The sequence below is a fragment of the Chiloscyllium punctatum genome, chromosome 42 (genome assembly GCF_047496795.1).
Source record: "Chiloscyllium punctatum isolate Juve2018m chromosome 42, sChiPun1.3, whole genome shotgun sequence".
In the NCBI taxonomy this organism is placed as follows: domain Eukaryota; kingdom Metazoa; phylum Chordata; class Chondrichthyes; order Orectolobiformes; family Hemiscylliidae; genus Chiloscyllium; species Chiloscyllium punctatum.
In genome coordinates, this window is record NC_092780.1 from 16,823,953 (window position 1) to 16,951,907 (window position 127,955).

Genomic DNA, 127,955 nt, shown 5'->3' on the forward strand with positions numbered 1-127,955 from the left:
TTGGGGAACACTTCAGTGGTCCAGGACATTCGACCATGGATCTTTGGGTGACCATCCTCCAAGGCGGACTTTGGGACAGGCAGCAGCGAAAAGTGGCCAAGTAGAGGCTGATAGCTAAGTTTGGTACCCATAAAGAGGGCCTCAACCGGGACCTTGGGTTCATGTCACATTACAGGTGACCACCATTGCACAATACACACACACAGACACTCCTACACGCATGCGCACACACACACACACACACTCACATACACATGGACACACATATACACAGACACTCACACACACCCTTACAGACACACACACTCCCACACCCACACAGGCATCGTCTCAGAGACTCAGACCACTCTACACTCATGCACACACATATACACTCTCTCTCACAGACACTCACAACTCCCCACCCTGGACACACACACGCACACATATATTTTGTGGGGTGAATTTGTACTTGTAAAGTAACATTGTACTTTGTTCAAAAACTGCATGGATTCATGTAAAACTCTGAGCTCAAAAACTGCATGAATTAATGTAAAATTCTGTTTTCTCACTTTTTAGATTAGAATCAACCTAAACATCACCTGATGAAGGAGTGGCATTCCAAAAGCTAGTGTGCTTCCAATTAAACCTATTGGACTATAACCTGGTGTTGTTTAATTTTTAACTTTATATAGAGTCATATAGATGTACAGCACGGAAACAGACCCTCCAGTCCAACTCGTCCATGCCAACTAGGTATTCTAATCTAATCTAGTCCCATTTGCCAGTACTTGGCCCACACCCCTTGAAACCCTTCCTATTAATATACCCATTCAGATGCCTTTTAAATGCTGTGATTCTACTAGCCTCCACCACTTCCTTGGCAGCTCATTCCATACACACACTACCCTCTGCGTGAAAAAGTTGTCCCTTCAGTCTCTTTTCTATCTTTTCCCTCTCACCCTAAACCTATGCCCTTGAGTTCAGGAACCCACATCCCAGGAGAAAAGACTTTGTCTATTTATCCTATCCATGCCCCTGACGATTTTATAAACCTCTATTAGGTCACCCCTCAGCCCCTGAAGCTCCAGGAAAAGAGCAGTCCACATTCTGCTGCGTTTCAAAAGCCAGATGCCTTACAAGGATAGTTCCGGGGTACAAGGGTTATCCTCTATGATCATGAATAATGACTCTGTTACACCACCCACCAACCCTACTCCCCTGACCCCCCAACACTGTGGCTGGGTTCCGATACAATGCAGCCCATTCTTCAGCCAGGGTGATCATGGAGCAGATGGTGGACCTGTTGAAGATGAGATTCAAATGCTTGAATCAGTTTTGGCGGGGACTTATTGTTTATTTAATACAGAGAGAGCACATAATCCTTGCATGCTGTGCTCTGAACAGCTGGAGCAGGCAGTTAGGAGATGTGATGGAGGCTGACAAACTGGGAGAGCAATGTCAATCTTCCTCGGAGGAAGGTGAGGACACTCAGCAGGAGTGACATCACTTCATGCATAATAGAGCACAGCAGCGAGACAGAGAGTCAAGGTTTGACCGGATGTGCAGCTAGGCTTCCAGGAAGACACTGACACCAGGGACCCTGGGACACCCCAGCAATGGCAAATAATGGCTTCCAGTGAGTGGGCGAATTGGGCTAGAGTTGGAAAAGAGGCTTCGTATCTAATTAATGAGCTGGACTTGCAAGAAAACCTGCAGGAAATGCAACAAAAGATTTCTGGTAAAATTCACCCCACTGAAGCAGAAAGATTTTGGAAGCAAATTTTACAGCTTAGGGTCTTGGCAGTTGTGGATGTGCCATTCATGATATACCACTCAAAAGGCAGGAATTAGTGAAGTGCAGATATGTTCTTGGGTAATGGGTTTGAAGAAGATTACAAAGATAGAAAAGGCATGGGCCATGAATGAATTTAAAACAAAGGATGAGAATTGTTAAGTTGAGACATTACTAAACTGGTAGCCAACACATGTTAGCAAATACAGGCATGATAGGCGAATGGAAGCTTTGTTTTTTAAATGCCTGAATGAAGAGCATTGCAGTTTTTACCAACATAATAAGCACTCTGTCGATTTAAATTCTTTTGAACACTGATATTTCAGATGCCATCAGTTGGAAGGCATTACCTGCAGGCTGGATACGATAACAATTATATTAAAACTCATGTTTCAACAGCCGAATGCATCCTATGAAGCTGATTCAGGTTTGATTATACAGCTACGTGATTTTGGAAGCCCATCGCCATTAGGAAAAGGACTATCATGGCTGAAAGGAAAGACTTGTATTCCTAAATTGGCAATGTAAAAGATACCAGGGAAACAATTCTTGCCAGTGGGTCACCAAAGGCAGCAGTAATGTGCTGATATGGCTATTGCAGCAATGGATGGAGTAAACCATGAAGGTACAGTGAGACAAATGGAAAATTAGAGAGCAGTTTTAGGTTAGGAAGGTATTCCTGCTTATTTGATTCCACCCTTCCACAATAACAACCTGGTCTTCAACTCAATGCAGATTCTAACACTTTCTGAAATAAATTTAGTGTTGAAGCATCAGTCACTTTTCTTATTAAGAATGTCCAGCTTTGATAATCTATTGGGTAAGGAAATCTATGCGAGACCAGACTTTCAAAACTTCAAACTTATACCTTAACCCTCAGCCCAGTTATGTAAAAGCAGTTATCCAGAATTATTTTATCCCAGTAATCCCTTACCATTTTTCAATGAGGACTCCTCAAATAAGTCTCTTTTACAGGTTGACAAGGTTAATTGTTTAATATTTTCTAATCTTCCCACCTTGCTTCAGCTCTATATTGGGTCAGCACAGTAGCTCAGTGGTTAGCACAGCTGCCTCACAGTGCTAGAGAGCCAGGGTTCGCTTCCTCGGGTGACTGTGTAGAGTTTGCATATTCTCTCCATGTCTGTACGTGTTTCCTTTGGGTGCTCCAGTTTCCTTCCACAGTCCAAAGGTGTGCAGGTTAGGAGGATTGGCCATGGGAAAATGCAGGGTTACAGGGATAGGGTGGGTCTGGGTGGGATACTCTTCAGAGGATTAGTGTGGACTTGATGGGCCAAATGGCCTGCTTCCCCATTGTAGGGATTCTCTAATTGTATATATATTCTTCATATACAACTGAAACAAAACTGTAGTGCAACATTAAGAGCTTTCCACTCAACACTTAAGCAAATATCCTAGGATTCAGTTAACTCTATTTATTGTTGTGACATGTTGTTCAGACATGAATCCTTCAGGTACATAAAACTTCTTGGGAAAAAACAGTGAAGTTAGTTGGCAGCATACCTGAAAGCAAGAACACTTATCAAGGAGCCAAAGATTTATGTAATCAATAATTCTTACACATCACTTATGATGGTAACTATGAGGAAGTGCAAACTATTTCATTAGTTCAAACATTGTATGAACAAGTAGTAATTTGTTACTGTGTGTGAAACCCAAAAATGCCTGCTTAATACATGCCAGGTAGGAGCAGTTCAGCTTGGTTGGCTTTGGTTTGGTTGATATTTACAAGTGAATAGCATTGCTTCAGATTGCACTGGAACAGCTTCAGTTAAAGGTGGAGACCAGAAATTATAGCTCTCAAGCAGAAAGATTCAATCGGTTGCCAACTTAACAATAAATTCTGACGTTGCAAATACATTAGAATAATTGAATTGCTTCACCCAAGTTTTCCTTTCTTTTGGTGAATCACAAGACAATACATAAATTGTGTGTGGCACAAAATACAGATTTTCAAAAAAAGTTCTATTGTATTTAGGCACCATGAGTAAATCCAGATATTTGTTGCTCACCTCTGACTATCATTGGGAAGGTGAGAAATTGCCTCTTGAATTGCTGCAGCACAGTGGCGCAGTGGCTAGCACTGCTGCCTCATAGCACTAGGGTCTCAGGTTTGATTCCAGCCTTGGGTGACTGTCTGTGTGGAGTTTGCATGTTCTCCCCGTGTCTGCGTGGGTTTACTCCCACAGTCCAAAGATGTGCTGATCAGGTGAATTGGCCATACTAAATTGCCTATAGTATTAGGTGCATTAGTCAGGGGGAAATGGGTCTGGGTGGGTTACTCTTTGGAGGGTCGGTGTGGACTGGTTTGGCTGAAGGGCCTGTTTCCACACTGTAGGGAATCTAATCTTAAAAAAACACAGCCTCAATATATCAGTGCAGGAGTTCTTCAGGATGGTGTCCTTAGCTCAAACACCAGCATGTACTTTATCAAAGGCAGAGTTTCAGATCTTCACTGGTGATTGCAGTTTCATTTGTAACTCCTCAGACAGCTAGTCACAGATGACAGGCAACACGACTAGGACAACATTCAGTCTTGAATCACTAGAAGACACATGACACTCATTTTACACAAGTGCTGGGCCACCAGCAAAGGAATGGCTAACCACCTCCCTTGGTCATTCTACTGCATTAACAATATCTGTGCCTCATCATCAATAACCTGAGGGCCATCATTGAGCAAGATCTTAACTGAATCAGTCAGATAAACTTTGTGATGAAGAGCAGACCAGAGACTGAGCATTCCGAGTTAGCTGTCTCACTTTCTGATTCCCCAAAACCTTTTCGTCATCTTCAAGGTACAAGTAATGAATGTGATGGAATACTCTACACTTGCCCGAATGAATGCAACTCCATCAACTCTCAACAAGCGAAGCAAACAATGACAATATAATTCATTTGATCACCACCCCATTTGCCATTTTATACAGTCGCTCCCTCCACTGCTTGTGTGCCATGACTTCAATTGTGTACCATCTTCAACAGCAAATTCCAAATCCATAACTACTCCACCTCTATTGCCTGGAAGAACAATGGGAGCAGACCCAGGAGAACACTAGTATATCCAGATTAATCTCCAAGTTGCATGCTATCTAGCCTTGCAATACATCACTGTTCTTCATTGTCACTTGTTCAAAACTCTGGAACTCCCAACCTAACAACATTGTGAATTGCCCTGTATCAGACAGGCTTCAGCAATTCAAAAGGCAATTTCTCAAATAACCACTAAAAAATTAATGAATTGAGATAAAATTATATAAAGTATCAGAGAAAGCTAACCAGAAATACAAAAAAAATTGTTAGAGTTTCTCTAAGTATTGAAAGACAAAAAGAGTTAATAAAGTGAATGATGATTCTATAGAAAGATAGACTGGAAAATTAATAATGGAAAATAAGGAATTTGGCAGATGAATTGTACAGGTATTTTACATTAGTCTTCACTATAAACATTACAAGTGATATCCCATATGCAGTAATAAATACAAAATAGAATGAAGGGAGGAACTCAAAAATCATAATCACCGGAGCTGTGATACTAAATGAATTGTTAGAGTTGCAAGTTGTCTAGCGTCTGGGTCCTGATGAGCTTTACTCTAGTATCTTAAAAGAAGTAGCCAATGAGATAGTTGTTTAATTGGATTTAATTTTCCAAATCTCCCTTGATTCTGAAAAGGTTGTTATGGACCAGGCCAGGCCCCCTCAAAACATTTCAAGAAAGTAGCCCAGACTCTAAATTTTCTAGTTGTTTTAAGCAGGTGTATAGTGGATATTCCAGGAGTGATGCAGCTGCCCCGACCACTTAACTTTAAACAAAACAGAATTTATTTGCAAGATTACTGAATGAGACACGAACAATATGGGTGGCATGATGGCTCAGTGGTAAGCACTGTTGCCTCACAGCGCCAGGGACATGGAATTGATTCCAAGCTCAGACAACTGTCTGTGTGGAGTTTGCAAATTCTCCCCGTGTCTGCATGGGTCTCCTCCGGTTTCCCCTCATAATCCAAAGATGTTCAGGTTAGGTGAATTTGGCCATGTTAAATTGCCCATAGTTTTCAGGGATGTGGAGGTTAGCTGTGCATAGTCATGGATAAATGTTGGGTAATCAGGTAGAAGAATGGATCTGGGTGGGATACTCTTTGGAGGCTTGGTGTGGACTTGTTGGGCTAAAATGGTCTGTTTCCACAATGTAGGGATTCTATATTTAAAAAAAAACAAAATATGGAATAACTTAGCCTATCTGAGAACCCAACAGATTATCCCAACTTAATGACGCTGTTCCAAATTCCTGCAACCATCCCATAAACACCCCATTTGGCGAAAAAGTTAAAATCAAACACAGGGTCTTACAGAAGAGAGAGAGAGAGATGGCAGAGAGATTCAGCATGGAGCATCTTCTTCCATAGGCTGTTTCTTTGGATTCCCAGCTAACAACTGACCAGCGGCTCTAAATAGACCGACTGCTAAAATGAAACCAGAGAAAAACTGAGCTGGGAGAACTGACCATTCCCCTGTCATTGTACAAATGTTTTTTAAAAAAAATCTAAAATGTAGATAAACCCAAATTAGCGAGTTTTGAGAAGATTTGTAGCTCAGGTTGAGGTTCTGGATATAGGTCTGCTCACTGAGCTGCAAGGTTTGTTTTCAGATGTTTCATCACCATACTAGGTAACATCATCAGTGAGCCTCTAGATGAAGCCCAGACTAAGCTTCACCTGGAGGCTCATTGATGATGTTCCTAGTATGGTAATGAAACGTCTGAAAATGAACTGTCCAGCTAGCGAGCAAACCTACATTCATAAACCCAAATATCTCGGAACCCAATGACTTTATGATCCTTCTGAAAAAAATACCAAGGACAACATGACCTTGTGAAAGGATCAGCATCGTCACAAGGTCACATTAAATTGGAAGATAGCAATTGTCTCTCCTTTATTCAAAAAGGTAGGGAGACAGAAAGTAATTCAAGCCAGTTAATTTAATACAGAGAAAATATGTGAAGCAATTCTTAACAAAGTTATAGCAGTGCATTTGGATAATTTCAAGGTAATTGCGCAGCTTCAACATGATTTTGTGAAAGAGAAATATGTTTGATTAATCTATTGGAGTTCTTTGAGGAGGTAAAACTGGATAAAGTGGTTGATATATTGTACTTAGACTTGTAGAAGATATTTAATGAGGCACCACATCAGATAAAGGTATAAGAGTAGCATATTGGGATTAGCTGGCTAACAGAAAGTAGATTAGGTGTAGATGGGTCTTTTTCAGGTTAGCAATGACAGTTGTGCCGCTGGGATCAGTGCAAGGACCTCAACTGTTTACAATGTATATAAATGATTCGGTTGAAGGGATTGAAGTTTTGGTTGCCAAATTTTGCTTATGACACAAACATGGGTGGAACAGCAAGTTGTGAAGAGGACACATGGATATTTTTAAAAAAGGATATAAATGTATGAGGTGTTTTGACAAAGGTATGGAAAATAGAGATTAATGTGGGAAGACGTGATCTTGTCATTTTGCCAGGAAGAATAAAAGAGAGGCAAATTGATAAGTGTTTGCAGAGCTCTGAGATGCAAAGGGATTTGGGTGTCCTTTTGTATGAATTGGAAATTGTTAGCATTGAGGTCCAATAACTGTTTAGGAAAGCTAACAGAATGTTATAATGTATAGGGAAAGGAATAGATTACAAAACAGGGAGGTTATGCTTCAGTTATACTGGGCACTAGTGAGACTGCCTCTGGAGTATTGTGCATAGCACTGATTGCCTTATTTAAGGAAGGATGTAAGTCCATTGGAACCATTGGAAGTTTAGTACCCTACTTCACGAATGGACGGTTTGCCTTATGAGGAAAGATCTAACAAACTAGGATTGTATCTGTAACGGTGACTTAATTGAAAAATATACAATCCTGAAGCGTCTTAACAGGGTAGATTGGGAAGGCTATATACTCTTATGGGAGAATCTAGAACGAGGGGCCACAGTGTAAAAGTCAGGGATTGCTCATGTAATAGAGAAATTCTGCAATTAAAAAACTCCCTCAGAAGGTCATGAGGTTCTGGAACTCTCTTCCTGAAAATGTGGTGGAGGCAGAGTCCTTGAATTTTGTCAGGCAGTGGTAGATAGGTTCTTGTTAAGGAACTGAAAGGTTATCGGGGTAGGTGCAAAATTTGGATTGAGGTTAAAATCAGACCATTCAAGATCTTACAGCATGAGGAAACAGGCTTGAGGGGCTGAATGGCCAGCTCCTGCTCCTGATATATGTGTGTGTGTGTGTGTGTGTGAGAGAGAGAGACAGCAAGAGAGAGTGTGTGTGTTTGTAGGATAGCTTTCCACTTTGTTGAGTACATTCCAGTGTTCTATTTGTACTAGAAAATCTTGGCTAGAGGTACAGCTAGTTCTGAAACATAAAACATCAATGTTATTGTCAGGATATTGTCAGGATCCAAGGTCTCTTGTGCCCAGTGCACTCAGGTTTTTTGATGTTTCTGGAGTGGATCAAACTGGCACAAAGCTGACATCTGTGTCATTGGAGCCCTTGGGAAAATGTGGAAATAGATCATGGTCTTGGCAGTTCTGGCTGAAAGTGGTTAGAAAAGCTTAATTCTTGTCTTTTGTATTTATGTGCAATGTTCTTCCATCATTAAGGATGGCTATGTTCATGGAGCCTCCTCTTCCTGTTGGTTGTTTAATTGTCCACTACTGTTCTGGACAGTACTCCAGGAATTTGATCTGATCCATGGGTGGTGGAATCACTCAGCTTTCCAACAGCATGCTGCTTCTGCTGTTTTCCATGTAGTCTGTATGACTTTATCAATGTTGTCATCGCATTGTTTGTTATGCCAAGTGCTACTCTGGCTCTCCGTATGCTGCTCAGTGAATCACTCTTGGCTTGACGATAATGGCAGAAAGAGGGATTTTTTCTGACCATGAGATTGGGTGTATCTGCATTACTTTTATAAATATAGGCCTTTATTTAAGTTTTCTATTTTTGGTATGTTTTAGGATTGCATGCATTCCACAAAAATATTAAAGATGTTATTTGCAGTGACCAAATTGTAATACATGAGACAGAGTAATCTATTGGAAAGATTCAGACCTGTGCTGTTAACCCAAAATGTACAAAGGGACAAAATATAGTTATGTATCTACATTTCAGAACAAAAAACTCGTGATACTTTTGAATGAGATATATTGATTTGTCTCATCTTGTATACCTCAAAATGATATTCCAGAATGACCAATACATTTATTTCCAAGTATTCATTAGCTTTCCCCTCTGTCGTTCTGCATGTTGTTTCAGATCATCCATCGTGAGATGTCTGGGCACATTTGTAAAGTTTAAGTGCAGCGTTTGATACATGAACAAACTTTCTTTGGTACCAAATTAGTCTGCAATCGAACATTGCAGAGTTGGACAAGCTGGGTTGATCCCAGCTGATTGTAATGGCAAAATCCAGGGGATGATGAGCTATAATGTTACAGATTGAAGTTGATTGCAATTCTATGGCTGATGATAATGTACCTTATATCTGCCCAGCTTTCAGCTGCTACATCAGTTCCAATATATTCCATTTAGCATGGGAGCTTCCCCTTTTCCCTATACTGTCAGGACTAGCTGCCCTATAACAGGTAGATTGGGGAGGGTACCAACAAGTAGTTTTTGTTGATGTATTGATTCACTCAGCATAGAGTCATAACCACTTGCCTTCAACCTTGTTTGAGAATGATGTCCCGCAGAATTCGATAAGTTCAGTTGGTCCCCTGCTATCAAGATAGTCATTGAGGTAACAATGTCCGTTTTGTCCCTTCCCATCCTCAGTATTTGTTCCAAGAGCTGTTCAACATTACTCATCATTAAGAGACGGTTGTATTCAGCAGGGATTTGTAATTTAACAGGTATTTTGCTGAGAAAAATTAGTACTCTCCACCATATCTAAAACTTGCATATAAAGACAAAACAACTGCTGGAACAGTTCAGCAGATCAGCCACCATCTGTGGAGAGAAAAAGAGTTAAAGCTTCAGGTCAAGTGACTTATCTCAGTCCAGCTCTCCAAAGGGAGTTGCAAGCTATTGGGAATTCTGAACATTAGTAAAATTACAGAAAAAAAGATTATACTCTACCCTGACGGTATTAATGATCAAGGATTTCCCTTAGCTATTATAATGGTCCAATCAATCTGTCCATGTTAATTCAGACACATTGACTGAACCATTCCAGCAATGGAATTTAATTGAATGTGTTATTCACACACTTTGTGAAAACATAATGACTAAAACTTAACAAAAGTAGAAGTTAGGATGTTAAAGTTTGGCATCATAATTTGTAGCCTATGTTTTGGGAGAGGATACTGGTCAATATTTTATCTTTGACATTCCCATAGTCTGTAAACTAATGTCACAAAGCTGTTGGTGAAGTGTTCAAAAAAAAAAAACACCAGTAAGTCATATCTGTAGCTGTGTACAAAAACTTTAAAGGAAGAGGTTAGTAACTTGAGGGGTGAAGCTTCTCACTGATTATCTGAAATAGTCAACATCCAGGCAGTTTTAGGCCAATGATGAGTGAAGGGGAAACATTTATAGACAATTTCAATCCCTTGTGACATCATATTTATTCAGAGAATCATTTTGGGTGCAAGGAGTAAAATAAGTCCAAAAACCCTTCAACCCATTTCTAAGATGCTATTAACCACAATTGCAATTATGAGATGAGTTCCTTTTGAGTAATCACTTTCATTTTATGCTTTCAATCCAGTCCCCAAAGTCCACTTTATTCAGACCATAATAATATTGACAGTAATAACGCTGTCTGGATGATAGATGATGGCAGGCATAGTTAGAAAACTCATCTGGTGATTAGCTATAAGCTCATGGTTTATCCCTAACTGCACTAGTTGCAGTTACTGTCTGCAAATAATTTTGGACCCAGGCAAATCTTTGCCATTCAGCAGCCAGCCATGCCTCTGAGAATTATACAGTAAGACAGTAATATGTGGACACTAACTTAAGTCCAACATTGCAAATAAAAGTCTAATTGTATGAAAATCCACTATTTTCACATCCAAGTGGTTATGCATTTGGAGGACAAACAAGTAAACGAATACACAATAAACACAAATTTAAAAAAGTAATGAGGGGTGTAAAGCCACCATAATGTCAATCCCATAAGGCTGCTCTCTCATCAGAGAGAGAGATAACTGGTAATGGTTTGAGGCCCTCACGCTGTCACACATCTCCTACTGGAATATGCCTTTACAAAGCAAGTTTGGAGAGAGATGTAATGGTTTTTTCTCAAGGTTCATCCCAAGCAGCTCTGTAATGCAGAATGATATCCTTTTTGTATCGACTTACAGATTTTTTTTTAATGAATAAAATGCATTTTTGTAATAAAAATCACTTGAGGGTTACCACAATAATGGGAAGGTGTAACCTTCATGGTGTTTTTAACCAATAGAAGAACTGAAGGCATTCTGTTGGTGTCGCTTTACACTACAAATCAACTATCCAGCCAACTGAGCTAAGACAGGTGAAAGAAATGACAGCCTTAGAGTCTTTAAAGGTGGAGGGAGATGGGGAAATCAGGTGATTAAGAAAGTACATGAGATGCTTTCCCTTATTGGGTAGATCTTGAAATCAAAAACAGGGGGGTAATGCTTGAACTATAAGAGATACAGGTTAGACTACAGCTTAGGTTTTGTGCACAGTTCTGGTCACCACATTACACAAAGGAAATCATTACTCTAGAGAGAGTACAGAGGAGATTTACACAAATGTTATCAGAGGTTGACAATTGCAGCTATAAGGAAAGATTGGATAGGATGGGTTGTTTTCCTTAGAACAGAAGAGGATGAGGTGATGACATAATTGATGTGTACAAAATAGTGAGGGATTTGGAGAGAGTGGCCAGAGAAGACCTGTTTCCCCCAGCAGCGAAATCAATGAAAGTGATTGGTGGAAGGATTAGAGTGGCCATAAGAAAAAAAAATGTTCCACCCAGAGGATGTGGCTATCTGGAATTCACTGCCCAATTTGGGGTTGAGGTGGAAACTTGTAATTCATTTAAAAGGAATCAGAACCTGAGCATTGTAACCACAAAGGCTATAGACTAGGTGCAGGAAAGAGGCTTTAGAATGGATGGTTTGTTTATTTAGCCTGCGCAGACATGATGGGCTGAATGGTCTCTTTCTGCACCATGATTTTTCTAAGGTTTGGTTTTATTGTGAGGGGTTTGACATGATAAACTGTCGGAATCATGTGCCCAGGAAGAGTCAAGGTTTATGTTCGATCTTTGTTGAAGTAGCTTAGGTAAATCATGGGGAGGTAAAAGCCCGGAAAGAGAAATCCAGTCATTGCTCCAGCAGCCAATTGTTGTACAGACATTTACTGCAAGCATGTCTCATATGAAAATTGGCTGAGGAAAACTGTAATGTCCTCTCTCAGAATTAAGGCCATAAATGAGTAACAGTCAGAGGGCAAGATACTGGAAACTCGTGGAACTGTGCCCAGTGAATGAGTCATCATCCGAAGAAGAAGGGAGATCACCAGAAAGAAAATTAAACTGAGGGTTAAAAACTCAGTTTTCCAATTGTATATTATTTTTTGTTTTTGTTACTTTCAATACATTGTTAATGATGTCGCTTTGCAGCAGTTCCTGTTAATTTATGGACTCATGCTGAGACAATTATGACACTACAGCTTCTTTATCTCAATTGCTATGAGCTGCTACACTGAATAAAAGATGCTGCGTTGCTCAAATCAATCGGGGCCCAAACAACATCATTCAAACTTGAGGTTTGTGTTGAAAGGAGAACTAGTGTAGCTTCAATGCAAGGTCAACTCTGGAACATCAGCAAAATCTTACAGAGCATTTTCTCTGCCTACCCACCAGTTTTCTGTAAACTGCATACAATTAATAATCATGAATAGTTGCAATGCAGAGGCCATGCAACCAAGTATGGGATGTGTTGGATCTCTGCAAGTGCAGACCATTTTAAATATTCTACTCTACATCTCATTCAGATGGTTTCATGAGGTTAATAGGCCTTAATGCAATGAGACTTCCTGGACTGGTTAAACACAAACTACAGGCTGACCGTGCTTACACCCGAACTGTAGTGATACACAACTGACCATGACCACCCCAAGTGGCCGATCAACTACATCCAAGCCCCTGGTCAATGCCCTTAACCTACTACACTGGGACCTCCTGATCGAAGCACGTCGAATGGACTTCACCAATGACAATAATCCTTTATTGTTTGTCATTTATATAACTGATTTGGATGAGAATTTCAGAGGCATGGTTAGCAAGTTTGCAGATAACACCGCGAATGTCATTGGTAGTATAGTCAATAAACTTATCTAAGATTACAAAGTTATCTAAGATTACAAAGGGATCTTGATCTTTTGGGCCACTGGGCTGAGGTGTGGCAAATGGAGTTTAATTTGGATAAATATGAGGTATTGCATTTTGTTAAAACAAACAAGGGCAGGACTGATACAATTAATGGTAGGGCCCTGGGTGGTGTAGTAGAACAGAGCGGCCTGGTACAGACTTCTTTGAAAGTTGCAATACAGGTAGACAGGGTGGTTAAGAAGCCATTTAGCACACTTGCCTTCATTGCTTAGCCCATTAGGTATAGGAGTTGGGAACTCTTGTTAAGGTTTTATAGGAGTGCCATTTTTGGAGTACTGTGGGCAGTTATGGTTGCCCTGTTATAGGAAGGATATTATTAAATGAGAGAGAGAGAGAGAGAGAGAGAGAGAGAGAGAGAGAGAGAGAGCAGAAAAGATTTACCAGGATGTTGCTGAAAATGGAGCGTTTGGGTTATAGGGAAAGGTGGATAGGCTAGGACTTTTCCAGTAGAGCACAGGAGATTGAGGGGTTACCTTATTGAGATTTATAAAATCATAAGGGGCAGAGATAAGGTGAATGGCAAAGGTCTTTTCATTAGGGCGGGGGAGTTCAAAACTAGGGGGCATATTTTTAAAGAGAGAGGAGAAATGTTTTAAAGGAACCTCAGTGGCATCTTTGTCACACAGAGAGCACTTTGTATGTTGAATGAACTGCCAGAGGAAATAATAGATCCAAGTACAGTTACAACATTTAAAAGACATTTGAATAGGAAAAGTTTAGAAGGATATGGGCCGAATGCAGGCAAATGGGACTAGTTTAGTTTGGGAACGTGGTCAGCATGGACGAGTTGGACTAAAGAGTCTGTTCCTGCGACATTTGGTTGAAGCACATGCAGTGTGTTTACCATGCAAGCTGCTGGCACATGTGCAGGTGAGACTGAGACACCAACATGCTGGATGGCGAGATGTTCACCCCTTTGACTGATGAGCACTGACCATCAAGACAAGCCACCTAGCCTTGTGTCTGTGCTGAACAAAACAATACAGCAGTACTATGAGCAGCAGAGAGCACAATATGCAAAAAGACAAGGCAGAGTACGGATCCTGTAAGAATCTAGGTTGGCACTGGGAGAGTGAGTTCAAAGAAAGTAAGCGAGCAGACCGGAGGTCAAGCCCGGTCTAGTTATTGAGTTGGCTGTCTCTCTGTGTGCAACGTGTCCTTGCAGCAGCTCCAAAGTGCAGGATTGAGCTGTGGAAGAGTACAATAAGTGGATTAGAGATGTGATAATGCCGCAAAGAGGCTAGCGAATGTCAAAGTGAATGTGAGGTGCATCCTGAGATATTGGTGCCAGGTGGTTCAGTTGGCAGTCCAAAGAAATAAGCAGTTCACTGGAGTCACCTACTCTGACTTTCAGAAACTTTCATCCTCTAGTTTCTATCAGCCCTGTAATACAATAAGAATCTGCCCATTAATGAAATGAGATTTATAGTCAATGCGGGTGATGACAGGCAATAATCCTGTTCTCATTCAGAAGTCTGCTGGAAAATGCACTTAATTGCTCTTAATATCAAGATGGACCTTGCTTTACTACTCACAGGATTATGTCATATTTCTCATCATAGCTCTTATCAAGCAAGGACCTCTAAGAGCCCGCCCAATGTAACTGATGATTCATCTTGGCAAAGTCTTTGCCTTTCATTGAAATTCTGACAAATTTCTGTGAATGGTGGCTGTGTACAGGGAAGTAAACCATCAATTCTGAGAAGCTTTGTTGTTAAAGGCTAGTTACTCAGAATGCTCGTGACAGGGCATTAATGGACTAGATGTGACTAGTGGAATCACACAAGGATCTGCCTTGTGTCATTAACTTTCACAGCAGTTGTTAATTTCACTTGGCTGAGGTAGAAAACAACATCCAGATTCACCAAAGACACAAAAGGTAGACAACATTGTAAGCAGTGGAGACAGACACATTAAACTACAAATGAGCTATTGATGGTTACAGTGAAAAGGTAAAACTGTGGCGAATGTATTCAAATGTCTATAAACGTGAAATAATTCACTAGAAATTGCATTATAATCTACTTTCTTAAGAGGGAAAAGTTAGAAATAGTGGAAATCTCAGGAAAATTGGACTTCCAGGTACATGGATCTTTAAAATATTATGTACAAGTCCAAAAATAATCAGAAAGGCTCCTATAATGCTAGGAACAGAACCTTAAAAGTCCAGACCAGAAGGCTGCTCTCTCCTTAAAGAGAGACGATGACTGCTGGTTTAACCTGAGGGTCACCATTCCTCAGGTGAAGGGAAAGGTTGTGAAGGAGAGTCCTTCATGATAACTTCAGAATAGAATATGAGATGCCATGTTTCAGCAATATAGAAGCATGCTTTGATGAAACCTGGGTAACCAAACCTTGAGGGATATCGACTGCCTTTGTCCTTCTTGACATGTTTGGAAGTTAGGAGACAATGGAGACTGTAGACGCTGGAGAAATTAGAGTTGATGATACGTGGTGCTGGAAAAGGCATACCAGGTCAGGAAGCATCCAAGGAGCAAGGTAGTCGACATTTTGGGTAAGACCTTTCTTCAGGATGGGAAGGGGTAAGGGGGTTGAGAGATAAATGGGGCCTGAGGGGTGTGGCTAAGGGAAAGGTAGGTGATAGGTGGGCGAAGGCAGGAGGTGATACTGATTGGTCAATGGGAAATGTGGACTGGATAACTGGGAAGGAAGATAGACAGGTAGGTCAGGTCAGGCGGGTGAAACTGAGGGGGAGGGGGAGGGGGAGGGGGAGGGGGAGACCTGTAAATTCAACCTTCATGCCGTGTGGTTGTAGGCTCCTGACACAGAAGATGAGGCGTGCTTCCTCCAGTTTGAGGGTGGCCTTGTGTAGGCAATAGAGGAGGCCCTGAATGGATATGTCCTTCAGGGTATGGAAGGGGGAGTTGAAGTGGATGGCCACAGGAAAGTTGGATTGGTTAGTGCATACAGACCAGAGATGTTCCCTGAACCATTCTTCAAGTTTGCACTTGGTCTCTCTGATGAAGAGGAGACCACACATCAAGAGCACCGGATACAATAGATGAGGTTGAAGGATATACAAGTAAATCTCTGCTGAATTTGAAATTATCTTTAGGGGCCTTGGAGGGAGGTGTGGGCACAGGTTTTGCTGTTGGAGGAACTTCGGCAAGTTACCACAGTGCATCTTGCAGGTGGTACCCATTGCTGTCTCTGTGTATCAGTGGTGGAAACAGTGAATGTTTGTGAATGTAAATCCAATCAAACAGCTACATTGTCCTGAAATGTGTCAAGCTTCTTGGGTGTTGTTGAAATTGCACTCATCCAGACAAATGGGCAGTATTGATTGGAACTCTTTCGCAAATTGCAATTGATGCTAGATGTATTGTTCATTCTAAATCTAGGATTGATAGATCTTTGTTATCAAGAAATATTTAGTGACCTACAGTAAAAGCAGGTGAATGGAGTTAGGTTGTAGATCAGCCGACATTCACCAAGCCTACTTAAGTAACACCTTCCAAACCCATAACCACTAACCCCTAGAAAGATAAAAGCAGATACATAGGAGTATCACTATCTACAAAATTGCCATCAAGCTACTCACAATCCTGACTTGGAAATATATCGCCATTCCTCCAGCGTTACTGGGTCAAAACCCCAGAACTAGCTCCTCAAGGCTCTTCCTCATTGGTCTATCAATGCCAAATAGACTGCAGTAGTTCAAGAAGGCAGCTCACCACCTCCTTCTCAAAGACGGCTAGCAGTTTTCAGTGCTGACCCAGCCAGCAACATCCACATTCCAAAAACAAATGCCTTGATCTCTGATTCACAGAATCATTACAGCGCAGAAGGAGACCATTCGGCCCATTGTGTCTGCACAGGCACTTCGACTAAGCACCAAGCTCCTGCCTTTTCACTGCAACCCTACAAATTGTTTCTGTTTAAATGATCACCCAATGTCCTCTTAAATGTCTTAATTGAACATAGTCAAAAATCACACAACACCAGGTTGTAGTCCAACAGGTTTAATTGGAAGCACACTAGATTTCGGAGTGACGCTCCTTCATCAGGTGATTGTCATCTTCAAATCAAATCTTAATTGAACATACTTGCACCATGTTATTAGATAGTGCACTAACTACTCACGATGTGAAAGACATTTTCATACTTTGCATCTGTTTTTTTTTCAAATTTAAACCTTGCTCTCTCATTCCTGATCCTTTTACAGCAGTAAGAGTTTCTTCCTATTTACTTTCTCCAGGCTCCTCATGACTTTGAAACCTTCTATTAAATCTCGTCTTAGCCTTATCATTCCAAGAAAAAAAGTACCAACTTCTGCCACCTAATACTGTAACTGAAGTTTCTAATCTCTGGAGCCATTCTTGTAAACCTCATCTATACGTTTCCAATGCGTATACATCCTTCCTAATGTATTTCACGTGGAAGTGCACACAATACTGTAACTAAATCTTTTCCTTTATTAATTATGCCATGTGTCCTTGCTCTTGTACTCAATGCCCTATTAATGAAACTCAATGCTGCATTCTGTCCTTCTATCCCAGCATTTTTAAAGACTTAAACAACTGGTCCTGTGTACCCTTTAGGAGAAAGTGAGGACTGCAGATGCTGGGGATCAGAGCTGAAAATGTGTTGCTGGAAAAGCGCAGCAGGTCAGGCAGCATCCAAGGAATAGGAGAATCGACGTTTCGGGCATGAGCCCTTCTTCAGGAATTCCTGAAGAAGGGCTCTTGCCCGAAACGTCGATTCTCCTGCTCCTTGGATGCTGCCTGACCTGCTGCGCTTTTCCAGCAACACATTTTCAGCTCTGTGTACCCTTTAGAATGGTATCCTTTTCCTAAACACTATATCACTTCTTCTGACCAAACTGCATCACCTCACATGTCTCCAATTGCATCTGCCCCCTATTTGCTCACTCCACCAAAATGTCAATGTTCTTTTAAAGTTCTGCACTTTCCTCCTCACAGCTCACAATTCCTTCAGCTTTTGTGTTGCTATGAATTATGAAATTTTCCCTGGTAGTCTGAGATCTCTAGAAGAAGCAATGGTAGTTATAGCTCACAGTGTGGAAGGAGTAATGGTACAGTGATTCCGTGCTACCTCACACCTCCAGGAACCAGGTTTTTGATTCCACCTTTGGATGTCTGTCTGCATGGAGTTTGCAGATTCCCCCCATGTCTGCATTTGTTTCCTTTCTAAGTACTCCGGTTTCTTCACACAGTCCAAAAGGGTGCAGGTTAGGTGGATTAGCCATGCCAAATTGCCTTAAGTGTCCAGGGATGTGCAGGCTAAATGGGTCAGCCATGGGAAATGCAGGGTTCCAGGGATGAGGTGGGATGCTCTTTAAAAGGGGTGGTGTGTACTCAGTAGGCCAAATGGCCGGCTTCCACATTGTATGGATTCGATGATCTAGCTCATTAATTTGTAACAGGAAAAGCACATGTCCCAATACCACCCCCTGGAGAACTAGCCCATTGTGTGACACTGTGTTAAATGCCTTTTGAAAATCCATATACATCACATAAACAGCTTTGGTCTCAACAACTTTCTGTTATCTCTTCGAAAAATGCTAGCAATTTAAACATACTTTTCCTTTAACTAATGAGTCAAATGACTTCAAATTATCCTACATTTTTTCTGTCTGACTATTAATTCTATCGAAAACAATTGTTTTGAGACGTTTTCCCATCACTGATTGATCGGAAATTGTTAGGCTGATCTTTCTGACCTTTTTTGAACAAGGGCAATTTTTTGTAATTCTCCACTCCTTGTGTGCCTCACTGAATCTCGGAAAGTTTGTAAGATGATTGTCTGTGCCTCTGCAATTTACGCTCATACATCCTTTAATATCCTTGGATGCATTGCATCTAGTCCATGTGCCAACAGCTTGCCCAATACCTGTTTATCAATTTCAAACCCTTCTAATGATTGAGCTTCCTCCTGTGTCACCATGGCCTGGCAGTATGTATCTCGTAGGTAAATACAGATGCAAAATATTCATTTAACAACCCAGCCATGTCTCTTGTCTCTGCATTTTTCCCCTTTTTGTCCCCTAATCAACCCTACTCCTCCTTTTACCATTGTTGTACTGTTGACTCAGTTATAGAAGACTTTGCAGTTTCCCTTTTCTTGTATTCTTTTCAAAACTCACATTGTTTCTCTTCTTTGCTTTCTGAGGTAACTTCACAGAGGCTGGTATCCTGTCACCAAGTCATTCTTTATTTACACAAGCACAGCACAATGGCTCTGAACAGCTAATTCGGAGCCAGTCCCTGGAGTGAAGAGACTCTGAAAATCCTGTTTATTTTTTCTTTTTATTCTTTTTTTTGACCTTCTTGTTTATTTCTTTTTTTCAGAATCTCGGACACTCCTATTTGTTTCTTTTTTCTTTTTCCCAGCACCCATGTTGTGTTTTGGCAGGCGTGAGACACAGTGAAAGACACAAGATGTACAAATCTTTATTCAATTTCCACCACCAGGAAGAAAGGAAAGACATTCCTGTTTAAATCTGTCAGACAGGGCTCCCTGATTGGCCCACTTTAACAACCTCAATCAAGGATCTCGTACTCAATGAGATCCATCTATATCTCATTCCAATCACTACAATTTTCAGGCTCTGCTTTTGATACTCTGTATTCAGCCAGGTTTTCAATTGTATTTGCAACCTGGCATTGACGATAAACACAGATTCTTTCCTTTGTCAGTATGCAGATCTAGTCCTGGCATGGAGGTCTCATCCCAGCATAGAGCCCTAGTCCCAGTGTGGAGGTTAGGTCCAGGCATGGTAGTCTAAACCCAGCGTGGAGGTTTAGTCTCGGTGTGGAAGTCTAGTCCCAGCGTGGAGGTCTAGTCCCAATGTGGAAGTCTAGTCCCAACATGGAAGTAGTCCCAGTGTGGAGGTCTTGTCCCAGTGTGGAGGTCTAGTCCCGGTGTGGAAATCTAGTCCCAGCATGGAGGTCTAGTCCCAGAGTAGACATCTCGTCCCAGTGTGGAAATCTAGTCCCGGAGTAAATGTCTAGGCCCAGTGTGGAAGTCTAGTCCCAGCATGGAGGTATAGTCTTGGCATGGAGGTCTAGACTCGACATGGAGGTCTCGTCCCAGTGGGGAGATCTAGTCTCAGCATGGCGGTCTGGCCCCAGCATGGAAGTTTCATCTCAATGTGGAGGTCTAGTCCCAGTGTGGAGGTTGGTCCCAGCATGGAAGCCTAGTCCTGGGGTGAAGGTTTAGTCCCACTGTGGATGTCTAGTCCTGGAGTAGAAGACGATTCCCAGCATGGATGCCTAGTCCCGGTGGGGAGGTTTAGTTCCATTGTGGAAATCTAGTCCTGGAATGGAGGTCTCGTCCCAGCATGGAAGTCTGACCTCAGCATGGAAGTCTGGTCCCAACATGGAGATTTGTCTGTGAGTTGAGTTGTGGTCTCAGCATGGAGTTCTAGTCCTGGTGTGGACGTCTAGTCTCTGCAAAGGTCTAGTCCTAGATTAGAGATCTAGCTCCAGTGTGGAAACCTAGTCCCGGAGTAGATGTCTAGTCCCAGTGTGGAGGTCTAGTCCTGGAGCAGATGTCTAGTCCCAGCGTGAGGGTCTAGTCCCAGCACAGAGGTCTAGTCCCAGTGTGGAGGTCTAGTCCTGGATTAGAGATCTAGTCCTAGCGTGGGAGATCTAGTCCTGGAGTAGACATCTAGTCCCAGAATGGAGGTCTAGTCCCAATGTCTCGTTTCACCGTAAAGGTCTGGTCTCAGAACGAAGGTCTAGTCCTGGAGTAGACGTCTAGTTCCAGTGTGGAGGTCTAGTCCCAGCGTGGAGATCTAGTTCCAGTGTGAAAGTTTAGTCTCAGAGTGGAGGTCCAGTCCCAATATGGAAATCTAGTCCCAGTGTGAAGGTCTAGTCCCAGCGTGGAGGTCTACTCCTGAAGTAGATGTCTAGTCCTGATGTGGTAGTCTAGTCCCAGAGTGGAGGTCTAGTCCCAGTCTGGAGGCCTAGTCCCCGAGTAGACATTTAGTTCTAGCATGGAGTCTAGTACCAGCATAGATGTCTAGTCCCGGAGTAGACGTCTAGTCCCAGCATGGAGGTCTAGTCCTGGAGTAGACGTCTTGTCCCAGCATGGAGGTCTAGTCCTGGAGTAGACGTCTAGTCCCAATGTGGAGGTCTACTCCTGAAGTAGACGTCTAGTCCTGGTGTGGAAGTCTAGTCCCAGAGTAGAGGTCTAGTCCCAGTCTGGAGGCCTAGTCCCCGAGTAGACATTTAGTCCCAGTGTGGAGTCTAGTCCCAGCATAGACGTCTAGTCCCGGAGTAGACATCTAGTCCCAGCATGGAGGTCTAGTCCTGGAGTAGACGTCTAGTCCCAGCATGGAGGTCTAGTCCGGGAGTAGACATCTAGTCCCGATGTGGAAGTCCCAGCATGAAGGTCTGGTCCCATCATGGAGGTTTCATCACAGTGTGGACATCTAATCCCGGTGTGGAGGTTGGTCCCAGCATGGAGGCCTAGTCCCAGGGTGAAGGTTTAGTCTCAGCGTGGAGGTCTAGTCCAGGAGTAGAAGTCTAGTCCCAGTGTAGAGTTCTAGTCCCAGCATGAAGATCTAGTCCCAGAGTGGATGTTTCATCCCAGTGTGGAGGTCTAGTCCCAGAGTAGATGTCTAGTCCCAGCATGAAGGTCTTGTCCCAGTGTTGAGGTCTAGTCCCAGCGTGGAGGTCTTGTCCCAGCGTGGTAGTATAGTCTTGGCATGGAGGTCTGGTCCCACCGTGGAGGACTAGTCCTAGCATGGACGTCTAGTCTTGGCATAGCGGTCTAGTCCCAGAGTGAAGATCTAGTTCCGGAGTAGATGTTTCATCCCAGCGTGGAGGTCTAGTCCCAGAGTAGATGTCTAGTCCCAGTGTGTAGGTCTAGTCCCAGTGTGTAGGTCTAGTCCCAGTGTGGGGGTCTAGTCCCAGTGTGGAGGTCTAGTCTCAGTGTGGAGGTCTAGTCCCAGTGTGGAGGTCTAGTCCCAGTGTGGAGGTCTCGGCCCAGCGTGGAGGTCTAGTCTCAGCATGGAAGTCTAGTCCCAGCGTGGAGGTCTAGGCCCAGCGTGGAGGTCTAGTCTCAGTGTGAAGGTCTAATTCCCTGTATGGAGGTTTAGTCCCAGTGTGGAGGTCTAGTCCCAGCGTGAAGGTCTAGTGCAGTGTGGAGGTCTAGTCCCAGCGTGAAAGTCTAGTGCAGCGCGGAGGTCGAATCCCAGAGTGAAGATCTAGTCCTGGAGTAGACGTCTAGTCCCAGCGTGGAGGTCTTGTCCCAGTGTGGAAGTCTAGTCCCAGCGTGGAGGTCTAGTCCCAGTGTGGAGGTCTAGTCCCAGTATGGAGGTTGAGTCCCAGTGTGTGGGTCTTGTCTCGGAGCGATGGTGCGGTCTCAGCCCTGTTTCGTGTGACAGTTTCGATCTGGTTTTCCAGTTTACTCCAAATCTAGGAGTCATTGATTGAACTGTGATGAACCTTTACTTTTTTCTTCTTATTTATGACATCTGTCGTTACTTTAGGCACTGTGGTATGGCGACTTATAAAAGCAATTCACGGATTATTTTTGGAAAAGTACATGTGACAATAAATTGCTATTCTAACTGTACTCCATATATTTATCTGTGTGCATATGACTCTGATTTAGAATTCATCACTTTCTCTCTTACTTGAACTCCAGGTATGAATGGAGACTTGTGAGTCTCTATTCTAGTGCTATCCATCTCTCCCAGTGTGTTCTGTACCCAGATATCAGTTCTTAGTACTCTCTCCTGGTTTGTTTGAAATATCCAAACAGAATCAAAAAAACACTTTGCTAGGCACTCAGTCCTAGCTTTGTTCAGCTGCAACCTGTCCAGCTTGTTCAGTGCCATCTCTCCCAGCGTCAGTGCCAATGTCTAGGAATGTAAGTTCATTGTGATAATTTTTTTGTCATATCAATGTGTGCTACAAGAGGCAGCGGGCAGTGAACATTGAGATATTCGGTTGTAAAGATAAGGTGATAGGTTTGACAATTTGTCATAAACTACTTATTCTTTGTTCACAAAAGAAAACTGGTTGTTTTGTTTCTAATACTCAAGCAGATAACCATATGATTGTCCACATCACCACTCTGGTCACATTTCATTGTTATAACTAGTGGAGGAGTGGGATAGAAAAATATTGTCACACCTTCCATCCACATGGTCAAAGCATCAATTATTTTAGTCCTGTGCAGTGTAAATTTCCCTGTTTTTAAAGATTGAGCCCAATTTTTAAAAAAAGCTGGTAATACATTGTTGAGTTGTTTCTCTGAGTTTAGCTACTCTTGGTGAACTTTACTCTTCCTGTTTGAGAGCCATATGTTTGCTGTAATAGACTCTTCTCTAGAGAGGAGTAAATGTGCCATTTAGGATCAAGCAGCTGTTACACAGAATTCATTATTTATCTTAAATGGATATTGTCTATCAGTGTGGAAAACACTATCCCACTGAAATATTACACTGGATTAAATAGACAAAATGGCAATGGTACTACTCAGTGGAATAAGTGAGATCTGGAGGGGTGGTAGTGTTGTGGTATCATTGCTGGACTGCTATTCCAAATACCTCGATAATGTTCTGGGGACTTGGGAACTGAACGGGTGAGAATGTCCTCATTCATTTCTCCTTCAACTTGCTGGGAGGAGCAGGCTTTCTGATCAGTCCCTCTAAACAGCAGATCAGGATCTCAGCAGGATTGGGAATCTAATTTGTCTCTCATCTTGATCAACTGCTTAGTGCCTGAGCTTGCTACCCAAATTTCGCAATCTGTATTTCTATACAAGAATTGCCACAACAAAGTAATTTAGTATGCAAAGTTTAGGACAGTGGAGTCAGATAACCAGATTGTAAAAGTAGATATGTGTAGTACTGTCTGCTGTTTTTAACCTTATCCATAGTTGAGTAGCCTGCCATTCTTCTACATGGGGAAGCCAGTTAAGGAAAGCATGAAGTTCTTATGAACATATAAAACAGGGACAGATGTAGGCCATTTGGGCCCTTGACTCTGCTCTACCATTCACAGCTGATCATAGCTGATCTGTTTATGTTTCACCTCCCATGTTCCCATCTTGCCCTTTATTTCCCTGGCTAACAAGAATCTAACAATCTCCACCTTAAGTATGCTTAATGCTCCCAACTCCACTGCCTTCAGAGGTAGCGAGTTCCAAAGCCGCACAGTACTCTGAGTATAAATGTTTCTGTTCTCTTAGAGTGAGACCTAATTTTAACTCAGTGCTCCCTCATCTGGATTTACCTACAAAAGGAAATATCCTTTCCACTCGCACCATTCATGATTTTATACTCTTTGATCAAATCACCGCCCACTCTTCTCAACTCCAGGGGAAACCAGCCCAATGAGTTCAATCTATCCTCATAAGACAACTCAATCATTCCAAAGATCAGGACAGTAAACCTCCTCAGAACTATTTCCGATGCATTTACATTCTTCAAAAATATTTTGGTAGTTCAGTGTTAATTTGTCCACTCAGTTATTTTTCGGTAACATGATAAAGGGCCACAGCTCTCCTCTATTTCACAACTGGCTGTTAGTTAGGCTATTCAGATTCTACCAATGCAAGTTTCCAGTAACATTTGAGTGTGTGTGGATGTTAATGAAATTTTAGGCGGTTGTCAGATTTTTTGTTTGCTTCAGGGTGTGTAGGAACTGGAAAATGTTTAAGTTTATCCCAATGTGACTAAGGAGTAGCTTAGACAAAATGGGAGCATGTTAGTGGGCAGCAGGGTAGCACAGTGGTTAGCACTGCTGCCTCACAGTGCCAGGGACCCAGGTTCAATCCCTGCCTCAAGTGACTGTCTGTGTGGAGTTTGCACATTCTCCCCGTGTCTGCGTGGGTTTCCTCTGGGTGCTCCGGTTTCCTCCCACAGTCCAAAGATGTGCAGGTTAGGTGATTTGGCCATGCTAAATTGCCCATAGTGTTAGGTGAAGGGGTAAATGTAGGGGAATGGGTCTGGGTGGGTTGTGCTTCGGCGGGTCGGTGTGGACTTGTTGGGCCGAAGGGCCTGTTTCCACACTGTAAGTAATCTAATCTAATCTAGGTAATAAGTTATCAAATCAAAGAAAGGAGTAAGGAATACCATTACAGAATAACCACATTAGGTACATATTACATGGTTGTTCTTTCATCTCATCCTGTTGGAAAGTGATGATCATATTACTCTGGACACCTTAACACAAAACAGTAATACAGATTTGCACACAATGACCTCTTGTACATGAGACTGTTTTTATTATGAATTGTTAAGCGTTTGCTCACATGAAAAATACAATATATAGAAGGCAAAGATTTAAAATCTGCTGTGAAGTGTATATTCATAAACACTGCTGTTGTATTGAAAAAAATGTAAGCTAAATATCAGTTCTGTTTTTCTATATGTTTGTTTCATACAGATATTATATGTCTGTTTTCTTGCTTCATGCTGATCTTCAGAATACAGTTATACTTTTTCCCAGTACATGTTATTGGTTTGCATTCAGATTGCTATTGACTCTTTTTGGAAATGTACACTTTGGAAATTTGGATTTTGCTGTAAGGCACCTACTATAAGCATGGAGCAGCTAGTATTGCTTTGCATTCAGACATGACTGCATTGAAATAAAGTCAAAATATAGATCCATAAAAATAATCTAATTTTAAATGAGAATTTGTAAGATGCAAAGAGATATCAAAGTGTCTCTGTATATCAGTTATGCATTAACAGAAAAGTGGTCAACAGGAGGTATATTGTGGATTAGTAAAGACCATTGAAACTGACGGTATAAATGCAACAAAAGACAGTCGGGGCTTGCTTTTGGAAAGGTTGGAGGGGTGAGAATGTGACATATGGTGAGAGCTGCGTCTGTTTGACCTATTTATTTGGGTCAGACACATTAGCCCTAATGGCCTTTTCCAATTCCTTTAACATTATGATATGACACTATTCCCAACAGGCAGAAAGCTTTTATATGCTAAATAAGTTTTTGTGCATTTTTCAAATATTGTGCTTGGAACATGTTTGCTATTTACAAGTCACAAAATATATAATTCCAAAATACTGGAACTATCTACTTCCAAATAGCATAGAATACCAGCAGAAGTTTTTGTTTGTGGAATCAAAGCTAAATCAACATTTGAAATATCAACATTGAAATTAAATTGCACAGTATTGGCTTTAAGAACTTCATAAATTTGTGTAAAATTTCTTTGTCTGTTATTTGAGCAGAGAAAATAACCAATGACTTAAAAACAATTGAACTAATTACATGAGCAGACAACAGAATTTCATATGAAAAACACGAAGTTTTCATCTGTAAATACTGTCCAGTATAATTTCAAGGTTTAATGATCACATATGCCCTGCTTCTAAATTTGTTTGGGAAAAGCTTACTTAGGGTGTTACACATATTCAGGCAAGACTGAGCATTGCCTGTACCCTGTTATGGGAAGCAGGTAGTTTAATGACAGAGTATAGTTGTAATTCAGTCGTCATTTTGAAGTTATATATTTTGTGTTTAGTTTTTGCTATAACTTGTGTTGTCTACATCTATAATGGGCACTGCCAATGTGAACTTGTCATGCTGTGATTGGAGGTCTCTGACAAAAATGTTACCACAAAGCTTCTAGTGGTGGGAGGATGTTATTCCACTAGGACAGGTTTAGAGGTGGTGTTCCCATTAAAAATGTATACAAATGAATTTACAGTAGCAAAAAGACAACGGTATATGTAGATATAAGATTTTTAATAGATTCTAAATAAATGCAAAATAGCCTTGTATATTTCTGAATGCAGTTTAAAAACAGTAGTGTACGATTAAATGCTGCAAAGTTATAGACTGAAGGAATATGTTTAAAGGTATTTGGATATGGTGCAAAATCGGCTTTGCAGCAATTAAAAGGTTAATTCCACAAAGCATCAACTAACGTCTATGATTTGTAAGTAGCTGCTAACAGGAAACTGATGTCAGAATGTATATAAATTCTACAAGGATTTATTATACAAGAGTGATGCAGTTTTAATGTAACATGCAATGCATTACACCTCTGCCTATTACTATGGTTACTGTGTATGAAAGCAAATTAAACAAAACTGCAAAGGTAAGGTAGGCCATGTAATTGATACGCCAGCGATGTGAACATGTTTCATTTTTTATAGACAAAAAGCATTGACGCCATACAACGTCTCATTCTCACTTGTTGGCAAGAGCAACATTTTGTTTTACTTTTAAGAAGTTCCATTGCCATAGTAACATGATGCATAATAATCTTCGGAATCATTCCCCATTCTCTGGCCTTCTTTTCACATCCTAATGTGCCAAGTCTATTCCTGGCTTACAACAACGTTAATTTAGCCTTTAACACCCTGGCCTGTGTTATCTATTTGTTCTTTACTATTTATTACAACAAGCTAATGTACTCTAAACTTAGGTTAGAAAGGCTATTGAGCTACATTTTATTCTGCATTGCTGCTTGATGATTTAGTTCTGGATGGCAATGTTCTAGACTTAATAATATTTGTTGCCAACTGGAAAAGGCAAATAACATCTCACTTTTCACCGAGTTTTATTAATATTGCTGAGATTAAGTTTGTTATTGTTTGATAGAGTCGGCCAGTACAATATCACATTTCACGTTGCTTGGGAAAGTAACTAATTAGCAAAATAAGATTATAAATTCTAAAAGAAAGTAAACTCTGATTGACGATGACTTACGTTAATCTTCATAATAGTTGAAAAAATGTCTTTACCTTTAAAAATTTTCATTATATACAAGCTTCTCTCCAAAATTACAAATTAAAATCTTCAAAATTATAAGTTTTCATATCAGATTGGAAAGCAAGCATGAATTTTCTTTGAAAACAACATTGATGCCCTTTATGTCAAATTATTATTTAATGTGCTCAAAACTTTAGATTAAAAACACATAAGTGTACATTTAGAAGGCTGAGTCTTCAAATTGCAATGATTTGAACATTAAATTCTGTTCAGAATTTTACCGGGGAAGAGGATACAGCTTGCTTTATTTAATCAGAGCAATGTTTGCTGACCACACGTTGTTGGAACCAGGACTAAGATTACCAGGTTGCATAAAAGTCATTTCTTAATTTACCCATACTTTAACAATCAACTATTGCCGAAACATTTCACTCTTCCACTTCAGCTTATTTGCTTTAGCCAACGAGCAAGAGTGACATGACATCACATCCATGAAATAAAGTCATTACTCTACTCCTCTTTTCTGAAGCAGCAGGAGTTCGGTCTCCTCTGAATCTCTATCTTCCTCCAGTGATTCCTCAGGGATTTCTTCAATGAGGAGCTCAGTGTTGTCTTCATTTTCTGTCATGTGTTCCTCTCCCTGGCCTTCCATCATCTCCACCTCTTGGACCACCACATCTCCATCTCTCATCTTCTTAACCCAAAATGTAAATGGCGGAATTCTATAGACAGTTGTCCGACACCTTGCCGTTTTCTGATGATCCGGTGTAAAGGACTTCTTCAGTCTTGCTCGTGAGTCTCTCAACTTCTCTCTCCTTTCTTGTGTTACTATCTTGTTGCCAAGCTTGTTCATCTTCTTTTCAAAGTTGTGCTTTGTCTTTTGCAGGTTTTCCCTTGTTGCTTGTCTGGTCCTCTCCATATTCTGCTTGGTTTTCATCTTGGTCTTCAGTAGGTTATCCCTTGTCCTTTGCTTAGCCTTTTCCACCGACTCTTTGGAGAATGCCTTCTTGAACTCATCCACACGTTTCATGCTGCTTTTTTTCAGGCGAACTGCAGTTGTCTCCTCTTCAATGACTTCGAGTTCCACCTCTTCATCAGAGGAGAGTGAGATTGCTTCACCTTCAGGGTGGTTCTCATTGATCGCAAGTTCTCTTCCTTCTTCACTTCCTTCTGGTGCTTTCATGTGTTCTTTTACAGATTTGCTCAGGCTTAGTCTTGCAGGCATTGGTGTTTCATCCTGAAAGATATAAAATGCAATATTATAGCAAACGATGTCTGTTCCTTTGACAAACATCCTATAAAAGCTATTCACTTACAGTTTTTGATAATATATTATTCAGATTAGCTCACTGTTTCCACTATAGCTGGAATCCTAATATCTATCAACAAGACAGGGCTTGATTAATTATGATATTTTGTGATGTGCTCTCCAGTCCAGCATTCCTTTTGTTTTTTTTTTCTCTTGTAGTCGTGGCATAGAGGAGGGGAATGAATGGGCAGGATACCTGGTCCCTCATTGGAGGTAGAATGGGCAAGACATGACAGCCATTCATATTATAGAAGTGTTGAAGAATTGGGGATTTTATTATAGTTAATTAAATAAGTCTAGAATTATGAAACTAGTGTAATATGGCCACAAAACTATCATTGATGTGTGTTTGGGCATGAGTGATCCTTAGAGTCTGCAACATTGACTCCAGACCTCACAAAGTTACAGACAGGAATGAGCAAGGAACCCTCATGTCAACTATCACCTAGTGCCCTTCCTCAGCTGATGAATCTTTCATTTTGAACATCATTTGGAAGAAGTGTTGAGGGAGGCAAGAGTAAGAAAATTTTTCTGGCTCACTCATCTAATTGCCTATCACCAAGAGTTTCTCAGTTATTCCAATACTGACCAAGCTGGGCCTCGATGGAATGGAGCAGAAGAGTTGATGCTTTGAGCATATACCCTTCGTCCAGAATGACATTACTGACGAAGGGCTTATGCCTGAAGCATCTATTTCCTGCTCCTCAGAGGCTGCTTTACCTGCTGTGCTTTTCCAGTGCTACACTTTTCAACTCTGACTCTCCTGGATAGAGTGGACCTATAGTCCACCAGTAGGAGAGTCTAGGATCCAAAGTCACAGCCTCAGATTGAAGTGACAATCCTTTAGAACTAAGATAAAGAGGAATTTCTTCAGCCAGAGGGTGGCAAATCTGTGAAACTCATTGAGTGTATTTAAAACAGGGAGAGATAGGTTCCTGATTAGTAAGGAGATCAAGGGTTATAGGGAAAAGGCAGGAGAATGGGGCTGTGAAACGTCAGCCATGATTGAATGGCAGAGCAGACTCTAATTGTCTAATTCTGCTCCTCTATCTTGTAGTCTTATTGACCACATCTTGTAGGAGATTTCAGCCAGCAGCTGGAAAGAAAAACAAGGGGGAGGACATACTTGAACTTATTCTCACTAATTGACCTGCCCGCAGAGGCATGCCCATAGCAGGATTGGGAATCCCACTCAATCTTTGTGGACATGATTTGGAGATGCTGGTGTTGGACTGGGGTGAACAAAATTAAAAATCACACAACACCAGGTTATCGTCCAACAGGTTTAATTGGAAGCACTAGCTTTCGGAGCGCCACTCCTTCAATTGTGTCCTCCACAACTACCTGACGAAGGAGCGGCGCTCTGAAAGCTAGTGTTGGACTATAACCTGGTGTTGTGTGATTTTTAATCTTTGTGGCGACGAAGCTCGCAGCCTGATATATCATCCAATCTCTCATTACAATCAAACATGGTCTTTACACTAGTTCAATGAGGAGTGGAGAGAGCACAGCAGGAGAAGCAGGAGGCAGAAGTGAAAATGCCGTGGCGACCCAATGAAGCTACAACAAGGGTTTCTTTTTTAATTTAAACGCAGGAAACAACAGAGACAGAGCTAAAAGCAAATCCTATCATCAACAACTCAGATCAAAGTCCCAACACATCCCAGTGATGAATGACAGGGATAATGGTGTGACAAAAGACACAAGGCTTCACTGCACAGCCATTGTCAAAGATGGAAGAATCCTAACATCTGAGTGCAAGGCTGATGCTTTGGCAATCACCGTTAGCCAGGCATGCTGAGCAGACCTTTTGAGTCTTGTGCATCACAGACACAAATCTCCAACCAATTCGAATGATTCCACATAATATTAAGTGGAGCTGTGGTCACTGGACACAGCTAAAGGTTCTGGCTCTTGACATCATCCTCGCTATGGTGCTGAGGACTTGTGCCCCAGAGCCAACTTCGTCACCACTAAAACTATTCCAGCACAGCTGGCATCAACTGGCAAAATGAAAATTGGACAGGTATATTGTAGCCGCATGATAAAATAAATGGAGAAGGACAACAGGTAGTTGGAAAAATAACATAATGAGACAATAACAGTCTGTATAATGACAATGATGTCTCATGATTTAATGATGATATTTGTGTCATATGATTGTGCAGGGAGAACTGGAAGGAGGCAAAAGTTTCAGCAAAGTCTTGAGAGAATGTTTGTATCAACTAAGCTAAACTTAAAGAGTTCCTACAAAAAGGACCATGGACTCAAAAATCAGTACTTCTGAGGCTGATTGGGGTTAGATGCCATACACATGACTGAACAGGGAACACCACTATCCCTGAAACTCTTCATTCCATTATACATTAGCCTTACTTGGAAAATGTACTGCTGTGTTTCATTATCATTGGTTCAAAAACTTGAGAGTCCCTCCCGAACAGCTCAAGGGCAGTTCAGGATGGACAATAAATGGGGCCTAACCTGTGACATCTACGTTGTGTGAACAAATAATTGAAAGTACATCCCTTTTGATAGCTGCCTCAAATGTGACAATTTGGCCAGTAGATTTACTTTATGAATCAGCAAGCAAGATGATCTCAGGGGAAGTACTTATAATTTAATCCAAGGATTAATCTGTACAGCCCCAGGGGAAAGTCAATAAAAAAAACCAGTTCTACTTGGAAATGAAAATACTGGTCACACTGACCCTCCATTTTGAAGATACAAAATGAATTGGACCATTATGTGTCATTGGTTATTTTTACTGGTGTTTCCCTCTGGGAGAGGTGTTTTTGAGCATGGCTCATTTTGCTACTGATCGAATACGGAATAGGACATTCAGCAAATGATGGATGAGGACTGATTGTCACTGTAAACACTGAGGGAAGTTATCTTATGTGTGTTGGCCTTCATAGTCTCACTACTGACTCAGAAGGGTCATATTCAAGGTCCATTCTAGAAACTTGAGAAGACATATAGGCAGACAACCTGAGTGTAGTACAAGGGAGGGGCTAGATTTCTGGCTTGATGTTGCACCAAGGTTCTCTTTGTCTTCTCAGGAACTAGAAAATTCCATGACAGTATTCAGAGAAAGAAAGCAGAACTCTCCTGATATCCAACACCGCACAAATTGATGATCTGAGACTTGTTCTGTTATGTTTTAGCGGACCTCAGTATGTTTAATTTGATTATCGTGGGCTCTATCTTCTGGACTTTAAAGTTTTCAGTCTTTGGAACCATTTTCTCAGTTCCTGACCCCCTCTTGCAGCAATCACAGGCCTTTAGGTGTGACCTCAAAGCGTTGGTCAATTGAAAACCAACCTCTGGGATCACAGTCCTATTGGGGGCAGTGGGTGGCCTGAGGGTGCAGATGGATCAATCAGTGCCCATGTTATGAGGCTAGTTGACACCCTGGCAGCAGTGGGAGTTCTGCCTGGGACACAAGAGACATGATGAAAGGGAAATGATGTTACTGATGCAAAAGGCTTCTGTTTAAAGCAAGGACTTTCTACCTTAACACCTCCTTGGCTGACTGCTAAAGTGGCATGAATCATCACAATATTGTCACCGCTACAATTTATTTCTTATTTATTTAGCAAAAATTATCCCCCAAAGCCAAGTGATAGCATTTCTTTTTGCTGAATTGAAGGTGATACGTCTGCCATGAAGTTTGTCGAGGGACCTCTCTTTGGTAATGTGTAGCTTTGTTTGTGTCTCTCAAACACTGTAGAGGGGATTTAATCAAGGGCCCAGCAGTGGAAGTTGGCTGCACCAGAGTCCTGGCCTCTGCAGTCTGTTGTCATGGTGATGGATGATAGTAGAGGTTGTGTCCTTGGTAGGATCTAAAGAGATTACTTGTCTAAGCTGTTGGTAAGATTGATTCCCCATCCACTTAAAATTCTGCTGACTATGTGCCCCATGAGGCTTAATATTAGACTATACACCAGAACTTCTCTCTCCAGGTTCTGTTAACATGCAATCTCTTACATCATTTCTGATGTCGGCTTACTATTCACATCTTTGAATAATAACCTTTTCGTCTATATCCTGAACCTGTTTATCAAAGAACTACTACTCTCGGTGTAGTAGTTCAAACCCAGGTTAGAGACAAAAAAAACTGCAGATGCTGGAATCCAAAATAGACAGACAGGAGGCCGGAAGGACACAGCAAACCAGGAGGTGGAGAAGGTGTAACTGAAGAAGGGCTACACCCGAAACGTCTACTTCTCCACCTCCAGATGCTGCCTGGCTTGCTGTGTTCTTCCAGCCTCCTGCCTGTCTATTTTGTAGTTCAAACCTTGCCATTCAACAACGGGGTTGGTCACAAGGCACTTTGTGACTCGCCATTTCCCAGTCCAAAGGTTTTCCACAATGTCAACATCAGCTTGGTTGTATCTGTCAAGCAGCTTGGATCCCCCACTGCACACTGGCCTGAAGAGGTTGCTTTCTTCAAACTTCTCCAAGCCCATCTCTACCTTCATCCCTTCCTCGCTGTATTTTTTTCTGTACAATGCAGCATTGAGGTATTCAACAATCTGAAAAGGACTATTGTAAATGCTCATTTTGTCCTTTCTCTCAAAGTTTCCTACTGAAGGTAAAATCTTGTGCCAAAATCTCTGTTTCCGGGTGACCTTTGATCTGCTTAATTTCTCAGAGCTGAGCAGTCGTGGGATACCCACTGATACCTCTCTCGCAACATAATGTGGCCATAAGTTTCGTGCCGCAAACTGACACATTATTGACGCCTCTCACAGCAGCATGTAAATTCTTCATCGGCCTTGCAATATCAAACAATCGCTCAAACTTTCAAATAAATCTAAAGGATGAAAAAAAACATTAAAAGGACATTTACAAAGAAATGCCCACAGGGATTTTCCCCGGAGGAGGTGAGAACAAATTTACTGCCAGTGACAGCATGAACAGCAGAAGGGAAAAACCCACCCATATTAGCGTACAATCAAAACGTTTGAGAGCAGTGATAAGCTGTTGTATTGCACGATTATGTATTTTACCCTATCAGCTAATTTGATGGCAGTGGAGCTCAATCTCCTGTTGCTGGGCGCACAGTTTTAAAATCGTCGCGGTAACTTTCACCTCCGTGAAAGGAAGCCCCAGAATCTGTTCTGAGAACATCATCATTCAGGGGAATTAAACAGGCCGCTTTGTAACCCCACATTCTGCCGCCTTGTGTAACGCAGTTGAGCTCAGGGCAGGATCATCCTGATTACACTGCGGGGTTAGTCAGTTCAGGACTCACAATGACAGTTCAGGTGTCAATGTTTGTACTCCGTCACTAAGATACCCACCCTGACCTCCATCAGTGAGGGAGCCCAGTGTCTTTGAAAAGGAGCAACAAAGCTGTGATGGTACAAAGGGGGAAGATGCACCTTGATGTGGCAATTGTTTTGAACCCGGAAGTCGGGGAGGGGAGGGGCAGGAGCTCTAATGCCGCCCTCTTCCGAAAATCAACCGAGTGGGGGTTTGTCACTGATGTCTCAGGTCTGCCACCATCATTGGTGCGATATCAATGAACACTCTGTCCAGAACTGCACAAGAGAATGGAATGGTGCAGTTTGAATGATTGCACACATACCCAGCTAATCGAGGGCCAATTTGTAATGTTTGCTCTGAGGAACCTGTAGCTCTCAATCACCTCCACCTCAGCCCCATTGATACAGGTCAGGAGCATATCCTCCACTCCGCTTCCTGAACTCGATGACCAGCTCCTTCATTTTGCTGATGTATAGGATAAGATTGTAATCTTTACAACATGCCACTAAGCTGCATGCAATAAACTGATCAGAATGATACTGGCAGCTGTACAATGCTGTGGGTCACACCTTAACCGGCCATAGAGGAGCTCCCTGTAACTCTGCTTAGTGAATGCTTAATGCTGGAAGTATGAGATTGGGATTGTCTGTTTGCTCTCAACAATAAAAAACATTGAAAATTAAAGTACCCAGGAAGATAGTTAAACTACAGCCAGCGTCTGCCTGAAAACAGTCCTCTCATCTCTTTGCTCAGTTTTGTAGATGGAATTTTTTAGGCAATTAACAATAACATAGAGAATTTTAAATTGCCGTCATCAAGGTTTTGATAATTGCAGAGTCCTATCTATACTAGTGTTAGATCAACAAATGACAAATGAATTTACATAGCTCACATGTGCCCTCTGGTGACAATAACTAAGTACTGAAACATATGCCTCATTCTGAGAACAAATTTTGAAAAATAAAATTCTGGGGAACACTTAGCAAAAACGATTCAGGTGGATTTCTGATCTAACTCACAATGATTCAACCCCTTTATTTTGGATGTTTCATGTCTGCAGTCGATTTCATTTTTTCATTATCATGACAGAATTTTAACCTGAATCGCGGCATGGTGGCTCACAGTGCCAGGGTCCCAGCTTCAATTCCAACCTTGGTCTGTGTGAAGTTTGCACATTCTCCCCATGTCTGTGTGGGTTTCCTTTGGGTACTTCAGTTTCCTCCCACATTCCACAGATGTGAAGTCAGGTGAATTGGCCATGCTAAATTGTCCACAGTTGTTCGGTGCATGAGTCAGAGGGGGATGGGTTACTCTTTGGAGGGTCAGTGTGGACTTGTTGGATTGAAGAGCCTGTTTCCACACTGTAGGGAATCTAATCTAAAAAGATACGTTGCTGTTAAAGTGTTCTGTTGTAATGATGTTTCTTTAGCCATTACAATGGTGAACATAAGAATTTGTAATGACAATTAACTTTGATGTAACATTGTGTGATGCTGTGGTTGAGTTCTTGGCACCCTTTACTTCTGAATCACAAAGGTCTGTTTTCAAGTACTGCTCCTGACATGAAAAAAACAGAACTGACACTCCAGTGCCCTGCTAATGGAGTGTTTCATTGTCAGAGGAGCTAATCTTCTGATGGCATGTGAAGCCACAGTCCCGTCTGGCTGTTCATCTGGATGGAAAAGATCTTATGGCAAAACTGACAAAAGAGAAAAGAGAGCAATCTCTCTCTCCATTGTGTCCTGGTCAATAATTATTCTTCAATCAACATCAGAAAAACAGATCATCACATCATTATAACATTGCTGCTTATGGGAGTAAGCTCTACTGCATACCTTACATTACGGCAATGAATATACATCAAAAACTACCTCTTCAGCGATAAGGCACTTTGAAAGTGGTTGTTAGAAGTGAATACAAGAATTTATTTCCTTTTAAGTTGCAAGATCACTGCCTTAATTTTTTTTTAGATTCCCGACAACGTAGAAACAGGCCCTTTGGCCCAACAAGTCCACACCGACCCTCTGAAGAGTAACCCATCCAGACCCATTTCCGTCTGACTAATGCACCTAACACTATGGGTAATTTAGCATGGCCAATTCATCCTGACCTGCATATTTTTGGAGTGTGGAAGGAAACCCACGCAGACACAGGGAGAATGTGCAAACTCCACACAGACAGTCATCCAAGGCTGGAATCAAACTTGGATCCCTGGTGCTGTGAGGTAGTAGTGCTAACCACTGAGCCACCAGGCTGCCCCTAATGTAATTCGACAGCTCCCAAGTGTGGATACTTATTAAGATAAACTGGGTGTGCAGGTTCAATCATCTTTGGACTGGAGGTCAAACAATGAGATGAGAAAGCTGAACTCCTGCAACTTGTACTCAATTTTAAAGATTTCTGTGTGTCAGACACAAACATGTACAGATATCATTTATCTGACTTTAATTTTGTCCAAGTGGGTGCTTTTAAATAAACTAAAAACACATTTTAAAATTTTGTTTTTCATAGTTGCAAACATAGCAGGAGTAGAAAAAGTAAAAACAGCCTGCATTTGTTTCTTTTTAAAGGGCCAAAAATTATGATGGAAAATCTTTCTTTAACTGTTCCACACTTTTCAGAACTATAAACTTGCTACTTAAACTTAAAACTAACACAGAAACTGTTGTTTGAACTTCAGGAGATTTATTTTAAAGGAACCAAATCTGGCCTTAGGGGTGTGGGTGGAAGGGGGGATGTATAGAAGCTGAGACTACAAAGGTCCAAATGAAAAAAGGGAACAGGGGAGGGTACACCCTAATTCTAATTGCAAGCTTCGAGATTCAAAGCTTTTCTTTGCATCCTTGCCAAGCTTACAAGCAAGTTGATGAAAGGAATTTTCCAGCTCTGAATTGAATTAACTAAAGTTGAATTAACTTAAATTATCTCATTACTGTACTTGCAATGAAACAACTGTGATACGTGGCATTTTACTTTGAATTTACAGCACACCAACCCTCTGAAGAGTAACCCATCCAGACCCATTTCCGTCTGACTAATGCACCTAACACTATGGGTAATTTAGCATGGCCAATTCACCCTGACCTGCACATTTTTGGAGTGTGGAAGGAAACCCACGCAGACACAGGGAGAATGTGCAAACTCCACACAGACAGTTACCCAAGGCTGGAATCAAACTTGGAGTTATCGGCTCTTTGGTTCAACAGAGGTTAAGTAAGTCTTAATATTACGAACTTCATTGAAGCTTTGTTCATTTCACTTTTATCAGAGTATCTTTCCTTCTGTTCTCCCTCATGTACTGATCCAGCATCCACTACATGCACCTATGTCTATCTTCTAGTGGATGGCAACTACTCTCCATTGGAGACATTTCTCCCAAATTCTTGACTGGATCTGGCTGTTGCTCTGTGTAACAATCCCTCTTGCTTCCAAGATGCATTCAATTGGGTATCACCACTGACTGGATGTGCATGTATTTTGTAAAAGGAGATGATGCCGTTAGAATTCTAACTAGTGCTAATTGGGATGGGGCTCTGAGTATCCAGGCTGGGCATCAAGATGCAGGACCCAGGGGTGGGGTGACATCAGTTTGTGGAGAGGGAAGGTGTAAGTTTGAGTCTCCAAGACAGGGGCTCCCAATGCCCCCTACTTTCAGCAACTCAAATTTAGATGGTTACAGAATAAGATTGATCTGGGAATGAGTTACCTTCTTAGCAATGGTTTGGTGCACTGAGCAGGGAGACTATAAAGAGGAAGCCAAGGAAATGAAACAATGTAGTCAACAACAAATCAAAATTGAATCTCAAAATGCTTAGAGTTATTGTAGCTGCATGTCTGGAAGAAGCAGAACAACTCTGTTCTTGTCAGAAGTTGCAGGAAACTTCTGGAAAATATTTTGTTCATCATTGGAAGTGATGTGAAGGTATGTGTCCCTGAGGGAAACATGTTTCTTCTGCTTGTTTGGAAAAGATTAGCAGAAGGGCCATGTCCAACACAAGCAATTGTCTTTGCATTGAGAGATATCAAGACAGAGTCCTTTGTCATTTTCTTCAGTAAGGGCAATAGTGAATTTAGTCTTCAATCAAACTCTTTTGACTACCAATACCTGGGCAATGTCCAGATGTGAAAACTCACTCCCCGAGAATGAAAGTGAATGACAGTGACTGAAGGCATTGTGTTTCTGCTCCCTCACCAACTGATTTTTTAGCCTGGCTTAAAAGATTTAGAGGGGAGATTTTCAAGTCCACATGAACAGGAAGATGCCTTGAATTTACTATCCAACAGTTCCAGAAGTAAAGGTTAATTTAAAACAGAAAGATTGTAGATGGTCTCTGGACTCAGCAAGTGGAGCTCATGAAAGTGGAGTTGTGGATGAAAGGGTTAAGTCTACCTTAAGGAGAAAGTGAGGACTGCAGATGCTGGAGATCAGAGCTGAAAATGTGTTGCTGGAAAAGCGCAGCAGGTCAGGTAGCATCCAAGGAGCAGGAGAATCGACATTTCGGGCATGAGCCCTTCTTCAGGAAGAAGGGCTCATGCCCGAAACGTCGATTCTCCTGTTCCTTGGATGCTGCCTGACCTGCTGCGCTTTTCCAGCAACACATTTTCAGCTAAGTCTACCTTTACTCTAAGAATAGCTGCAGACCATGTGCAAAAGCAGCAGTGTCAGATTAACATCAGATCATTTGGAACCAGAACCTGAATCTGTCAGGGGGACTCCTGAACATGTCCTCTCTTACCCTCCCTTGTCTCTATTTATGTCTAATAGAGCCTGCTAATGTTCATTCACATGAGTCTAGACCTGATTTTATGACATCTTATCTTACTGCAGGAGGCAAAAGATTCGGTGAGAAAATGGAGAGAATGGTGTCCATTTGAAGGCAACTAGAAAGCACAGGAGCCCTTAGTAGAGCTCAGCTGCTGTGGGAGGATGGGAATTGCCAAATCTTATTCTGTGTGAACTGGGAGGTTAGACAGGGTCTGTAAAGTGTGCATGCGTGTGTGTGAGATTGTGTATGCATGTATGTGTGGAGGGTGGGGGTTGAGGGTGGCTGTATCTCTGTGTGTCTGTGTGTGGGGGTGGGGGTGTGGGGGTGTGTGGTGGGGAAGTAAGTGTAGGGGTGGTTGCATGCATGGGCTAACAATAGTTCCCAGTAAATGTACTTCAATGTTGCAATCAAGCTCCTATGGCCATATAGGATTCCAACTTGCATTTTTAAACATCTCCCACTCAAACAAAGCAGGTGGATTAGGAGCACACTTACAACTCATTACCCAGTGGACCCTGGAGCCAAGGGGCTAGCACAGAAAGATCCCAGCTGTTAGAGAAATACAGGGGAAACTGTAACATGTGCCACGTAACCTCCACTGCACCACTCTCCCCCACTTTCTAAGTGTTGCTTGAGTCAGGATTCCAAAAGCACTGTTCTGCCAATGAAATAATTTTCAAAGTGATCAGTTGTTGTTGTTAACAGCAGCATGCAATTTCCTCTCAGAGAAATGCTGTAAGTAATAATGAGATAAATACACACATTATCCATTCTATGAATGATAATTGATTAGTGCTATTCGGAAAACTGGAGTAGCTTCTATGCTTATCTTTGAAGAATACACTGGCTCCTTTTATGTCCAGTTCAAAGAGAAGAGAGCTATTTAGACTCATAGACAATTACACTACAGAAGGAGGATGTTCAGCCTGTTGTGTCCATGCTGGTCAACAAAGATCTGACTACAGTAATTCTATTTTCTAGCTTTCGGCACTTGGCCCTGGAGAACAAGGCAATGGAAGTAAATATCTAAATACAGCTTAAATATTGTGAGAGTCTCTGACTCAACTGCCCTTTGAGGCAGTGAGTTCCAGACTCCCAACACCGTCTGAGTGAAAAATATTCTCTCCACTCTCCTCTTAGCCTTCCTCCGTAAATCCATGTGCACTGGTTATTGACCCCTCTACGAATGGAAGAAGGCAGAATCCCTACAGTGGGGAAAGTACGAAGATGAACTGCAAGCATTGGTGTGGGTGGTCACCATTTTGAAATGACGTCAGCTTCGGACACAAAAAAAAAGGCAAGTTGACATTTAGACACATCGTCACAACACAGCCCTTAACACTGGCTTAATCCTTTTGATTCAAATGTATTCATGAGATGCGAGAGTTGCCACCTACATGAGCATTTATTGTCCTTCTATCCCGTTATGAGACACCAATAAATAAAATATGCATCTGTGGGGGTGAAACATTGAGGCTGACACTTAACATGCCATGCCTGAAAGGTTGGGACAGGGTGGCTGGTTAGACACACACTCAGGAAGCACAAGAGAAAGATCTTTGAAGCTGGGAAAAGACGGTCGTCATATTCTGGTTCGATTTATGTGTCATGATTCGTGGTAACTCTCAGGAAAGATAAAGCTTGTAACAAAGAATTTCTGAGTCAGGTGAAGTTGCAACCTCTGGTGACAAAGAGGAGATCACACCCTCAAGGATCGTGGAATGCAGCCAAATTTCCCCTCAGCAGCTATAAGTTTGAAGATTAGAGGTAGCTCTGACTGAATCCCGAGTGTTTTGGAAGAGTTTTGTCACGGGTAAACTGGGCGATGACATGGAGACTCTCACAGCAACGGGAGATCCGTCCCGAGGGCAGGAGCACTTTCAGACTCTCGCTAACTAGTCAGAATGTGGGATCAGTGCCAGTCACGGTGCCAACTCTTCAACACAGCTGGGAGAAGGACTAGTGCCAGGGGGAACGTGCAAAAGAAATGTAAAAGAAAAGTAAATAAAACTGGGAAAGAAATTGAAGAACTGGGATATTGGAGAATGAGGTATAGTGGGAGTGTCCAGAAATGGAGCCTGATGGAGCTGGTATTCACAGAGACACAGAGGGCCTGTGTGCGATTGCCCCAATTTCTGATAATTAGATTTTCTGCAAGCTTCTATTCATGCTTTTACAATTAAACAATTAAAGCATTAACTTCAGCCATATGTACATCAAGGAATTAATATTTACAACATTTAAAGAAATGGAGCGACTCAAAACTTATTAGAGGCAATGAACAATCCTGTCAGGAAAAGAAAGGGAATGGCATTCCAGCATTTTGGACCATTTTAGACAAATCCACCTGACAGGAAACTGACACAATTAGATCAACCGTGCATTGCCTGACTTTATTTCCCGTTGATTTCAGGTTGGATTAAGATCACAATGGTTATTTGTTAGGGTGAAACTGAGTGTCGATAAGTGTGACACGTTAGTTGATCATTACTGGGGCACGTTGCACTGTCAAGCTCAGACTGATTTCATTCCACAGTGCAGTCAACACACAACCTGGGCTTGATTTTTTAACTTCCCCATTCAGGACATGTTGATGGATTTGGGATAGGGGTTGGGTACAGGCTATCTGTCCACATGGGGGAACTAGCAATTCCATCTTGATGACGAGGATAACACAATGAAAGGAGGTTGATTGAGATTGTCTCTCAGTCTTCAGTTTCTTGCAGGCAGTAGGGGCCTGTTTCACTTCCTGTGAGGCAGCAGCACCCAGCAATAAGTAGGAATATCCAACAGATGCCTCAGGCAGGATTCGAGACCTGTCTAGAAAACTACACAGTGGAAATGCTTCCAGAGACAGTCCAGCCCATTTTGAAAGACACACTGACTTTCACTTACCCTCCACTGTGGGCTGTTTAAGTGGAGAGCTCCTTTAAACCCTGTCCCCCACATGTCCTTAATTAGATGGTGAGGCAACCATTACCATCACCCTTGTCCATTCATTGACCATCCCAGCGAAAATTCTATTGAGTGACTGACCCCCAACACAATGTGGGTTTCTAGCCTATGTAGAAGCTGAGAGTGGGATTCAAGAGGGCATTGGGAAAGTCCAGCCCCTGAAAGAGATTAGACATGGAAAGATAGAATGGCAGATGTAAAAGATGAACTTTTTTAATGCTCTTCCTGCAATTGCAAAGCATTTCTAGTGATTGTATACATGCAAACGAGAGTCATTTAAACGAGGAATTAGCATCAATCAGTATCACCCAGCAATCCACGGGGGTGGGACAGGAAAGTCATGTAGCTGTCCTGCAAGAAAATCGAGTGAAGGAAAGCTCTGCATCAGAGACCAAATTGACCACTGGGAGAACTTACCCTGTGACTGATGTGGTGACTTATCGGAGATGGATTCCCAGAAGATCACCTTATTCTAAATGGTGATACTCTTTTAAATGATACCGTTTTGAAATGCTTAATTTTCTGATTCTGATCTTGATGGTCTACCACACACATTGAACAGCAAATCCTGGATCCTGGAATCCTGATTTACTCCCCTCCCACCCAGCACCATGACACTGTGGTCAAATGTCTATTGTTGAGTTGTAAAACATTGAAAAATACAGTTTTCTGACTCAATATCTCTTTACTTGTTTCACTCAAGCTGTCCTGGCACTTTGCCACCTCATAATGAGCTGTTTCTCACATTTTACTAAAAACAAAAGACACTGTCTGGGAACTTGTAAGCAAATAAACTCTGCTAATTATAGTACAGTGTGCAAAAACACTCACTCTCTTCAAATTTTCTGTTCATTTCCAATCTACTGACATATTATTTTAACTATTGCCCTAGCAACGAAACATGTCAGGCTCCCCTCCCCCACACAATTCTATCTGCATGAGTCATGAGACTAAAAACAAAAGTGCACAGCAGTATCTGGAAACATGTTATCAGCCCAGTATAAAGTGCCAGTACCATCCCATCGAACTTTCTGATTGTCTATGGCCATTGATACTTTCAAAGTTTATACACTTTTCTAAAACCTCAACTAAAATTGTCCAACTCTGAGCTGCAGATTGCTTTTTTTGAGTGAATAGTCCATGGTGCTGTTTGCTTGACCCTTTATCTGAATTAAAAAATAAATGATCTTCCTTATGCTCAATTCTCTCCATGGTCTCATCCCTTACTAAACTCTTACAGTCTTATCCCCGTGCACTACGCTGGCTATGTTCACAGTCTGCCTTCACTACCTTTCTGGCCAGAATGAAGCATTAGTTGAGCACATAGACACCTCTGTGCAAAGAAGACCACACAAGAATGGAACTTAACTTTGGCTTTGCTCTAATCAACCACACCCAGGAGCAATTTCTCCTAAAGATCCGTGAGAGTTAAAATTTCCACATTAGAAAATAAAGTCCCTACTTTTTGGAAGTACCAGATGAAGGCACTCAAGGTTTGTTGCAACGTCTGAGAACTCTGTGACCTCCGTTCACTAATTTCGGGATATGAGCAGGACTCTCTGGACAAAATACGCTGCAGCCTGTAAACTGCTTTTGCTAATCTCTCTGCGGCATTAGCAAGATGTTAGACTAATATTTCAGTTTGTACTGAGTACACTTCATGGAAGTAAAAAAAGAAGAGAGGAAAAACTGATCTCTTTAACTCCCTACCTGAGTGTTAAAGCAATGGGATCAGAATGTAAGAAGTTGCCACACGTTAAGGAGAGTGGGAGGTACTTGTAGTTTAGTTTCTATTATAATGGGCAAGTCGGACTCAATGAATCTATTATTTTGCACATTCTGTACCTAACTGCTGAATAGACGAGCACTGCTCTTTGCTTTTCAGTATTCAGATATTGAATTGTTGAAACAGGCGCACTTGGACAGTGTAGCGATATAGATAGTTGATCTCTCAGTGGTATGGCAACACACCATTCAACAGCAGAAAATCCCACCCAGTAAGACAGCTGCAAGCTGATCAAAAGTGCATCTGAAGTGATGGGAATTCATGTGCCTCAGCCGACAGACCACAAGAATGTTCAACATGCTTGAACATAAAGCAGTGTTTCCCTCATGTATTGATACCTTTATCTCAGTTTTGTTTTTGCACCAGATTCTTAGCCCTTCACCGTGTTTAATCCTGCAGGTTGTCTGACAGATCCACTTTGGAATCCATGGACTGCTGTCAAAATACAGGCCTGTGATTTATTGAAGAGGAGGAATGCACAGAGCTGGACCCGTGGGTGTGGACTGTCTGAGAGAACAGCCCATTTCTGCAATCACAGCCTCAGAGATGTTTAAAAACTCACCCACAGCAGTAAATCAAGATTTTATGAAAAGCAAGATGGGGGCAAAATAGTTCTGTGGAGAGAAATAAACCGAAAATGCTCAACAGAAAACAGCCAAAATGCACAGAAAATGTTCTGAAAGAGGAGGTTAGGAAGGTTGAAGGTCACTGATGAAGGGTCAAAAAAAATCTGTGTTCTTTCTGAGGTGCTCCCTTGCTTGCTGTGCATTCTCCTAACTGATTTCTCAATTTCTGGGTGGCACAGTGGTACAGTGGTTAGCACTGCTGCCTCACAGTGCCAGAGACCTGGGTTCAATTCCCGCCTTAGGCGACAGACTGTGTGGAGTTTGCATGTTGTCTGCGTGGGTTTCCTCCGGGTGCTCCGGTTTTCTCCCATAGTCCAAAGATGTGCAGGTCAAGTGAATTGGCCATTCTAAATTGCCTGTAGTGTTAGGTAAGGGGTAAATGTAGGGGTATGGGTGGGTTGCGCTTCGGCGGATCGGTGTGGACTTGTTGGGCCAAAGGGCCTGTTTCCACACTGTAAGTAATCTAAACATCAATGTTTTTAAAAATAATTCAAATATTTTCCACATTCTCGCCCATAAGAACTACTAGGTGACCAAAATCTGTGTGTTGTTTGGAAAAGAATAGGTCCTGAAAATCATAAAAGGACTACGGGTTGAAAATATGGTGTTTTTCAAAAAAAGTAACGATTTCTTTGAAGCAGTCTAGAGCCACAAACCAAGGAAACCACTGAAACATTTTCTGTGCCTGGCAGTTTAGGAGTGCAGATTTCTGCCTTATGATACCTCACCCATTTAATTAATGTGCGTCTTGAATAGTGCTGTGGTTAACTCATCATCAGTCAAAGCTTTAGCACAGGGGAGTGACATTACTCCTTTTGATGGAAAAGCATAGATATTCCATGTTTTTCTCCATAGAGAATAATCCGATGGCAAAATGTTGTGGTAGGAAAGCGTGGTGCAGATTTTTGACCTTTCTTCTGGTGTGTTCTGTATGTTGAGGACAGGGAATGAATTCAGGTGAAGGGGACTGCGGGAAACCAGTTCAATATCACTTCCATCAATGAACATAAATGCAAGGTCAATAGTGTGTTCGTGTTGCAGGAGAGCAATTATTACCTCAAGCTTATCCTTAACCCTCTCGACTTGGATGAAGCTTAATGCCAGCTGGTAAAGGCAAAAATCTACACCACACTTTTCAAAACCCAAACAACTTTCCAAATTTTGTCAGCTCATTAATAATGGTAGCTATTTTCCCAACTCATTACCCAAAGGGCAATTTCATTTTTCAAGTTATGCAGATAGGTCTTGATCACTGAATTCTATTTTTTGGGAGGAGGGCCTTCATTAAATGGACGAAAGGGCTGATGCTATTAAAAATAAAGCACATGATTTGAAGTGATCTACAGGATGCTGGGGCATAGTGGTTATGGCTCTTTCTTGTTATTTGTAGGTAAACGTTGCTGGGAAAGCTAGTTTGGGTTGCCTGCCCAATTTCCTGAGAGAAGGCGGCAGTGAGACCCCTCTTGAACTGCTGCAGTCTGTGTGATTTAGGTACAGCCACAGAGCTATGAGGGAGGGAAATACAGGATTCCAGTTTAGGTTATGTTACTGAATTTGTAATCCAGAGATCTGGATTGATGATTCAGAGACGAGCAACTAAATATTAATCTACACGTGCAGTGGCTTGGAGGGTGAGGGCTTATAACACCCATATTGGAGCCATTTGTTTATATGGTCGGAGGATGTGAGTGCCACTGGCTGGGCCAGCATTTATTGCCCAACCCTACTTGCCCTTGAGAAGGTGCTGGTGAACCCATCACTCATCTGCTTCCATTACAACTTTACCAGGTGGCGTGAATGGTTTGGGAGGTTTCCCTGTTCAGGCTGGTAGCAGGCAAGGGAGTGAGGGGGCACGGGTAGTATGTGGGGAGAACAGGGACTCAATTGAGGGCTTCCTATCAGATGCTACTCATTTCATCCTCCATGGCCTTCCAGACCCCAAGTGTCACAGACTTACTGGGACCCATCAGCTTGTCACTCAGAAATGGCAACTTGCTTCCCAAGACTAGTACCTTCAATGACCACCCTGGGCTCTGACAGTGCTGAAGAGCTGCTGATCTTGTGCCTGTAGTGTGAACAAATCCACTGCCACTGTACTCCCAGACAGTCAGCCATTAAATGACCAGGGGCAGCTATTTTCCCCCTGGGCAGATTTGACTTTCCCCATGATTTCTCAACCAAGGGTCAGGAGCCACAATGCCCGATAAGATCCAGTCCACAGTTAAAGTCCCACCATGTCACTCGGTCAATTTAAATTTGATTTATTAAATAAATCCACAGTAAAGTTCGGTAATGGTAAGATCTAAGCTACCATATTGTCATAAAAGCCCAGCTTGTCTCCCAATGTCCCTTAAGGAAGGAAATCTGCCATCTTTTACTCCCCAGCAACAGCCATGTGATTGAATCCTAATTGTCCTCTGAAATGCCCCAGCAAGTCCTTCTGCTGCAGCCAATCCTATGGAAACACTGCCATCAAAACTGACCGCAGCAGTTCACCACCACTTCCTCAAGTGGCAATTGAGAGTGGGTTACAAATGTTGAATACACGGAGAAAAATATTCTTTCAACGGGGTAAAGGGTAAAGTCACCATAGTCTTGCCAGACCATAAGGCTGCTCTCTCTTGAGTGAGAGAGTTGATTGATAGTGGTTTAACCCAAGGAGAGAGGTTGACAAGGAGAGATCGTCATGGTAGCCACATCTGCTGCAGGAATTGACCACACGCTGTTAAGGTCACTCTGCATTAGCAACCAGCCATCTAGCCAGATAACTGTCCCCTGTTAGAAATCACTTGGTTAGTGTGTTTGATAAGTTAAGGCTGATGGACTTGATTAAAAATGAGGCACAAGCCATTGGGAGTGGGAGTGTGCTGGCAGCATGGAAAGTTCCAACTTTACAGTACATACTGTATAACATAATGCTATTGGCTTGGCTTCACTGGAACTGGGTCCAGTTTCTGTCATTCGGGAGACATCTGAAGCAGCTGATAAGGCAAGAGCTATAGTGGTTCCATTCATCAGCTGACATTTCCATCTCACTAATGTCAGCTTTGAAATCTTCATTCCAGGCCAGTACTGGATCCATCTGACTTACAAACCCTTTGAATAACGAGAACTGAGATTCCAATTTGGAGTCACTTTTCATCTCCTAGGCAGGAAAACGGCCGAGCAATCAGGCTGAACCCACGCAGGAGTGAGAGGCTCCATTAATACTACCTGGTCAGGCCTTGTTGGCATCCCATATGTGAACATCCCTGAATGTTCACAATCGTCCCTGTCTCAAAATAAGGGGGTGTAGGGGCTGAATGAGATGAAAGTTGGTCAGAGGACGGGGAAGAAGTGAGGATGCGAGAGGTGAAAGCTTTCCATCGAGGCCTAGAAGTGCACACCTCCTCATCATCTATTACATGCCCCACAAAAACAAACGGTAAAATATTCACAATACTGCTTGTTTTCAGAATCTGGCTCCTATTGCCATTACATTTGACCTGGCTGGGAAATTGCCATTATCCCCCAGCTCAGGCCTCTGGTAAAAATAGATGATAAGTTGCATTGATGTAACTGGAGCCTGATCTACATACTTAAAAGTTCCCCACTGGCTTAGGTTGTGGAGGATCCTTTGCATTTGCAATTTACCGCTAATCAACTCTGATCAGGAACCCCACAAATTAAATCCACCATCCCATGCACTGCCAATGTTTTCCTGGGTGACAAGCTTCCCTATTGTCCCTACTGAGGGCTGGCAGTTGAGTTGGCTGATTATCACCAGGCTTAGATAATGGCGTTTGTGTCAGTTCAGTTCCTGTTCTGGCAGAGGTTTGGACGTGCATCCTTAACTCTGCTGTGCTTGATACCCAATGGCTGGATTAGTGGTGCTGGAAGAGCACAGCAGTTCACGCAGCATCCAACGAGCAGTGAAATCGACGTTTCGGGCAAAAGCCCTTCATCAGGAATAAAGGCAGTGAGCCTGAAGCATGGAGAGATAAGCTAGAGGAGGGTGGGGGTGGGGAGAGAGTAGCACAGAGTACAATGGGTGAGTGGGGGAGGAGATGAAGGTGATAGGTCAAGGAGGAGAGGGTGAGTGGATAGGTGGAAAAGGAGATAGGCAGGTTCGACAAGTCCGGACCAGTCAAGGAGAGTGTGCTGAGCTGGAAGTTTGAAACTAGGATGAGGTGGGGGAAGGGGAAATAAGGAAGCTATTGAAGTCCACATTGATGCCCTGGGGTTGTAGTGTTCCGAGGCGGAAGATGAGACGTTCTTCCTCCAGGCGTCTGGTGGTGAGGGAGCGGCGGTGAAGGAGGCCCAGGACCTCCATGTCCTCGGCAGAGTGGGAGGGGGAGTTGAAATGTTGGGCCACGGGGCGGTATGGTTGATTGGTGCGGGTGTCTCGGAGATGTTCCCTAAAGCGCTCTGCTAAGAGGCGCCCAGTCTCCCCAATGTAGAGGAGACCACATCGGGAGCAACGGATACAATAAATGATATTAGTGGATGTGCAGGTAAAACTTTGATGGATGTGGAAGGCTCCTTTAGGGCTTCGGATAGAGGTGAGGGAGGAGGTGTGGGCACAGGTTTTACAGTTCCTGCGGTGGCAGGGGAAAGTGCCAGAATGGGAGGGTGGGTCGTAGGGGGGTGTGGACCTGACCAGGTAGTCGCGGAGGGAATGGTCTTTGCGGAAGGCAGAAAGGGGTGGGGAGGGAAATATATCCCTGGTGGTGGGGTCTTTTTGGAGGTGGCGGAAATGTCGGCGGATGATTTGGTTTATGCGAAGGTTGGTAGGGTGGAAGGTGAGCACCGGGGCGTTATGTCCTTGTTACGGTTGGAGGGGTGGGGTCTGAGGGTGGAGGTGTGGGATGTGGACGAGATGCGTTGGAGGGCATCTTTAACCACGTGGGAAGGGAAATTGCGGTCTCTAAAGAAGGAGGCCATCTGGTGTGTTCTATTGTGGAACTGGTCCTCCTGGGAGCAGGTACGGCGGAGGCGGAGAAATTGGGAATACGGGATGGCATTTTTGCAAGAGATAGGGTGGGAAGAGGTGTAATCCAGGTAGCTGTGGGAGTCGGTGGGTTTGTAAAAAATGTCAGTGTCAAGTCGGTGTCAAGATACCCAATGGTACTCTCCCAATGCTAAACAACCAATTGTCGTTCTCCTGTGGAGAAAGAGGCTGAGGGAGTCTGGCTAACTACATACCTGTTATTTCTGAAAAGATTTGTCAGTCTCTATCAAAGAAATTCCGATTGTAAAGAAAATGTTCAGAAATTTTGTTTTCCAACAGAAATATCCATCATTAGTTTTTCATTGCTGAAGGAAATGAGTTATTCCACAGATTCCAGATCAGGTGAGTTGAGTAACTTTTGGACAACTGCATGACATAATGAAGTGCAATGTTACATCATGTGCTCATTGCACTGAAAACGTGACTGAAGACAAGTGCAATGTTTCATCATTTGCTCATCTTGTCTTCAGTCACGTTCTCAGTGCAATGAACTCAGTGTGGTGTGTTCAGTCAGTCAATTGTGTTAATATAATGTACAGTAACATCAGTAACTATAATATTGCAATAAGCTGTAATATTATAGCAATGTATGTACTTAGTGCTGTTTATAAACTTAAAGATAACTATCTCTACAACAACACAATCTTTGTGCTTTATGTTGTGCAATCAATTGTAAAGGCAGCACTCAGACTATATCATATTTACAGTGGATTTTGACGCAAGAAATCATATCAACTAACCCATCTCCTTTAGTTTGGAGCTAAGGTTTCCAATCCTACAGGAACTTTTTCTTTTCTTTATTTGTTTTGTGGGATGTGGGCATTGCTGGCTGGCCAGCATTTATTGCCCGTTCCTGTGAGTTGCTTTCTAGAACTGCTGCAGTCCACCTGCTGTGGGTTGACCCATAATGCCATTAGGAAGGGAATTGCAGGATTTTGACTCAGCGACAGTGAAGGTACGGCGATATATTTTCAAGACAGGATAGTGAGTGGTTTGGAGGGGAACTTAAAAATGGTGAACAGAACATCAATCTCCGAGACACGGCATGTGAGAAAAATCATTCAAAGAAAATTAATCAAAGAAAAAAGTGTTTTAATTTTCTTTGAGTGATTTTAATTATTGGTTGGAAAGATATTGAAGATAGGGAGAAAGGGATGTTTTGCTAAAAGCCAATTGTTTGACAAAAAGTCCCTTCACATTGGTGGTGGGAAAGCCGTGTGTCCAGGAAATGGATCAATGATGTGAGTTTTGGGAGGTTGAGGGACGTTGTGAAATGAAATCTCCCAGAAATAGACTCAGCAGTGTTGACAACTCCACCAAAAGTCAGGATGGTAAGTGTTAATGCTGCCTTGCAGGTGGTTGAAGGAAGCCAGTCTTGCAGTTGACTAAATGAATTTGAGTGAGTCTCAGTTCTTCTCCTTTAAAGGATACGCTTCTGCATGAGAAAAGATGGGAACACATTTGTCCAAATTACCAGTAAAAATTCCCCAAATCTTATGTGATAAAAATTGAATTTTTCTTAATCTGTTACTGTAAAGCAATCTCTCTGTCATGATAGTTATGATCACACAATCACATAGTTACACCATAGAAGAAGACCATTCAGCCCTCTGTGTCTGTGCTGGGTTTCTAAATAAACCAATTCACTCTGGTGCTATTCTCTTGCTTCTCTCCATGACCCTGCACAATTGCTCTTTTCACAGAATAATTCAATTCTCTCTTCCTTGCTTCAATTGATCTCTTCATCAAACGTCTTATTAGAGCTGAGCTATCAAAAGCTGGGTTCTGTAAGAATTATTTTCTCTTATAGTCCTTAGCTAAAAGAGCAAATTCATCATCAAGATGAAAAGGAACAAGAGAGAAGGTAAGATAAATAAAGAAGTTTGGTTGAATCATTCTAAACTGTGGTTTTAGGTGTCTTTCGACTGTGTGAGCAACGTAAGAGATACTACAAAGAATTTTAAGTTGTGTGCTGTGGAAAAGAATAGTTTACAGTTGGAAACAGAAATAGTTTTTAACTTGATGTAGATGCGTCTAGGACAATGTGCTTGTAAGTGATGCACCTGGAGCTAGAGCAACATGAGAGGGAGGTTTGGAGAAGAACATCAACCACATGAATCAGAATTAGAGTTCCTACAGTGTGGAAACAGGCCCTTCGGTCCACCCCTCCAAAGAGTATCCCACCCAGACCCATTACCCTACATTTCCCCTGACTAATGCACCTAACCTATACATTCCTGAGCAATGTGGACAATTTAGCATGGCCAATTCACCTAACCTACACATCTTTGGACCATGGGAAGAAACCCACACAGACACAGGGAGAATGTATGATTCCACACAGAGAGTTGCCCGAGACTGGAATCAAACACAGGTCCCTGGAGCTGTAAGGCAGCAGTGCTAACCACTGAGCCACTATGGCACCTGCATGAGAGGGCAAGAAAGTTGTAATTAAGAAATGGTCAACACGGTGGCTCGGTGCTGCAGGAGAATTCCTGATGAATGGCTTTTGCCTGAAATGCTGATTCTCCTGCTCCTCAGATGCTGCCTGACCTGCTGTGCTTTTCCAGCACCATACTCTCGACCCCGTGCTAAAATTGCCTACAGTGTCCTGGGGTGTGCAGGCAAGGTGGATTAGTGGTTACAGGGATAGGATGGTTCTGGGTGGGATGCTCTTCAGAGGGTTGGTATGGACTAGATGGGCCAAATCAAGATGAGAGTGGTGCTGGAAAAGCACAGCAGGTCAGGCAGCATCCGAGGATCAGGAAAATCGAGGTTTCAGGCAGGAGCCCTTAATCAGGAATCAGGTGTGGACTTGATGGGCCCAATGGCCTGCTTCCACACTGTGGGGATTCTATGATCTGTGGGTTGTCTGGATTGGCCACACTAAATTGCCCCTAGTGTCCAGGGATATGCAGGTTAGGTGGATTAACCATGAGGAATGTAGGGTTGCTGGGATAGGGCAACACATTGTAGGGATTCTATGAATGAAGGTTTGTGGAGAGGAACTGCATTGCAGGCAGTTCTGAGCTGTCTAATTTCCACAATGGTTTGTGCTAAAGATGATGTAGAAGTTTTAAATGACGTCTGAGGGAAATACTGGAAATATATTTGCCTTCTTAATGGCAGTGAAAAATGGATTGCCGCTGTGTACTCGCTATCTGAAAATATTCAATTATTGCCTTCAAATGCATTTGTTTGAGATAAATTAAGCTGGAGTAACACAACATACAAGGTCGCATGGCATCATCAGAAGTTACTTTCAGAGAAAGAACAAACTTAACCACCGTCCCTCAAAGGCCCCTAAACATACAAATTAATTTTGGGCTCTTCACTGCAAGGATATATTTAATTGTTTATAAATAAAATAGTGGCTGACTTCTACAGCTATGCAATTTGTTGACCAAGTGCATCAAAACTAACTTCAACATTATGGCACAATGCTGTTTGTTTGTCGTTTTTAACTTTCTTTTCTTAAGCACTGCCACAGCGAATCCTTTAATATGTCCCTTTAAGGGAATATCCATGGTATTTTCTTGGCAGCTGAATTAGGCCCATAAACCAAACAGTCTCGCTCACAGCATGGAAAAAATTACTGCTGTTGCATCCCCTGGGCCTCTTTGATAGTCTGATGGAAATAGAACATGCAGCCGGCTAACAGAGGATGTGTATTTTTCTTTAAAGCTAAGGTACAGTGCTGGAAACAGTGAAAAGATTTGGCAGAAGAGAGCACCGCTCTGTTTGTCTAAGAGGTGACTGTCGGCAGAATTAGTCACAAGGAAAACTTTACACACCTTTTCCCACGAACAATGAAAATCAATTTATGGTGCACAACATTTAATGACGTTTCATCAACTGGTTTGTACTCCAAATGCATGACAACTTGGTTTGGTTGAGAAGGCTTTTTTTTTGTTCTCCTCTTTTTATAAAAATACTGACTCTTCCTTTGTGCATGAACCTATAAAGTGAATGTGAGTAGCTCCATGAGCATGATGGAGAGCACAGTCAATTCTAAAATAAAACAAAGAGCTGTGGATGCTGGAAATCTGAAAGAGAAACAGAAATTACTAGTGAAACTCAGCAGGTCTGGCGAAATCTGGGAAGGAGGGTTACTGGATTCAAAACATCAACTCTGCTCTCTCTCAACAAATGTTGGCAGACCTGCTGAGTTTCTCTAGTAATTACAGTCAGTTCTGTCATCATATGTACAAGCTTTTTAGCAATGGGCCACTGAACAGTGGTGAACATTTGACAACAGTGTGAGTACCTTCAGAGTTACTTGAATACTTAATAGGGCGTTGCAGCACAAGGTAGCAATTATAATTGAGCAATGAACTCCTTCAATTGATCCCACTTCTCAGATTAATCTGAAAGACTTTCATAAACCATTCATTCTTGCCTTTTGCTTTTTTTATTTAAATCTGAATGTCAAAAATTAGATTTAAGCTACAATTAGCATTGAAATACTGAATGAACTTGTGTGCTACTTTAACACAATAGGGTTAAGTGTGGCTTTGGCTGATTTTCTTCTCATTGACTTGAAAGGAAATTAGGAAAGATGTATAACAGATGACTGAATCAATATCGAAATCTTTTATGCTTACACCCAAAGTCAAATTACTTGCATTACAATTTCATGACCAATATATTCTAACCAAGGAATGAGAAGGCAGAGTCCAGGTAAATTGTTTAATAAAATTTGAATATTCCCTGGACTCTTTGGTAACAACATTGAAAATAAATTGCGTTTGACTTTTTTTTTGTGTTGAAGTAAATCTGAAAATGCAAATGCAAAGTTGGTGAGTTCACCAGGATGTGATTTTCAGTCTGGGACTGCTGAGCTCAGAAGGGAGAAATCCCTGTGAAGTATCTGCATCATGAAGTGCTGGCATCTAGCATTTATTAATTTCTCTGAAGTGGTGCATTTGAAATTAATCTTGTCAATAGTGACTTGATCAGCTTAATTGATTAAAAACCCCTGAGTAATTGCACTCATAATTTTGATGCAGGAGCATTGCAGTAAAAATCCATCAAGGCCACTGATTTCTTTCAAGGGGAAGTTGGGGAAAAAAAAGACATAAGCTCTCCAAAATGTTTGTGTTTTAAACAGGAGAGGATTACAAGGACCCGTGTTTACAGTGGAACAGAAGTTCTGAATGTAGGGTGGAGTTTTCCTTTCCACAGGGATGGCAAGGGAGGTGACAAAAAGAAGAAATAAGAGTGCACCTTGGCTCTAGGCAGACCCTCCTTGCCACCTCTGCAATTGGGTTGAAGGTGGGAAGGTCCCTGCATCCCCTTCTTGACCCACCACCAATTAAAGCCTACCAATAGTCAATTAATGGCCACACTGGGGCTTCAACACATCACCATTTCTCAACTGGGGAAACCACGGTAACTTTCCTGCCAGATTGAGTGAGGACTCCATTTGCTCCGTTCTTTGGCCACCACACCTTAGCCCTTATCGTTGTTATTTCTTTTCATCCTCTTCCTCTCCTCCCCACAATTACCCCACCCGTGCCTATGCCTACACACAAAGTCTAAAACACCAACTTGCCTACTCTCACTACTGGATCTCCCAAGGAGTAGCCCAGCCAGTGGTCCTTAAGACCCAGAGGCAGCTGGCCTCTGCTTGGCAAATATCATCCAGCAACTTGAGATGCTAGTGTCCAAGTCGGCTAGAGACATTGAAACTCCCCGACTTCCTCCTACTGGCTTTTGAACATGCTGTTGGTGCACAACAGGGTGAGATTTCTTGATGATAGAGGGTGGTATGTTGGTTACCACACACTTACAAAAGTCTGAAAATTATACCTTTACCTTTAAAGCAATAAATAAAGATATTCAGCGCTATTATAAAATCAGCGCTATTACGTTGATGTGAATACAAGGGAAGGCAACTGGGCAATGAAAAGATTTTTAATCCTTTAAGCAATGTTATAGATCTGAGTTATTACTGATGGCGCCCATTTATGAATACTTACATCAAAGGAGTAGTAAATGACAAAAAGAGCAAGCACTGCCAAAGTTGGGCTCATACATACAAAAGAAAACTTGCATTTAGCTGTACCTTTCACCATAGGATATTCAAAACAGTTTCCCACCACTGAAATCGTTTGAAGTGGAGTTTCAATGTAGGAAATATGACAGCCAAAGTGTGCAGAGCAAGCTCCCATAAACCGTAAATAAAGGTAAAGGCACAGTGGTCCCAGAGGACCATACATTTGCTCTTTCAGTAGATAGGGAGAGATGAAATAGGAAGGGTTTAGAGATATACAGGCCAAATGCTGGCAAATGGGACTAAATTTATTTAGGATATTTGGTCGGCATGGACAAGTTGGACCGAAGGGTCTGTTTCCGTGCTGTACTGCTCTATGACTCTATGGCTGGTGGCGAATTTAACTTGATGATCACCTTGCTTCAGGCAAGGGGTGAGGTTGAGATGGTGGGACCTTGATGGTAACCTCAGAAGGTCATAGTGGCCAGATCATCCATTTTTGTGATATATCAGGGAGAAGAATTAAGCAGAACACCAAAGACAACCTTTCTGTTCTTCTTTGAAACCGTATTCATAGATATTTTTTGCTCAGTTGAGTGGACAAAAGGTCCCTTTATATACCAAAATTACAAAGCATGATTTCAGAATCTGGAACCAACTTCATGATTGCTCGTTGGTTAATGTAAAGCCTTGTGTAGGATGGTAACACATGGATTCAAGAGATCCTACATTTGGTCTTCAGTGCTTGTTTGATGAGCTACTCTTACCTAGGAGCCACTGGAACTCCTACAATTAAGTAACACAGGGAGGCAGTGAGGTTTGCAGATGCTGGAGATCAGAGTTGAGAGTGTATTGCTGGAAAAGCACAGCAGGTCAAGCAGCATCCAAAGAGCAGGAATATCGACATTTTGGGCCGGAGCCCTTCATTATTCCTGATAAAGGGCTCCGAACCGAAACATCAATTTTCCTGCTCCTTGGATGCTACCTGGCCTGCTGTGCTTTTCCAGCAACACACTCGCAACTCTGATCTCCAGCATCTGCAGACCTCACTGTCGCCCTGTGTTAGTTAATTGTAGTTAATTGTTAGTTAATTGTTAGTTAATTTTCCAACATCACACTCTCAACAGAGTGAAGGCATAGGGGAGACAGTAGGCATGATTTCTGTTCCTGGATTAGTGGTGCTGGAAGAGCACAGCAGTTCAGGCAGCATCCAAGGAGCTTCGAAATCGACGTTTCAGGCAAAAGCCCTTCTTGCTGTATAAGACCATAAGACATGGGAGTGGAAGTAAGGCCATTCGGCCCATTAAGTCCACTCTGCCATTTAATCATGGCATTTCAACTCCACTTACCAGCATTCTCCTCACAGCCCTTAATTCCTTGTGACATCAAGAATTTGTCAATCTCGGCCTTAAAGCCATTTAGCGTCCCGGCCTCCACTGCACTCCGCGGCAATGAATTCTACAGGCCCACCACTCTCTGGCTGAAGAAAGGTCTCTGCATTTCTGTTCTGAATTTACCCCCTCTAATTCTAAGGCTGTGCCCACGGGTCCTAGTCTCCTCGCCTAATGGAAACAATTTCTTAGCGTCCACCCTTTCCAAGCCATGTATTATCTTGTAAGTTTCTATTAGATCTCCCCTTAGCCTTCTAAACTCCAATGAATACAGTCCCAGGATCCTCAGCCGTTCCTCATATGTTAGACCTCCCATTCCAGAGATCATCCGTGTGAATCTCAGCTGGACACGCTCCAGTGCCAGTATGTCCCTCCTGAGGTGTGGGGCCCAAAACTGGACATAGTACTCCAAATGGGGCTTAACCAGAGCTTTATAAAGGCTCAGTAGCACATCGCTGCTTTTATATTCCAACCCTCTTGAGATAAATGACAACATTGCACTCGCTTTCTTAATCATGGATTCAACCTGCATGTTTACCTTTAGAGAATCCTCGACTAGCACTCCCAGATCCCTTTGCACTTTGGCTTTATGAATTTTCGCACCGTTTAGAAAGTAGTCCATGCTTGTATTCTTTTTTCCAAAGTGCAAGACCTCACATTTGCTCACGTTGAATTTAATCAGCCATTTCCTGGACCACTCTCCCAAACTGTCTAGATCCTTCTGCAGCCTCCCCACTTCCTCAGTACTGCCTTCCTGTCCACCTATCTTCGTATCATCGGCAAACTTCACGAGAATGCCCCCAGTCCCTTCATCTCGATCATTAATATTTAACGTGAACAGCTGCGACTCCAACACTGAACCCTATGGGACACTGCTTGTCACCGGCTGCCATTCCGAAAAAGAACTTTTTATCCCAACTCTCTGCCTTCTGTCAGACAGCCAATCCTCAATCCATGCCAGAAGCTCACCTCGAACCCATGGGCCCTCACCTTACTCAGCAGCCTCCCGTGTGGCACTTTATCAAAGGCCTTTTGGAAGTCTAGATAGACCACATCCACTGGGTTTCTCTGGTCTAACCTACTCGTCACCTCTTCAAAGAATTCTAACAGGTTTGCCAAGCACAACCTCCCCTTACTAAATCCATGTTGACTTGTTCTAATCTGACCCTGCTCTTCCAAGAATTTAGAAACCTCATCCTTAACGATGGATTCTAGAATTTTACCAACAACTGAGGTTAGGCTAATTGGCCTATAATTTTCCATCTTTTGTCTTGATCCTTTCTTGAACAAGGGGGTTACAACAGCGATCTTCCAATCATCCGGGACTTTCCCTGATTCCAGTGACTTTTGAAAGATCTCAACCAATGCCTCCACTATTTCCTCAGCCACCTCCCTCAGAACTCTAGGATGTAGCCCATCGGGGCCAGGAGATTTGTCAATTTTAAGACCTTTTAGCTTTTCTAGCACTATCTCTTTTGTAATGGCAACCATACTCAACTCAGCCCCCTGACTCCCTTTAATTGTTGGGATATTACTCATGTCTTCCACTGTGAAAACTGACGCAAAGTACTTATTAAGTTCTCCAGCCATTTCCTTATCTCCCATCATTAGCCTTCCAGCATCAGTTTAAAGTGGCCCAATGTCTACTTTTGCCTGTTGTTTGTTACTTATGTATTGAAAGAAACTTTTACTATCATTTCTAATATTATTGGCTAGCCTACCTTCATATTTGATCCTCTCCTTCCTTATTTTTCTCTTTGTTATCCTCTGTTTGTTTTTCTAGCCTTCCCAATCTTTTGATTTCCCACTGCTCTTGGCCACTTTATAGGATCTCTCTTTTCCTTTGATACATTTCCTGACTTCCTTTGTCAGCCATGGCTGTCTAATCCCTCCGTGGATAATCTTTCTTTTCTTGGGGATGAACCTCTGTACAGTGTCCTCAATTATACCCACAAATTCCTGCCATTTTTGCTCTACTGTCTTCCCCGCTAGGCTCTGCTTCCAGTCTATTTTCGTCAGTTCCTCTCTCATGCCCTCATAATTACCTTTATTTAACTGTAACACCATTACATCTGATTTTGCCTTCTCTCTTTCAAACTGCAGACTGAACTCTACCATATTATGATCGCTGCTTCCTAAGTGTTCCCTTACTTTAAGATCTTTTATAAAGTCTGGTTCATTACATAGCACTAGGTCCAGAATAGCCTGTTCCCTTGTGGGCTCCATGACAAGCTGTTCCAAAAAGCCATCCTGTAAGCATTCCATGAATTCCTTTTCATTGGATCCACTGGCTACATTATTTACCCAGTCCACCTGCATATTGAAGTCCCCCATGATCATCATGACCTTGCCTTTCTGACATGCCTTTTCTATATCCTGGTACATATTGCGCCCCTGGTCCTGACCACTGTTAGGAGGTCTGTACAGAACTCCCATTATGGTTTTTTTTGCATTTGTGGTTTCTCAATTCCACCCACACAGACTCCACATCATCCGACCCTATGTCGTTCAGTGTCATAAATGATCTTTCCTGTGAAATATATGTGAATAGATATGGGAAAGGTGACAAGCCAGAATTTCAGGCACAATATTGGAAGCTTAGGAGGCACCCAAAAAAGTGAATGCTACATGGCATTATTCTGAGGGCGACCTGGGATATTGCTCATTGAAATGGTTCAGTTATGATTGAGGCATGGACAATACCATTGTATCTCTCCCTCACTGTCCTTCTCCCATCTCCTCGCAGAGTCTGTACTCTGAGCTGTGCATGCAACAAGTAAAGCAATAGGGATTGGTTAGCTTAGTTGGCTGGACAGCTGGTTCATAATGCAGAATGAGGCCACAGCATGGATGCAATTTCTGAAAACAAAAATTGCTGGAAATCACAATGGATTGGATGGCATACTTGGAGAGAGAGCAAGCTAATATTTCAAGTCTAGATGACTCTTCATCAGAGCTGACATGAAATGTGGTGGGGACAGCGTTTATGCAACAGTAGAGGGAGAGAGGACATGGGGACAGAGAATGTAACAAGTAAAGAAAGGGAAGGAATGGGAATGGGCTCACAATCTGAAGGTGCTGAACTCAATATTAAGTCCAGAAGGTTATAAGTGCATAGTCTGAAGATGAGATGTTGTTCCCTCAGTTTGCGCTGTGATTCCCTGGAGCACTGCAGCACACTGAGAGTAGTTGGATTCGAAATGTTAGCATGCTCTTTTTCCACGGATGCTGCCTGACCCACTGTGATTTCCAGCATTTTTTGTTTTCAGTACACATTCCATCGTCTGCTGTAATTTGTCCCTATGTTGGGTTCAATTTCTTTACTAGCTGAGGTTACCGTGAAGGAACCTTGCCTGAGCAGTAATGACCCTTGGGTTAAGTCACCGCCAGTTCTTATTGAGAGCAGCCCATTGGGATTATGGTGAGTAAATTTACCTTTGCATACAGCAACTGTGAACCATGGTCTCTGACAGTCTAGTGCTCTTCCTTGTAAGCTCCTTTTCCTCTTACTGTGCTATCTGCAAGTCTGACAGACCCATCAATATGACAAGCAAGGGTTTGAATTCCAGCATCCCAAGCTGATGGATAGTAATCTAATATTTTGTGAAAAGATAATTGAATAGCAATGGCATGGAAAGCTTTTTTTCCCAGAAGGCAGCACCTGAGATTTTTTCCTGGAGTTCTGTCCTGACAGAATAACTGAATATCTTGTGAATGACAGTAAACTCCAGTCATTCTTTTTATTGTGTGAAAGAACCTCAGTCACTTACCGTATGCTATCCTCCATTTCTGTACCCATGACACGACTGCACAAAAATAAACCTGAAGCATTCCAGTAAGCTATCAGGCAGAGTATTCTCTGTCAGTGCATTAACCACTTCCACATCTAGCAACAACCATTTAAGCCAAATATATTGGCAACTCACCAGCGTCTGGTAAGCTTGCATTAACCTGTTTAGGAAAATCAATGGTGATTGTAGAGGATGACTCATATCTGATAAGTAATAATTTTAAGTATATTTACAATAAATGTAACTACAAAAATAATTTCCAGAATGCCTTCATATCTTATTTTTCAATATATATAATGATACACATATATATAAAAAATTGATGAATAATTTCTTCCCTTCAAAAGATATTTTGATGTTGCAAGTATATTGTATTAAATTGAACAAATATCAATTTTTAAGCCATTAATGGAAAAAAAAGGTATTTGTGCTATTTCTGCAGGTAGAGCATCACAGCAGAGATTTTAATTCATTTTATTATCAAACAATGACTCTTGTTTTGCTTCAGATTGTTCATTATCTTCTGTTGAACACATGAGTTTTTGTCAATTTGTTTCCCCAAATGAAATGGCTTTTGTGGTCCTTAAAACATCTGAAAATGGTTATTTTCCCAACTCTAAGATTGCCCAGCTGACTGACATTTGAGTGAACAAACTAGAAATGGCTATAAGTACAAACTGGGCAACAGAGAGTTTCCCAAACTCAGTGTTGTTACGGTCTTCAGTTAATTTCTTTCCTCAGCAAAACAAGTATCAGAATCCAAACCATAACCCACAAATTCTGCCCCAGTCCCTCCCCACCCTTCAACTTGATGCAAAGTGGAAAAACTATCTGAGGCAACTTAACAAGAAGGTATCATATTCACAAATAGTATTTGCTTATTAATTTGGCTGTGAAATTAAACTGTTCTAAGTAAGAGGATTCCTTTCAGGCAAACATTTATTAATATAGTCAGCCATTTTGATGGGTTCAATCATTGAATTGAATTGAATTGAATTTATTGTCAAGTGTACTGAGGCACAGTGAAAAGCTTTGTCTTGCGAGCAACACAGACAAATCACATAGTTAAGTAAATAATAGGTAAACAGCAGCAAAAACAAAAACACAGGTACAGGCGAATGTTAGTTTCTAACAACAGTAGGGTAGAAACTATTTTGAAACCGGCTGGTGTGTGTGTGTTCAGGCTTCTGTACATTCTCCCCGATGGTAGAGGTTGTAGAAAAACATTGCCAGGGTGGGATGGATCTTTGAGAATGTTGGCGGCCTTTCCTTGACAGCAGGCCTGGTAGATGGATTCTGTAGATGGAAGGTTGGCCTTTGTGATTGTCCAGGTCAAGTTCACCACTCACTGTAATCGTCTCCGATCTTGAATGGCACAGTTGCCCTACCAGGTAGTGATACATCTAGACAGAATGTACTCGATGGTGCACCTATAAAAGTTGGCACAAGTATTCACCGTCATTTCAAATTTCCTCAGCTGCCTGAGGAAGAAGTGATTTTGATGGGCCTTTGTAACCTGTGTGTGCACATGAAGAGTCCAAGAAAGCTTGTTGTGGATGATCACTCCCAGCAGCTTGACATTCTCCATTCGTTCCACTTTCTTTGGTTGCAGTATTTATTTTTTAATATTAATTATTGCTGCATATTTCAGATCTACAATGGATTTCGGATTCAGTGTTCTCCCGGAAGAGAATACAGTGTCTGTTTCAAACCGCAGTTTACCTTCACTGCACAATCTGATAAAAGGACCCAAGGGAACTATAAGAAATAGACTCTTTGTTTTGTGAACTGAATAGTGTAAACCCACATGTTCGTTTCTCAAGTTCAGAAAAGTGGATTTAGTGTGAAGAGGTGAGGTATGAATGATCAAACTTTGCTTTAAAGAAAGTGAATAGGTGGAACAATACTTCGTATAAACCTCAATTTACACAATTTAACTCAGTCACTCGTAATTGATAAAAAATATAAATATGTCATGTTGTCCTTGTAGGCAGGCTAAGCAATTTTGCTGCTCTGTCATCTTTCTGCTGCTGCATGATGTTGAAATCACTGTGAGAGACAATTTGCTTTTCAGATATAATCAAATCAACCACAGGTGATTCACCTCTCCCTTTTCCTCCCACAATCCAAAAATGCACAGGCCAGCTGAATTTTCCATGCTAAATTGCCCATAGTGTTAGGTGCATTAGTCAGGGGTAAATATAGGGTATAGGAATGGGTCACTCTTAAGAGGATCACTGTGGACTTGTTTCCATGCTGTAGGGAATCTAATTAAACTCCATACAGGCAGCAGCCCAAGGCAGGAATCAAACTCAGGTCCCTCACACTGCTGAGGCAGCAATGCTAACCACTGTGCCACCCTACTAGATTGCAATTATAGTGCACTATTTTATGGTTTAATGTTTAAGAAACAAAAAGGCATTTTCCATAGCAAGGTCTCAGGATTAATAATTTCGGGACAATATCCCTAAGCCACCTGCTCCCAGTCAGGCAAATACATTCTGGGGAATATTAATGATTATGTTACAAAATATAGGGAAATAAACCAAATGGAAATGTGATTTAATTGTAGTGAGGTATGAGTGATACTCAAATTGTGAACAATGAACTAACTGAAGGATGCAAGAAACTACAATGAGGCTAAAAGAACTGAGAATTTGCATCTGAGAAATAGTTTTGTTTGTTGCATTAGAACACTTCCATAATTCCCATAAAATCAGAGGGATTATGATATCTGTTATGAGATATATTATCTGTTTTCTCCAGTTTGAAGCAAAAATAGCATTATTTCTTTTGAACTTGACAGTGAACATGAAAAAGGCCATATAAATGGATGTACTCCCTTCTGTTATCCATACAGGGAAGCTGAAAGTCTGTTTGTCTTTCCCAATTTTCAGTATATTATTGTCAATTTTTCTCCTCCCCTGGAAAACAAAATGTTTGCTGAAGATTATTCCCATTTGGAACACGTGAGGTCCCTTGGGATATTTGCATCATATAAGATCAATTCTTATAAAATTAGTGTGACCAATTAATGCAGACTGTGGCAGAATTGATAGTGATATCCTGCTAGAAGGTCTAGCACAACATTGGTACAGATGTCTGATGTACATTACACTGGAAAGCATGTATCATGTAAACTCGTATATGGGATTATGCTATGGAGATGGAAGGGGTGCTGAATTCCATATAGAAATTAGGTTCTCTGACCCAGGTCAATCTCTCACAAGTAACAAAGAAATAAATATGCCTAAACCCCAACCCAGCACTGAATAGCTAAAGAAAGTGTGTTCATAACCCTGCCAAAGAGTTTGAGTATCAACTGTAAATCCTTCCAATACAGACTAATGGCAAGCAGTAAGAACTAGAGAGATTCCTGCTCAACCATGTGACGGAAAGAACATAAGACCATAAGACATAGGAGCAGAAATTAGGCAATTTAGCCCATTGAGTCTGGTCTGCCATTCAAGCATGGCTCAAGGTTTCTCAAACCTATTCTCCCACTTTCTCCCCATAACTCTTGATTTCCTGGATACTCAAGAACCTATCTGTCTCCATCTTGAATATACTCAAAGACCTGACCTCCACAGCCTTCTGTGGCAGTGAATTCCATAGATTCACCACTCACTGGCTGAAGAAGTTTCTCTTTATCTCTGTTCGAAAAGGCCTTCCCTTTACTCTAAGGCTATGCCTTTGGGTCCTAGTCTCTCCTATCAATGGAAATGTCTTCCCAACATCCACTCTGTCCAGGCCATTCACTATCCTGTAAGTTTAATTAGATCCCCCTCATCCTTCTAAACTCCGTTGAGTTTAGACCCAAAGTCCTCAAGCATTCCTCATATATTAGGCTGTTCATTCCTGGCATCATTCTTGTGAATCTCCTCTGAACAAGCTCCAGGGCCAGTACAGGACAACCACCATATCTGCGGAATTGTTTTCCGCGGTCTGACCATATCACATGGAACATTCCCGAACCGGGGACCAGGGGCTGCTGGGAAGGCAAATCGCCCATTTAAATGAATGGGTTCACTCTTATCCATGGTTTTGGGCTTCGGTAGTACATCTTTGAACATATCCCTCGTGGTGCGGGAGGACTATTCTACATCCATCCTGATAATATGGGGCCCATAACTGTGCATAATACTCCATATGTTGTCTGACCAGAGCCTTTTTGAGCCTCAGAAGTACATCCCTGTTTTTATATGGGCGGCACAGTGGTTAGCACTGCTGCCTCACAGCGCCAGAGACCTGGGTTCAATTCCCGCCACAGGCGACTGACTGTGTGGAGTTTGCACATTCTCCCCGTGTCTGCGTGGGTTTCCTCCGGGTGCTCCGGTTTCCTCCCACAGTCCAAAAACGTGCAGGTCAGGTGAATTAGCCATGCTAAATTGCCTATAGTGTTAGGCGAAGGGGTAAATGTAGGGGAATGGGTCTGGGTGGTTTGTATTTCGGCGGGTCGGTGTGGACTTGTTGGGCCGGAGGGCCTGTTTCCACACTGTAACTAATCTAATCTAATCCTCTCAAAATAAATACCATCATTGCATTTGTCTCCCTAACTACTGACTCAACCTACAAGTTTACCTTGAGAGAATCTTGGACTAGAACTCCCAAGTCTCTTTGCACTCCAGATTTCTGAGTTTTCTCCCCGATTAGAAAATAGTCCATGCTTCCTACCAAGTTGCATGACCTTACACTTCCCCATGTTGTACTCCATCTGCCACTTCTTTGCCCACTCTCCTAATCTATCCAAATCCTTCTGCAGCTTCCCCACCTCCTTAGTGCTACCTGTACCTCTACCTATCTTTGTACCATCTGCAAACCAAGGCAGAATGCCCTCAGTTCCTTCATCTAGATTGTTAATGTATAAAGTGAAAAGTTGTGGTCCCAACACTGAACCCTGAGGAACACTACTTGTCACCAGCTGCCATCCTGAGAAGGACCCTTTTATCCCCACTCTCTGCTTCCTGCCAGATAGCCAAGCTTCTTGCTGTGCTAGCACCTTGCCTCTAACACCATGGGCCCTTATCTTACTCAGTGGCCTCCTCTGCAGCACCTAGTCAAAGGCCATCTTGAAGTCCAGGTAGATAACATCCATTGGCTCTCCTTAGTCTAATCTGCTCTTTACTTTCTCAAAGAATTCTAGCAGATTTGTCAGCCATGACCTCCCCTTGATGAAACCATGCTGACTCTGCCCTATTTTACCATACACTTCCAAGTATTCAGAAATCTCATCCTTCATGATGGATTCCAGGATCTTACCCACAACCAAGATTAGGCTAATTGGTCTGTAATTTTTCATCTTCTGCCTTACTCCCTTTTTAAACAGGGTTGTTATGTTACTGATTTTCCAGTCCTCTGGGAGCCTCCCTAATTCTAGTGATTCTTGAAAGATTACCACTAATGCCTTCACTATCTCTTCAATGATCTCTCTTAGAACTCTGGGGTGTAGTCCATCTGGTCCAGGTGATTTATCCACCTTCAGGGCATTCAGTTTTTTCAACTCAACTCTGGCCCCTCACTCCCTTGAAGTTTTGGGAGTTTATTTGTATCTTCCACTGTGAAGACTGATCTGAAGTAATTATTCAGTTCCTCATCCATTTCTTTGTTCCCCACAACTATCGCTCCTGTGTCATTTTCCAGTGACCCAATGTCCACTTTTGCCTCTCTTTTGCCCTTTATATATCTAAAGAGACTCCTACAGTCTTCCTTTATATTACTAGCTAGCCTACCCTCATATTTAATCTTCTCCCTCCTTAATTCCGTTTTTGTTGCTCTCTGTTGGTCTTTGTAATCTTCCCAATCCTCTGATTTCCCACTGCTCTTCGTTACTTTATATGCTTTGACTTTTGGTTTTAGCTATCCCTGACTTCCCTAGTCAGCTATGATTGCCTCATCCTCCCTGTACCATGCTTCTTTTCCCTTGGGATGTATTTCTGTTGATATTTGGAGCTTTTACCTTATTGATAGTTCCAGGCTACAACATGCATATAAAAAGTTCACATTGCCATGGCAACCATTATTCCCTGTATGGGGTGCAACCCATCACCATTTATCTTTTGAAAATGGTGTGTTTGGCTTTTTGGAAAAGTTCTGGCACATTTTTGACAACTCCACCTCAATTTTATTAGTACTGTTTGAAATTTATGTTAGCCAATAGAAGAAGCTTTGAAATGCCCAGTTCATACGGTTTGTTGCCTTCATAAAGGGGCCTTGGCATTATGCCTTAGTGTTAACACTATCCTAAAAATTGACACAACGTTTTCACCAACATTGAACCAAAGCCACATTTTGTGTCTAGACTGAAGACATCTATTTTGGCAAGTACAAAGTGTCCTAGTTAATATAACTGGACACGTGGCCAATTCATGGCCTCTTTATGTGTGAAGAGAAGAAATTGACAAACCATCTTAATTCACAGTGTCCACAGACTTTTCTCAGGCAAACTTTGACATTTCCTTAATAACATTTATCTTTGCTTTAGCGATCATCTTCTATTTCAAACGCTAAGCTGAGTAGAACAGAGAAGTGTCTTCTTTCAAAGTACAAAAACATTCTCTCAATTAGCAAGAGTGGAAAGGCACATTCCCGAAAAGAACAATATCAGGAACAGGCGAGTGCTCTACTGGAAAACTCAATTTGCTCCACAGAGGAATTGATTGTTTAGCTTTTAATCAGTATGGGTTTTCCACAGCTTGGAACATTAACTGTGCCACAGTGCTATGGCGACCAGAAGTAAACTGTCTCGGTATAGGAAATCACACTGCACGTATCAGCCAGTTTGCTGACTGGCCAGCGGTTTCTCTTTCACCCATTGTTTTCAATAAGACAATGCAAGTTGGGTGTGATTCATGTACTTCCTTTTCAAAACATGCAGCATTATGTGCTGCAACACCTGCACAGTTATGTTTACATATTTGTTTTCAAAGTCACTTTTCCCCCCAATACTTAGATCTATCCTTGCAGAAATAAGCAAGGCCCAAATTCCTGTTGATATTAATTTTCACATGAGCAGCAAATACCATCTGTCAGCCCCCAGTGATTCACTTGAGCTTGAGCCAGGCTACAAATAGACTGCTGTTGGATGAGATCTGCAGCTGTAAGTGAATCCACGCAATGGGTTGGCTCTGGGATTTATTAGTCATACACATTTCCACTGAGGAGGGAGGGCCTGATGAATGATAGAGCCACATAGCTGGAAAACAAGAGCTTAACTGTTGCTTTGGTTTTGGGACCAGAGGCAACATTTGTTGGCTATGGAATCCCTTAAAGGATTCCTGCACCATGTCCAAAGAAAATACAAGAGGAGGATTCTCTCATTTTCTCAGGCATTACCCCAAAAATCTATGTCAAGTGCCAAGTCTCAATGTTTGCTGTATCGCGAGGTGCAAGTCTGTGAAGGGGAAAATTAATACTTTGCCGAACTATCACTGGAAAGGGGGAAATACCATTTCCTGACCGTGTATGAACACACATCAGATTGATTACATCCAACTAAATCTTCAAAGATCTGTAAGAAAATGATGAGGGAAATGTTTTGGTGGGAAAATGCAATGAGCTGATGAAAATGGAAGGCTGCTGGGCAATGGGATAGAGCTGTGTGTGTAAAGGAACATTGGAAAATGGTGCTGGACACTTGGGATGGAGTCTGTGATCTGAGATGTTCAAATATTAACCAAATTAGTTTCTTTTTCATGAGATAAGGGGTTCACTGGCAAGTACCCATCCCTATTTGCCCTTAATTTCTGTTCCTTCACCTTGTGTGTGTTCAGGTCCCTAGAGCAAGAGCTCAGACTTTTGGATTACTAATCCAGTGACAGTAGCCCCACTTCTTGCCTGACATAGACCATCATGAATTTCCCCTCATCTATATGAAACATGGTTTCCAACAACACTGGGAATTCAGTTTTAGTTATTTAGGTCTTTAACATTTTTTCCACTATAATTAACAATTATATGTCAATAATTGCAGTTTAATTATGCTTTAAATAAAGCTTCCAAATCAGTGCAAGGAAAATATTTAGTGTAAATATGCACCCTTGAGAAAAATTTAGTCACCACGTTCCCAGCCAAGCCTTAGTAACTGAGGGAACCCAGTCCAAAGCTCTCACTGCACTTTATTTCCCTTCATTCAACTTGAAGTCAATTCTCAGGAAATGGGGAAATGCTGCAAGTCTTTTCTCTCCCAAGTCTGGATTCAGTCAGTCATAGGGAAGGATAGAACGTAGATCCTCACTCAGGCTACAATCAGCAAGAAGGTCAGGAAGACATTGCAACTGGAGACTTGTGTTTTGGGGAGAGTTGAGGGGTATGAGAAGGTGCAAAACGTTGTATGTGCTGCAAAGTCAGCCGCTAACATCTGATGGTTGGGACAGAGTGCTACCATCAATTTCCCTTTCTACTCTTTTAAAACCAAACTCTAATCAGGTTGGACAGCCCCTGGGGGCAGGGCGAGTGAGGGAAGAGCTGAAACAAAAATAAAATCACATGGTCAATGGAAACTTACAGAACTGGAACAAAAGATTTGTTGCCGCTCCCTCACTCAATCATGGGTTTGATTGAATGGTTCACCGGCAGTGAAATTGCAGGTGGTGAAAGAGCTTGCACAGTAAAGCATCTGCCATTCTGCCCTCCCCAGTCTCTCCCCCCAGCAGTGGGTGGGGATGGCATCAGGAAGCCTACCTGCCTTTAGGTCTATTGAGATTTTTAATGGCCACTTATTCTATCTCTGCTGCTATTTAGCATGCAGCAAGGGAAGATGGAGGCAAAGGGGACAGCCCAGCAGCTTTCACTGCATGGGCTGAACTTGGAAGTCTTCCTTGGGCATTGCCATGTGCCCACCAGAAGTAATCATGTACCCCAATTTAACCCGTGACCCCACATTTCCAGTTTCTCAAACCGATTACACCCCCTACCCATTTCACCTCCCATAGGGCTGGGAGAAAGAGAGGACTGCAGGTGCTGGAGATCAGAATCAAAAACTGTGGTGCTGGAAAAGCACAGCTGGGCAGGCAACGTCCAAGGAGGAAGAAAGTTGATGTTTTGAGCATAAGCTCTTCATCAGGAATGTGGGTTGGACCAGCCAGACCCTTCTAACATCCTAGATTTACCGTTAATGCTGGGCTCCATTAATCTTTTTCCTTCGGGCACTGCCTGTAGTCCCATAATTGGCCACCACTTGACTCAGGAACTGCTGGCGGAGGCCAGCAGTTCTCGAAGGGTGGACCTTTCCCCCAGTTGGAGGTGGAGGTCCAGCTCTGAAAAAATAAAGATTGTACCAAATGCAATATTCCTATCAGGCAGGCAGGCTTACCACCTTCTCCATTGGCTAGGGGAACAATACCCCACAATCCAACCCCATGTGTCTGGAGGACACTGGTGGAGTCCAAAATGTTAATTGGTTAACTTAGAACTGGTTGGGGTTCGGGCCTGGGATATTCTGGGTTTCTGTCATTTGTAAAGAGTTTTTAGTTTGACTTCCAGTGAGATTCTAAGGAAATTCCTCGCATCTACATTCCAGCAGGAAGTCATTAAATAATCTTTGGAAGTGGGAATTTTGACTGGCTTTCCTGCACCTAAGAGAGAGTGAGGACTGCAGATGCTGGAGGTCAGAGTCGGGAGTGGGGTGCTGGAAAAGCACAGCAGGTCAGGCAGCTTCCGAGGAGCAGGAGAATCAACATTTTAGGCAAGAGCCTTTCATTGGGGATGGGGCTTGTGAGCCGAGGGGGTGGAGAGATAAATGGGAAGGGGGTGAGACTCGGGGGGAAAGTAGCTAAGAGTGCGATAGGTAGATGGAGGTGGGGGTAATGGTGATAGGTCAGAGAGGAGGGTGGAGCAGATGGGTGGGAAGGAAGATGGACAGGTGGGACAGTTCATGAGGGCAGTGCTAAGTTGGAAGGTTGGAACTGTGATAAAGTAGGTGGAGGGGAAATGAGGGAACTGGTGATATCCACATTCATGCCATGGGGTTGGAGGGTCCCAAGGCAGAATATAAGGCATTCTTCCTCCAGGCATCGGGTGGTGAGGATGTGGCTATGGAGGAGGCCCAAGACCTGCATGTCCTCGGCGGAGTAAGAGGAGAAGTTAAAGTGTTCAGCCATTGGGCTTTGGGGTTGGTTGGTGTGGGTGTCCCAGAGATGTTCTCTGAAGCATTCTGCAAGTAGGCGTCCTGTCTCCCCAGAGTAGAGGAGACCGCATCAGGAGCAACAAATACAGTAAATGACATGTGTGAATGTGCAGGTAAAACTCTGAAGGATGTGGAAGGCTGCTTTGGAGCCTTGGATGGAGGTGAGGGAGGAGGTGTGGATGCAGGTTTTGCAATTCCTACGCTGGCAGGGGAAGGTGCTGGGAGGAGAGGGTGAGTTGGTGGGGGGCATGGGCCTGACAAGAGAGTCGCGGAGGAACTGGTCTTTACGGAAAGCAGATAGGGGAAGGGAGGGAAATACATCTCTGGTGGTACGGTCCGTTTGTAGGTGGCAGAAATGGCGAAAGATGTGCTGTATATGGAGGTTGTGGGGTGGAAGGTGAGGACCAGGAGGTTGGAAAGGTGTGGTTCGAGGGCAGAGGTGCAGGAAGTGGATGAGATGCAATGGAGGGCATCATCAACCACATGGAAGGAGAAATTGTGGTCTTTGAAGAAGGAGCCCAACTGGTGTGTTCTGTGGTGGAACCGGTCTTCCTGAGAGCAGATGTGGCAGAGACAGAGGAATTAAGGATTAGGGAGAGCATTTTTACAGGATGCAAGGTGGGTGGAGGTGTAGTCCAGGTAGCTGTGGGAGTCGGTGAGTTTGTAGAAGATGTCTGTGTTGAGTCGGTCACTGGTGTTGGAGATGGAGAGGTCCAGGAAGGGGTGGGAGGTGTCGGAGATGGTCCAGGTGAACTTAAGGTCATGGTGGAATGTGTTGGTGAAGTTAATGAACTGTTCAGCCTCCTTGTGGAAGCACGAGGTGGTGCCAATACAGTCATCAATGTAGTGGAGGAAAAGGTAAGGAATGGTTCCGGCATAACTGTGGGAGATGAATTGTTCTATGTAACTAACAAAGAGACAGGCAAAGCTGGGGCCCATGTGGGTGCCTATGGCAACCCCTTTTGTCTGGAGGAAGTTGGAAGATTCGAAGGTGAAATTATTGAGGTTGAGGACCAGTTCAGCCAATCGAATGAGAGTGCCAGTTGAGGGGTACTGGTGGGGATGCCAGAAGAGGAAGAAACAAGGGGCTTGGAGGCCCTCATCATGGCAGATGGAGGTGTATAGGGACTGGATGTCCATGGTGAAGATGTGCCATTGGGGGCCAGGGAAACAAAAGTCCTGGAGGAGGAATTTCCTGCACCTAAGTAAACTTTGGCCAGTGATAGTCCCCCAGTTGTTGGTTGGTCCATGTCAGTTGTTACATGTTGACCAGGACACCTGGAGACCTCCCTTGCTCTCCTTTGGAACAGTACTATTGTGAAATTTTTTTGTAAAGTCATTTAGAGAGCAAACTTCGTTTAATGTCTCTCTGAAAACCAGAATCCCTGCCAGGGCAGTTCTCTTTCAGTACAGCACAGGGTGTTGTGCTCGGGTCTGTGGAGTGGGACTTTTATAAAATGGAATCTGCCAAAATACAAGACCTAAGATTTATGATCAAAGATATAAACTGCATGGTCTGTTCTGCCAATGGATCCCCATTACAAGGCGACCGAAGGATAATGCCAAATTTTAAGTTGGAACATTGAAGATTGACAGGGTTTGACACATGAGCAAGCTGACTGCCCTAAAGTCAGTGTGCACCTGAGAATAGCCATGGAGCCCAATAAAGATTGAACAAGCAGCTTAGAATTACAGGCTTTCTTTGTTAAGAATGTACATTACTCACACTATCTGCAGGAGAAAAACACTGGGCTCCACCCTGCATTGCGATCAAACTTTGGAGGTCAGATTGCAGCTGAATCCTGGTAAGTGTTTACATAATTTGCTGTGACCTATTATGCTTGGATGGAGATCCATGTACAGAGTAAGTGAGTGAGAATGATGCATTGGAATTTAAAATGTGAATTGGTGTTATGTCTGGATTATCCAGGCGTTTTTTTGATCTGGACTATTTTGTACCAATCAACTGAAAAGACTTCTACTGGCTTCAACAAGCTCTCTCCCATGAGTTCTTTTTCCATCTCCACAATGCTGCCTGACTAAAAGACCATTAGACATAGGAGCAGAAATTAGGCCATTCAGCCCATCAAGTCTGCTCTGCCATTCAATCATGGCTGGTGACCACAAGGCTCTCACACACACACTCTCACACACACACACACTCACACACACACACGCAGGGAGTGGGGACACTCTGTGACAGTGCAGCAGTGGGTGGGGACACTCTGTGACAGTGCAGGGAGTGGGGATGTAGCAGAGGAAAAGGTGGGGAATGGATCTCCCATCCACCGCCTCCAACCTCATAGTCCTACAACCCCGCACCACCCGTTTCTACCTCCTGCCCAAAATCCACAAACCCGACTGCCCCGGCCGACCCATTGTCTCAGCCTGCTCCTGCCCCACCGAATTCATCTCTGCAAACCTCGACACGGTCCTGAATGCAGATTTCTCCAGTTTCCTCATTTCCCCTTCCCCACTTTATCTCAGTCCCAACCCTCGGACTCAGCACCGCCTTCTTGACCTGCAATTTTCTTCCCGACCTCTCCGCCCCCACCCCCTCTCCGGCTGCCTTACCTGCTGCGCTTTTCCAGCAACACATTTTTCAGCTCTGATCTCCAGCATCTGCAGTCCTCACTTTCTCCTGTTCTTTCACTGGGTTAAAGTCCTAGAGCTCCCTTCTTAAAAACACTATGGGTGTATGCTACATTGGATGGAGTGCAGTGGTTCAAGGAGGCAAATCATCATCACCTTCTTAAGGACAAATAGGGAGAACCTATAGAGACTGCAAAACCTGAGAAAGAATAAAAGCAAACTATATTAAAAAAGACCCTGAAACAATCTTGACATGTTCACTGGTTATAATCTCACTGACCATAGGCAGAAACTTTTTTAAAACCACAGCTCCATTCAGGGTAAATCTGCTCAGCCTGACATTTATCTTTTTTCTAAATCAAAGTGTTCTGACAAGGAAGACAAGCTTTCATTGCATTTTCTCAGAGCTAAAGACTACAGTCACTGTGCAGGCCTGTTGCAAGAGCTAACCAATCATTTTCTTTCCTTAATGTGATCCTTTATCTCAGGCCCAGCAGTACATTCCCAGCCCTTCATATCTCTTCCAGATATGGTAATTTCTAACTACACTTATATAATGCCTTATTCTGTTGAATCATCTCCATGTACTCAAAAAATTAATTAATTTTGAAATGTCTTTACTGTTACTACATAGGTGAAAACATCTAACCTAAAATCCATCAAGTCCCTCTCCAGGAATTAAACACAAAAGTGTAAAGTGACACTGAGGGAATGCTGCATTGGCAGAGGTTCCTTCTGTCGGAAGAGATGAGAACAAAGAACAAAGAAAATTTACAGCCCAGGAACAGGCCCTTCAGCCCTCCAAGCCTGAACCGATCCAAAACCACTGTCTAAACCTATCGCCCAATTCCTAAACATCTGTATCCGTCTGCTTCCCACCTACTCATGCATCAGTCCAAATGCTCCTTAAATGAATCTACCATGCCTGCCTCTATTACCTCTGCTGGCAACGCGTTCCAGGCACCTACCAACCTCTGTATAAAGTACTTTCTGTGTGTATCGCCCTTAAACTTTTCACTCTCATCTTGAACACGTGACCTCTCATTATTGAATCCCTCACCCTGGGATAAAGCTTATTTCAATCCACCCTTTCTATATCCTTCATGATTTTGTAGACCTCAATCCTGCAGCCCCCCACCCCCCATCCCCCTCCCCCCCCCCCACGTCTCCTTTTTCCTAATGAAAACAATCCTAACCTACTCAAAGTCTCTTCATAGCTAGCACCTTCCATACCAGGCAACATCCTTGTAAACCTTCTCTGCACTCTCTCCAAAGCATCCACATCCTTTTGGTATTGTCGTAACTAGATGATAAGACAAGGCTTAGGCTGTTCTCTCAGGTGAATGTCAAAGATCCTATTTTGAAGATCAGGGGTATTCACCCTAGTGTTCTGGCCAATATTTATCCCTCAATCAATATCACATAAAACAGATTATCTGGTTATGATCACATTGCTGTTGGTGGGACCTTGCTGTGCATTAATTGTATTTCCTTCATTACAACAGTACCTGCACTTCAAAAGCACTGCATTGTAAGGAAATGTCCAATGGTCATGGAATATGCTGTATAGATACATTCTTGCCAGTTTTTCAGGAGGCATTCCTAAAGCTAGCTCGTGTGGAAACACAGGAATAAAGGAAAGGAGAAGGCCATTTGACCCATCAAGCCTGCTATGCCACTCAACTGGATCATAGCAAATCTTCCCCCATGACCCTAATCTCTCACATTATGCCCATATTCCTTGCCATCATTATGATCTCAAAATCCATCAATCTCTGACTTGATTATACTCAATGATTATAATCCCAAAGATTTATTATATTCAGAGTGAAAAAACTCCTCCGAAATAGGCCTACCTCCTATTTCAGGCTGGTTCTAAACTGAGGGGAAACATAACTTCTTACATTGAATCTGTCAAGCCCTGTAACATTTTTGTATACTCACGTGAGACCACATCTCATCCTTCTAGAGTCAGAGAATATAGGCCCAGTTTTCTCAATTTCTCTCATAGCAGAACTCTGCCATCGAAGGAATCAGATTTAGTGAACTGTGGGTGAACTCCCTTTGTGGCAAGTACATGTTTCTTAGTTAAGGGGAGCAAACTAGATATAGTGTACCCAATGTGTCTCCACAATAGTCAATACAACTTTAGCAAGACCTCTTTGCTGCTGTCCTGAAACCTTCTTGGAATACGGCCAACATACCATTTGCCTCCCTAATTTCTTCTTGCACCTGCATGTTAGCTTTCAGCAACTTATGAAAAATTATATCTAGGTCCCTTCGGATATCATCATTTTCTAATCTCTCAGTATTTAAAAAATACTTTGCTTTCCAATTTCTTTTTCGACAAAAGTGGATAACTTCACATGTTTTCCACATTATATGCCAACTGCATATTCTTTCTCACTGCTATATCTGAGTGCATTCCTTTGATGCTGCTTTTCATCCTCCTCCCAACTTGCATTCCCATCAAGTTTTGAGTCATCAGTAACATCGATATGATTTCTCACAAACTTCAGGAACTTTAGGCACAGAGAATGATTTTCTTCCATTGGAAAGCAGCTACAAGAGCAGAAAATACTGAAAACACACATAGAGTTAGGTTGGATTGTGAGTGGACGTAAGATTGTGTGTGAATCTAACATGTATGCGCACATAAAGAATCTAAAACATGCACACTCAATCTAACTCTCACAGGCAAAATTCAGCAAACATTGATGGATTCCAACACACATACACAGATAGACTCCAAGTCATACAGACAGAATCCAGCATACACACAGAATCCAAATACATCAACAGAATCCCCCACGCACGCACAGACAGACTCCAACTCACACAGACAGAATACAACTGTCCAACTTGTACATAGGCAGAATCCAACACACAAACAACAGACACAAACAACTCAATGAATATGTACACACTAACACAAATGAACGCATCTCATTCAACTCAGAGACTAATGGCCCTCTAAAAGCTATGATTTACAGTTAACCATAGTTGTGTAATTATCTTATGATTCAGTTTTTTAGCATTAAGACATCAAATTTTGTTGAAAGATGCATGAAAACTAAACTGGAGAACTTGGTAAATTATTAATTGTGTCTGGATAATAATATAAAACAATTAAAGTGTTACCGTTTGAGCAAATGCGCGCGGACAAGCTTTGAGAGCACCAGGTTCAGACAAATCCTGCATTGAGCAAGATGGGGCTGACAAGCCAACGCTCTGAAGTAAATCCAATTTCAAGTATCATTATTGAACTGTAAACCAAATATTCACAAAAAGCAGAGCATTTGTACATAACAGTGGACGAAAGTGAATGAATTCAGCACAGAGCGACAAAGAAAGTATAATCAATTTGAAATGAAGTTTAAAAGTGGGTGTATCAATTGATACAGTTCTCCCACAAGCACTGTGCAATAAATGTACCCTGACTTTCTCCGAAGTGGTAAATTATGTTACAATTGAAATAGACATTATATTCATAATATGTATATTTGAATGGAAAATAAAAGTTAAAGGGAACATCTACATTTGAAATCAAGAAGATTGTGACATTAGTCAAGCTGCATTGTTGCATTTTAAATACATTGACGTAAGTATGTAGGGGAAACATCTGATTGAAAATTAATTTTGTTAGCCTTTGTTGGATTCATATGTGGGTTGCAGATTCAGATAAGGAGGTTGGTTGGCTCAGTGCTGAATGACTGGTTTATGATGTTAAGAGACACCAATTACATAGGATCAATGCCCATACCAGTTGAGGTCACCACGAAGGTCCCATCTTCTCAACCTGATCTATCACTTGAGGCTTGTTGAACCTTAGGTTAACATCACCACCAATTGATTCTATTTATATCTGTTTCTCTCATGAGAAAGTGAGACTATGGTGACTTTACTTTTATTTGCAGTGAAAAGTTTTTCTAATATTAAAGGTGTCTGGGAGGTATGAGTCATCTCTGGCAATAATCTATGATCTTTTATACATTATCTCTGATTTAACTTTCTCTCCACTGACTTCAAAGAAAAAAGAGAGTGGGGTGGGAAGTATAAAGGACAACTCACCCACTATCATTCAGAGTGCAGCACAGACTGTCCATATATAAATGTCATCCTCTCAGCTACATATTATCTGTTATTTTACACTGTGTAACAGTCGAACAGTAACTAAAGGGCAAAAGTACTTCATTGAATGTAAAGATCTTAGAACGTCATCAGCTTATGGAATTATTAATACAAGTCTTGTTTGCATTTTACAGACATTTGGCCATGGGATTCCTATGGGTTGTTTTCTGAAAAATAAATTTGAATTTTGCAAATCAAATGTATTATCTAAATGTTGAGGGATTGCAGAGCTCTGAGAGGCGTCTGGATCTCCAAGAGGTTTGTAAGCACGTACAGGAAGTCATTCGGAAAACTAATTGAATGTTATCATTGACCCACTGCATTGGTCATTCTCTGGACATTTTAAAACCAATAAGACCGCTAGATTTTGTTTGGTGATGGATCTCCATGAAGAATTCCACACCGATTGTGATCTCCTTTGAAGTAAGTAAAGCTCTTAGCAGAACTAAAGCACTGCTCTGGTGGGAGAGCAAACACAGGGGAAGGTGGGGTGATCAACACTCGTGTTACCCTCTCACTGGTTTACATGGCCAGCTCAGGATTACACAGGAGGAGGCTAGATAATTCATTGTGAATCCAGTGTTGGGAAATGAAACCAAGAGCCTTACACAAAGAATAGGATATTTATGATAAGCGCTATATGTGTCCAAACCCCTTTTGAATGTTATCAAAATTTCCTTTCAAGGAATAATACATGCAGATCTGTACTGTCAATACATTTCCTTTACATTTTCTCCTGCTGGGGCACCCTACCCCTGAAATAAGCACATGGCCACAAGTTGTCAAAGTCCATGGCTTGGAGCTCTTCACTATCTCACTGTTGACACTTTTAGAGATTAACCAACAATAACCACATATTTTCTCAGTGAAGCCTCAACAGTCTGGACCGTCCAATCCTTTGTAACATTGGTTTTCAAGATCAAATGGGAACAAATCCATCTCCAGTGGCAAACCTATACCTCAGTATCAATAATAGGTCAATTAGATATTTGATTAGCAACTCTTCTGCAGATGAAAGACTGGATTTCAATCTCCCACCAGTTGACATAAGGCCATCGAAAGTTCAGTGCGTAAGTGCCTGAGCAAACTCAGTGTTGCTCCAAGCTTTAAAGTAGGCGAAACTATCAAGATAGCTTCCACAGCACAGCTATGGCAGTGATATTCAATGTGCTTCAGGAGTTGCTATCTGCGTGGCAGAAGCATAAGAAATAGGAGCAGCAGTGGACCATCCACCCAATCAGACTGCCTCATTATTCAATAAGCCGATCTTCTACCTTCTTGCTGGTCCCCTGTACTCCTCGATTCCCCAGGTATATGAGCGCTAATCTAGTTTTAATTTCATAGAATCCCTACATTGAGGAAAGAGGCCATTCAGCCCATCTAATCTGCACCAAAGAGCATCTCATCCAGACCCAGCCACACACCCAATCTCTGTAATCCCACTTTTCCCATGGCTAACCACCTAGCCTGCACATCTCTGAACATTACAGGGCAATTTAGCAGAGCTATTCCACCGAATCTGCACACCTTTGGACTGGGGGAGGAAACCAGAGCACTTGGAGAAAACCCACGCAGACACAGGGAGAAGGTGCAAACAGACAGTCATTAGAGGCTGGAATCGAACCCAGGTCCGAGGCACTTAGAGGCAGCAGTGCTAACCACAGTGCCACCCATGACTTAGTCAACTAATGTAGAAAATGCCCTGCAAAAGTAGCACATTTTCTTTCTTTACCACTAACTTGGGGTGGGACATTTAAGCCAATGAATATGTTCAATATAGGAATCATTTGAATTAATGCCTTTAGTAAGATTTTAGAATTAGAATCCTACAGTGTGGAAACAGGCCCTTCAGCCCAACAAGTCCACACTAACCCTCTGAAGAATAACCTACTCACACCCATTTCCCCTATCCTATATTTACTCCTGACTAATAGCCTACACTAGGGGCAATTTAGCATGGCCAATTCACCTAACCTGCACATCTTGTTGGATTGTGGGAGAGAACTGGAGCACCCAGAGGAAACCCACACAGACACAGGGAGAACATACAAACTCCACACAGACAGATGCCCGAGGCTGGAATTGATCCCAGGTCCCTGGCGCTGTCAGCCACTGTGCTGCCCCTTTCGGGTACCTTAAGGGGAACAGTTTTGGTGCTTTTGAAGGGGGGTGTCTGGCATTGGTCCTGTTGGCTTCAGCCTTGCTCCTGCTTCCAACTCCAGCACATACTTTTCTCAGGAGCATGATATTAATCCCTTGAGTCTATTGTCACGCAGAGGAACAGAATCTTTTCTTATGCAAAGAAATCTGAAGCAAACCCATTTACACTAGTACGCAAATGTAACTGATAAAATTCACTTCACTTTCAGCCTAATATTTTTGTCAGGAGCCAAGAATGTTTTCAGATGCGTTGTAAGGATTTGAAGAAATTCTAGACCCTGCAGTCATTTACAGCCTCACAACAAGATAGAGCCATAACTGAAATGGGGACCAGCTGTATACAGCTTTCAGAAACCAGTCCAACATATGGTTTTTATGGATTTCTGAAAATGTTCCAACACCTCTTTTGAATTGAAGAAAGCTCTGAAGAAACTTTAAGAGTATCAAGTCAAAAAAATAAGAACGACCAAGATCGATTTTATTGCTGAAAAAGACACATTCATGAGGATACTATTTTTCTCAATTTTTAAAATCCAATCATGCTGTTATTTGTGACTTTTCTGATCTTTCTAAGCAGTTTAGCTATATCACAAACAGATTGCATACGGTTGGTTACTGGCTCAGTCAGAACAAGCTGAAAGTTGTTATATTCTCTCACAGTGAAACGCTCCACAAGACTCAAATGTAGCTTGAGGATTGTACGGTACATAGAGCTACACAGAAACAGACCATTTAGCCCTACAGCGCGATGGCATTGCTAATATTCCAGAAGAACACTCTCCCACGTTATCTTAACTCTTTAACTCATTCTTCTCTTACTTTCTCCTCCTGTATCCTTTGCTAGCTTCTGCTTAAATGAATATAACTGCCTCAACCACTTCTTGTGGTAGCATATTTGACATAATTGTTGCTCTATGAATAAAGTGCTTCTTTCCATATATTTTCTTGGGTTTATTAGTGATTATCTTATCCACAGAGATTATGGTTTTAGACTCATCTACTAGTGGAAACATCTATCATCAAATTACAGCAGAACTGGATTATTGCACTTTACTCAAATAGGGGAATCCTCGGGTCAGAGTGAGGACCGTTACTGTTGGGACGCTCTGAGATCATTTAAAAGATTTCAATGACTGGTGGATTTCTCTGTTGATTGATAGGTGCTGGTGAATGGTTGGTTCTATCTAGCAGTAAATAACTTTTTTTCTATCCTTTATAAAACATATTGGCACAGACATTTGTACAAGATGAGACATCTGAAATGTGAAAGCCATGTCTCAAAGTGTCTTGTCTTTTTTGATAAATGATATAACAGTAAACAAATCATCAAAATCAACACAGAAAGAGGCCATCCTCAGTCTTTCTTAATCCTATTCCCCGTCCTTTCTGAATATACTTATATTCTCTTAAATTTTAAAAAACTTAATATTGCTTGATGCGTAAATGCAATTGATTTTTGATGATACATTAAAATCTATCTGTAACAATCCTTCATGAGAAAAAGCTTCCTCTTAGCTCCCTCTTTCCTCCCGTGGTAAATTTAACTGTTTCCCATGTTACAGATTTGTTAAATAGCGACGAAAATCTTTCATCGCGTTACATTCTTTTCATTACATTTCATTTTCATCATGACAGTGCAGTACACTTTCAAGAAAGTACTGCATTCGGCTGTGAAGTGATGTGAGATGTAAGTGGTAATGAAAGGCACGATATAAATGCAAATCATTTTATTCAATTTTTGGCTTCCAAAAATTTGTTATTTTAAAAGCTTTTTTTTGTTTCTTTCTCCTTTAATCTTTCTGGAACAAGCCTGATTTTACAAGGTTGCCTTTTGATTGAAAATGTTTAATTTCTGCGATCATTCATAAATGGATCTTTACCACACCCTTTCCATGGAGTTCCGTTACAATAGGGTGTGCAGAATCACACACAATACCCCATCTGTGCCTTAACTAATGCCTTGCACAAATTTAACAATTCTTTCCTTTCATATTCAACGCCCCCACATATAAAACCCAGAGTCCAGCTTGTCTTTCTAATGAGCTGTATTTCCATTCAATTTAATGTCCACTACTCCAAGAGTTAGAGGGGGATTTCTATTTCCTGAAGTTAACTGCTCCTCAAAGGGGTGCTTTAGATTTGCTGAGAATCAAGTGTGGACAACAGTTTTACACATCTATTTTCAATGTTGCTGGATTCCTTTTGTTTTGTCTTTTATATTGCACCCAACCCAACTCATGCCACATGTAGGTGGAATGGGTTACAGCTTATTGCCAGGTTTCAGCAGCAGACTTTCAATTGCATGAATTTTCAGTGATACTGACAAACTTGACAAAACCCCGGGAGCGAACCTCTGCTTTTCTGTGAAGCTTCATTTTTCAGTAATTCGCCTGCATTGGCTGTGCTTTCCCATTTGCTTTGGGCTGCTTGGGAAGAATGTCACAAGAATGCCTGCAGCTAGTGGTTATCTTGCTTCAGTGCCAAGGACTGACACACATGCAGGATCACAGAGCAGAATGAAGTTGCTGTGACATATTGGAGGAGATTCCCTCTAAGCACAATGTTCATGATGTGCAGTGAAATGGGACAATTTCATGCTAGGGCAGTGTCCAGTAATGTCATAAAGTGGTGAAAACAGAAATCTGTGATGACAGTATCTCTGCTACCTAATGATCGGACGATACCATCCACTTCATAACCTGGTCACTGCTCTGTGTACTCAAGTTAGCACGATTTGAACTGTCTGATGATGCACACGACTAAGATATTTTTGTGTATAAAAGGATTGGAGCCACATTGTTAGCTGTGCACTGCATAAATAGCTCATGTAATTGTCATTGCACGTAGCTCATTGATCAATCTTCTAACATATACAGTTACTCCAACCAACAAGCAGTCTCACACCATTCCCTCCTGCTCCTCAGTGAATTTCTATTGGCATCAGTTTTGATAAAAATCAAGAAGTTAGAGATCAGTTAAAAAGAATTGGTTTCCTGCGCCTTGTGTGTTAATTTTTCACCTGATTAATTCAGCATGTGTAGATCCACAAACTGAACCCTGATCACCCAAATATCACTATTGCTCTGTCACACACATTGTTCACTTCAGTGGGAGGCTTACCTGGTAAATCATTACTTTGAAGTTATTCCGTTTCAGTAGCGTGGCTTCATTCGCCTCGAGTTTTTTGATCTGCGCGCCTTGCTTCTCCATACTGTACTTGATGGTCTTCACGTTGACATTGACTTTCCGAATCTTTTCGAGCATCTTGTCCACGCTATTGCTGGCGTTGGCGTGTGACTTGGTCAGCTTGCTCAGCTCGTTCTGGATGTGGTACACGGCGGTTTCCATCTCCAGATGCCGCTGCTCCAGCTGCTGCTGGCTGGTTTGGATCTTGTCAACCATGCCCATCACTTTGTCCAGGAGGCTGAGTACCAGGACCCCATTGAACTGGGGCTCTTGTTTCGGGGTGGTTTCATCTTGCTCCTGTGGCTCGGGAACCTCAGGACTCTCCTGCTCTTCAGTCTGCATGGAGTCTGCCATGGTTAGAAATGTCAAACTGGGATTAAAAATACCAACTGAGCTCAGGCTCGTTGTGCTGGGACGTAAGCCAGTGAGTGAAGAGAAAGAGAGAGAGAGATGAGAGCATATGTGTTTGCTTTCACTCCAGTTGCACAGCTGCTCAAGAAGTGTCCAAAAAGAATTTGCAAGCTTAAAAGGACATCAGCTAACTCCACCTAGCTGTGCAGAACAAGACTGCTAAAGTGTACGTCAGACCCTCCTTAAATTATTAGAATAGTTGGGTAGGAGTTGAAGACTTTCAATACAGGCACGGGCACATCTAATGAGGAATGCACACTGCGAACATAAAATATTCCAGATCTTAGTCAGGAATGTACACAGAGCAGGGCTCTGTATTTTGTAGAATTCCTAATAGATAAATGCAGCTTTGAAACAGATTGCTGCACAACTGAGCTACATATACCCACACATACAAAGAGACAGCTGAATTTCCATTGTCAGCAATGTACTTGCCTAAGCAGTTTTTGTTTGTAAAGAAAGCTGGATTTTAGTAGAGTCCCCAAGCCGCTGGTTAATCCAGTCACAGTTAACATCCGATCCATTCTTTACTGCAACCTTGAACCAATTTCCTTCAGAATGGGTATAGCCCTATATTTAGTTCTTGCTGCTATCTGTGTTTCTCTATGGATTGGTTAAACTCCACGTCTGGGTAACATTCTACAAATGGAATAGGCTTGAACTAGCTGTAAACACTTTTCTGAAAGATTGTCTTTTTAAAGGATCAGCCCATGAAAGGGGAATCATACAAAATGGGGCTATGAGCCAATGTCTGTTCATAAGGGGAACTCTTTGGGTAGTAAAGGATTTAGGCAGAATAATGGAGAAGGAATAACATGGGATTGTTTTCTCCATGTGATGATTTATTCGTTATGAAGATCATGGCATGGTTCATTTTTTTCAAATACTAGCCAAGTGCCTTCCAATTAGTAAACTCATAATCATTTTTCCTATTTTGTTTCGTCTGTTTCTCTTCCTCGTCCTGAAGGGACTCAATCTCGCTGGTCCACGGTTCTGTCTTCTGCTGGGAAATAGCCATTTAGGAGCGATATCAAAGCATATTTTAAGCTACTTAATCCTAAAAATCATGCCCATTCCTCTTCTCCTCAAAAAAAGTAAATCTTCATCCATTATCTATATTCCAAATGGATCTTAAATTCTTGACTAACAATGAGCAATGTTCTGGGGGTCAGTATTCCTGTTCCCAGTTTAATTAGCAGTTGAACTGCATCCAGGATGAGCTGCATCAATGAAAGCTTCCCTGGGCCTGATCTTGGTGAACCTGTCCCTTAACGTAACCCCGCCACTCCCGAGCAGATCCCAGCTCTTCCATTGGGAGATAGGAATGCAAAGCAGAATGCAATGGAAAATCTGAGACCAGCAGCCACCATCTTAGCCTGCGGGCCAACAAATAATGCATGGGATAGTAAGAACTCAATTTCTCAGTCCTCTGGCTATCCACTCAGATCCTTTGGTATAACAGAGTTCAAAACACAAGGCCCATCACCAGACTGTTGGATATCATCACCAACTAGATGAAAAGAGGGCAATTTGGAGCTGGGGATATGGTTTCTCAAGACTTAGTAATGTTGGTGTGGTGATTGTAATGAGGTCAGCCAGGTGGATCTCATAGAATATGAGTTCCCTGACTGGGACTGTTAACATGGTCCAATCAGGGAGCCCTGGCTGACAGATGCAAACAGAGGTTCTGTTGACTTTGAAAGCTGGATCTGAGGTAGTCAGACCAGTGTCAAGTACTATGCACGCGTAAGGGTGACTTGGTGATGGGATACGATTTCTGTGGAGTTACTTCAGACAAGAGAAAAAAAATGCTCCCAAGGAAATTCACTTGTAATAGTCATCATTGAATTGGGGATAGCATTTCTGGCAAGATGCTGTTATTTGGGAAGCTTCGTTCAATCCTGCCAATGAAGGCTGGGCCCAGTATGTAGAAAGATTGCATTATTTTTTCCGGGCAAAGGACATTGAGACAGATGAAACAAGTAATTCTCCTGACAGCTTGTGGACCCGCAGCTTTTTCGGTTATTAGGAGCCAAACATTTCCTGAGGCACCAGATACTAAAACCTTTCAAGAGTTGATAGATTTAGTTAAGGAATATTATGACCCCAAGCGTCTTCTAATTCCGATGCGCTATCAGTTTTATTTGGCAATTTGATAACAAGGAGAATCTGTATCAGGATTTTTAACTAGGTTAAAATGGCTGGCAGAGGCATGTGGATTTACTTAAACCTTAATGATATGCTGAGAAACTGGCTGGTATGTGGGATGAATGATGTAGCCATACAAAAGCACCCATTGCTGAAGCCCAACTGGACTTCAAACAGGCCCAGCAACTGGCTATATCATTAGAAAATGGAGCAAATGGAGCATATGAGTTACAGGGTATGCCGATTGAAGTGGACACCCTCGCCAGGCCAACAGAGCTGGGGGAGCACCACTTGAGTGAAGGAAATTGCATCGCCTTACTCAGGACATATCTGAACATAGAGACTCTTTAGTCAACCCACAGAAAAACCCCAAAACAAAGTCAAGCCATGGCCAAATGGTTAACATTTTCTTCAGGATCTGGACTGGCTAGTCATTGTAGTTGCTGCTGGTATGTGAACTCGAGACAACAAATGAGTGCCCTCAGCCTGAATTGAGTAAGAGAACTCATAGGGCGGTATCCAGGAGAGTGCCCGCTCTGAAACATCCACCTAATCTGGCTTGGAATAGTCCAATTGCTTAGCAACTTCCAAATCAGAACCAAATCAAAATAAACATCTGGTTAAATGGTTACCCAGTCTAATGGAGATTGATACCAGCATGGCTGTATCACTAATTCCAGAACCAGTCTCGAACAAAATTCATTCCGGTCTCCAATCCTTGAGTTTGCATAACACATTGGCTAGGCTGAGAATCTATGCCAGGTAATCTCAACAAAATGTGACTTGGTGACAGGATACTGGCTTCTGTGGAGTTATTTCAGTTCCGACTGCCCCAGTTGCAAGAATGGGTCCTACTCTGTCCCCAGAAGCGTCAGGCTAAATTAGAAATGTGAACAGCTGGTGAAAGTGGAGACATGAGAATAGGATTAATCACTGTAATCAATCACATGTAGGTTCACCAGTTCATCACTTTGAAATATATATTGTTGTCTTGCATTATCTGGAGTCTTGTTGGCTTTCTGTTTGTTTATGACAACAGTGACTGTCTGTGAGGACAATAATCTACTCCCTCTCACCTGTAAACTCAATCCTTTCAATTAAATTACAAGAGCACATTAGACATAGATGAAGGATGTGTGTACTTTACAATCATAAAATTATAGAGGTTTACAGCTCAGAAGAAGGCACTTTGGCCTATTAAGTCTGTGCTGAACAAAAACAAACACCTAACTATTCTAGTTCCATTTTCCAACACTTGACCCACAACTTTTTATGCCTTGGTATTGCAAGTGCCATCTAAATACTTTTTAAATGCTATGAGGGTTTCTATCTCCACCATTAATTCAGGAAGTGAGTTCCAGATTCCCACATGTCACAATTCTTCTCGGTCTCCTGCCTCTTACCTTAAATCTATGCCCCTTGGCCATTGATCCCTGCACCAAGGGGAAAGATTTCCTCCTGGCTATCCTAGCTAAGCTCCTCATAATTTATACATCTCAGTCATGTCCCCACCTTGGTCTCATCTGCTCCTAGGAATACATCCTTAATCTGTCCAAGTCTGTCTTCATAATTAAACCTCTCCAGCCATCAAAGACTTGTTAACTTAGATATTTTGAATTTTGACTTTGAAATGAATGATATGAAGGTTTTACTGAAGGTCTATAATTGTTGCTTGGTCACTGTGAGGTAGGTTTCCCAGAGACTTGTTGAGATTAAATGATGAGAGGTTGGTGCATTTTACAACTGTTTATGATATTGTGCATGTCAAGAATTTTCCCAGTGAGGGAAGAAACTGACAACAGTGCCCTCTATGGGTGATAGTTGGAGAGAGATTGGCGTCCAAATTCTTATCAGAATGTGCCAATGAACAATCTGCTCCACAATTTCAATTTTTAGTTGCTTCAAGCCATATTTCACAGTTGTGTCACCAACATGTTGTTGCCAAATATAATTAATGCAGTCAGCTCATATGAGACAGCCAATAGCAGCATAACACAAAGACTACTCATTGTGTTTGGGTCGAATACTCTCATCAACTTGGTTCCTTACAAAACTGAGAACTATTCTTTAGCTTCAAGTTGGAGCGTCGGTTCTGTTTTAGAGTTCTAGGGTTGAATCTTCTCCCCCAACACCCAACAGAGACAGGGAGGTCGGGGTGACAGGAAGATAATGAGCTTGATCAGCATATCTGGAAACTTCCTTCATGCTTTAGAGCCCACACAGGAACCAAGTTCTTGGATGAAATGGCCCAAGCTTGGACAACCTGCCTGGCTGCAGATCAAAGCCCTGAGGTGGTTGATGAACAGCCACTTAAAGTCTTCATAAAAACCAAAATAACTACGGATGCCGGTCATCAGAAACAAAAAAAAACAGCAATTGCTGGGAAAACTCAGCAGGTCTGGCGGCATCTGGGGAGAAATCAGAACTGAGGAAGGGTCGCTGGAGCCGAACTGTTAAGTTAAAAGTCTTCATGCTGCCTGGGCTGCCATTAGTTCAGCTCCAGGTGGAATTAGAAAGAGTCAGCCTAACCAACCAGATGTGGGTTTTAGAGTCATAAAGTAACAGAGATTTACAGCACAAAAAAGGCACTTCAGCCCATCATGTTTGTGCTGGTCTTTTAAGGAGTGGAGGAGGAGATCCTCAATCTGCTCTCATTTGTACAAGACTTAGAGACCTGTCTCAGGGCGAGGAAGGCAGTTGGTAAGAGTTGCCCACACCCTTGCTTCAAACTGCAACCCCTACCCCTCTTCCTGTGACCTTTGAGATCAGAAACCCCTGCCCAAGTAACACTCACCTTTCCTGGTAGTGATCCTCCATCTTGGAAATTTGGGGGAATGGCATCCATGGAGGTGCTGATGAGTTTTGGAACTGCTGACTTCTGATTGGGACTTCCTACATTGTCTAGCAGTCAATCAGCAATCGGATTCTGAGACAATCTGTGAACAGGCTGTGGGCTTTCAGCCTGGAATTTAGTCTAAACGTAGTCCAAAAAATGGGAAAACTCTGGCTATAAAGTTGTTACAGAACCAATGGAAGCCATTCAGCCCATTGTGTCCTTACCAGCTTTCTACAGTGCAGTACAGTCTATTCCATATTTACCCATAGCTCTGTATCTCCTTGAAGTGCCTATTCAATTTTTTTTGAAATCATTGATCACCTTGGCTTCCACCATATAATGTTAACAGGTCTTTAAAAATTTCTCCATCTGAATCCATCATAATGTAGTACACCACTGTCAAATGTACCCTCAATCTCCTTTGCATCAAGGAAAACAATCTCAATTTCTCTACAGTCCTAACGTCTTAGAGATGTACAGCATAGAATCAGACTCTTCGGTCCAAGTTGTTCATGCCAACCAGATATTCTCCATTACTATACTCCCATTGCTAGCATTTGGCCCATATACCTTTAAAACCTTCTTATTCACATACCCATCCAGATGCCTTTTAAAGATTGCAGTTGTACCAGCCTCTACCACTACTTCTGACAGCTCATTCCATGCACCCACCATCCTCTGCGTGAAAACATTGGCCCTTAAGTCTCTTTTAAATCATTCCCCCTCACCTTAAACCTATTCCCTCTAGTTTTTGACTCTCCTACTCTCGGGAAAATGCCTTGACTATTCACCCTAACTATACCTCTCATAGTTAAAAATCACACAACACCAGGTTATAGTCCAACAGGTTTAATTGGAAGCACACTAGCTTTCAGAACGACGGTCCTACCTGATGAAGGAGCGTCACTCCCAAAGCTAGTGTGCTTCCAATTAAACCTGTTGGACTATAACCTGGTGTTGTGTGATTTTTAACTTTGTACACCCCAGTCCAACATTGGCATCTCCAAATCATTATAACCCCTCGTGATTTTAAAATCACTCAAATTTTGTGGCCTCCACTTTGAGCTTAAGTTTGTTCCTGCTTTGGAATTGTCCTACATCTCATTACCTTATTACAAATTCTAGTTTGAGATGTAACATTTAGGTATAATTTAAATACTGGTGGAGAATGGCAACGTGCACATATGACTCCTCACTATTTTTTAACCATCATTCCTGATCCTAGGGCATGGTTGCCAACTTTGGGTTGGTATTCCTGGAGGTTTGGTCACATGGCCTCTCAAATCAAACTGCTCACTCCATACACACAGCTCTAGCCGTGGTCCTGTAATGTATTATGTAGCTTTAGTGTATCTTAAATTGCTGCCTATTTTTATCCACAAGAAAGCAAGAGCTGATGTGTAATCCGAGGGATTGCATTTTGCAGAGGCAGGTCACTATTTCTTGTCCCACTGTTGAAAATGCTAAGAAGTCCTGCAGAGTTATTCCACTCTGGGTGGTTTTAACAAGAAGAGAGGGGGACTTCTGCCCCCAGTGGAAAGAGGAACTGCCCTCAAAGGCAACGATTGGCCCATAGCTCTTGATGTACCAGCAGTACCTGGACCATAGAAGTGAGCACAAACAATTCTGAAGTAGAGTCATATCAGACTTGAAATATTAACTGTTTCTTTGTCCATGGATGATGCCAGATCTGCTGTGTTTCTCCGGTATTCTCCATGTTTGTTTCAGATTTCCAGCATCCGCATTATTTTGCCTTTATTTGAGGGTTGGGGGTAAGATCGGAATGGTGACAGGGGAATGCAGCATCATACTTACATGATATTGGTGCCTCATTTCCACCTAAATTAAAGTGGAGTGTTCCTGAAGAAGGATCAATGGACTCAAAACATTAACTCTGTTTTGTCTCCACTGATTTTGCCTGACCTGCTGAGCTTCTCCAGCAATTTCTGCTTCTGTTTCTAATTCAAATGGACACACTTTATTGCTGTGCATGTTGTTTTAAATTTTGGAAATAAATTGTATCATTGGTGAAGTAAACCTGCCTGACTAACAGCTTGCCTGGTCCAAACAATCTTTAAATCCAGCTCAAAATTAAATCACAGTATACACACAAGCTTGAGTGGCTCGATTGTATAACAACTCCATGCTTTGTCATACTGATAAAACTGAGGAGATTCTGCTACAATACCCAGATACGTGGATCAACCCATAGCTCTCTCTCTCTCTCTCTCTCTCTCTGTGCAACTTAACAGCAGCCTCATTGCATTCTGCGCTTAAATTCAAAATGAAGCAAAATGAAGTAAAACTAGAAAATGCTGGAAACACTCCTCAGGTCAGAGAACATTTATTTGATGCAAAGTCATGTACCCAATCAGAAATTCCTAGAATAACAACGCACAGAGGAGATCATTCAGCCCATCAGGGTCATACTAGTTGTTTTGTAGAACACCTTCATTCTCCCACTCTTCAAGCTCTTTCACCACATTATTTTACTCCTTCAAGTGTTATGATATCTTTGCATCTCTGCAGATTTGTTGTCTGATTTTCTATACTTGCAGTATTTCGCATTTTATCCTTAAGGCAAATTCTGTTCAGTTCCACACTCAGCACAATGAGCACAATTTACTGCCTGGGTCTACCTATTTGGAACACGTGTTTTGACAGATAATGAAAATAATGCTGTCCAATTGGATGTCACTGGCAATAAGCCATATGCCACGGGACAACTTGTTTCCTTGTAATAGGAACTGGCATTGCTAATCTCAAGGCCAGAGAGAGTGAAAGAGGGGTATGTTGAGTGCCAAATTGAGAGGTGCTAGCACAGAACAGAGCAGAGTGTAACTAGCCACGCCTTAATTCTCTAAGACCTTCGCATTTGTCTAATTCTAGCCTTTTGGAAATTCTCCATTTTAAGTGTTCCATCATTAATGGCCATGCCTTCAACTGCTTAATGCTGATGAAGGGTTTATTGTCGGTTATTATTGTTTGGGAATATAGGTTCTGAAGTCGAAGAAAGATGTATATAAATCAAAGTTTGATCTGTACTCCTATATTGTATGTGCTAAAAAGGGGAGGCTATGGTCTTTAGTTTTACTTTAGATTTATTCTAAGAATGGTACTGGTGAAAGAAAAGGAAAGTGTGAATCCAATTTAAAAAAGCAAAACAGAAGGTAGGATTCATTGGAAAAGGGATAGTCAGCTTGAGTGTGTTACCAGTGTGTTCTGATGATAAGACATGCACTGATTTAACTCTGTCAGTCTGTGCTGGCATCTGAATGCATGCCCTCTGCTGAACTTTAGCTTGGCAATGCTGTTGTTATATTTAATGGTGTTTCTTTGAGGCAGAATGTAACAGCATTAATATATTTATCATGAATCTGTTTCCAGCTTTAGATTCTGTCCTGATAATGAAATCCTTTCTATTTTCCTCACAACAGCCACTGAAAGACTGATTTCCCTGACTTCCTGTTTTACGACTAATGAATTGACCATGGGTTAAAAGCATTTCCTGCCCTTGATTTCTGCAGGAAATGTAATCAGATGTAAGGTCACGCTAATCACCAGACCCAAGCAAAAATCCATTAAATGGTGAGAATGAAGAACTATTTGGTCAGCTGGGCCAAGGGGAGTACCATGGGCCTGAGTGTGATTTCTGCTTCTGGGCCCGTTAGTTCTCCTAATACCTCACTCCCTTTTTAACCCCAAACAGATACTGTCAGGAGCCTTTATGATGTATTTTGGATACAATAGAATAGTGCAGGACAGAAGGAGGCCATTCAGCCCACTGAGTCTGTGCCTCTTCTTTCAAAGAGAAATTCAGTCAGTCCTAACACTGACACATCTCTCCCATCTACTCTTTCCCAAATTTTAATTTCACCAGTGCTTAACCCATTTCATTACAAGCACTAATATGAATCCATATCCACCTCAATTTTAGGGAAGACATGCATTTCCAAATCCTAACCACTGTGTGAACATTTTTTCTTCAGGCTGTGAATCTCATAATGTCAACATTAAGTGAAGCAAGGAGCATGTGTCCGCAAAGGGAAAGCCAAAATCATTTGTGAGTGGTGGAAGTGTGTACAAGTAAAGGAAGGCAGGGAGAATTGAGTTTGGACTCTTCCATTGCCAAGGGACAGACTCTGCTGGGTAAAGGCAGTTTGAAAACTACATCTCATCCTGAATGGTTTGAGTGACACAATAAACAAAGTTCTGGCTCCCAGGAACTGTTGTCTCCTGACATACAGGGTGGAGGAAATAGGAGAAGAACGAAGACTAAGCCTTGCATCCTGCCTAACCCCGGACTCTTTCTGTACAATGCGGATTAGTTTGTGGTATACATTAAACTCTGATATAGTAAAACCGTTCCCTAACTCAGGAACCACTCCGCCATGTACTTGCTCCAGGGTTGGGCTCACGTCAGACCTGACACCGAACAACCTGCCAACAGTTTGGAGCAGTCACTTCAGGTTATAGTTCAATTCAGGACTGTATCTTGTATGAAGAGGAAGAACAAACGGCTAGTTGCCATGGTGGCATGACATTATCAGTGTCATTTTTGTCAACCATCTTGGCATTTACACCTCCATTTTCCTCATGTTATCTTGGTTCTCTTGCCAATCAGTTTTAAATGAAGCTAACTCTGGATCATTTAATTAACAGCTCCTTAGCCATTGGAAATCATTTCTAATTATTACATGTGAGCCCTTTTTAATTTTGCACACATCCCCAATAAGTTCCCTCATGTTTCTTGGCTTTTAGGGGAAGCAATTACAGCTTCTCCATAATCCCTTATTTCAGTAAATTTCATCCCTACCCTTTTACAAAGCTTTCACTTCCTTCTGTTGTCCGGATTTAGAAACCACACTCACAAGGAGTTTGCTTTGTATTGCTTCACTAAAATGTCTTTGCTTTTGTATTCTGTGCTTCTCTTTATAAAATCCTCGTCAACTTATTTTTCAATATAGAACACTTTGCAACCATTCCTGTGTCAAACAGCTGCACACAACTCGATCATTCTCATGAATCTCTACAGTGTGGATGGAGGCCATTCTGCCCATCGAGTTCACTGAAGAGCCATCCATTGAAGAGTATCCCACCCAGATCCACCCCCTTACCATCGCCCTGTAACCTTGCATTTCCCATGGCTAAGCCTACACATCCCTGGGCACTATGATCAATTTAGCATGGCCAATCAACCTAACCTGCACATCTTTGGACTGTGGGAGGAAAACAGAGCACCCAGAGTAAACCTATGCAGACACAGGGAGAATGCGCAAACTCCACAAAGATAGTTGTCCAAGGGTGGAATCGAATCCAGATCCCTGGCACTGTGAGGCAGCAATACTAATCACTGAACCATCATGCCAGCCTAATTATGTAAATACATTCACTTCTTTGAACTTACAATTATTTTTTCAAGAGCTCCACTAAGATTTTGTTGAGGGCTACTTCATAATTTTCAGAGGCTTTGTTTTGATTTGCAGGGTCTCCTTTTTGATATTCTCACTAACTCATTGCTCAGTGTTGCTGTCAGGTAGTAACCACATCTTCTGTATTTGAGTTGACAGATAAGATATTTGGTTTCACACAGAAATAGAATTAGAAGAATTCATCAACTTCCTCAAGTAGCAACCCTTCATTCACCTTAAAGCCACAACACACAAGATAAGCACTTAATTAATTCATTAGGGACATAGGAACAGGAGTAGGCAATTCAGCTCTCGAGCTTGTTCTGTTCATTAATGAGATTGTACCCGATCTGTGCCCTAACTTCATATACCTGCCTTTGGCTGAGATCCCTTTGTATCTTATGCTTAACAAAAATATCATCCGTCACAGTTTTAAAATTAATAATTGATTCTGTATCCACTACCCTTTGTGGAAGAGAGTTACAAACATTTCCCACCCTTTGTGTGTAGAAGTGCTCAACAGTCTAACCCTAATTCTCAGACTATGCCCGACACTTCCAGAATCGCCAGTCAGTGGAAATTGTTTATCATTGCCTACCCTGTATTTTCCTGTTAATATTTTGAAGGCATTGATCACCCCGTAACACTCTAAATTCTAGAAAAAAACAGGTCTAACTTGTACAATCTGAACCCATAACTTAACCCTTGAACAAAGTTTGGGAGAAGATTTGTAGCTCGGGTGCTCGTTGTTGTGGTTCCGTTCGCCGAGCTGGGAATTTGTCTTGCAAACGTTTCGTCCCCTGTCTAGGTGACATCCTCAGTGCTTGGGAGCCTCCTGTGAAGCGCTTCTGTGCTGTTTCCTCCGGCATTTATAGTGGCCTGTCTCTGCCGCTTCCGGTTGTCAGTTTGAGCTGTCCGCTGTAGTGGCCGGTATATTGGGTCCAGGTCGATGTGTTTGTTGATAGAGTCTGTGGATGAGTGCCATGCCTCTAGGAATTCCCTGGCTGTTCTCTGTTTGGCTTGCCCTATAATGGTAGTGTTGTCCCAGTCGAATTCATGTTGATTGTCGTCTGTGTGTGTGGCTACTAAGGATAGCTGGTCGTGTTGTTTCGTGGCTAGTTGGTGTTCGTGTATACGGATCGTTAACTGTCTTCCTGTTTGTCCGATGTAGTGTTTTGTGCAGTCCTTGCATGGGATTTTGTACACTACATTAGTTTTGCTCATGTTGGGTATCGGGTCCTTCGTTCTGGTGAGTTGTTGTCTGAGCGTGGCTGTTGGTTTGTGTGCTGTTATGAGTCCTAGTGGTCGCAGTTGTCTGGCTGTCAGTTCAGAAATGCTCCTGATGTATGGTAGTGTGGCTAGTCCTTTGGGTTGTGGCATGTCCTCGTTCTGTTGTCCCTTGAAGCCCAGCTATCATTCTTGTAAACCTGTGTTGTTCTCGCTCTAAGTCCAGCATATTCTTCCTAAGGTGTGGTGCCCGGATCTGCTCACAATATCCAAGTGGGGTCTAATCAGTGTTTTGTTTAACTTCAGCATAAAGTCTGCATCATTGTAATCCAGTCTTCCAGATATAAAGGCCAGCAGTCCATTAACCCTTTGATTATTAGATTATGCCACAGTACTCACATTGCCTCAATACAACAGGCATAAGTTAGTAGCATTTTTTTCAAAATAACTGACAGACTCTACGACACACAAAAAAGGCATCACCTGAAATAGATCTTCCACAGAACTGAAAGGGCACAGCGCATGAGCTCCTGGAACATATGCACAAATCTGGAACATATTAATTGGACAGTCACTATCCTATTTACTGCATCTTCCACCTAAATTGCAGATTTAAATTTAAAAATTGACAGCATTGAGCATCCATTAAATTTCTACACAAATAGTAGCTGCCAATCTTATGCAACTTTAAGCTAGAGATGCCACATTCATTTTCAATCAATTCACTGCCCTAGGGATTAAGTGTTCCTAGTTCCAATATTGTTGAATGTTCCATTGTTGATGGGTATGGAACTATTCCCTTTGCTTTGGAGATTCCATCACTGTCAACCCCTTTTGCAGCTTTCATCTTCCTCCCTGACCCACTGCAGCCTTCTGCTCTCCTCTCGATCCCTTGCAGCGTCCTCCTTCCTTCACCTCTCCCTCCACACCCCTGCAGAAGGTAACAGGCCAAAATAACCAGCTGACAGTAACCCCTGAGGCCTGAAGCAATGCTGATGACAATCCCCGAGATTCAAACCCACACTGACTGCAGCCCGCGTGACCCACTTACTGGAGCCCCTTACCTTCCAAGATGCTCCCCCAATTGCAGGCTGGTTCTCTCGCGTGTTCAATACGGATACAGGTCCACAAGTGGAGGAGAGAACCATGCTGCGATTGGAGGAGCAGCTGCTTACAGAATCTGTCTCCCTTCTGGACCGCCTTGGTCACCAACGTGTGGGGGTTTGGGCTGCAACGCTGCTGAGCCCCTCTGAAGGTACTAGGGACTGGAAGGCATGTGAAAGAGAAATGGAGGCGGTCTTGCACCAGAGTAGGTAGTGTGCCAGAAGATGCAGGTTCAAGTGCACTCCAGGACTTGATGGCCAAGGAAGGTGGACTCTTAAATATGTTAAGCATCAATTTGTAAATCCTTCCAACACAAATCAATGGAAGAGCTTCCTGTCAGTGGTATGGTGGAACATACCAAGACCCTCTACCATCACTATCCACACAGCTTCATAATGCAAGATGTGTGTAAAGATGTATGTTTCCACAGCAACCAAGACTCTACATAGGTAGGGATGTAAGGTAGCTGGAGTGGACCAGACTGATGCTTCCTGCAAAGAGCTCCACTACCCCAGTGTGGCCTCAGGACCTTGCTCCATCTGTTATGAATGTCATGGTGCTGTGACTTGGATCTACCTTCAGGATGATGTTGATTTTATGATTATTGATTTCTATTTCATTACCACAAGAGGGAGATATCACACATGTCTGCCTCAACTGCTAACATTTAGAATCATAAGAGCTCTACAGCACGGAAACAGATCTTTCATTTCAACTCCTCTATGCTGACCAAATATCCCAAATTAATCTAACTCCTTTTGCCAGCATTTGGTCCATGTCCATCTAAGCCCTTCCTCCCCATCCAGATGCCTTTTAAATGTTGTAATTTAACCAGTCTCCATCACTTCCTCTGGCAGCTTGATCCATATAAATACCACCCTTAGGTCCCTTTTAAATCTTTCCCCTGTCCCTTTAAACCTACGCCCTCTAGTTTTGGACTCCCTTACCCTGAGAAAAAGACCTTGGCTATTTACCCTATCCATGCCCCTCATGATTTTATTAACCTCTATAAATGTCACCCCTCAACCTTCAACACTCCAGGGAAAAAATTCCCACCTGTTCAGCCTCTCCCTATAGTTCATACCTTCCAATCCTGGCAACATCCTTGTAAATCTTTTCTGAATGCTTTCAAGTTTCACAACATCTTTGCTGTAGCAAGGAGACCAGAATTGAACACAGTATTCTAAAACTGGCTTCTGCAATGTCCGGTACAGCCACAACATGGTTAATAATGTATGTTAAATTCGTCTGGCTTGTTACTTAATATATTAAATGAGAGTGTATTACTTTAATTCATGAATATTGCTGTATATGTGTTTGGAAAAGAACATCCACCATGACCCCATTTCGTGACTTAGGATTAATGTTGCTGTATTTAAATGTATCAAGTTAATTATAGATCCAGTGTCAAATTCTGTACACTGATAGTCATGCCAAGTACAGCTGTCAAATAAATGCAAAGGGGTTCACAGTTATTGAAAAATTTTCACGTCATTATGTGAAAAACTGATTCCTTTCTGTTGTTTCACCTCTTTATGAAAGTCTACATAAGTGGAATTATAAAAAGGAATAAATAGGATGATTATATGACAGTGAACAGGAAAGTTATGCTGGCATCCAGACTCTGCTAAACCTTAGCTTTAGTTTCCTGCATGCTGGAACCTTTAAGTGTCAGTCATGGACAGTTGGTAACACTGTCATCTCTGAGTTCAAACATTGTGTATTCCACTCAACAGATTGAATACATATTCTGAGCTGACACTTCAGTGTAATAGAGTGCTGCCCTGTCAGATGCTCTGTATTTTGCATGAGATGAAAAGATAGACACTGTGTATTGTGGTTTTGTGTTTACTCACAAAGTTAATAGTCTCATATCAGGACTGGTAAATAGACATAGCTTCTGTTTACTTGAAGATCTGTTGCAGGATTACTTAAAACAAAATTTAATTACAGAAGTTCAGCAACTATTGTTGTTGGAAAAGACAATTACATTGCTTTACATTACATGCTGCAAATTAGGCTAACAATTGCTGCTAGTCACATGCTCTACATCCCAGTTACCTGCTTAACAGCATATTCCCCCTAAAACTGATATCACCACAGCATTGTACCTTGCCTGCACTGTCTCCAAAAATGCCCCAACCCTGACCTGTTTTCCAGGGTTAGGATTGATTACAAAGAAATGCTGGGTTTTCAGTGACGTTTCTACCAGCAAAAGGGAACTTACCAGTGACAATGTAGAAATTTGTGCTGTGGTGTGGACATTGCTGTGGAAGTAAGAGTCCTTCATGAAGAAAGATGTCATATAGTAAACTGTAGCTCCATGATTGCAGGCCTTAGAACAGAACCTTTGGTTGGGAGTGGCAAGATTGGATGGAGAGGATGTGGTGCAGATATTCAATTAACTTGTTCAGACATGCTGTGATATGTGTCCAGGAGAATGTTGAATGCAGACCTTCTGGCCCAAGTGTAGGAACACTCTCACTGAGCCAGAGGCTGTGGTGTAGATATTTTCAAATGAACTTGCTTGGAAATGTTGTTATGCACCTCTCGATGAGGTAGGAATTGAATCTAAGGTTTCTGGTTTGGAGGTAGAGATACTGTCATTGTACTACAGAGCTCCTCTGAGGCTGTGTGTTATCACAATTATAACTCCATTATTGAAATCAGGTACAATCTTTAATAAATTCCCCCAACGTCAGGTAGAGGGAGCTAGACTCACAGACACATAATTGGGTTTGCTGAATCCATCTTGGCCACTACACAAAGGTAAAATAACTGACTCCACACAGGTTGGTATCCCAACTCACCCTTTATTTACACGTGCATAGCACTTGACACTGGTCTGGATTCCTCAGAGCCAGCTCACAGAGTGAACAGAGCCTCTGACATTCCTGTTTATGTCTGCCAGCCAGGGCTCCCTGATTGGGCCAGATTAACAGATCCAATCAGGGAACTCATATTCCAAGTGGTCCACCTGGCTGACCTCATATCAGTCACTACAAGAGAAAGAAAATTGGTTAAGAGTGTGACTTCATTCCTGAGAGTCTAAATTTCAATTAGAATTAAGCAGGATTATCATTTTGGGGACAGTAGAAGAGTTAGGGTGTAACTCCTCCATAAATACAGTCAAGCTCACTGCATTTCGAGACAGAAGATTAGCTGAGACCATTTAACCTTTAAGCATATACACAATTTATTATTCCAATAAAAAAGCATGGAACCTGGTGATGTATAGGATATACATCACAAAGCTAAATCAATCCTGAAAAGAAAACAGCTGGTTCTAATTTATAAAAGAGAAATGAAAGTTGAAACTTGTAGTTATAAGATGTTTCTTAATGATGACCATTAATTATCAAAGTGAAAATTACCTTAATTCCTGACAGTGCATGATTCATTAGGTTTAGAATAAATCTTAAGTAAATATAAACAAATCTAATCAATCCTTCAATTCAAATTTTATTAATATGGTTATAATATCAATAATTAGCAGTGATGTGAAAGACTGCACTTGATCATGAATAGGCCACCCCAATCATCATCCCATATTAGGGAAAGACTATTATAGTGAAAGTGCCCATTCAATTTTGAGAGTCATAGAGTCCTATAGCACGGAAACAGACCTTTCGGTCCTACCAGTCCATGCTGACCATAAACTCAAACAAACTAGTCCTACCTGCCTGCTCCTGGCCCATATCCTTCCAAACCTTTCCTAGTCATGTACTTATCCAAATGTCTTTATAAATGTTGTAATTGTGCCCACATCCACTACTTTCTTTGGAGGTTCATTCTACATATGAACCACCCTCTGTGTAAAATATTTGCCCCTCATGTCATTTTTAAATCTCTTTCCTCTAACCTTAAAAATGTGCCCCTACTCTTGAAATCCCCTGTCCTAGGGAAAAGACAACTTTCATTAACTCTATCTATACCTCTCATTATTTTATAAACTTTTATCAGATCGCCTCCTAACCTCCAGTGAAAAAGGTCCCAGCCTATCCAGCCTTTCTTTATAACTCAAACCTTCCATACACAGCAACATTCTGGTAAATCTCTTCTGAACCCTCTATAGCTTGATCATATATTTCCTATAACTGGGAGGCCAGAAGTGGACACAGTAATCCAGAAGAGGCCTCACCAATGTCCTGTACAACCTCAACATGTCTTCCCAACTCCTGTATTCAAAGGACTGAGCAATGAAGGCAAGCGTGCCAAACACCTTTTTATCCACCATTTCTATATGTGATGCAAAGTTCAAAGAATTTCCGAATATTCTTGCAAATTAGCATTAGGGTTTAGTCATGTTGGTCAATCTATTTCATCAAGGCACTATGTTCAGTAACATAATAAAATTTGAGGCTTAGTATCTATTTTAATTTGACAGTGGTTCTATTTCTCAGAGCAAGCGTTTTATCTGAGTGATAGTGTCACAGTAAGAATTACCAGGTTTTTTTTAATATGTCTGTGTAATATTATTAGCAATTTAACATTGTTCTGAAGGGAGTTGACCACATTCTGTTTGCAAGCCAGCTTTCTCCATTGTTTTAAAAAAAGCAGTCTTCTCCACATTTTATTGAAAAGCAGTTTTTAACATAATATTCATGTATCATATACTTTGAACTTTGGTCCTTCATGAGGAAGTCCAGCTGGGTTCACTTGGTGAGTGTGAAAGGTTATCAATTTGAAAAAATTTGCTTGTGATATGTCACTGGCTGGCCAGCATTTATTGCTTGTTCCTAGCTGCATCTTGAGAAGTTGGTGGTGAGCTGTATTCTACTTGCTGTAGGTTGACCTTCCCTAATGCCTTTTGAGAGTGAATTCCAGGATTTTGATCCAGCAACAGTGAAGGAACAGTGACATATTTCCAAGTTAGAGTGGCGCGTGGCCATGAGGGGAAATTGCTGGGGAGGTATTCCCATGTATCTGTAGCCTTTGTCAGTCTCGAGTGGTCACGGGTTTGGAAGGTGCTGTCTAAGAAGGCTTGATGAATTTCTGCAGTGCATCCTGTAGATGCCAGGGTGATGGAATATTCAGTAGCAGTGTTGGTGGTGAAGGGAGTGGATGTTTATGGATGTGGTGCTGGTCAAATGAGTTGCTATGTCCTGGCTGGATCAAACTTCCTGAGTCTTCTTGAAGCTGCATACATCCAGGCAAGTGGGGAATATTCCATCACCCTGGTGACTTGGATCTTGGAGATGGTGGACCGGCTTTGACGAAATAAAGAGATGAGTTATTTGCCACAGTATTCCTAGCTCCTGACCTGCTCACTGTGTTTATGCAATAAGGTCAGTTGAATTTTTGTTTAATGGTAACTCCCAAGATGTTTATCATGGGGGATTCAGTGATCATAATACCATTGAATGTCAAAGGCAGTTGTTAGAATTTCACTTACTGGAACTAATCATTGCCTGGCATTTGTGTGGCACGAATGTTACTTGTCACTTGTCAGCTCAAGCCTGGACTTTGTCCAGATGTTGTTGCATTTGGGCATGGATTGTTTCAGTATCTGAGGAGTCACACTTGGTGCTCAACATTGTGTAATCATCAGTGAACATTACCACTTCTGACTTTATGATAGAGGGAAGGTCATTAATGAAGCAACTAAAGACAGTTTAGCCCAGGTCACTCCTCCAAGGAATACCTGCAGAGATGTCCTCGAACTGAGATGAATGACCTCCATCAACCAGGATCATCTTCCTAAGTGCCAGGTATGAATCCAACCAGCGGAGAGTTTGCCCCAGTGCTCATTGTGTCCAATTTCTGCTAGGGCTCCTTGTTGCCAAACTTGCTTGAATGCACAAAATTAAAAATCACACAACACCAGGTTATAGTCCAACAGGTTTAATTGGAAGCACTAGCTTTCGGAGTGCTGCTCCTTCATCAGGTGGTTGTGGAATGCACAATTATCAGACACAGAATTTATAGCAAAAGTTTACAGTGTGATGTAACTGAAATTATACATTGAATAATTCCTGAATTGTTTGTTGAGGCTTTCATCTGTTAGAATACTATGATAGTTTCACTTCTTTCATGTGTTAATCACAAAACCTATTTTTTAAAAGTTGCATTCTCTGGTTAACTGTAACAATGGGTGTTAGCTGGACAATATGTTGAAGGTGTTAGCCCCCTGTGTTCTCTGTCTTTGCCATAATGTTTAGACTGATTGTAAACTAAAAAGTGAGATAACAGTGAGATAACTGAATTCATGCAGTTTTTTGAGCAAAGTTCAATGTAACTCTGCAAGTCCAAATTCACCCTACAAACATATATGTATATGTGTGCATGTGGGTCTTTGAGTGTGTGTGTGTCTGTGTGTGTGTGTGTGTGTGTGTGTGTGTCTGTTTGTCTGGGTTGGGGGGGTTGTAAGAGTGAGAGAGAGTGTATATATGTGTGTATGTGAGTGTAGAGTGTCTTAAGTCTGTGAGGGGGTGCATGTGTGAGTGTGGGAGTGTGTGTCTTTAGGAGTGTGGGTGTGTCTGGGGTGGGGGGGGTTGTGAGTGTCTGTGTGAGAGAGTGTATATGTGTGTGCATGAGTGTAGAGTGGTCTAAGTCTCTGAGAGGATGCATGTGTTAGTGTGGGAGTGTGTGTGTCTGTAAGGACGTGTGTGAGTGTCTGTGTGGGTGTCTGTGTATATGTGTGTCTGTGTATGTGTGTGTATAGGAGTACCTGTGTGTGTGTGAGAGAGTGTGTGTATGTATAGGAGTGTCTGTGTGTGCGTATAATGCAATGGTGGTCACCTGTAATGTGACATGAACCCAAGGTCCTGGTTGAGGCCCTCCCTATGGGTACCGAACTTAGCTATCAGCCTCTGCTCGGCCATTTCTTGCTGCTCCCTGTCCCAAAGTTCACCTTGGAGGATGGTCACCTGAAGGTCCGAGATCGAATGTCCCAGACCGCTGAAGTGTTTTTTAGTTTACAATCAGTCTAAACATTATGGCAAAGACAGAGAACACGGGGGCTAACACCTTCAACATATTGTCCAGCTAACACCCATTGTTACAGTTAACCGGAGAATGCAACTTTTAAAAAAAAGGTTTTGTGATTTACACATGAAAGAAGTGAAACTATCATAGTATTCTAATAGATGAAAGCCTCAACAATAATTAAGGTATTATTCAATGTATAATTTCAGTTACATCACACTGTAAACTTTTGCTATAAATTCTGTGTCTGATAATTGTGTCCTCCACAACCACCAGATAAAGGAATGGCGCTCCGAAAGCTAGTGCTTTCAATTAAACCTGTTGGACTATAGCCTGGTGTTGTGTGATCTTTAACTTTGTGCACCCCAGTCCAACACAGGCATCTCCAAACCATTGCTTGAATGCAGCCTTGATGTCAAGGCCTGTCAGTGTCACCTCACCTCTGAAATTCAGTTCTTTTGACCATGTTTCATCCAAGATGTAATAAGGTTAGGAGCTGAGCAGAACCCAAAGTGGGCATCACTGAGCAGATTATTGCTTTGCAAGTGCTTCCATCACTTTACTGATGATCTAGACTTGACTGATGTGGTGGTAATTAGCCTGGTTGGACTTTCTCTGTTTTTTATACACAGAAGGTACTTGGGCAATTTTCCACATTGTCAGGTAGATGCCAGAGTCAAAAGGTGTGATGCTGGAAAAACACAGCAGGTCAGACAACATCTGAAGAGCAGGCCAGTCAACGTTTCGGGCATAAACCCTTTATCAGTAAAGTGTTGTACTGGAAGAGCTTGGCAAGTTTCCAGACCAAAGTCTTTAGTACCAATGCCAAAATGTTGTCAGAATACATAGCCCTTGTAGTATCCAGTGACTCCAATCATTTCTCGATATCACACAAGTGAATCAAATTGGCTGAAGAGTGATATTTGTGCTGCTGGGGTCTATTGGGGCAGGGTGAGATGAATCATCCACTCAGCTCTTCTGGCTGAAGGTTGCCGAGAATGCTTTAACCTTATCTTTTGCAATGGTCTGTTGAGTGCTTCCATCACTGAGATGAGGATATTTGTGGAGCCTCCTCCTCCAGTGCATTGTTTAATTGTTCACCACCATTCACAACTGGGTGTAATAAGACTGCCGGGATTAGATCAGATCCATTGGTTGTGGGGTCACTTAGCTCTGTCTATCCTTTGCTGCTTATGCTGTTCAGTATGCAAGTCATCCTGCTTGATATCTTCAGAAGGTGGGCACCTCATTTTTAGGTATGCCTGGTGCTGCTCTCCTGCATTCTCCATTGAACCGGAGTTTATCCATTGGCTTGATGGTAATGGTTGAGGGGGTATATGCTAGGCCATGAGGTTACATAAAGTGTTAGAGAACAATTCTGCAGCGATTGATGGCTCACAGCAGCTCAATGATACCCAGTGTTGAGTTGCTAGATCTGTTCAAAGTCTATCCCATTCGATAGTGCCACTCAACACAATGGAGTGGCACGATGCAGTGCATTCTCAGTGTGAAGGCAGGCATTGTCATGTACCGATGCTTCTGCAGCCAGAAGATTGGAATGGATGAGGTCTAGTGCGTTTTTCGTAGAATCATCGAATCCCCAAAGTGTGAAATCAGGCTATTCGGCCCATCAAGTCCACATTGACGCTCTGAAGAGCATCTCACCCAGACCAACCCCATTATCCCTGTAACCCTGCATTTCCAATGGCTAATCCACCTAGCCTACACATCCCTGGACACTATGGCCAATTTAGCATGGCAAATCCACCTGCACATCTTTGGAATGTGGGATGAAACCAGACCACCTGGAGGAAACCCACGCAGACATGGGGAGAATGTGCAAACTCTACACAGAGAGTCACCCAAGGCTGGAATTGAACCCGGGTTCCTGGTGTTGTGAGGCTGCAGTGAGCCATGGTGCTGCTCTCTTGTTGGTTCCCTCACCACCTGCTGTAGACTGAATCCTTTAGCAGCTATATCCTTTAGAATCTGACCAGCTCAATTGGTGGCATTATTGCTGAGCCACTCTTGATGATGGACACTGAAATCCCCTAGCCAGAGTACATTTTGCATCCTTTCCACTCTCAGTGCCTCCTCTAAGTGTTGCTCACTTGGAGTTGTGAATAAGGGGTAAGCCATTTAGGACTGAGATGAGGAAGAATTTAATCAGTCAGAGAGTTGTAAACATGTGAAATTCTCTACTACAGAAAGCTGTTGGGGTCAATTCGTTAGATATATTCAAAAGGGATTTGGACATAGCCCTTGCGGCTAAAGGGATCGAGGGGTATGCAGAGAAAACTGGAGAGGGATACGGAAATTCCACAATCAGCCATGATCATATTGATTGATGATGCAGGCTAAAGGGGCTGAATGGCTTTCTCCTGCACCTCTCTATATTTTCTATATTTCTATGTTTCAGCTGACTCATCAGCCAAGGGAGGACGGTACATGATAATCAGCAGGAGGTTTTCTTGCCCAATTTTAACCTGAAGCCATGAGAATTCATGGGATCCGGGCTCAATATTTATTCCCAAAGCAACTCTCACCCGACTGGATGCCCTTTGTTGCCATCTCTGCTGGGTCTGTCCTAGTGGTTGGACAGGACATATCCAGTGATGGGGGAATTGTCTGTAAGGTATGATTCCGTGAGTATGACCATGTCATGCTGTTGCTTGGCTAGTCTGCAAGAAAGCTCTCCCAATTTTGGCAATAACCCCTAGACGTTAGTAAGGAGGACTTTGCTGCTTCGACAGGGCTGTTTCTGCCATTGTCTTTTCAAATGCCTAGATCAATAACATTTGGTCTGTCTGGTTTCATTTCTTTGTTGAGACTTTGCAGCAATTGATACAACTGAGTGGCTTGATAGGCCACTTCAGAGAGTAGAGCTGAAAATGTGTTGCTGGAGAAGCGCAGCAGGTCAGGCAGCATCCAGGGAGCAGGAGAATCGACGTTTCGGGCATGAGCCCTTCTTCAGGAATAGAGGTTTATTCCTGCTCCTCAGATGCTGCCTGACCCCACACCCCACTTCAGAGAGTAGGCAAAACTGAGGACTGCAGGTGCTAGAAACCAGAGTTTAGATTAGAGTGGTGCTGGAAAAGCACAGCAGGTCAGGCAGCATCTGAGGAGCAGGAAAATTGACGTTTCAGGCAAAAGCCCTTCATCAGGAATAGAGGTCTATTCCTGCTCCTCGGATGCTGCCTGACCTCCTGTGCTTTTCCAGCACCACTCTAATTTAAACATGTGAGAGAGTAGTTGCTGTAGAATCACTAAATTGGAGCAGGAGTAGACCATTCAGCCCTTTGAGCCTGCACCCCATTCAAATTAGACCAAGGCAAATTTTTGTCCTCAATGTCTTTATCTTGCATGGTCCCCATATCCCTTGATGTATTTAATTAATAAAAATCTATTGATCTCTGTCTTGAATATACTCAAAGACTGATATTCCACAGAGCTCTGGGGCAGAGAATTCCAGTATCACCACTCTCTGAGGGAAGAAATTCCTCCTTCTTCCAATCCTAAATGGCATATCTCTTTATACTGAGACCCATTGCTTCTTCTCTTTGTCTTTCTTCTTCCTGCAGACCAGAGGCTTCTGAAATCCAAGCATGTTGTTTCTTAACCATTAGTTCTTGACATGTTATATATCTACTCTTCTACTTTTTTTCCAACTTTGATGCTCTCCTTGTCAATGTCCTGGTCAATCTTATTTAGGTTTCTCAGTCTTCAAAAAGAAAATGCAAACCAGAGCGTATAAACTGAGGTTGTTATAAGTACAATTATAGAGTATGATGTCACAATAAAGTATAATATTCCCACTGGATGAGTCAGTGAAGATCCCTGTTGTGAATGAATATTATTGTTAATTGTCTTCAGCTTTATTGCAAGTATTTTTTAAACTTGTCCTTGATGAATCAGAGTATTTAGTTTTATAACTGTACCCTTGCAAAATGCTAAAATGAATTACATGAGAACAAGCCAGGGATTGAAACTGGCATCTTGATGATCTGCACAACTCTGGGCACACCATGTGTAAGCGGTAGGGCGAGTCAGGGAAAGGTTCCAAGAGTTTTATTTATTTTGTATCAAAACTCTAGGTGTATCAAATTTCACAAGACTCTTAGAACAGTGGATTTGTGTGCCTCCCAAAACTTACCCTTCTTTAACATTCAACCTTGTGTTTCCGAAGCATTCCTTCATGAGTTTACTGTATAACATGTATAATGTAGTGAAACATCCAAAACCACTATAAAGGAGCATGACAAAACAAAATTTGACACAATGAACACAAGTGGATGTTGGGCCACTAACAGTCATCACCAAAGACGGTTGAACTTTTAACTTATTCATTTATTTTCCTAGTTTAAACTATGAAAGATTTTAATGTAAACTACTACCTATATATCTTTTTTTTCTACTATTCTATGAAAGAATGATTAGCTTTTTAACTCGTGTTTCTCTTGCTACTTTGAATCTCAGTTTTTTTTGTACCTAGGTACCTAAAATGGCACCATGTGTGGTGACATTATACGGTTATCACTGTAGCCCTGCACTTTAGATTAGATTAGATTAGATTAGAGTGTGGAAACAGGCCCTTCGGCCCAACAAGTCCACACCGACCCGGCACCCACCCATACTCCTACATTTACCCCTTACCTAACACTACGGGAAATTTAGCATGGCCAATTCACCTAACCTGCACATCTTTGGACTGTGGGAGGAAACCGGAGCACCCGGAGGGAGGAAACCCACGCAGACACGGGGAGAATGTGCAAACTCCACACAGTCAGTCGCCTGAGGCGGGAATTGAACCCGGGTCTCTGGTGCTGTGAGGCAGCAGTGCTAACCACTGTGCCACCCACTTCTGTACTTGACAAGACAATAGAATCTAAAATCTAAATGTAGACATATTGATTCTGTTCTACATGCCTGAGGCTGCTATACGCTGATGCTACTCCACGTCTGCTACCTCCCTATCTTTACCTTAACTGAGACTGACTGTGATCTGACCCTGAGGAGTTCCATTCAATTCATTATTTCCATATTTGACTACAGAAAACTGATTCAAGTTCTCAAGTACATTCCTCCATCTCTGTCTCAGGAGCGTATCTGTCTGATGTCACATCATTGCCGACAATATCATCATTAATGTAATCGTGCCCATCATACCACAGTATTTATCAAACTGCACTGAGTCACTCCTCCTATACAGGTGAACAGGTATTTTTGAGATAATTTTTAAAGTGATTTCTGAAATGATTACCCAGCTACACCGGATTGTGTTTGGTGATCTGGAAATGAGCTTGAGTAGGGACTGGATTACAGGAATCACTTTACAGATGAGGCATCACTTCGAGTACCTGACTGTGCCCAAAGCAAAAACTCTTAGTCCCTCTTACGATTTCCGAGGCCACAGTATGATTTGGAGAAGTGAGAACTGTCATAAAATATCTGAATAGCATGTCATCTTATTTTTATTTTCATATTTAACCCTCCCTGACTAATCTCAGTTCTGCAATCATTTTGTTCTTTGTAATGTATTTGTTATCAAAGAAGCCCATTGTTTCAAATGTTTTGAATTTTCTGAGAAAGCTTTTGTACTTTGTTGAATTGTTCATAAATTAAGTATCACGCCTTTTGTTTTTCTGAACCTTCAGTAGTTTTTACAATACACTGACTGCAGTGGGTCAACTCCAGTGGGTCAACTGGACCTCTGTTTGAGAATACAAGAACTGCGCAACCTTTGTCGGACTGAAAAATGCCAGAAGTGCCATTAATTCAAAGAAAATAATTTACAACCATCATTGATACCTGGCTTCATGTTCATGAATTCAACTTTAACCCTGCATGTTTTATGCTGAGCTATATGGATATCTAGCACTTGTTGTAGCTTAAATGCTATATTTCTGACAAAGGGTGGTAAGGGTGTGGAATGCCCTACCTGCCAATGCAGTTAACTCAGTGACATTAGGGATAAGCACATGGATGATAATGTGTAATTTAGGGAGATGAACTGAGAATAGTTCACAGATCGGCACAACATTGAGGGCCAAAAGGCCTATTCTGCACTGTTTTGTTCGATGTTCTATGTTCTAAAAAACATAGGAAATACCAAAGAAAAAATCAGAAATTCTGAAGAATTTATTCTCCAACTGGACAAAGCAATTCTAGAGCAGAATTGTGTTTACTTAATAGCATCACAGAATTCTTGAAATAAGAGGGCTCAGAAAACAAGTGATTACATTAAATAATTGGTCAAAGAGGACTACTCCCATTAGAATGGTGGCTTGCTGTTATCCCGATTCTGCTGTGGTAGAATCATACTGTCATAGAGTCATACAGCATGGGAACAAACCCTTTGGTCCAACTAGTCCACACTGATCACATTCCCAAACTAAACTATCCCACCTGCCTGCTCCTGGCCCAAATCCCTCCAAACCTTTCCTATTCACGTATCCATCCAAATGTCTTTTAAATGTTGTATCAGTACCTGCATCCACCACTCCCTCTAGTAATTGATTCCACATACTGTGTTTAACAAAATTGGCCCTCATGTACTTTTGATATCTTTCTCTTCTCATCTTAAAAATATGCCCTGTAGTTTTGAACTCCCTCACATTAAGGAAAAGATCTTTGCTATTCACCTTATCTATGCCTCTCATGATTTTATAAAGCTCTATAAGGTCACCCCTCAACCTCTATGCTTCAGTGAAAAAATTCCCAGCCTACTTTTATAACCCAAACCCTCCAATTCCTGTAATATCCTGGTAAATATTTTCTGAACCCTCACCCTTAATAATATCCTTTGTGTACAAGATGACAAGAACTGCACACAATACTCCAGATGAGGTCTCACCAGTGTCCTGAACAGCTTCAACATGATGTCCCAACACCTGCACTCAAAGGTCTGAGCAATGAAGGCAAGTATGCCAAATGCCTTAATGCCTGTCTACCTAGTGATACAAATTTCAAAGAATTATGGGACTGGCCCCCTAGTTCTCTGTTCTATAACACTATGCAAGGCCCCACCATTAATTATATAAGACCTGCCCTCATTTGTTTTCCCAAATGCAATATCTCACATTTATCCAAATTAAACCCCAATTGCCACTCCCCAACCCATTGACCCAATTGATCAAGATCTCTTTGTAATCTTAGATAATCTTCTACATGACCACTACACAACCAACTTTGGTTTCATCTGCAAACATTACTAACCGTGCCTCCTATATTCTCATAATAATCATTTATATAAATGACAAGAGTGGAACCAGTACTGATCTCTGTGGAACACTGCTGGTCACAGGCCTCCAGGATGAAAAACAACCCTCCACCACCAACCACTGACTCATACTGTAAAGTCAATTTTGTATCCAATTGGCAAGCTCACCCTAAATCTTGAGAAGGCATCTTTAACAATTATTACTGGACCTGCTTACTGATGCCAACTGTGCATGCACAGACAATTCCAATTGCAGATGTACATCATAATTGCTCATGTATGTAATCAAAATGCACAAACTCATCACCAGTAATGTTACCACTCAAATGTAATGAAGTCACAACTGTTCAGCACGATAGGCAACTTTAATAATTATTATTAGTTTGATCTGAAAGGTTTGTAGCTATTAAAAATCCAGAAGCTATAATCCAGCTGTCTCCTACTGGTCCTTATTAACTGCTGCACAACAAAGTCGGTTCTGCTATAACACGCATTTCTTCAACATGAATTGGCTATAACACGATTGAAAAGTTTAGACCATTATTTGTAGAACGCAAACTTTCCTTACCTGTATTGGTAAAACACGATTCTGTCCTATTGGTTTAAATGGTGCTGCTATTTTGTGATTTTCTTACAACGCAGGAGAAATGGAAACGAAACTATCATGTTATATCAGAACTGACTGCAATTGCCCTGCCAATACTAACAGGAGTTGTTGTGTCTCGCTCTCCCATTTAGATTACAGTATGTGGCTAAAAGGCACAAAATCCTGGGTTTAGATATTCCTCTTAATTGGCAGTTTAGCATTGAAGTTGGCTTTCCATTTACTGCATTGACCTTACCATCCCAAATCATTTTCATGTATCAGGTTGTTAAGCAAGCATGCCAAGCTCTCATGGAGCCTTACCATCAAGTGGGAACCCAAACAAACAAGACAAATAATCCTAACACCAACTTTGATGGAAGGCCTGTAGAAATCTTGAAGAAATGTCAGAAAAGGCACAGGCAATTTCTCCAGGGTTTTCACAGATTTTCAGCCAAAGAGTCAGTGAATGATCAGAAGAATTCCGCCTCGTGTGCACACATGCATAAAGAATAGTCGATAATGTTCAGCATTGAAATCACAAAAAGCTCTTTGTGGCAAATGCTGTCGGTCAAATGGCAAATTTTGTACCACCATAGTGAGAATGGTCTTTGCTATACAGATCAGGACAAGTCTGGGCTCCTATTCAGCCAATTTCCACCACTGCAGCCTCAGTAAAACCCCATTAGGCACTTTGGAGAGACACAAACAATGTTCGATATTATCAAGGAGTCCATTGTATATTCACGCACTAGACACTTAAATTGGAGGTGATTGCATGTCTCTGGAGATTTGCATTTCCTCAATAAATAAATATTTGAACCATATTGTCAATTTATTTGCCACGGATAAATCAGTTGATAGAGAAATAAAATAAATAATTAAACTGCTATAGGCAAAGCTGATCAGGTTCAGGGAGCCCATTTCCACCTGGTAAAATTGCTATTAATGGGACATGAGTGACCTCACCACATGGCCAGCAGACTCAACTTCCCATTATCATGTTGCTGTAAATCACAGATCACACTAATCAGCTGGGACTTTGATTATATACATTGGTGTGGTATGATAAAGTTTGAATTCTGATTGTAGATTTTAGGGGCACAATTGCTATGCATGCCCCATTTACTTGTCCTGGCATTGAGCTGTTTTACCCGTAGAACTTAAAGGAACCGCTGGTGGCAACTTCAAAAACAGTCCAGTGACTTCCCCAGCTCTGTAAGTTTACTGTGCCAGCTGTGGTTCAATCAGTTGTACACTTGTCTTTAAGATAAAAGACTCAAATCCCACTCCAGGGTCTGGAGCACCAAAGGTCATGGCTAATACTCCAGTGTAATCCGGAGGGAATGCAATCCTGTTAAAGATGCCATCTTTTGAATGAGGTAGTAAATCACACCACCAGCTGCATGTTTGTTTGGATGTAAAAGATCATGTGATGCTATTATGCAAGGTAGTTATCTCTGGTGTCCTGTTCAAGATTTATTCATCGGTCAACACCACTAAAACAGATTATTTGGTGATTATCAGATGCTGCTTATGATGGTTTCTATATGTTAATGGGCTGCCACATTACAGCAATGGCTACATTAAAAAGTACTTCATGAGCGGTAAAGCATTTTGAGACATTACGTGATCATAAATAGCATTATATAATGTTTTATATGCTCCTGGACAGGTAGGAAGGGCAGATATAATCTTTTAGGAATCACAAAAGAGCTGCAGGTATTGATATGACTATGACTTGCCCATGAATTTGCATTCTAACCCTCCAAGAGTCCAAACACTTAAGTGCTAGCAAGCTGGAGCAAAACAGCTGCGTGTAGCATGCTGGGGAGATTTAAGTGAAATTCAAGCTCAGCTTGTTCAAATCTCCTCACTCATCTGACTGCTGGGTGATTGTCACACTCTGTTCATTGGCCTTTCTAAAGTGAACCCTGCTTTTCAAATCACAAAGCACCACTGAACGTCTTAGGCATGAAGAGTTGATTTCAAATCGTGAGACATTGTGGCCTAACAATGGGCTATCTATCAGGTTTTTTTTTTAGAATGTACACCATGTGCCCGAATACCTGAGGAGTTTTTATGAATGTCGAGTGTAACAGTTCATAGATCTTCTCTTGAATTCAATTGAACAAAGAGGGAAAGTACACTTATGTTGCAATGATTCAAACCCAACATTAATGATAAATGGAAAAATTGCCAAATGGATCTGTGAAGAAAGGATTTATTTTGATAGGCATATATTTCTGTGGATTGGTCTCAAGCAATCGGATATTGTAAATTCATTAAGTTCTCAGTATAACTAACCTTTTGTTATTATATACATATATAATTCTCCCAAAATCACTCCTGTCCTAGCTCATCTGCTGCTCAAATCCTCATTCTTATCTTTTAGCCTTCAGGGTCAATTATTCCAATGCACTCCCAGCAGGACTCCCACATTCTACCCCTCATAAAATTCAAATAATCCAAAATGCTGCTGCCTATGTGCAGGCAGCAAATCCCATTCTGCTATCACCCTTGTGGTCATTGACCAAAGTTGACACTCAGTCAGGGAAGATCTTTAAATTTCTCACCCTGATTTTCAACTCTCTCGATGGACTCAGCCCTCCTGATTTCCCTAATCTTCACCAACCCCTAAAACATCCAAGAAGATATGTGCTCATCAGATTTTGACCTCTTATGCATCCCCATTTCAATTGCTGCTCCATTGCTGGCTGTGTCTTCAGTTTTCTAGGCCATGAGTTCCAGACGATCCTCCCTGGATCTTTCTGCCTCCCTTTCCTCCTTTCCAACATTCCTTTTGTTATCTGGTATTAGATCTGCCAATTTGACTTGTACTTTAGAACATAGAACAATACAGCACAGAACAGGCCCTTCGGCCCACGATGTTGTGCCGAACATTTGTCCTAGCTTAAGCACCCATCCATGTACCTATCCAATTGCCGCTTAAAGGTCGTCAATGATTCTGACTCTGCCACTTCGACAGGCAGCGCATTCCATGCCCCCACCACTCTCTGGGTAAAACACCTACCCCTGACATCCCCCTATACCTTCCACCCTTCACCTTAAATTTATGTCCCCTTGTAACACTCTGTTGTACCTGGGGAAAACGTCTCTGACTGTCTACTCTATCTATTCCCCTGATCATCTTATAAACCTCTATCAAGTCACCCCTCATCCTTCGCCGTTCCAATGAGAAAAGGCCTAGCACTCTCAACCTATCCTCGTATGACCTATTCTCCATTCCAGGCAACATCCTGGTAAATCTCCTCTGCACCCTCTCCAAAGCTTCCACATCTTTCCTAAAATGAGGCGACCAGAACTGCACACAGTACTCCAACTGTGGCCTTACCAAGGTCCTGTACAGCTGCAACATCACCTCACGACTCTTGAATTCAATCCCTCTGCTAATGAACGCTAATACACGATAGGCCTTCTTACAAGCTCTATCCACCTGAGTGGCAACTTTCAAAGAGCTATGAACATAGACCCCAAGATCCCTCTGCTCCTCCACCTTACTAAGAACCCTACCGTTAACCCTGTATTCCGCATTCTTATTTCTCCTTCCAAAATGGACAACCTCACACTTGACAGGATTGAACTCCATCTGCCACTCCTCAGCCCAGCTCTGCATCATATCTAAGTCCCTTTGCAGCTGACAATAGCCCTCCTCACTATCCACAACTCCACCAATCTTCGTATCATCTGCAAATTTACTGACCCACCCTTCGACTCCCTCTTCCAAGTCATTAATGAACATTACAAACAGCAGAGGACACAGAACTGATCCCTGCGGAACCCCACTTGTAACTGGGCTCCAGGCTGAATATTTACCATCTACCGCCACTCTCTGACTTCGACCGGTTAGCCAGTTCTCTATCCAACTGGCCAAATTTCCCACTATCCCATGCCTCCTGACTTTCCACATAAGCCTACCATGGGGAACCTTATCAAATGCCTTACTAAAATCCATGTACACTACATCCACTGCTCTACCCTCATCCACGTGCTTAGTCACCCCCTCAAAGAATTCAATATGACTTGTAAGGCAAGACCTATCCCTCACAAATCCATGCTGGCTGTCCCTAATCAAGCAGTGTGTTTCCAGATACTCATAAATCCTATCCCTCAGTACCCTTTCTATTACTTTGCCTACCACCGAAGTAAGACTAACTGGTCTGTAATTCCCGGGGTTATCCCTATTCCCTTTTTTGAACAGGGGCACAACATTCGCCACTCTCCAGTCCCCTGGTACCACCCCCGTTGACAGTGAATAATACTCTTGTGAAGGTGCTTTGGGACATTTTAGGAGGTTAATTACATTATGTATGTATAGTGATGTTTACATTATTGCATAGTTATACAAATAGATATCCATAAATATGCAGTGTTTTCATCTCTTCAACTAAATGAGTTACAAGGGGACATAAATTTAAGGTGAAGGGTGGATGGTATAGGGGGATGTCAGGGGTAGGTTCTTTACCCAGAGAGTGGTGGGGGCATGGAATGCGCTGCCTGTGGAAGTGGCAGAGTCAGAATCATTGGCGACCTTTAAGTGGCAATTGGATAGGTACATGGATGAGTGCTTAAGCTAGGACAAATGTTTGGCACAACATCGTGGGCCGAAGGGCCTGTTCTGTGCTGTATTGTTCTATGTTCTATCTATGTTCTATGTTCTAAATGCTATCGAAGTGATGAGTCATGAGAATAGTAATTAATTGCGTTTTGCTACCACATCTTATAAAGATCTATTGGATTTGAAAGAAAAGGTAGGAAAAGCTAGGAAATACCTATAAACAATTAGATCAGTGGTATTGTACCATTGTAACATATTATTGTATTTGTAATTGCTTAAGAGTAGCATTCAGGATCCATGATCTTTGATGTCAAGAAGCTTATCAAGATGATAAAGTGACTGAGAGAATGTACAGAGTTCCAGGGAGAAGGCAGGGGAATGTCATCAATTGAATAAAATAGATTCAACAAAATTAAAGGGAGGATTGATTTTATAGGTTTTTCATCTTAATTATTGTTAATAAAAAATCATTTGTTGCTTGTGAATCGATTGGGAATCTCCCATGGAATTATTTGCATCAGTTTACTTCCAAAACAATTTGGCCACATGTGATGTTTGTACAAGCAGAGGATTCTGAATTTGTATAATGAATAAATATACCATTATTTGAAGAAAAATGCATGGGCTACTGTTTCACTTACTGGTCTGTTGAAAATATTAATTTAAAGTGAACTTGAATTGTTTGGAACTTTGATTGAAGAATTAATTTTTTAGAAAGTTACACACAGGTTGTTGACAACAAAAGTGAAGCTGTATTTATATCCTTCCTGGCTCCCATTAGGAATTAACAATGGCCCTCCTTGAATTGTTGGATACTTTGTGCTAGTGATGCTCTAATAATGGTATAAAGCAGAGGATCTTCAGCCAGTCTCAACAGAAACTTATGTCCAAGTCAGGTTAGTTTATTGCTAGGAGCAGAATGTGGAAGTGATCCTGAAATGGTCCCTTTTTTTGGCTTCATTCATAGTTAGCATTGTGAGGCCAAGAGGTGGTATTAATATAACCATGGTGAGTTGCAGCAATGAATGTCATAGTTGATACATATTTCAATCACACTATACAAGTGCTGAAGGATTGATACTGACTCCAGTGGCAGAGGCACCTATCAAACAGACTGTTTTGTCCATAATATCGTTTAGTTCCTTCAATGTTGTATATCCAAGATACTGATTTTCTTTTAAATAGATGTGAACACTGCAGGTTAGGCCAAAATTTATTGTCCATCTTTAATATCCTTCAAAATGTGGTAGGTGTGCCTGCTTAACTGCTGTGATGCAGGCGTACCAACAGTGGTGTTAGGCAGAAAATTCCAGGATTTTGATCCAGCAACAGAATGGCCAGTTCAGGGTGATATGTAACTTCAAAGGAAACTCACAGAGAGTGGTATTCCCATGTTCTGCTGCTAGATAACAGAGGGCAAGGTTCAAAAGGTGCCAAATGGGGTCATGAGATTAAATTTTGCATCATGAGTTCCACAGCAGCAATGTTTACATTTCTGCATCCTACCTCTCACCCAATTCTCATAGGTGTTCTACTCCCTATACTATCTCTCACTGACTGGTTGCATCAATTTTGGAGTCATGATCGAAGAAGGGTTGGGAAACATTATTTTGGGTAATACACGTTGACACTATTATGTGTCACTTGTGAGCAGATTTGAAGTTTCAGGTGTTGGCTTTGTGCCAACTGCTTTATCCTAACATTTATGCTGATGAGTTTCTTGATGTTGTTGAAGCTACCCTCATTAGCAAGGTATAGAACATTCCACCACATTCCTGACTTGTGCTTTGCAGATATAGACAGGCTTTGGCAAGTTAGTTACTCACTGCAGAATTCCTACTCTCTAACCTGGGCTTATAGCTGTAGAATTTCATAACTCATTTAGTTATATTTCTGGTCATTGCAAATCCTTGGATGCTCATTGTGAGTGAGTTAGCAATGGTAACGTTGTTGAATATTAAAAGGAGACCTTTTGGAGATGACCATGGCCTGGTATTTTTGGCGTTGATATTAATTCCCAGTTAGTAATCCAACCTACAATTTTGTCCAGATCTTGCTGCATGCAGACATGGAATGATTTCAGTATATGAGAATTTGCAAATGGTACTAAACATTGAGATTATTCTCACTTGTAACCTTACTTTGGAGGGAAATAGTCAATGAGTGTATAGTTCATCTCAATCCTATTGTGTGCCTCCGAGATACTGGAGAGGGGCTGACATTGGCTAGAAACACTATCCAGAGAATTTTTTTTCCGTAACGTCCTAGTTCTTCGATCGTTGATGTTGATAAACCATGGCCATCTTTTTGTTTGTAAGGTATAACGGCAGCCATGAGAAAATTTTCTCTTTGACCTCAGTTTTATCAGAGTCCTTTGATACCATTCTCAGACAAATGCTGCCAGTGGTAGTTGGCCTAAGCTTTCCTCTGGCACTGACATCAGATGTACAAAGTGCACATTTAGTGAATGTGAATGGGGAAATACAAAATTGCTTAATTAAACATAATGAATATATTCTGAATGGGCTCCAGAATAGATTTGCATCTGGATGCGTTCTTTGCAAAATTATATTACTTTGGAGCTTGATGTGTTACCATGTTCCAATCATGTTTACTTCTTACATGGAAGTTCATAGCAACATATTTTATTGGAGAAACAAAACCCACCTCAGTGCATTTAATCTACAAACACTTACCACAAGTATTTTTGCAACAGAAACAACTCTGTTATGGAAGAAACATTTTTTGTTGTTTAGTAATTTTATACACTGCCAACAGGAAAAGAAATTGGAACTTCGGTCAGTGAAAAGTTCTGTTGGCACTGAATGAAGGAAAGCAAGCAAGAAGACAGTGGATATTCTAAGAGTGAAACATTTTTCCATTCCCAATAATATATGCAAAAACAAACAGGATTTTCAGGGATTAATGGCTTACACACCTGAATGAAAAGGATGACCTACATACTGGAAAATAAATAATTTTAAAACACACTGGAAATTACAGCAGCCAAATTATACAAATATCTGCCTCCTTGGTTTGAGTTTTAGAGTTGCCTGTTTCTTATATTCAGACTTAGTTTTGCCATTTGTTGGCTGTAGAATAAGGAAAACATATTGCTGCATCTTCTGTAAAAGATTTAAAAGAAACAAACATTGTGGTCCATCTTAAACATTGATTGGGCTGAAGATGATTTCTATAAACTAGAATGAACAATTGGCATGTCAAATTATTGACACTTTTCAGCTTGTTACTGTGTATATAAACTAGAATTAAGTTGTCTGAAATTTCTAGTTTAAATCTGGTGTGCTGTCAAAAAAAAGTGCATGTTTGCTTCCATGATAAGCGAGTTAGGCTAAAATAGTGGGCCTGCAATGGATAGGGACAGGCTAAAGTTTCAGTGGATTGTCTGAGGCAGTGAATGAGTGTGGACTAGTGTTTGGATCCAGAAAGAACTGGACACCAGGATCTGGGCTGGAATATACTTTCCCTGGGTTAGGTTGTTTTGCTGCATCCTGAACTGCGGTCTAGTATAATATTCAGAAACTATTGCAACATTCATTGGTGAGAGAGCACATCATAGCTGTCAATATTTGCAGCTCCCATTGTGTTTCAAATGCTTGTGGAATATTAAAAATTAAGGATCAACCCAATTATCCATTTCCTGATATAACTTGACCTGCAACCTGGTGAAATAGTTTGAAATTTGGTCTTGAACTTATTTGGAAAATTTTACTTGGCCTTTTTAGGGGTGGAGCCTAAGGGCGAGGGACTTTCCTAGGCTGAGAGTTCCTGTTACATATAGTAGTCATAAACAACCTAAAATCACATTAGAGGCTGGTAAACCCAGAGAATAAGGCATATCACTTCATAAGGAGTGGACATAGACCCTATAGCAGTCGAATTCAGCCTGCAAAAGTAGCCTGTGCCTTCAAGACAGTGGGATACATTTTGGGCAGATGACTGAGCTCTCTAATGGTAGGAATGCTTTCCCTTGCTTCGGATGGCAACCATTTTTTTGAAGTTTCCTGAAGTGTTGGGCAGGATAAGTACCTGAAATGACTGCTGCACTCAATTGTCATCCAACTAATTGAGGTCAGGGAAAGATCAGGATCAGGCTACTGAAGGTTTGTGTGTGTGTGTGTGGAGTTTCAGCACAGTGACTATGCATTATGAGAGCAATTAATCAATCCACTGATATGATTGCACAAGAGTTGAAATAAATCCCAAATATGCAGATTGCTATAATATTCAATACAATTTCAATTGTTTTGAAAATCTATTTTCTTTCTGTTGTGAAATGCAGTAATGAGCCACAACAACAATTGTAGAGGTTGCAAACACACAGTACTATACAAAATTTAAGTATAAACAAACATGCTGATCTATGTGATTTGTCCTTTTGGAGCTTGAATTGTAATTGCCTGGTGTCAGTGCTTTTGGCAGTATATCCCCTGATCTGACCATGTACATATGGTCTTATTAAAAACTACACCCTGTGGTTACTGAGTGATAAGATGGGTTTTTTAAAAGCACTGCTTAGGATGTAGCAGCAGGCGAAAAGAGATAAAGCTGCACAGCTAATGCATGTGTGTCTTGTAAAGTTGAAAGGTTCAGAGGATGAGCTTCACAACCTCGCAGAATTTTCACCCCATCATCACTTAAGAGCTTTTTTTGTCCACACTTTTCATAGAGAAGGTCAATTCAAGATTGACAAGTTTTGAATGAACATTTCAGATGCAACATGTTTAGGGTAAAGTGGTGGAGTTTCAAATTGCAAAACGCATTAGGTTATCTTAGAGCGTGACACATCACAATGAAGCCATGCCAAACCACGAAGGAAACTTGCAAAAAAAAATGTGCTGGCTCAGAAACAAAACTGAAAATTTTTCTGGCCCTGTAGGTTAAGACATCAAAGGGACAGCCTAAATATTAAGTTTCTACAAGGCCAAAAATGTATCAAGGTATTGTTATTTACAATTAATCTTTTAAGCAATCTTGGTCAGTGTACTGATTTGAGCCCAAGTATCCTTTGTATCATCCAGCAATGGATCTTTTGATGAAATATTTTCATGAATGCATATTTAGTCATAGTATGGACAAAGACAGAAATGAAAATTTATTAGGAGATAGGAATCTTAGCCAATATTATGATGCTATAAAATACAGGTTATTAGTTGTTAAATGTTCATCAGCTGAAAACTTAGACTGTGAGGTTCAGAGAAAACAGTTAAGAATTAGCTGAGGAAACTCTAAAATGACCACCCAAGTCACCTAGATGTTTTTAATCAATGAGGTAGGACATGATATGCGGCATGTCTGGAGCAGGTAGGACTTGAACCTGAACTTGCTAGCCCAGAGGTAGGGACACTAAAGTCATCTAACATGAAAGTAGCTAAACTAAGGAATGTCTAATGGTTAGGACTGATTACCACACAGGGAAAAGCTTGCCCACAGGATAATTACCTGCACATGAAAATTCATCATTTGGAATAGACAGCTCACAATGAAACCTTATGTCTCGGATCAGACTTTTTGATTGCACGTAATGCAGGGAGAGACACTTAAACTGAAAATCATTTTGCAAAAAGGAAGATTGAAACCTCTATCTATCAGTATCAAAACATAACAGGTAATCTCTGACAATGGATGACCAAAACTCTTTATAAGAAAATGAATTATTCCTGTTCTGAGCCAACAGCCAGGTTTTCATATATTGGAATCACTTTGAGTGTATATAAACTGTATTTTTTTTTGCTATAGAAAAGACAAATATCAAGAAACAGGAAGTAACATAGGAACACTAATATCAAAGACACTTTCTTTGAAAGTGGTGTTCAGTTCTGCAAAAAGTGATCAGCCCTGACAGCATACTAATAACGACCCAAGATCTTTTAAGAACATGGAAATCTATCATACAATGACTCCAGTTCAATATATAGTTCCTTCATCAAAGAACTGTACATGCATTTTCAATTCCACCACCCCTCATTGTGTCCATTATTCTGTTCACTTGTGTGAGAGTGTGTGCTTGTCAGGAGAGCAAGGGTTCAGCTGCTGACTGGGGTTAATTGATTCGTTAAGTGATTAAATACATATAAAAGGGCTCAGAAGCTTTTTTGACAATGATAATATCGCTACCTCTAGGGAAGAAGTTCCAAGTTCAAATCCCACCAATCCCAGAAGTATATCGTAACATATCTGACTAAGTTCATTAAAAAAGGGGAGAACAGCTAGTATTGTGAATTGTGAGAGACTGAGTAGCCAATGAATTTTATTTACACTGAAAAGATGTCTTGAGCATTTCACCAATAGGCTTACATCTGAATTGACAGTGCTCAATTGATTATATGAAGCCTCTATGCTTGACATGACATTCCTTTAAATTATTTATAACATGAAATTAAACACAGGTTGATCCAAGGACCATGAGCAAGGATTCTTCATTCCGCAGCACCACCTTTTACAAATTTGGGACTTTTAAGCGACTGCTGGACAAGCACATGGACGGCAGTAAATTGAGGGGTGTGTATGTAGGGTTGATCTTAGATTAAGATAAATGCTCGGCACAACTTTGTCGGCCGAAGGGGCTGTACTGTTCCATGTTCTATGAAATTAAGGATAAATGAGGAATTATTTACACAATGTACATGGAAAAACTGTGTGGAATATATTGTGCTGATGAAATCTTTTATCTCACTATTCCTTTCCATCAGGCCTTTCCCCACCAAAGTCACCTTTCTTTCCATTCCAAACTGTCTACGTGACCTTCCTCACAGTCACCGCTTGTCAGTGGAAGTCCTATAGAGAGCTGCTCAGTTCCTTTACTGAGTACCTTCCATCATCATTGCCACCTTTTAGCACTTCCTTCCTTAAAAAGTGCCATTCCAGCAACTACACCTAGCACACAAAAACTGTGCGCTGAGCAGTTGCGTGATCATCTGGTTCAACTGCACCACATTTGAGTCCACATTAATGTCAGCCTTCTCTTCTCGCAACACCAATCAAGCAAATGATGCTGGCGTGGAATCCAGCATTTGCTCAAGAACTTCTCAGCCTCCTATCTGTACGGATAACTTGCTCTGGATCCAACCAGGAACACTCATGTTGAGGTCTAAGTTACTCAGGGCTCCAGGAGTAATATGATTGGTGGCACTTGTTGCTTCATGTTCTTCCTCCTGGCAGATCCCCTTGCCATTTTTCAGGGTGAGAGTGTGGGTCTTGTTGCACAGAATGCAGACTCTGGATTCTGCATCACTCTGTGACTAGATTTCACTTAAGCCATTATGCACTGATACCTCAGGTTCTGCTCAAAGAGCTGCATGTCTCCACAGCACCCACCAGTCTCTTGGCTTCACACAATATCCTGCTGTGATCCAGTTTCTGAGGTTACTTCCCAGTTATTTTCTTAACAACAGAGCTGAGCACCACTCACCCACATATCCAGCCAGCCGCTTCATGACTCTAGGGTTCAGGATCCAATACTTTCTGTATCTTATTCCAGCATCCCCATCTGAATTTGGAGGAATATATGTGTACTGATTGGAAACTCAGTTCTCAGAATTAGAATCCCTACTCAGAATTAGAATCCCTACTGTGTGCAAACAGGCCCTTTGGCCAAACAAGTTCACACTGACCCTCTGAAGAGTATTCCACCCACACCCATTCCCCCGTGACTCATGTACCTAACCGATACATCTTTAAACATATGGGCAATTAAGCTCATCCAATTCACTTAACCTGCACATCTTTGGATTGTGGGTGGAAACAGGAGCACCCAGAAGAAACTCACGCCTGTCAGTCTTGTGACTGGTCAGTGTTTTTCTTCTCAGCATTCTGTCTCAGTCCTCTTGCACACCCTTTTGGGATTGCCTGGTTTGGCCTCGTAGAATGCTTGGCTATCTGGTCATTGACCTGACCATCCACATCAAAAGGTGTAGTGAGCACAAGAAGATGGTCCACAGAAAGGACTGAGTCTTGCTCAAACAAGAGGTTGTGCAGATCAGCCTGTGGATGAGTATGCAGTGCCATTATAAGCTCTGTTACTGATTAAGTTGTAACTTAAGGAGGTAGATGCCACCCACTCCCTTCCCTGCCATTCTAACCATTCATACGTACTCCCCACCTATCAGTCTGTTGTATGCAAGCCAGAACATTTCCAGTCATTGTCTGTATTTATAAAGCACATTTCATCCTTTCACAATGTGGGCGGCACGGTGATTAGCACTACTGCCTCACAGCGCCAGAGATCCGGGTTCAATTCCCACCTCTGGAAACCATCCGTATCACGTTCTCCCCGCGTCTGCGTGGGTTTCCTCCGGGTGCTCCAATTTTCTCCCACAATCCGAAAATGTGCAGGTTAGGTAAATTGGCCATGCTAAATTGCCCGTAGTGTTAGGTGAAGGGGTAAATGTAGGGGAATGGGTCAGGGTGGGTTGCTGTTCGGAGGGTCGGTGTGGACTTGTTGGGCCGAAGGGCCTGTTTCGACACTGTAAGTAATCTATAATCTATCTAATCTAAACATCCCAAAGTGTTTTAAAGCCCATGAATCACCTCTGAACTGTTATAATTAGTGGGATCTCTGACGTGTAGAGATCCCAGCCAAGCAGCAGTGATGAAGCCACTATGCAGATCACTCAAAGCCATATCTTTCAGATACCAAAAAGAAAAATGGCAAGATATTTCATATTGAAATGCAGACGTCTTTCAAAACAATGAAAACTTAGATGATTTGTTGCATCATCAAAGGAATAATAATGAGTTGACTTCTGGAAGGTCTTTCTCCCTTTTCCTCTAAATAATGACATGGGACAGAAGGTTACCCCCCCCCCCCCCCCCCCCCACCCTGGGAATAGGCTTGCAGACATTGTGGAGGAGTTTGTAGAGCTGGGTGGTATGGCTAGGATTGGGTCATGGTGCCCGTTGCCTACCTGCCTCCATTGTGGTCTTAAATATTTTGAATCAACGTGTTAAGACATGTTATGGCACATCACTGGTTCAGGTGGGGCTTGAATGTAGGCGTGCACTCAAAGATAGGGATACTACCAGAAGCTACAACAGCCTTACAACATAGAACAAGCTGTGAAACCAATCTGAAGCCCATCTAACCTACACTACTCCATTTTCATCCATATGTATATCCAATGACCATTTAAACACCCTTAAAGTTGGCGAGTCTACTACTGTTGTAGGCAGGCCATTCAACGCCTCTTCTACTCTCTGAGTAAAGTAACTACTTCTGACATCTGTCCTATATCTATCACCCTTCAGTTTAAAACTATGTCCCCTCATACTAGCTATCACCATCCAAGGAAAAAGGCTCTCACTGTCCACCCTATCTAACCCTCTGATTAACTTTTATATCTCAATTAGGTCATCTCTCAACCTTCTTCTAACGAAAACAGCCTCAAGTCCCTCAGTCTTTCCTCGCAAGACCTTCCCTCCATACCAGGCAACATCCTAGTATATCTCCTCTGAACTCTTTCCGAAGTTTCCACATCCTTCCTATAATGTGGTCACCTGAACTGTACGCATTACTCCAAGTGTGGTTACACCAGAGTTTTATACAGCTGCTGCATGACCTCATGGCTCCGAAACTCAATCCCTCTACTAATAAAAAGTAACACATTGTATGCCTTCTTATCAACCCTGTCACCCTGGGTGTCAACTTTCAAGGATTATGTACACCGACACTGAGATCTCTCTGTTCATCTACACTACCAAGAACCTTATCATTAGCCCAGTACTCTGAATTCCTGTTGCTCCTTCCAAAGTGAATCACCTCACACTTTTTCACATTAAACTCTATTTGCCACCTCACAGCCCAGCTCTGCAGCTTATCTAAGTCCCTCTGTAACTCACAATATCCTTTGGTACTATCCACAACTCTGCTGACCTTAGTGTCATCCATAAATTTACTAACCCAAGTTTCTGCGCCGTCATCCATGTCATTTATAAAAATGACAAAACAGCAGTCGACCCAAAACAGATCCTTGCAGTACACCACTACGAGTGGAACTCCAGGATGAACATTTCATATCAACCACCACCTTCTGTCTTCTTTCAGCTAGCCAATTTCTGATCCAAACTGCTAAATCACCATCAATCCCATGCCAGCATTTTCTGTACAAAAGCCTACCATGGGTAACCTTTTCAAATGCCTTGCTGAAATCCGTATGTACCACATCAACCGCCTTTACCCTCATCCACCTGTTTGGTCACTTTCTCAAGGAACTCAGTAAGGTTTGTGAGGCATGATCTATACTTCACAAAAACATGTTGACCATCCCTAATCATCTTATTCCTTTCTGGATGATTATAAATCTTATCTTTTATAACCTTTTCCAACACTTTACCCACAACCAAAGTGAGGCACACGGGTCTATAATTACCAGGGTAGTCTCTACTCCCATTCTTGAACAAGGGAACAACATTTGCTATCCTTCAGTCTTCTGGCACCATTCCTGTAGACAATGATGACATAAAGATCAAAGCCAAAGGCTCTGCAACCTCCTCCCTGGCTTCCCAGAGAATCCTAGGATAAATTCCATCCAGCCCAGGGGACTTATCTATTTTCACACTTTCCAGGATTGCTAAAATCTCCTCCTTATGTACCTCAATCTCATCTATTCTAGTAGCCTGTATCTCAGTATCCTTGACATCTTTTTCCAGTGTGAATACTGATGAAAAATATTCATTTAGCACTTCTCCTATTTCCTCTGACTCCATGCACAACTTCCCACTACTATCCTTGATTGGCCCTAATCTTACTTGGATGCTGCCTGACCTGCTGCGCTTTTCCAGCAACACATTTTCAGCTCTGATCTCCAGCATCTGCAGTCATCACTTTCTCCTAATCTTACTCTAGTCATTCTTTATTCCTGATATACTTCTAGAAAGCCTGAGGGTTTTCTTTGATCCTATCTGCCATTGACATATTATGTCCCCTCCTGGTTCTTCTTAGCTCTCTGTTTAGGTCTCTCCTGGCTCACTTGTAACTCCCAAGCACCCTTACTGATCCTTCACATCTCAGCCTAATATAAGCCTTTTATTTCCTCTTGACAAGAGCTTCAACTTCTTTACTAAACCACGGCTCCCTCGCTCACCAACTTCCTTCCTGCCTGACAGGTACATACTTATAAAGGACACGTAGTAGCTGACATCACCTTCAATGGTGTCTCACCATACGTGGGACAATGTCAGGTGTCTGTCTGCCATGGGGTCAGTTCAGACCCTTAAATATCCAACAAATGTCCTCTTTAAGGGCTTTTTTCCCCACAGTCACTGGTATTTCATCAGCAGTAGAGTGTGGCGAGGTGGCCAAGTCTGCTGTGCCAGCCAGACTGAGGGCTTAGGAGATGGGTGACCCTCATGTCTACATATGAATAGGATCGCCTCCACTTGATCAACTTCATCATCACTGCCTCTTGCCAGAGTGTGTCTGACTGGACTTGGCAATTCTGCCTCTATGTGCTGAATTCCAAGACTCCATCACTGATCCTGTTCCAGGACTTGTTACAGCCCATTGCTGATGGTGGTATTGGGAGTGAAGAGCTGTGAGCTTTCTTCTTAGCTGACAAATCTTTGAGAAAGATATTCAACCAATGACATGCAAAATAACATTGTGGCTTCCAAGACTAGCACTGCTTCCGTATGAACACCAACCAATCTTTTATATTCACTTGATGAGAATTGGGACTTCAGTTTAAATTCAAATGAAAGAAAGTTGCATTCTTATAAAAGCAAATATTGAAGCTGCTGGACATATGAAATAAGTACAGAAAATGCTGGAGAAATGCTGGTCTGGCAACAGAAGTGGAGAGAGAATCAGAGTCAACTCTTTGAGTCCAAGAAATGTTAACTCCGTTTCAAAACCCTTAATCTCAATTATAACTGGAACAAGGAATTCCTTTATACAGTATTTAATATAATAAGGCATCCAAATGCAATTCAGAGAAATGTTATTGAAAAATGTTATTGATGACCAAACCTTTTCTCGAAGGAGTGTGATTTTAGAAGGGTCGGGGGAAAAAATGGTACAGTTGAATGACTAAAGGAGTTATTTCATAACATTTCGGAATTGGCATCTGAGCCACAAATGATGGCGCAATTAAAATTAGAAGGATGAGTCCAGATTTTCTTTGAGCGTTTTTGACCTGGATGACAAAGAGCAAAGAGACAGCAGAGTAGAAACAGGCAGTGAAGTGAAACACTTCATGGTGGAACATGTGGGAAGAAGAATGCTGCTACTGTTTGTCTTTCCTTAACTGCATCAATTTAGTTTACAGTGGTAGAAGAACGACCACTAGTGAATCTTAACAAGTTGTAATTAGACATCATTCTTCATTGGGAGACATACATGACACACATATCCCCTATGAAATCCAAAGCCAATCTCCTGTTTGACTGCAGGGCATCATCATCAATTGACTGGAGCTCCAGAGTTTTTTCAAGAGTTTTGGTATTTAAAGAACAGGGAGGTCTTACTGCCACTATACAAGGTGGTGCAGCCCTCTTTGAAGTACTGTGAGCAATTTTGGTCCCT

General features: G+C 41.9%; 1 protein-coding gene across 1 annotated transcript; it reads right to left on the reverse strand.

The window, feature by feature from the left end:
- Positions 1-25,413: 25,413 nt before the first annotated feature.
- cavin1b (caveolae associated protein 1b) lies at positions 25,414-83,712 on the reverse strand. The gene is made up of 2 exons (XM_072561521.1): positions 82,904-83,712; positions 25,414-29,134 (listed from the first exon to the last, which is right to left on the reverse strand). Exons 1-2 carry the CDS (start codon positions 83,321-83,323, stop codon positions 28,403-28,405), a joined length of 1,152 nt encoding a protein of 383 aa, XP_072417622.1. The 5' UTR covers positions 83,324-83,712; the 3' UTR covers positions 25,414-28,402.
- Positions 83,713-127,955: the final 44,243 nt, after the last annotated feature.

Bases quoted from the DNA above. Each gene is read 5' to 3' on its own strand.
- cavin1b (XM_072561521.1), bottom strand. From the start codon at position 83,323: ATGGCAGACTCCATGCAGACTGAAGAGCAGGAGAGTCCTGAGGTTCCC. The intron at 29,135-82,903 runs GTAAGCCTCCCA...TATATCTTTCAG, and splicing joins TCAAAGTAATGATTTACCAG to GATGAAACACCAATGCCTGC.